Here is a 144,179-nt window from a genome sequence, read left to right on the forward strand (position 1 = left end):
CTCGGGCAGTGGTTTTGGCCTTCCATGCCCTCGGTCATCTCACAGGCCGGCACCAAAACAACGCTGTCGTGGAGCGGGTCCGGAACCCTGCCTGCCAGGGGGCTCCGACCAGCGCCACGAGCTCCGCCTGGGCCTCCCCTGCGGCGACATCCCGGCCCGGCCCTCCGGGGCCCGCGGAGAACAAAGCTGTGGCAGAAACAGGGGTGGCAGAGCGCTCACACGGCTCCTGATGATGAATTTGTAATGATCCTGACTCACCATGGACAAGCTTTGAGTTGGTGATAACAGAACATTTTTAAAAATTCCTTTTTTCCCAACCATTAAATGATTTACCACAGGTGACACTAAACAGTCCTAGCAAACCATTGAAAGTTCAAACTTTTGCACCTTGATTTTCCTGTTAATGCCGAAGCTCCCCCGCAGCTAGCTTGGAGCCACGAAAAGGCCACATCAGGCACAAAAGGACAGACATTAAGGGATGTTGTGCAAGAAAGGGTCATTGGCTTTCTTTTTCAAATGTCACTTTGAAATATCACTTTGGAAGGAGGCGTAACAAACGTGGTATCACTGGTTGCATCTGATAGGGCTGGGAGGAGTCGGGCTTTTCACTAAATTCCTATTTATAGTATCCTTTGTATTTTTGTAGTGTATGCACAGACCCGAATTAAAGGTAATAAAATTAATTGAAAAATAATGGTGGCAGAGAAACTCAATTGAAGTGGATGGATATGAGATTTAGTTTGGAAGTGGAATAGATGAAAATTATGGATTAGATATGAGGGATGACAGAAAAAGAAAACAAGGATGATCCAGGTGTTTTGGCATCAGTGTTTGAGTGGTGCCATTTACCAAGATGCGCAAAGCTGGGGGTGTGACCAGGTGTGGGAAGTTAACAGTAGTTTTAACTTGGGATATGTTATGTTGGAGATACCTATGAGATGGCCACATGAAGCTACCAAACAGGCAATAAGATATACGAATCTGAACACAGATTCACCGGACTATAGATGATGTATAAATTTCCTATTGTTGTTGTGACAAACTTGGTGGCTTGAAACAACACAATTGTTTATCTTATGGTTGTGGGACTTAGGAGTCTGAAATGGTTTCACAGGGCTAAAATCAAGGTAGCAGTGTAGGCATCACATACACAAAAATTGTAACTATGTGTGGTGATGGAGATGAACTAGACTTATTGTGGTGATCATTTAGCAATATACAGGGTGGGGCAAAAGTAGGTTTATAGTTGTATGTGTGGGAAATAATACAATAAACAATAAATAATGAAGTCAGGAATAAACTGTTTCATGTACTCACAACTGTTTGTAAACCTACTTTTGTCCCATCCTGTATACATATATTGAGTCATTACGTTGCACACCAGAAATAGATGTAATGTATGCCAAATATATCTCTTTTTTTCTTATTCTTTACCTTTTTTTTTTTTTTTAAGAAAAAAGGAGTCAGTAGGTCTGCCTTTCTAGGCTGCAGGGGGAGAATCTGTTTCCTTATCTTTTGCAGTTTTTAGAGGCTGCCCACATTCCTTGGCTTGTAGCCCCTCTGACCTGCTTCCCTTGCCACATCTCTGACACCCCTGCTTCCCTTGTTCACACACAAAAAAGACCCTTATGATTACAATGGGTCCACTCAGGTAGTTCAGAATAATCTTCCCTCAAAATCCTAATTTAATCACATTGCAAAGTCTCTTCTGCTACGTAAGGAAACATATTCACAGGTTCTGAGGATTAGGACATAGACATCTTTGGGGAGGTGGTATTTTGCCTACCACGAGTGGTATTAAAAGTTCCCAGGAGATGTTCAAGAGGGGAATATAATTTTTTAAAATGTTTTATTGATTTTAGAGAGAGGAAGAGTGAGGGAGGGAGAGAAACATGGATCTGCTGTCTCCTGCATGCCCCCTACCAGGGTGGAGCCTGAAACCCGGGCATGTGACCTGACCAGAAATGGATCTGGTGACCTCTCTGTTCATGGGACAGTGCTCAATCAACTGAGTCACAACAGCCAGGGCTGGGCACATTACTTTTAAAGTTACATGCCATACCAGCAAAAACCCAGAACAGAATGTCACTTTTTTTCTCTTGAACTTAAGAAAAATTAATTTCAAAAACAGTGTTGATGTTCAGTTTTTTTAAAATCTGGATATTCATTAAATGAATGTTTAGTTTATAAAAATTTTAATTGTACATTTAAGCATGTTTTTGTACATATTATAAGTACAATATGTTTTTTAAACATTGTTTCAGATTATAACTAGGAACATAAATACTTTTGATAATAGGTAATACAACCCTGGCCAGGTGGCTCAGTGTGTGGGAGCGTCATCCATATACCAAAAGGTTGCAGGTTCAATTCCCGTCAGGGTTTCCAGTTCCATCCTCAGTAGGGGCTTGCAGAGAAGGCAACAATGAATGTTTCTCGTTCACAGCAATGTTTCTCTCTCTCCCCCTTCCTCTCTCTCTAAAAAACAATGAAAACTTCCCTGACCAATTTTCCCAGTGGTTAGAGTGTCTGCCGGTGAACCAAAGGGTCAAAAGTTCAATCCTGGCCCCCCATCAGGGTGGGTGCGGGAGGCAGTTGGTGGACCTCTCTCTCTCTCTCTCTCTCTCTCTCTCTCGCTCGCTCTCTCTCTCTCTCTCCTTCCTTTCTACTCTCTCTAAAGATCAATGAGGAAAATATTCTCCAGTGAGGATAAATAAATAGATAGATAGACAGATAGATACTCATAACAAGAAGAGAAGCCTTTTTTGAAATTTGTATTTCAGGACCATTAATCACTGTTCATATCCACAATTACTAATCAGTTTATCACATCAGCCAATCAGCTTTTTAGAGCACCTGTGGTGGTGAGCTGTCCCTGTGCTAGCTTTCCCAATTATAGAACAAAAGTACAAATAAATGCAATGGCTGTGTAAAGTATTGCCCTTTATGGGGATTTTTAAATGTATTTTATGGGCTATGCAAGTATTATATTTTAAACCGGTAAATACTTGTATTACTTATCTACCGGCTAAGGAAATGAAGTAAGCCAGAGTGTCCAGTCACCCCTGACTAATAGGAGTTCAGAAAGTTTAATTGGCCCAGCAATTCCAGCAGAACAGGAAAAGTGTTAAAAACGAGTTTGCCTTTAACTTTGGCTCTATTATAAAACGTTGGATCAACTAAATTATGTTCTAAAATAACTGCTCATTAAAGAGTTACGTGGGGAGGAAAGAACAAAGTGGGGCAGGGGGGAGGAGTTATGTAGGAAGTATGCTCTTTCGGACTTGAAAGGACCAGGCTGAGATCCACAGCATTCAGTACCAGCAATAAGCCTTTGGGAAAGTTCATGCTTCCTCACACAGGCCAGGAGCCAGCCCAGGTCCTGGTCCAGGACTCCTGGAGCTGATGAATAGTCAGTCAGTATTCGGCGTGCAGCTAACAGTGAAGATGGGGTCCCACATGCCATTCCTTTGGAGTGCTGAAGTGGGCTTCTTGATACCTCTGTGAATGCTTAAGACACATCCAAAGATACATAATTAATGTCTGTAAGTCCAAAGCATGAACGAAAGGCCTCCACCTCTCTCTTCTCATGTCTTTCATTCCCCTCCTCTGGAAGGAATCTAATTCAACCTTTCAAATCACTTCTGTTGTTCTTCCCTACCCTGCTTCCTGTCCCTAAATGTGGCCAGTCCCTTACGATTACACCTCTGCCTCTGGTCCTCTACATACACTATCGTTTGGAATGTCTTTCACTCTCAAGTCTTCCATTTTGACTTCTGTGTAGATACTTCCTTGGTTGCATACTCATTCTAGTTCTGGGTCCATCATTTCAATTGCCTTTTAGACATTTCCTCACCTTATACTCAATATATAAAATTTAGTTTGGTGTTTTTCCTCTTGACTTCCCCATTTCTCTTAATGGTATCCCTTGCCGCTTTCATTCAGACTCAAATCATGGAGTCATATTGTAATATTCTCCTCTCTCTCTCTCTCTCTCTCTCTCTCTCTCTTCTCTCTCTCTCTCGGTCTCTCTCTAACTTTTAACATTCAATCTCTCAAATTCTTCAAAATGTGTTTTGTGGGAGTGTTTTTGGCATCTACTCTTCCCTCCCATTTCTAACATCACCACCTTAGTTCATTCAGATCTTCATCTTCTTATTTTCTTAATCCTGAGATGTCTATATTTTCGCGATTTTACATACCTAAACTCAAGATTTACTTTTAATCATTGTACACATTTAATGTAGAGTTTTTTTATTGTAATTAAGCAAATATGGTATCTCAGACCTAGATTACTGTACTTCTCCTTGCTCTTCCAGCCTGCATTCCCTGCTTTTCTAATCTGTCCTGCACACTACTGCCTGATTAATCTATTTAAAAGCCTGCTTTCACTAAGTCATTGCTTTGCTTAAGAAAAACTTCGTGTCTCCCTATTCCCTGCTGGGTAAAGTATGCCTAGGGGGTCAACTTTGGCATTGAAAGTCTCCAACAATCATGCCCTGACCTCTTCCTGGCCTTACCAACATTACTCCCCTCCCCAGGTCCTTCTGCCCTGAACAGATCGCTGTCCTCCTCTGTTGATGTCATTCCCCACAATTAGAAGGCGATTCCTCCAGCTGCTTACACCCTAGTCAGACTTCAAGTCCTATGTCTGTTGTGAAGTTAGCTCTGTTAGGTATACTTGTCTCCCTGATATATCCTTATCCTTGAATCATGACTTATTTAAGAAATACAGTCTCATAAGCATTGAGTCAAATGAGGAGATCACAACTCTTATCAAAGAGTCATTTCCATCCCCATTCTTTTCCCTCTGGCTAGTCCAGTTCACTTGCATTCAACTTCCCCCATCTCCCCTCCTCTAGCACTGAAGCAAATGATCTTAGTAGTACAACAAGGTTGCTTATCTTTATAGTGAATCAAGTGTAAGAGAGCGTGGTGAGTTGAGGAACAAAGAGAAATTTAGTGGTGTTATAAGATAGATGTGTGGAGGCAGAAAGCAACTGGACATGCAGCTAAGATGCAGGGTAAGGCCAGGTCAGTGAGGGCCCTGAGTGATGTCATGCTAAGGAGGTCAGACTTTCTCCTCACTAGAATTGGGAGATTTTTTTAAATCATGAGAGTGACATGATCAAATTTGCTTCATTAGAATTGTGGGAGATGAGCTGGGAAGAGGAGGAAGGACTAGAAGAAGCGAGGCCAGTTAGGAACAATATTTCAGGACCTGAATTAAGGTGATGGGCATGGAAATGAAGAGTGAGTGAGTGAGTGAGTGGACAGAATCAAAAAATGAGAAAGTGGAGAAAGAATGGACAGAACTTGATGGCAAAGGGATGGTGATGGAAGAGGATGACCGATGTTTCTACTTCAAAACACTGGGTGACTGGCAATGCTCTCATCTGAAAGAAAGGAGAAGCAGGTGCGGATGGGCTAGAGGAGCCGAGAAGACAGCTCTGATGAGGACAAGTTGAATCTGCAACGCCTAACGGGCATTTTCATAAGACTGAGGACCTGGAGAAAGATATGTGATCAGGCATAACTCGTCCCCCAAACTTTATATCTATTTAGAAGTCCATTGTTACTTCTAGCCCAAGGCACCCAACTGCATTTCTTGTCCAACCTGTCTCACCAGCTTTCCTAAGGCCCCTGACTCCCAGTCTGTTACACATTTACTCTTGGCCAGTTCAGAGCTCTTTTTATAATACTTTACACAAAGCAGTTATCTCAGTCTCAGACGGTTAGACTCTCAGACATGATTAAATTTACTTTTACAGGCTGGAGAGTTCTGCGGAAACCCGGGGACGTCAGTTTATTGTGCTTTGTGTGTACCACTCGCTGGTGCTTTCCTGGCATGCGCCCTCTTTGCCAGCTCACTTTTTCCAACTGTCCCCTCTTTCCTACGCTCCAGCTTCCCTTCTCTTAACCCCTTCTTCACACTTCTGGTCACTGTCTCATTCTTCAAACTTCCTTTTTCCTGGATTTCCACGACACCTCCTGATTTTCCATCTACCTCAAATCTCTCTGTACTTCCTCAAACATCTCCTTAAAAATTAATGTTTCCTAGGATTCCCTAGGTAGCCTTTCTTTCCTCTCATTTTAGTAAACATCTAGTGTGACCCCGCCCACTTGCATGGCTTAACACAACCATTGAAATTTGTTTCTAAATCTGAATCTCTAGCCCAGTCTTCTTCGTCCAAATGCAAACATCCAGCTCCTTTGCGGGCAGCGTCGTGTGGATGTGTTCCCCAGGCACTCCAATCAGCTCGCTAAAATGAAGGTTTTTTTCTTCTCTAAAAACTTGGGCTTTCTCCATTCTAAGTCTCAGTGAATGGCATTATCATCCACCTCTAACCTGGGAGGAATCCTTCACCTCTCCACCTTTACCTCCCAAATCAGTCTGCCATGAAATCCTATCAACTTTAGATTTTAAATGAGCCCTTTCCTAGAAGAGAACACGGTGTGATTGAAGAGAACAAGAAGGGGGCGAGAAGAACATGAAAAGGGGAGGACTAGCCTGACAGGAGGAACGTTTTGCTGCGGAATATTGAAAAACATCAAGGGGGAGGGCACCTCGGAGCAGAGCTTACGGGCGACACACAGTATTTCAGAGCTGATGTGGTCATAGAACCACCAAATGTCAGCAGGTGGGTGAAATGGTCACGTCAAGGCACGTTTTTAAAAAGTCAGCCACTTGAAAAATGGAAGTCAGAGCAACTATTACCCCTGTAACTAGAAACAACCATTTCTTAGGTTTTATTGAAGACATGAGGAAAAAACTAAGAAGTTCAAACTAGAAGTTCAGAAAATCTGACCTTGAATTGAAATGTAAGTGCAAATGCTACTAAAAAGTAAAAATAAATTCTCATTGAAGGAGGCAAATTGAAATTAGGCTTAACAGTATAGCCAGAAGTAGACTATATTGAAAATAATTGCAAGAATGATATTTGAAAAGTGCTTATAAGCCATTCCTTAACTATAAGTCATCTTTAAATTGAATATATATATATATATATATATTTTAACCACCAAATTGAAATGTGATGATGATTTCCTAAAACATCTGAATTTCCACATTTCAACAAAAATTTAGGTTCAATAAATGACATTATAATATATAGCACGCTATCTGACATACTGATAAGCACGGTAATTTCCATTTTATTTGGACATTTGGATACCATATAACGCAGAGCAAGTGCACCCCGCTCCCTAACGTGGTTAGTTAGGAGCTGAACAGCGGGGAGAAAAAGCACAAACCAGGCAGCTCCGCGTACCATGCTTCAAAAGCAAAGGAGCAAATAAAAAGAGTTGCAGCAAACTTTCGCTTTTGGAAATAAACGACACTTATGAAGCAGACGGCTCCAAGAGTAAGAGCAGATCCACTTCCTTGGACGCCAGCATGAGGACCGTAAAAGAGAGTTCGTTTTCAGCTTTCAGCTTAGAAATGCTGGGAGACCGTGCGTTTCGGCACAGCAACCCAGAAACAAATAGGAGCCGTAACAGGACCAGCACGAGTTAGCAGTGATGATGGGTGTGATCGGTTTAGAAGCAAAGCGTTCCCCTTCTCCCTGGCAATGCCCCACTTTGTTTCCCACGGCAGTTTCCAGGGTAAAGCTCTCCCGAGCTGCAGAGTTACTCACGTGAGGTCCTGGAAAGCACAGCTCCTGGTAAGAACACACACGGATTTCCATCCCGCAGCACAAGCTCTGTTGGAGTCGAGGAGCAGGGCAGCTGATTGTTCTGTTGGTTTAGCTGCAACTGAGCAGTCATTAATAAGCCTCCGATTCCCCGACTAACTCCTGAGCCCCGCCTCTCTGAAAAGGAAGGAAAAATGTGTGGCTCTGAATTCTTCCTGTCTTCCTGGACAGTAGCTTGCAAGGAGGAGGACATTGAGTGTCTGAGTGGTACTTCCCTGTTTTTGATATTTCTACCTGATGGTTTTATTTTCCACTAGAAAAATTAGTTTCTTCTGAGTTTCATGAAGACAGAAACAAAAATCTGCATGCAAAGTCTCAATAGTCTTTTCACGTTGTTTTCACATATGACCCATTCAAAATATTTATTAATATACCATCTTGGGCCGAAAAGTAAAATAAAGACATGAAACTAGGGATTCAAATTTCCTTAACAGTCACAGACCTCGACATATTGAAAACCCTTAGTTTCATGAGATTGAAGAAAAAAAAATAATATTGCTGCATTTTTATCTAAGCGGCATTAAAAGAAAACTGTTTTGACATTTAATAAAGGATGCACCTTGCACTTTGGTGCTCAGGGACCTCCCATGACCAGACTGGTGGCAAGGGGTACAGGCGAATGATCTGCTATTTCTATATGTTTGTTCGAACACATCACCAGCTTAGCCTTATATGCCCTGCAACTTTACATTCTACCTAAGGAAAGCTAAAATAAAAAAGTCAGCCCAGCCGGCGTGGCTCAGTAGTTGAGCGTAGACCGATGAGCCAGGAGATCATGGTTCGATTTCCGGTCAGGGCACATGCCTGGGGTTGCAGGCTCGATCCCCAGTGTGGGTGTGCAGGCGGCAGCTGATTAATGATTCTCTCTCATCATTGATGTTTCTATCTCTCTCCCTCTACCTTCCTCTCGGAAATCAATAAAAATTATATATTTTTTAAAGTAATCAATTTTTAAGAAGAGAACACTTTATACTGCTGTTTTCAAGAACTGATGAATGGGGCTTCTGGTCAGAATGGCAGAGTAGATAAACACTGGACTCACCTCCTCTCACCGCATCAAAAGTGCAACTAAACTACAGAACAACCATCATGGAGAACTGCCTAAAGTCCAGCTAAACTAAGAAGTCCTATAACTAAGGATGTACAGCAGAAGCCACGTCAAGACTGGTGAGAGGGGTGGAGACACAACCGGCTGGTCCCACACCTACCTGGGGCAGTTAAAAATTGGGAAGGCTATCTCAGTGGCATGGAGGTTCCTCCATGAGGAGCAAGGGGGCCCAGCCCCATACTGGATCCCCAGCCAAGGGTTCCAGTACCTGGAAGAGAAGTCCCCTAACTTCTGGCTGTTAAAACCAGGGGGGTTGGTGGCTGAGGGAGAAGGAGAGCTGCTGGAGTTCCAGAGGTTCCTCTTAAAGGGCTGGCACATGGACTTACTGATGGATTCATTTGCTCTGAGCTTCAGTGCTGGGGTAGCAGCTCAAAGGGTGCCAGGGACATACGGAAGGAACTGAATTGCCTGGCTTCAGGGCAAGGGCTGGAGGGGCAGCTTTTTCCCAGATGAAAGTGCTAACAGAGTCCACTATTCCTTTGCTAAGCCCTCCAGCTGCATGCACAGGCCAGAGCCATACATGAGTCTCTACTTTTAAATACATACATATATATATATATATATATATATATATATATATATATATAGTTGATTTTTTACAGAGAGGAAGAGAGAGGGATAGAGAGTTGGAAACATCGATGATAGAGAGACATCGATCAGCTGCCTCTTGCACAACCCCTACTGGGGATGTGCCCGCAACCAAGGTACATGCCCTTGACCGGAATCGAACCTGGGTCCCTTCAGTCTGCAGGCCGACGCTCTATCTACTGAGCCAAACCAGTTTCAGCCATGAGTCTCTATTAACCTGGCCAACATTGTTTGATTCTCCTTGGTGATTCCCTGAGACTCTGCTCCACCCAACTTTTGGACCCACCCAAGCCACTTCCCATTGCCTTTCTATACTAATGGCCTGTCTTGGCTCATGCTGTGGACTTTCCTAAAATCTCTCAAGGTTCACAAATTCCAAGCAAGCAGAATCTGGCCTCAGCATGCCCCATATCTTATGCTAAGCAGCCCCAAGCCTGGCACTAGTGGCAGCTGGCCTCAGTTTGCAGCTTAGCCTCTCCCAGGCACCTCCAAGCCCAGCATAAGTGGCAACCATCTGCAGATGACTTCGTAGCTCATACCAGCTGGCCCAGCGCAAGGCACAAGCAACAGCTGACCTTGGCCTGCATCTCCCACGAAGCCCCAGAACCAATACATTCAGACCACACTAGAGCACCATTCAAGCACCTCCACAAACGATGTTCTCTCTCATCACTGGGGTTTCTGTCTCTCTCCCTCTCCCTGCCTTTCGGTGAAATAAATAAAAACAGATAAAAAAAAAAAAAAAAAAAAAGAACCTACAGAATTCAGCCCTGGCCAATGTGGCTCAGTTGGTTGGATGTCATCCTGTGTACCGAAAGGCCTCCAGTTTGATTCCTAGTGAGGGGTCTGTAGGAGGCAGCCGATAGATGTTTTGCTCTGACATCCATCTCTCTCTCTCTCCCTTTCCCTTCCTCTCTTTCTGAAAATCAATGAAAAATCTTAAAAGAAACAAACAAACAAAAAAATAACTTACAGAATTCAGATATATGGTCTTTACTATTTTACTATTCTACTATTATGATGCTCTTTACTGGTCTTTTTCCCTTGATTCTTTGCTTTTCCATATAAATTTTAGAATCAACTTACCAAGTTCTATGAGAAACTTCAATTTGAATTTTTATTGCTTTAATTTTTACATTTTCTCTGTCCCTATAGACTGAAAGTTCCTGATGACAGGAGATCATGTCTATTGTGTTCTTTTTAAAAAATATTTTTAAATTGATTTTTTTTAGAGAGAAGAAGAGAAATGGATAGAGAGATAGAAACATTGATAAGAGAGAAACATCAATCAGTTGCCTCCTGCATGCCCCCTACTGTGGATCAAGCCCGAAACCCGGGCATGTGCCCTGACTGGGAATCGAACCCTGACCTCTTTGTTCATGATCTGACCCTTTGTTCACAAGCCACACCGGCTGGGCATGTCTGTTTCGTTCCTGGAGTATGGTGAGTGCTCAACAAATATTTGCAGAATGGTTGGATGAATGAACAGATGAATAGCATATGACTCAACATAAAATGTTTTGTAGGCATTAAAATTTTTATTTTCAAAGTATAGTTAATTATGGGAAAATGTTCACAAGATATTAAGTGAAAAAAGTAGGCTTCAAAATTTAAAATGACTCTACTATTGCAAGCTGTATATATATATATGCAAAATTTAAAATGACTCTACTATTGCAAGCTGTATATATATATATATATATATATATATATATATATATACCTACGGGACACTAAGAAAGAAATAAAAAAAATAATAGTAGTTGTCTGGGTAGTAAAATTGCAGATTGTTATTTTCTCATTTATGCTTTTCTAAATTTTCTACAATTTGCATATAGCTTTATAATAAAATAACAGACATTGTTAAAAATAATAAAAGAAAATATCACAATATTTAGAGTTTGGAAGGGCAGTGCTGTATAATTCCATTAGGTTGAGACACTAACTTCCAGTTAAGGTTGGAGTTCTGTCAATATACAAAAGGAAATTTTAAAGTTCAATTTTACTTAAGAATAACACACATACAAAAAAAAGGGCACAATTCATCGGACGATGAATGAATTATTACAAGGCAAACACCCTGTGTAACCATTGCCCAGATCAGAAAAATGGACTGTTACCAGCACCCCAGAAGCCAGCTCCGGGCCTCTGGCTACTTCCTCCCTCCTGCAAGGAAGCACTCCCTGGGTCCTGCCCGAGGCCCAGGCTCAGGCCACCAGGCAAGCCCGGGAAGCCACTGGGGAAGCAAGCAAGACACCTCTAGGGGAGGGGGAGAACCTACTGTCACCCCAACTACCTCCCAAACTGGAGCACCTGCCAGTGCCAACGTGTGATACCAAGATTTCCCAAAGGAGGAATGCAACCACACATAAAATAAAACTCAGAAACACCTCCTGACTCACCTTCCCTTCCCTTCCCTCACTGTGACCCCAGAGAAGGGACAAGGTCAAATCCCACCACAGCAAGGAGATGAGGCAAGAAAAATTCTTGCAAAGAGAGAGTAGATCCACTTCCCGTGGAGGGGGCGTGGGAGGAAGATGGGCGTGGCACGGGGGAGATGAGAACGGGAGCAGGTGAGCATGACGTACTTCGCCCTCCCAGGCTGAAATCTGGAGCGTAGTTGTGGGGTGCTGATGGGTTAAAAGGGGATTTTACCTCCTTCGCCACTTGTGACTCCTGTCTTAGTCTTTGTTTGGGCTGTGTAACAAACTACGACCCCTCACAGTGGTTTGTAAACAACAGAAATTTATTACTCACAGTTCTGGAGACGGAAAGTCCGAGGTCAGGGTGCAGTTCTGCTGAGAGCCCTCTTGCGAGTTGCAGACTGTGACATCTTGACTTCTTGTCGCCTCGTGTGCTGGAGCAGAGGGAAAGCCGATGCTGGCCTCTCTTATAGGAGCACCAATCCCATCCCAAGAGGGCTGCCCTCTCCCGACCTCATCTACTCCTAATTACCTCCGCAAGGCCCCACCTCCTAATACCCTCACATTGGAGGGGGGCAGAAAGGGTTAGGGAATTAACATATGAATTTGGGTCAGAAGACACAAACATAAATTCAGAACAACACCTCACAGGATGGGCCCCCTTCACCCCTGCCCTATCAACATGGGGTGGCTGCAGTAATGAAATGAATGCTTATGACATGGTTAGGCAGACAGAGGAGGCTTGAGTTAAATTTCCTCACTTTGAGTAGCAAGGGGCTAGAGATCCCTGTGGGAGGGGGGATTGTGGAAACCTGAGACGTCCCTCAAATATAGAGACGCGTGTAAAAATATCTTGCAATGAATAATCCATAGTTTCAGTTCCCAATATGAGGTGCCACGGGTAGTGGCAGACTTGCTCTCTGCAGGTCTTCCTTCTCCAGTGCTTCCATTTCTTTCCGTTTTCTATCAGATGAGGATGAAAGCTGCAGACACGGTGATTTCTTTTTAATATATTTTTATTGATTTCAGAGAGGAAGGGAGAGGGAGAGAGATAGAAACATCAATGATGAGAGAGAATCATTGATTGGCTGCCTCCTGCATGCCCCGCACGGGGGATCAAGCCTACAACCCAGGCATGTGTCATGACCGGGAATCGAACTGTGATCTTCTGGTTCATAGGTCAATGCTCAACCACTGAGCCAAGCTGGCCAGGCGAGGGTGATTTCTTATCAAATCCCCCACAGTGGCTCAGCAGAAGGACTCACCCCAGCTTCCCTGAGACAGAGAACTTCCCAAGGAAACGCCCTCGTGTCTCCTCCCCCGAGTGGACCATTTCCTGCACACGGGCTCACTCTTCTCCGCGCAGACAGAGAAAGGAGCAAGGCTGTGAAGTCAGCCAGAGCTGGGTTTGAATTCAGGCTCTGCCACTGACAGCTGCTTGGTCTTGGACACGCTACTTAAATTTTGTAAGGTTGATGATCCTTTTATAGAGATAGTATTGAGAGGGCCGTAACCAGGGTGGAGACGCCTATGGAAAATGTACCCCCAGCACCCGACACTCAGTGAGTTCCCTTCTCCCCCAGCCCAGACTGACGCAGGCTCCCGGGGGTGATGCGGGCAATGGGGGAGACAGTGTATCTCAGTCTGATGACTGGCCTATCTGCTTGTAATGTTACGTCACTTACATTTTTCCTGAAATCAACATTAATTCTTTTTTTTTAAAAATATATTTTATTGATTTTTTACAGAGAGGAAGGGAGAGGGATAGAGAGCTAGAAATATCGATGAGAGAGAATCATCGACCAGCTGCCTCCTGCACACCCCCTACCAGGGATGTGCCCACAGCCAATGTACATGCCCTTGACCGGAATCGAACCTGGGACCTTTCAGTCCACAGACCGACGCTCTATCCATTGAGCCAAACCGGTTTCAGCTAATTCTTTTTTTTAACTTAGCCTTGTCCTAACCAATAATGTTTGTGAAATCACAGGTTTAATTTTCTAATTATATATTTTCCCAATGCACACTAAATGCATTTAGTCGGTCACTTAAGAGATATTTAGAGTGACTTTTTTGCTCCCAATAGTAGTTATAGATATTTTTTAATTTTATTTGAGAGAGACAGACAGAGAGAACATCAATTTGTTGTTCCACTTACCGTATTTTTCCGTGTATAAGACGCTATTTTTTCTAAAATCGTTAGACTGAAAATCGAGGGGCGTCCTATACACAGAAATCAGCCGAGGAGGGAAGGTGGTGGGTGCATAGCTGCCCATACCTTGTCAAACAGGCTTCCTCCAATCACGAGCCTTATTGTTACTGACTCAGCTGATGCTGTAATTGGAGGTGGAGGTAGAGAGTGCGCAGTTGCAACAGGGACCGGAGCATTCTGAGCCCATAAAGATGTCAAAAAATAAGAAGATAAATACTGGTAAGCGATTGTCTTACTCTACAAAATTGAAACTGAATGTAATCAGCTATGCAAAAGAGCATGGAAACAGAGCTGCAGAGAGACAATTTGGACCTCCTCCCACTGAGTGTATGATCAGACAGTGGAGAAAACAGGAAGAACAGCCCTGGCTGGTTTGGCTCAGTGGATAGAGCGTCAGCCTATGGATTGAAGGGTCCTGAGTTCCATCTGGTCAAGGGCACATTATCTGGGTTTCGGTCTCGATCCCCAGTAGGGGGTGTGCAGGAGGCAGCCGATCAATGATTCTCTCTCATCATTGATGTTTCTATCTCTCTCTCCCTCTCCCTTCCTCTCTAAAATAAAAAAATATTATTTTAAAAACAGGAAGAACAGCTCCTTAAGATGCAAAAAAAAAAAAAAAAAAAAAAAGAAGGCCTTAAGAGGAAAACCAGCAAAATGTTTAAAATATTGATTTCTTAATTTGGGGTTGGAAAAGTGGGGGGTATCTTATACACAGAAAAATACGGTACTTATGCATTCATTGGTTGATTCTTGTATGTGCCCTAGCCAGGGATCAAAACTGCAACCTTTGTACATTGGGACGATGCTCTAATCAACTGAGCCAACGGGCAAGGGCCTAATGTACATAATAATGAATACATTCAGGTAGGCATTCCTTCAGCACATAGTAGAGTGCCTTTTTATGTTAGCATGACCTGGCACGGTTCTAGGCTCTTGAGCACCCATGCTGAGGCAGCTGACCCCAGACCCCACTCATTCCTAGGACTGAGAAGATCCATAACCTGCCACACTGGTTAGGAAGCTTTGTTACATGTTCATCAAGGAGCCCAGACAGGGTGCACTCAACCCCAGGCCTTGGGGTGAGGCTTTCTTCAGCTCTTCATTTGCCTGCGTGCAATGGGAGGAAGGTTGGAAGGGGAGGGGAGTGGCTTTAAGGCCTGAGCATCTTGTGCTTGCTTTCTGTCTAATTTGTCCTTAGAGGCGACTGAAAGAAAAAGTGACTCAAGCCTGCTCTCAGGGTGCGTGTGTGTGTGTGTGTGTGTGTGTGTGTGTGTGTGTGTGTGTTCTCCCCCTTCACTTCCTCTTTCCAGGCTGCTCTATAAGTAAGTTGTCTCAGGCCCCACTGCACCTGGGCAGGCCAACCACACTCATCCTCTTTCTTTTTCTCATAACATCGCTTTGGGCTCCGGAGGCCAAGATGGCAAGATTCAGATTTGGGCATAGTTTCGATGCCACCTTGAGGCTAAGCCAAGAGCTCCAACCCAATTTTACCCGATGTTTTCATGCTTTGCACCAGGGGACACCACCTGCTGCTTCAATTAATACAAGGGCTCCCACCCTCAGGGTGAACCCCCAAGGCTCCTCCTTCACTGGGACTTGGCTTTGTCAATGATCTCCTCTGTCTTTGGCCTTCCCAGTCTCTTCCTTTCCGTAAGGGCCTTCCTCCCTGGGTACCGACATGTTCCTCCGTGGCACACATAGACATGGCAAGCCACACCAGACCTCTCCACTGTATATTCTCTCCACGTCCATGCCATCTCTTCCTTTCGTTCCATAGCTCTGGGAGAATGGGTTACGCTTAGGGTCTTCAGCCACTCATTCCTTCGTTTGTCCAGTCTGCCTTCCAGCCCCACCATCCTCCTGGAACTGCTGTCCTCAAAGTCAGTAGGGACCCTCCCATGAACTTCATACACCTCCACAACCTACGGTTCAGGCACCCGCCCTTGGCTCCTGCACCCGATGGTCTTGTGTGGCTCCTTTCAGTGCCTTTCCTGCCTCACCTTCTCCTCCCCCAGAGTGAGGGCACCCAGAGGGCTGCTTTCTGGCCTCTTCTCTCCCTGCATCTGTCCTGTCTCGGGGCAACCCCTCTGTGCCACCCTCTGCCCTTCCACACAGGGCACCGTCAGCCTTTGCAAGAGGGCAAGGCTGCGTAGCTTGATTCCCTCTCATTTCCTTTCGGAGCCTAAAACTAAAAATAGAAACGTCGAAAGCCTTATGACAAGGCTTCCCTCTGGGAAGGTCAGTGGGAACAACTGGGGTTTCAGAAAGGAAGCGTGATCCCCGGGGAGTCAGGCGGTTCAGAAGAACAAGGAGATTCATACAGTGAGACGCAGGCCAGCGGCCTTGCTTTCTACTGGCAGGAAGCAGACGAGTCAGCTGTCAGGGCCACGTGCAGACAGGGACCTGGGTTCAGAGAGATGTCACTCAAACAAAGCTTAGCATCCCGGACTTTCAGACAAGCAGGAGACTTGGGGGTCAGGTGAGAGTGAAGTAAAATCACTTACCCAGAGGACTCAATTTCTTTTCTAATTTGAAAAATAAACAAAGGAGAAGAAGGGCTCTTGAAGCACAGCGACCTGTTGGAGTGACCGGATGCTCCCCAGATAATGTTGAGGGGAGATAAAAGCCCCGGAAATGCTCCAGGGCAGAGCGGGAGGGCCCTCCGGATGGTCCTTCTCGTGGGGCAATAACAAAACCTGTTGTAAGCACCAGTGGGTTCTGACTGCAGCTGGCAGGAAGCTCTCCCTGACTCCGAAAACAGGGGCGCTAGGAAAGAGTGAGGGGTGCAGCTGGACTGTGGAGCCCCCGTGACTCGGGCGGACCTGGCAGCGGGCGGGGAGGGGGCAGCGGGCGGAGAGGGGGCAGCAGGTGGGCCACCGCCCGGTTGTCCATCACCGCCGCTGCTCTCAGAGGCGGAGTGGGTGCGTCCGCACCCCGCAGAGCTAGGCAGGAACCCCAGGTTCTGCCTCATTACCAACGGATATTGGTTAACAAGTTGCAGAACCCTAACATGCGGGTCTGGGCCGTGTGTGCACGTGTGTGTGTTCCATGGGGAATATGTGTACGAGTCTATACAGTAACATGAAGCATGCGCACGGAGGGAGGCGGCGAGGACCGGATGGCGGGGTGGGGTGAGCACGGAGGTCAGGACCAGAGAGCCAGAGGGGGAATGAGGCCCGAAGAGACCTCCGAGGGCCGAGCCAGCAGAGCCGAAATGTGCAGCATCTGCACGGGCTGTTCTGCATTTTCCAAGAGGTGGTGTCCCAGCGGAGGAGGTGCCGGGCAAGTGGAAGACCAAGAGGCCCGGGGAGGCCCGACGCTGACCGGGAGGGCCCAGCTGTGGGCGCCCGGGGCCAGCAGCAGACCCCGAGGCGAGGCGCGTGGAGAAGACCTGGCACCGCCTCGGTTGCCTTCTCTCTCTGCTGTTAGAGAGCAGGACAATGTAAACCTCCCCCCTCCAGGTTTTCTTTTCTTTTTCTTATGGAATACAGTGGAAGAATCGAGGAGAAGACAAGCCAGCTTTTAGTTTTTGGGCATCGTGCCCTTTGGCATGGGAATGTGAACCTCACAGATGCGGCGGAGGGATCCTCTCTGTCTCCGCCGGAGGGCTGCCTTCCAGCCTGGAGCATGGACCCCTCTGAGAGCCACGGTATCTAGGTCCTGATGTAGGAAGGCAGGCTGCGACGGGGACTCCATTTAACACTGAATTCCCTCTCTCTTGCCCAGGAAGGGTGGGGTGTTGGCAGGCTGGCTGTGAACTGAGGCCTAAACAAACAGGGGATCCAAAGAAGCCTTCTGGCTGCACTTATGTAATTAAGAGCACCTGCCCAAGCATTGGCCCAGTTTTTCTTGTTTATGACTTCAATCTCGCGGGCTGTCATTTCACTAATATCTTTTTTGAATTGTACACCCGTTTGACCTTTTAACCACCATGGCTCATGAATCATTACTGTAATTTTCCCCTTATATGACTTGATGTACAGATGGGTGTTGCCATACTTACTCAAACAGTACCTCTCTATTCACCTGCAAAATTAGGACAATACACAACACCCATGTCCAAGATTCTCAGAGGATTGAGATAATACATGTAAGTCACCCAGCACAGTAATTGGCAATATACACAGTAAATGGTTTTCCCCTTCCTTTCTAAATTCTCATAAAGCATCCGTTTAAAACTCCGTTTAGAATTTTCAAAGTGTTGCCAACAGGACCCACTGTTAGAATTTCTGGAAACTACTTTTGGTCCACTAATGAAAATTGTGGCATTTCCCTTCTTCTTATTAACCAAGATGCTGGAAAACCTGTAGGAATTAAAGTATGGTTCAATTCCCTGCCAGGACACATGTCTGGGTTGCGGTCTCAATCCCCAGTAGGAGGCGTGCAGGAGGCAGCCGATCAATGATTCTCTCTCATCACTGATGTTTCTCTCTCTCTCTCCCTCTCCCTTCCTCTCTGAAAGCAATAAAAAAAAATATTTTTTTTAAAAAAGGACTGTGTTGAAGGAGAACTTGAGGGACAGAGAAGTAATGAGGAAAGATAAATGGTTTTGCTAATCCTATATAATAAAAGGCTAATATGCAAATTGACCAAACGATGGAATGACCAGTTGCTATGACACACACTGACCACCAGGGGGAAGGTGCTCAATGCAGGAGCTTCCCCCTGTGGGAGTGGACTGACAGGGGGAGTGCTGCTCAGCCAGAAACCGGGCTCATGGCTGGCGAGCGCAGCAGTGGTGGCAGGAGCCTCTCCTGCCTCCATGGCAGCGCTAAGGATGTCCGACTGCCAGCTTAGGCCCACTCCCTGCAGGAAGCAGACCTAAGCTATCAGTTGGACATCCCCTAAGGGCTCCCAGACTGTGAGAGGGCACAGGCCGGGCTGAGGGATCTCCCCAACTCAGTGCATAAATTTTGTGCACCGGGCTTCTAGTACATGCATAACAGGTTGATACCCAAGTGCAATAAAATGCAATGTTTGGGGTGCTATCGTAATTCTTTCCCTCCCAATATTACTATTTTGTGTCATAATTTTTTTTGAATCATATACGAGTGTTTATTCCAATACTGGCAGCAGTATGAGAGAGCAGTTGGTCATCCACAAAATTCTGCTCTTCAGCCCCCCATAAGCCAGCTGCTTATATAAGGTAGGACACGGATTACATGGGAAGTAGGAATTACAAGCATGGTGAAGTAGGAGCCTGGGATGGGACTCCATTGTTTGGGCAACAAAGTTGTTAATCTTTCCATGATGATAGACAGTTCTTTTTTGTTTTTAATAAATTTTTATTGAATTCAGAGAGGAAGGGAGAGGTAGAGAGAGAGAGAAACATTAATGATGAGAGAGAATCATTGATTGACTGCCTCCTGCACGCCCCCTACTGGGGATGGAGCCCGCAACCCAGGCATGTGCCCTTGACTGGAATCGAACCCGGGACCTTTCAGTCTGCAGTCTGACGTTCTAGCCACTGAGCCAAACCAGCTAAGTCTTGATAGGCAGTTCTTAATTTCTAGGTCCAAAGTTGACTCCCACATCCCAGGTTGACTCCCAGGTCCTGGGGGCATACAACTCCCATCCAGGTCAGAATGTCCTTTCTTTAACCAACACAAGGCAATCATGGTTAACAGAGCATGATTAATATTTCCCATAACCATAGCGATTCCCCAGTATTCTATTTTTGCCCCTAACATTTCCCCACTGCTATTCTATCATCTCATAGCTATGAGATTCGTTTTAGATGAAAAGTCTCATCCTGCTGGACGGTATCTGCTTCTGCCTTGAAAGCAGTTCCCAGGGATGGAGTACACCAAATGCAGGATCTTGGATATGTTCTCTATCAACTGAGACTTGTCAGAAAGATTAAAACGGCACATTCCTTTAAATCCCTCACAACCATGGTTATGCTGCAACAGCAAATGATCTATTGCTGCCCAGTTTTCTAGAACTGCCTCCCTAACCTTGCTCAGCTCTTGATTTATCCCATTTGTAGCCCTGGAGATGGCATCGGGGCTTCTACCGTGTTAGAAGCCAGCCGGGTCACTCCTACATTAAGGGAGCCTACCATTACAAGCAGAACAAAAATGGTCAGAGCAATCTAGTCAGCAGGCTCCACAGGTGGAGATCCTCATTGCAGTCCTTGAGAAACTCTCTTTTGGTTCAGACCCTGTGATGTTTCTGAGGCATAAAAACAGTCAGTCATCCTGAGGAACAGGGCCCCCCGGTGCTGTTAGCAGGGATAGTTACTCCACATATCAGAAACCAACCAACCAGCAGCGTAGTATGCCCATTACCATAAGGGAAGGTGAAATGATCAGAACAATTCGTATTGTACCTATTAGATACTGAGAGACAATAACCAGAACACTCAGTAACAGTCAGTGCGTCATAATTCTTGACTGGTGCCTCTTCCAGTGAGTTCACTCTGTCTTACATTGATCTTACTTTTTACATTCCTGACTCCTTCACTGGAGTAAGCTCCTTAAGGGATGTTTAGGGAACATTAGCTAAATGAATGAATACATTAAACACTGGGTGAAATGGGTAAACCAATCCTAACAACAACAAAAAATCAGACTTCTTGCTCATTGTATGTGTGACTTTAAAAAACCACCTAACTTTGTGAGCTTCTATTTTGCAATTTCAGGCATCTGTGTACTCTGGAGCAGTGGTCACCAATCGGTGGTCCGCGGACCACGGGTGGTCTGTGAGGTCCGAAAGGTTGGCGACCGCTGCTCTGGGGTGTAATGTTTAGATAGCCCTGACACCTCCTGCAGTAAAGATTATGTAAAATATTATCTTTACTACATAAACCATTGTGGGCATATTTGTTTTCTGGGTGTGAGTCAGAATAGTAACTTGATAGTCAATTTGCCTCGTCTTCTAAAATCCACATGTATAGTTAATTTTTTTTTAAAATTCACACCTGCAGTTAATTTTTTCCTATAAACCACACATTCAGTTAATTTTTTTCCCAGATGAAAGCTCTAGGTTAGGAAGAAGGATCATTACACCTAGCAAGTTATGTGACCTTGAACAATCCACTTCCACAACCTGGTTTTCTATTTCCTCATTTAAAAATGAGGGTGATTTCACTACCTGTGAGGAGCAAAGAGTTTGGACCATACATCTAGCACCCCAACTTTCAAGGCTGTCATGTGAAGGACAGGCCCCAAACCACCCAGTTCTGACCTAGGGGGAATAATGTTTCTTCAATAAATGGTACTGGATTGGTCTACAGCAATGACCTTTTTTTAGATTTGACACCAAAAGCACCAAAAGCGTAACAAAAGCAAAAATAAACAAGTGGGACTACATCAAGCCAAAAAGCTTCTGCACAGGAAAGGAAACCACCAACAAAATGGAAAGGCAGCCGACGGAAAAGGAGGAAATATTTGTAAACCAGACATCTGGTGAGGAGTTAACACCCAAAATATACAAGGAAGTACAATGCAGTACAAAAAACCACAAATAACCCAATTTTAAAAACGGGCCAAGTAGGGGGGTGAGGGAGGTAGAAGACAGTCAAGGGGATAAATGGTGATGGTAGGAGACTTGACTTGGGGTGGTGAACACACAATACAATATACAGATGATGTATTATATAATTGTACCCCTGAAGCCTACATAATTTTATTAACCAGTGTCACCCCAATAAATTCAATAATAAATAAATAAATACATATATTTTTAATGAGCAAAGAACCTGAATAGACATTTGTCCAAAGAAGACACACAGATGGCCAACAAGTACATGAAGATATGTTCAACATCACTAATCATCAGGGAAATGCAAATCAAACCCACAATGAGATAAAAGAGAAAAAAACAAATGCTGGTGAGGATGTGGAGAAAAGGGAACTGCTATTTGTGACATCATGAATATACTATTCAGCCTTAAAAGAGAAAAAAATTCTGCTATTTGTGACATCATGAATGAGCCTGGAGGGTATTATGCTAAGTAAAATAAGCCAGACAGAAAAAGGCAAACACTGAATGTGATAATTATGTAGAATTTAAAACAAAAAAGGTCAAACTCATAGAAACAGAGTAGTACAAACTTTCAGTGGTAAAATGAATAAGGTCTGAGAATCTAATGGTGACTACATTGAAAACACTATCTATCTATATATATATATATATATATATATATATATATATATATAAGGCTAATATGCAAAGTGTCCCCTCAGGAATTCAATTGCTCGCTATGACGTGCACTGACCACCAGGGTGCGGTGCGGAATGAAGGAAGGCCCCGATTGGCCATGATCACCAGCCAGGCCTAGGGACCTTACCCGTGCATGAATTTCATGCACCAGGCCTCTAGTATTATATAATTGAAACTTGTTAAAAGAGTAGAACTTAAGTGGTCTCACACACAAAAAAGAGGTAACTATATGAGGTGATGAATGTGTTAACTCAGTGGTCGGCAAACTCATTAGTCAACAGAGCCAAATATCAACAGGACAACGATTGAAATTTCTTTTGAGAGCCAAATTTTTTAAACTTAAACTTCTTCTAACGCCACTTCTTCAAAATAGACTCGCCCAGGCCATGATATTTTGTGGAAGAGCCACACTCAAGGGGCCAAAGAGCCGCATGTGGCTCGCGAGCCGCGGTTTGCCGACCACTGCGTTAACTCACTCAATGGCAGAAATCTTATTACAATTTATATATATATATATCAAATCATCCCAATGTACACTTTAAATATTGTACAATTTTATTTATCAATTATATCTCAATAAATCTAAAAAAGAAAAGAACAAGGCCTGGCATTCAGCAGGCACTAGGTTCCATCCAGGGATGAAGTAACGAGGGCTTGGGCTAACTGGAAAAAAGAGATCAGATGCAAGAAATATTATGAAGAAGGGTCTTCAGAACTTGGAGAGAAACCAAGGCATGGCTAAAGTATAAATAACAGCAATGTCAAAGGCAGACAAGGAGAGAATGCCAGAGATGTAATGAAACACACATGGCCATCGCCAGGTCAGAAGCATAAGCAATGGAGTGCCTGTCCCGGGAGAGGGCAGTCACGTCCCTGTGGGCAGCAAAGTCACCCACGGGCCTAAAGCATGGCACACGTTCTCAAGGCTGAAGCGGGGACACACTTCCCACTCAGGAGTTGGTAGAAGACCAGGCAGACCAGGCTCCTGGAGCCAAGAGTTCCCGTAGGACGGTCCTGAGAAAGGAGGTTAGGATGGTCCCATCTGCTGACCAGAAGGCCCTGGCCACCGGGAGAGGTGGGCAGGTGGCCGCCCTTCAGTTCTTCAGGCCAGAACTAAAGCTCTGGCTATTGTGTATTTAGAACAACCAACCAAAACCCACAGGCTTACCAATAAATTTCTTTCTGATACAAGCTACCTTCTTTTGAGAAGCATTTCTGGAAAAAAACAAAAAGCATCCCAAGATGATGGCTTTAAGACCATTTAAAAAGAGAACCCGTTTCCTCTCCCTGCAAGCAGCTTGAGGTGAGCTCTGAAAATGGTTCGCTAGATCCAGAAAACCTCACAAAGTCATGCAAATTGTTTTTTTAAAAATATATATATATTTAATTGATTTTTACAGAGGGGAAGGGAGAGGGATAGAGAGCTCGAAACATCAATGAGAGAGAAGCATCGATCAGCTGCCTCCTGCAGGAACCCCACTGGGGATCGAGCCCACAACCCAGGCATACGCCCTCAGCTGGAATTGAACCTGGGACCCTTCAGTCCGCAGGCCAACACTCTACCAAACCGGTTAGGGCCATGCAAACGCTTCGTGTTCACTTTAAGAACACCAGGGAAACTGCCCAGGCCATCACGGGTATGCGTGTCCGAAAAGCCTCAGGTATCTAAGGATATCGTTTTATAGACAATGTGTGCCGTTCCATTGTTACAGTGTGGAGCTGATAGGTGTGCCCAGGCCAAACAGTGGGCTGGACACAGGGTCAGTGACATTGTGAGTGCTGCCCATGCTTAAAAATTGCAGGAAGTAGTGCTGAACTTAAGCGTTTATTTTTCTTTTCCTTTTTTTTTTTTAACTTAAGGGTTTAGCTGCCGATTCTCTGGCCATTGAGCACATCCAGGGGAGCAAAGCTCCCAAGATGTGGCGAAGAACTTACCGAGCTCGTGGGTGCACTAACCCATGCACAAGCTCTCCCGCCATACTGAGAGGACCCTTACTGAAAAGGAGCAGGTTGTTCCTAAACCAGAAGAGGAGGTTACACCGAAGGAAAAAGATATCCCAGAAGAAACAAAAAACTTATGGCATAAAATAATTACTAATAAAAGTTAAAAAAAAAAAAAAAGGAATACAATGATTGTGAGCTGAGATCGGTTTCATCCACATACACAGTGCCAGGTCAAACACATACCTACGCATTCAACAAGCATTTGGTGAATGGGCGAAGAATGAATGAATGAATGAATGAATGAAATACCTGAGGATGCCTGCCTTGATTCCCTTAGAGGTCTGGTGCAGGGTGACCAGGGTGTGGGCTGGGGGCCAGATGAGCCATCCAGAAAGAGGTCTGTCTTATGGTCAGGTTTTTAAATTCGTTGCAAAAAAGCAGAAGCAGACATCTGCCTTTTGTGGGTCAGCGTTGGCTCCGCCTCGGAGGTCTGTGGGCACGAGATAGCGTGACCTTTATTTCCCCTGTATCTGATCAAAGAGGCTTTCTGATTGCTGTTCAAAGGACACAGAGACCATAAACGAAGCCGGCGTCCGGCCTCGGCAGGGAGAGGTTTCGGGTTGGATCCTTTTCTCCAGTGTTAGCAGCGCCTGTGATGGGGGAGGCTCCATTACATCTTTGCCAAATGACGTTTGAAGCCCCTCGTGTCGTGTCGGGGAGCCCCAGGCAGAGCCCTTGAAGAACAGACAGGAAGGCCAGGGAGCGCTCTGCTGCCTCCTTCCTCCCCCACACTGTCCGCTTTGGGAAGTTCCGGGATCACAGGCCCAGCTGGCTGCTCTTTTGTGCATGAACCCTTTCTGGAGCAGAGGGAGGCAGAGGCTATTCTGGGAGAGTCCCCGGCCTGGTGGAGGCCGATGGGCCTGGGTTTGGAGTCTGACACTGCTTGTCTCCCAGCTGGGTCACGGTAGGGGCGGTGGAGGGGGCGGGGGGAGTTATAGACAGTCCCAGTGTCTTGCCAAGTCAATCTTACTCTGAAAATGTCAGCCCTCAGTGCTGTGGCAATAGCACCTAGGAGAGGCCAAAGGACTGGGGAGAGGGGGTGCGGGAGGGGAGACAAGGCGGGGGGGGGGGGGGGGGGGGCGGCCTGGCTGTGGGGCCCAGGCCAGCACTACCCAGCAGAGGGCGTGTTGCAGGCAGGAGCCTTGACTTGGGGGCCCACAGATAGAACTGAGAGTGTCTGTAAATGTAAAAAGGAAAAAAATTACACCCTGATTTTTACTAACCTCTAACTACCATTTAGATATTCCTTCCATTAAGAAGGTAGGCCACGAACCATCCTGTATTACAGAACCTGTCACTTTGTCACAACTAGAGTCACAGGTACTTTTCTATTATGTTACAGTTGTTGCAGAGGTCTTGAAATTTCACTTACATTCATCCCTTTTTCAAAATCACAGTCGTGATGTGCCTGGGTTCCAGGCTCATTCCCCAGTAGGGGGCGTGCAGGAGGCCGCCGATCATTGATTCTCTCTCATCATTAATGTTTCTATCTTTCCCTCTCCCTTGCCCTCTGAAATAAAAAAAAATTTTAAAAAATCACAGCCGTTATTAGGCCTACTGCTAGATCTTGGCATTTAATGCATTGATAAAGTAGCATTTCTTTCCCATATCATAAACGTGTTTATATTCCGATAACTGTCTTTCCACATGACTGGTCCCCTCTAACGCCTGTGTGCTTGTTTTATGCATTAGAAGCATCATTCTGAGACGCGTCCACTGTCCGTCGCCTCACCGTCCTGCCCGAGGAGTGAGCTGATGGCCCACAGAAAGGCTAAGAACACAGAGCCCCAGCCAGCCAAGGGCAGGTGCTGAAAACACTCCATTTGTGGCGTTCCATTTCAACCTCCTTTTCAGAGGACACAACGCCCTTTGTTGCTGTGTGCTGCCCTGGGCCAACTTAGAACAGGATGGAGCCCGGGAGAAGGATGGGAGGAGGGCCCTGGAGACCTAGAGGATTGGAAGGCCAGGGCTGCCACCCCCCACCCCCGTCTCCACCACACGGTACACCCCAGCTCAGCACACAGATCTCAGCACACACGTCAGAGCTGAACCGGCAGCGGCCTGGAGACACCTGTTCCTTCCTTAGGTGTCTCTCACTCCGAGTCAGCTGGCTCCTTCCTGTCTGTCCCTCACACCCAACACCTGCCGGGAGCTGCCCCGCCTATTGACCAACTCCCCCAGGAAGGTCTGCTGCTGTTTGATCACTGAGTGTCTGAGCCAAAGCTCCGTTCTAAACAGCCACTTGAACTTGGCGGTTTCCCTGTTTCATTAAGAAGACTGGCCATGTGTCAAGGACATGTTGACTCTGGAGCCACCCCATTTCTCTAAGTCGGTCCCGGGGGTGGGCAGGGTGTGGGCAGGAGTGAAGAGGAAGGGCTGTGGGCCAGAGGGGAGAGGCGGTGCTGGCAGCTGTCTGCCCTGGGGCCTCCCTGGATGGCCCCCCTCTGGGGACTGCCAGGCTGTGGGCCTAGGGCTCCGTCACCGTGTCTGCTGCACCAGGAAGACTCCCCTAGCGCCCCGCTGCTGTGTGGATCAGGAGACGTGGGCCGTGTGGGGAGATCACTGCCCCGTGGCAGAGCCTCCAGGTCCTGCGGAGGTTGGCACAGGGCCAGAGGAGGAAAGAGTGGGGTTGGCAGGGTGTGTGGCAGGAGTGAATGAGGGCTCCATTCTTCGAGGGAACCCAGTGCTGTAAAACAAAACAACGCCCAGCCCGGCTGGCGTGGCTCAGCGGTTGAGTGTCGAACTGTTAGTGTGAGCCAGATCATGGTCCAATTCCCGGTCAGGGCACATGCCCGGGTTGCAGACTCGGTCCCGTGTGGGGATACAGAGGCAGTGGATCAATGATTCTCTCTCATCGTTGATGTTTCTCTCTCTCTCTCCCTCTCCCCTCCTCTCTAAAATCAATAAAAATATGTATATTTCAAAAAGCCCAGAACAAACAAAACAGTCCTGTTCCCGTCCCCTTCACCTCCCCCCCCCCCCCCATTTACTTGCTGAAGTGCAAGTAGGTGCATTGCTGGTTGGGGGAGGGGGAAGGTAGAAAAGGTCCCCTTGCATGAGCCACTCATGGAAAGAACATGGTACCAGCTACTAGGAATCTGGGTCCCAGCCCTGGTTTTGCCTCTAGCCCCTGGTTGACCTTGGGTAAATGCCCTTGTCCTAGTGTGCCTCAGTTTCCCCACTGGAAAGTGAACCAACCACTGAAGATCAGTGGGTGGGGGATGAAGGAGGAGGCATAGGAAGCTTGAACAAGGAGGCAGGTAGGTGAGGGTTTGGGAGCTGGGCTCAGTCAGGGAGGACTGGGAGCAGTGAGGTCTGAGCACGCCTCACCAGGGACCAGGGACAGACAGGACTCCGTCTCAAGGTGCCCGTGTCCCACTAATGGAGGTCCTAACCACAGTCCTGCTCCCAGTCCTCCCCCCACTCCTGGGCATGGCAGCCAGAGAAAAGCAGCGTCTGGTGCTGGCAGTTCTCCTGCAGCAGAGGAATGAATTGCTAGCTGCAGTCCTACCCAACTAGTCAGAGTCCTGTGTTTAAATGAAAGAGAAGAGGGAGGTAAAGCTTGTTTTTTGGTAGCTTCCATTCATTCATTCATTCATTCATTCATGGCTGTCTTTTACAAGTGCTGGTAAGGATGTGGAGAAAAGGGAACCCTCATGCACTGCTGGTGGGAATGCAGACTGGTGCAGCCACTTTGGAGAACAGTATGGCGTTTCCTCAAAAAATTAAGAATGGAACTGCCATTTGATCCAATGATCCCACTTTTAGGAATATGTCCTAAGAAACCTGAAACACCAATCAGAAAGAATATATGCACCCCTATGTTCATAGCGGCACAATTTACAATAGCTAAGATCTGGAAACAGCCCAAGTGCCCATCAGTAGATGAGTGGATAAAGAAACGGTGGTACATTTACACAATGGAATACTAGCAGCTATAAAAAAGAAGGATCTCTTACTCTTTGACACAGCATGGAGGGACCTGGAGAGTATTATGCTAAGCAAAATAAGTCAGAGAAAGACAAGTACCACATAATCTCATTCATATGTGGAATCTAATGAACAAAATAAACTGATGAACAAAATACATCCAGAGACATAGAAGCACGGAACAGACTGTCAAATCTCAGAGGGAGGGCGAGGTGGGGGGGTAGGGTGAGGGTGGGGAGAGATTAACCAAAGAATTTACATGCATATATGCATAACCCGGGGACACAGACAGGTAAAGGCCTGGTGGCAGGGGAAAGTGTGTGTGTGGGGTGTTAATGGGGAAAAAAAAAGGGACATCTGTAATCCTTTCAACAATAAAGATACATTTTTTAAAAACCAACTGATAGTCAGTGATGGAGAAAATACATAATCTGAGGTAGTAGCATTGCTATGTAGAAAGCACGGTATTAGAGATGGGAGTGAGGGCTTCCTGGGAGGAGAGAACTTGGAGCATGAAGCACCAAGGAGTGTGTGCAGGGGAATCATAGTTTCCATTTGTAGGGTGTAAAGTGCAAACTTGAGAAATAACAAATAAGTCTTGAAATGCAGGGAAGTCCAAGAGGATCCTGGGGACCATGCTAAGGACCCTGGACTCTATCGAGGTGCTGGGGAGGTACGAGGGGCTCCAGCAAAGCAATGACATGTCAAGATTTGCCATATGGAGGGGTTCAAAGGGAAAAATAATTGGATCATCAAGGATTCTCACAAACCAGACGGAGCAATCTAAATGGTCAATAGTAGAGAAACGTTTACGTGAATTTTGATAACCCACACAATGGATTATTATCCTGTTATTAAAAATCACTTTTGCAAAGACTATTTGCCCCCTTTTTATCTATCCAGCAAGACCTCAATTTTCTATTAAAAACTATCAGAAGAAGCAATAAGTGCCCAGCTGGCATGGCTCAGTAGTTGAGTGTCAACCTATGAACCAGGAGGTCATGGTTCGATTTCTGATCAGAGCACATGCCCAGGTTTCGGGTTTGATCCCCAGTGTGGGGTGTGCAGGAGGCTGTCGATCAATGATTCTCTCTCATCATTGATGTTTCTATCTCTCTCCCCCGCTCCCTTCCTCTCTGAAATCAATAAAAAATATTTAAAAAAAGAAAAAGCAGTAAGTATGATTCAATAGATTAGTAATTAAGAGAGAAAGGAAGAGAGCCTAAACCAGGGTAATGAGGGGGAGGGGGGGGGAAGAAGGCAGAGAGAAGGGGCAGAGCAGAGAAAGTAGGAGGTAAAATTGTGACGTGGTGACTAACGGGAGGCAGGGTGAGGAAGTGGAGGGCACTGGGAGACTTGTTTGACTTGGTCAGTTTGAGTGGTTTTGCTGATGATGGAGCCATTGACCAAACCTGAGAATACCAGAGGCTGAGACACCTTGGGAGGAGTTCAAGTGCAGGTGTGGGCGGACTGAGGTCTGAGGTGCCTGAGAGGCTCGGGTCATTATAGAGCAGCAGCTAAGACCAGATCATTGGAGGAGTTGCCTTGGGATAAAACAAACAAACCAAAAGTCGATTGAACCCTGGCTGGGCAGCTCAGTTGGTTAGATGGTCATCCCATATGCTAAGATTGTGGGTTTGATTCCCAGTCAGGGCACATATAAGAATCAACCAATGAATGTATGTTTCTCCTTCTCTCTCTCTCAAATCAATAAATTAAAAAAAATTTTTTTAAACAAAAAAAAAGTTGGTTGAGAACTCCAGTATTTAGGGAAAGATCGTCTTAGCTGACATGATGAATGTTTCTGACACCCAGTGGCCCAGGCTTGTCTCTGGAGCTCCAGACCTAATCATGCAATTATTGCCGATCAGACATCTGCCCTGCGTGTGCACCGCCAGGTGTCTGAAGGCCTGGTCCTCATCTTTCACACACTCCCCTCTCCCATCCTCACTTTTGTCCAAATCTGCTCCTCCTGCAAGACTCATTCCTCGGCTGATTATTCCCACCAGCCACCTAACCATTCCCGCCGGGGAGTCATTCTCCATTCCCTCACTCAAGAAACATTTCTTTGCCCTAACTGGTTTGGCTCAGTGGATAGAACATCAGCCCGAGGACTGAAGGATCTCGGGTTCAATTCCGGTCAAGGGCACATACCTCAGTTGTAGACTAGATCCCCCACCCTGGTTGGGGCGCGTGCGGGAGGCAACCCAATTGATGTGTCTCTCTCACATGGATGTTCCTCTTCCTGTCTCTTCCTCTCCCTTCCACTCTCTCTAAAAATCAATGGAAAAAATATCCTCAGGTGAGAAATAGCAACAAAAACAACAGAAACATTTCTTGAACCCCTGCCAAGTGTCAGGCTCTGTGCTAAAGGTAAAGACATGCGTCAGGGCTGGTCAAGACACCACAGGCTAGTGGAAAACCCATGAGAACAAGTGCTGATAACACACTGGGGAAGGGAAATGGCTTAGCCCAGTTGTTACTGGAGGAGGGGTGGAGTGTCTGACGTGGCTTACAGAGATCAGAATGATTTCCTGCAAGAGGTGGCACCTGAGTTGAATCATGAGCGAAGAGAGAGGAGGGGAGGAAGAGGCCTTCCAGGCAGAGGTGTCTGCGTGAGAAAATAAAGAGCACAGTGTGTCTGGGAACTGTAAGCAGGTGATGCTGCTGGAGGGTAAAACACAAGTCCTTGAGCCAAGGTTGAGGCAGGTGCCACAATCAGGAGCAGACTACGGAGGCTTTTGTTGGAGAGGGGACATGCTAGGAAGACTGCATTTTGTTCTGTAGGCAATGGAAAGCCATTTCAAAGTTTGGGACTATGGGTGGGATGGGTAGTGAAGGGAGCCAGTGAGATTTGCATTGTGAATGACTCACTTTGGAGGCCGTGGAGAGGTTTGAATATGAGGATGGAGTGGGGGTGAGGCAAAGCTGGAAGCATGACCTTGAAAAGGCAGATGATGGAACCTGAACTAGGGCTGTGGAGAAATGGGAGACAAAGGGACAACTGAGTAGACGTAGAGGAGGCATTAGATGGATGAATTGAGGATGACTTCCCTATTCCTGGCTGGGTAGTTTGAGGGCATAGTGGGGCCAGCAATGGAAATAGAGAATACAGAAGAAGTAGCAAGTTTGGGAGGAATTTGATGAGTTCATATTTGGAGATATTGAGCCTGAGTGCCTGTAGAATGTTCAGGAGGGGAAATTCAGGAGGAAACTTTCAGCAGGAAGCTGGAAACACCGGGCAGCAGCTCTGGGAAGTTGGGACTGCTGATATGCATCTGTGAGTCATGAGAACTGATCCTCCCTTGGAGAGGATGCTGTCACTCCAGCGAGAGGGTGCAGAATGGAAAAACGGGAGGCTGAGGAACCAGTCCCAGAGAGCCCTGATATTAAAGGGGCAAGTCAAACAAAGAAAAAGTCAAGGCAGGTGAGAGAAACAACTCCGGGAGAAGCAAGGAGATGGAGTGAGAAGAGCAACCAGGAAACCCAGAGGCACACAGCTTTCAGAAATGAAGAAAAATGAGCAGTGTCATATACCACAGAGAAGTCCAGCAAGACAAAGGCTGGAACATGTCATTCAACTTGACATTTAGGAAGCCACTGGTAAACGTGTGGCTGGTAGGGCAGGTCTTGGCAGATACAGTAGCTCCAGTCTCACTGCACCTGTGTGTATGAGGAAGAGGCTTGAGGGTCAAGCTCAGATGCAAGAATCGGTCTTGATCAATATTGAGGGAACTTCATTTTAAAGCTAAATGAAGTTGCATTTTATTTATTTTTAAACATTTTATTGGTTTTTAGAGAGAGGGAGCTGGAGGGAGAGAAACACAGATCAGTTGCCTCCCATATGCACCGGGGATCGAACCCACAACCTGGGTATGTGCCTTGACTGGGAATTGAATCATGCATGGAACGATGCTCAACCAACTGAGCCACACCAACCAGAGCAGGCGGTTGCATTTTAGAACAGGAATGAAAGAAAGAGAGAGCAGGGAGGGAGGGAGGAGGGAGGGAGGAAGGGAGGGAGGGAGGGAGGGAGGGAGGGAGAGAGGGAGGGAGGGAGGGAGGGAGGGAGGAGAAAACAGTTTAAACATTCAAAAACCACTTAAACTGTTAGAAGTCCCACTCAGTAAGGAATAAATACAACATTGCGCAGGGAGGAATGAGTCTCTGAGCTGTAGTGATCCTGTACTGTTCTGAGAAACAGGCTTCCGTATGTACACTTTCTGCAAGTAAAAACATTCAAGCACATTTTGGACGTTTATAATCCCCATCAATCCACCTGTACATCAAAGGCTTCTATTTGAAACTTGGTTTTGTACAACAGTGCCCCCTGGTGTGGATGGCATGTGCAAATACTTACCGGTTAGCAGCATGAAGGCAATTTTCTAGAAAAAGTATTGCTGCTCTCACTCTAACTTAAAAAACAAGTTTAAAACATATTTTCGGATGAGGGATGTGTTTGATTTAGGAAGTTTGCTTAGGTTTTGTGCGATGCAACGTTGGGGATATCGATGTACCTGGTATGGCTCACTTAAGATGACAAAGATTCATATTTTGCATAGCTGTAGTTCTTTCAAATGGGTCATGGAGTGTAAGTATAGAGCACAATGCACTTCTCAAACTGAACCACTTGTATAATGAAGCATATAGGTCAACAGGAAATGACTGACAGCTGAGATGCCCCCTTGTCCCTCTGCTCCTTTCAGTTACTCTAGTTCCTGCCAGGGGTAATCACTACCATGCCATCACATAACATAGGCCCATTTTACTTGTTTTTGAACTTCCTGTAATTGGAATAATCAGCATGGAATAATCTTTTGTGTCTTATTCAATATATTTGTTGAGATTTGCCCATGTTGCTTTGGGGAGTTTAGTTCCTTCTCTTTGCTGTATAAAACACCACTGTAAAATGTAACTGTAATTTATCAACTTAATAGTTGATAAAACTTTGGGTTGGTTCCAGTTGGGGCTGTATCGTGTGCTATGACCCTTCTCGTACATGCCTTTAGGTGCATACATTTCTGTTGGGTATGTACCTAGGAATTACTGGGTTACAGGGATGCTTAACTTTAGTAGATAATGTCTAGCACGTTTCTAAGTTGGTGGCTCCAAATTATATTCCCATCAAGGGTCTGAGAACTCCAGTTGCTTCATATCCTCACCAACACATGGTATTATTAATCATTTTTTTAAATTTTATTTTTTATTGATTTCAGAGAGGAAGGGAGGAGAGAACATCAACGATGAGAGAGAATCATTGATTGGCTGTCTCCTGCACACCCCCCACTGGGGATCGAGCCCATAACCCCGGCATACTGAGCCACGCCCAATGGGCCTTTTTTTTTAAGAAACTTTATTTTTCGACAATCTTATTTCCATTCTGTTTAAGAGTCTGTGGAAGAACAGCTTAGGACCACTCAGTGGTTGTTCCCACCCATGCAGTGGCCTGAGCAGTGGGGGCTGCAGCCCAGTCTTCAGTGGCGGCTGAGCACTCCAGGCTTCAGCAGGAAACTGGACAGGCACAGCGGGCACCTGCGCCTCCAGGCCAGCCTGCGACCTCAGCTGAGCAGTAGTGAGCTCGGGAGCAGTCCATTCAGCCTGAGATGCCTCCTTGGTCACGGCCTTTTCAGCAGCGGCCTGCTCTCCCTGTCAAAGCAGACATCAGGCATGACCTCCCATGGCTGCTCAGGGGAGATGGTGCCACATGTGCACAGAACTTCCTGGGTCACCTCAGACCCCTGGGTGAGCCCCCTTGTTGCTGCAAGGGATGGCGATGTCCACAGAGTGCAGAGGAGAGTCTGTGATGCACAGAGCAGGGGTAGGCAGGTTGACACAAGACGCCTCTGTGAGGCTGGTGGGCAGCCTGGGAGCAGTAACCACCAGGAGTCTCGCCTCCTGGAGGGCTGCCTGGATCTGGTTGATGAAGGTCTGGGAGTGAAGTGTCCAGCAATAGCAGTGGCCCCAGTAAACTTCAGCACAGCTCGCTGGACGATACGGCTTTGGCATCAGCTGGGTTTTCAGTGGCAACAATGGCAGAAGCTGCCAGCAGAAGCTCCTCCCAGATTCTCTTCTTCCTTTTGTAGACGGACTGTTCTATTTGGAAGTCAAGGTTTGGTGCCACGTAAGTGGGTTCCTGCTGCAAGGAATTTGAGGACATCCTCATCCTTCATTTGCAGGACATCGGGGCTCCAGACATTGTGGAAGTTTCCCTTTAAGTTATGTGGGCATCGAGAACAAGGCTGTCTGGGTCCCACTCAGGGTAGCACGGAAAGGTGTTAATCTTTTTAATTATGACATTCTGGTGGGTATATGCCATGTTTTTTGTTTTTTTAAAAAACAGCTTTAAGAGGTAATTCATACACCATACAACTCACCCACTATATTCAAAGCCAGTATATTCAAAGCTTTCAGTAAGCTCACAGAATTGTGCTGCTATCACCACCATTTCAGAATGTTATCATTATCCTCCAAAGAAAACCCCCCACTCCTGAGCTGTCACCCCAACCCTCCTACCCCTCAGCTCCAGTCAACCACTAATTTACTTTGTGTTTATGGATTTGCTTTTGACATTTTACATAAATAGAAGCATACAGTATGTGCCCTTTTCCCTGGTTTCTTTCACTTTCCATGTTTTTTTCAAGATTCATTACATTTGATTCAACAAAGGAACCATCATGAATCAAACTGTACATCTGAAACACAGGTTGCAGGTTTGTTCCCATTTACTCATCCCCCTGTCAAAAACAACAGTGCTAATTGCTTCCTTATCTGATGGTACGTTTCCTAGTTAACTTTCAGTTATTTTCAAAAGTATATTAGGAAGCTGTGCTACAACAATTTGCGAGAACACATGCCTTTAGGTGTGTTACACAAAGCTAAGGTTTATCTTTGGCTGAAGAATGAGCTGAAAATCAGCTTCACATGCCCAGCTCAAATCGGGACCCAGGTAACAGAGACTTGGCCGACAGCAGATGCCCTCTCACTGCAACAAGACTTGATGGAGATGTCTTGCACCCATGATCCGGGGAACTGGGGTCTATGATATCTAAATCCAGCCTAGCACCAGGAATGCTCAGGGCCTACTCAAGACGGCAAATAATCCTCTCCACTAATAATTACAGGGTAAAACAAGATGGTTGTTAGAGTACTAAATTTGACAGTAAAATAGTAGTCAAGTTTTCAGACTAATTTAAACTGGCCAATCAAAATAAGCAAATACTCTAGAAAAATCAATTGTACTGGACAAAAAAGCTGTTCCTAAAGTGTTAACTAAAATTTTTATTGGTAGTTCATCTCATGGTAAAATTGCGTAACATATAATGAACCTAAAGCAGTCACATTTTAGTGCAAAAAAGTAAAATTTAAAAGCTATCAAGACTACAGCATAAAATTTCCAAAAGCCTCCCAATATTTAAACCAAAAAAGGGGGGATAGAAGAATATCATGTAAGGAAAAATAGCCTGTAAATAAATTACAGCTAGAAAATTTTTACTTTAGAAAATTAACTTTCATTTGTAATGCTAACAGCAAGACACCCAGGTAAAACATACATGGTGTCAAAACAAGCCAAAGGAAAATCGTTTGGGCAAAAAAATGAAAAAGGATCGCAAGTCAAATTTATGGAAAATATTCCTTTATTAACTTTTGGTCAAGAATATGTTTGTATATTTTAGGAAACAACTCCGAGACCATGTGGATTCCTGCAACAGAGAGGAATTGACAGGAGTGCTCCAGCCATGAAGTCAGAAGAGAAACAGTCCAGAGATGGAAGACGCTGACCATGCCTTGCCATACTAACAGTCAGCAGATGTGCGTCACTGCAGTTTGCCCAGGACCAAACCAGAGAGGGTTGGACCTGCATTACCACCATTTGCCCACCATCCAGAACTGAAATATCATTGCTGTTATGTACACATAAACAACTGTTGGACATAGAAATCGGGACTCAAAAGAACAGTTGCCCCAGAAAGAAACTCACTATAGACTGATTCATTTGCCTCTCAGCATAACCATTATTGCTTGTCTCATTTTCAATTCCTGTAAGTGTATTCCTAGTATCACATGAGCTCATTCATCTAGAGGAAAAGATGAACAACATAGACTGAAGAACAAGAACAGCATTGATCAGATTGTCAGACCTCAGAGGGAAGGTAGGGGAGGGTGGGGACAAGGGAGATATATCAACCAAAGGACTTGTGTGCTTGCATATGAGCCTAACCAGTGATCACGGACAACGGGGGATGGGGGCATGCATGTGGGGGGGTTTGGGGTGGGAATGGGGGATGGGGTTGATGACAAATATGTGATACCTTAATCAATAAAGTAACTAAAAAAAAAAGAATGAGCTGAAGATAACGCAATGAGTCCCTTTAACATTTTTCAGGTCAAAATGATTTTGGTCATGCTTTATGGTAAGAAATTCTGGAGAGTTGAGTTCATTTGTTGGAATAGATTCAAATGATTTGCTGAGATAGGACAATTCTGGCTTTTTCTAAGGTAATCCTATAGCAGACCTGTATGTAGGTCACTGTTTCACTCAGTTGAAGATGATAGACACAGAGATGTGAAGGACCATGTGTAGAAAGAAGAAGAGATTGGAGTTATGTGTCTACAAGCTAATGATCATCCATGAGAGACATGGGACAGATCCTGAGCCTCCAGGGAAAACCAACCCCTTGGTTTTGCACTTAGTTTGTGGGGAACAGAAATGAACTTTGAACTCATTGTGGTTAATTATACTTTTACTAGAGGCCCAGCGCACCAAATCATGTGGGTAGGGTCCCTAGGCCTAGCCTGCGATCCGGGCCATCTTCTGCCCATTTGCCAGTCCCCAGGCCCAACACCGCCTCCACTGCCAGGCCAGGTAGGTCACAGGCATGCCCCGTAGCTTCTGTCAGTGCCACAAGCCCCAATAGCAGCGGCTAAGGTGGTGCCCGCGTGAGCAGCCACAAGTGGGCAGCGCGTTCCATCAGTGACCGGCCCAGTGCACGCGGATGGAGGTGAAGTCGCCGACGCCCACTTTCCCACCGGCCTGAGCCCCCAAGCAGCCAGGGATGAGCTGGGGATCCAAACGGCCTGACAGCCAGCTTGGTCCTCCCACCACCTACCTCAGTTCCCCTGCTCACCATCATTGATCCATCGGAGCCTGCGGGCTAGGGGGAGGGACCAAGAGGTCAGCCATTCAGCCCGCTTGGCAGTCCCCAGTCCTGCCCCACCGCCACCCACCTGCTTCCCTGTGGTTCCCCATTTGCCTGCTGGCGGGGGAGGTGGAGGAGGGGAGGGACCAAAAGGTGGTCAATGCACCTCATGGCAATTGGCCGAGCAGTCGTTCCAGTCATTCCGCTTATGGTTCCTGGCCTTTTATTATATAGGATTGGGCAGCATCGTCTATAAAGCTCATTAGTCTGAAGTACAAGAGATCTGAAACACTTGGTAGTGAGCTGACCACAAATATTTACAAGAATTTTATTCTCCGGTGCAATCAGATTTTGTGAGCTATTAAGAAATAATGGGGGAGAGAAACCAAGATGGCGGCATAGGTAAGCACCTAAACTGCTGCCTTGCACAACAATTTCAAAAAACTACAACTAAAAGACAGATCGGACATCATCCAGAACCACAGGAAAGCTGGCTGAGTGGAAATTCTACAACTAGAAGGAAAGAGAAAAGCTCACGGAGAATCAGAGGAGCTGCAAAGGGCTGAGGTACGGAGACACGTGTGCAGAGAGGAAGGGCGGCTGAGTGCCTGGCTGGCTTTCTCTGGCGGTAGGGGGAAGGAAGCCCCCAACTGCACTGAACCCCAGTTCCGACTGCACTGAACCCCAGTTCCGGGTGAAACCCCATGGACCCAGGCTCATTTGGGGGGAGTCTGGACTATCAGGTAAAGAGAAAGGCACAAGGAGACTCGGAGACTCAGGGGAGCTGAGGCAGGCAGGGGTCTGGAGGTGTGCGTGCGCGCACACAAGTGCGCGCAGAGAAGAGTGCGGAGGTTGCCGCTGGCTCTCCCTAGCGGGAGTCGGAAGCTCCTGACTGCACTGAACCCCAGTTCCGTGTGAGCCCCTGGGGACCCACGCTCTTACGGGGGGAATCTGGACTGTCAGGCGGAAACTCAGGGGAGTTGCGGAAGGCAGAGGTCTGGAGGCGCGTGTGCAAGGGCAGGGCTGACGGGAAGCCAAGACTGTCTGCTCAGCCCTGAGACTCCGCCCCATCAAAGCTGAGCACAGAGGCTTTTGCAATTTTGCAAGTCTGGTCCTATAAGGCTGTCTCCAGCACAGAAGGTCTCCCGGCGTAGACACAGCTGATACAGCCAATTGGCCTGGAGGTCAATTCCTTCCAGTGATACCAACAACAATCAAGACTTATCTACAATAAGGCTGTACACACAGTCAACAAAATGGTTCACCAAGATTGTCCACCTCAGGTAACTGGGGAGGCCGTCCCACTGGGCCATATAGGAAACGTAGCATACAAAGCTACCCTATCAACTCAGGGAAGCAGCGAAAATGCAGAGACAAAGAAGCAGATCACAAATGAAAGAAATGGAGGAAAACGACTGGATATAGAATTCAAAACCACAGTTATAAGGTTTTTCAAGAATTTCCTAGAAAAGGCTGATAAATTTAGCGAGACCCTCGAGGATATGAAAAAGGACCAACTAGAAATTAAACATACACTGACTGAAATAAAAAATATTATACAGACACCCAACAGCAGACTAGAGGAACACAAGAATCAAGTCAAAGATGTGAAATACAAAGAAGCAAAAAACACTCAACCGGAAAAGCAAAAAGAAAAAAGAATCCAAAAAGTTGAAGATAGTGTAAGAAGCCTCTGGGACAACTCCAAGCGTACCAACATCCGAATTATGGGGGTGCCAGAAGAAGAGAGAGAGCAAGATACTGAAAACCAATTTGAAGAAATAATGACTGAAAACTTCCCCCACCTGGTGAAAGAAATAGACTTACAAGTCCAGGAAGTGCACAGAACCCCAAACAAGAGGAATCCAAAGAGGACCACACCAAGACACATCATAATTAAAATGCCAAGGGCAAAAGACAAAGAGAGAATATTAAAAGCAGCAAGAGAAAAACAGTTAGTTACCTACAAGGGAGCACCCATAGGACTGTCAGCTGATTTCTCAACAGAAACTATGCAGGCCAGATAGGAGTAGCAAGAAATATTCAAAGTGATGAATAGCAAGAACCTACCACCAAGATTACTCTACCCAGCAAAGTTATCATTCAGAATTGAAGGTCAGATAAAGAGCTTCACAGATAAGAAAAATCTAAAGGAGTTCATCACTGCCAAACCAATATTATATGAAATGCTGAAAGGTATTCTTTAAGAAGAGGAAGAAGAAAAAAGTAAAGATAAAAATTATGAACAACAAATACATATCTATCAACAAGTGAACCTAAAAATCAAGTGAATTAAAAATCTGAGGAACAGAATAAACTGGTGAATATAATAGAATCAGGGGCATAGAAAGGGAGTGGACTGATAATTCTCAGGAGGAAAGGGTTATGGGGAGTGCAGGAAGAGACTTGACAAAAATCGTACACCTATGGATGAGGACAGTGGGGGGGAGGTAAGGGCAGAGGGTGGGGTGGGAACAGGGTGAAGGGGAGCTATGGGGGGAAAAAGGAGAAACAATTGTAATAATCTGAACAATAAAGATTTATTAAATTAAAAAAAAAGAAATAATTGTAGCCAGTGATGTTTAATTGGCACATTTGGTATGTTTAAGGTTTAGTACAATCAAACCATAGTAAGATGGAAAACTTATAAAATGGACAAATAAATTGGCAAAGCTAAGTACTAAGAGCTCACCTTTCACATCTTATTTAAGGACCTCTGAGAGTCTAGTGCCTTTCCAGAACAGCTCCTTTCCAGGTAAGTGACTTGGGACCCAGGGCTGCATCACCACAGCAAGGAAAGGATGTGGCTTTTCCATGTTCCCACATGGCCTGTGCTTCCACGCCTGTTGTCAGAGCCAGCTGCATGGGCTCCCAGCCTTACTATGGGTAGGGCTGTGGTCGGCAAACTGCAGCTCGCGAGCCACATGAGGCTCTTTGGCCCCTTGAGTGTGGCTCTTCCACAAAATACCACAGCCTGGGCAAGTCTATTTTGAAGAAGTGGCGTTAGAAGAAGTTCAAGTTTAAAAAAATTTGGCTCTCAAAAGAAATTTCAATTGTTGTATTGTTGATATTGGGCTCTGTTGACTAATGAGTTTGCCAACCACTGGGGTAGGGGATGTAGCAGCATGCATGGGTATTTAACTGAGCAGTAAATACCATTGCCATAAGACAGCACAAGTTTTGGGTTTCTTAAGACATTCAAGGTCCAATGCAAACACTCCTTCAAATATGCTGGAAAAATGAGGGAAACAGTCAGGCCTTGGTCACTTTTCTGAATGCTTCTGTCAACTGAGTACTGGGACCAGTCAGAGGGCATTCCCTTCTCTTGCGCCAAAGAATGACTGTTTCCTGAAAGACAAAATAATGTTGGAATCTATTATTTGGCCTCAATTTTTCTTGTATTTTGCTTCTACTTTCCTTCTTAAGTAACACAGCATATACTGTATATAAGTAGGTTGCTTTTATTTTCTTCCTTTTTTAGTCAAAGGGAAGGAATCACACAAACATGTATGGAAAATGACAAGCAGCAGTTTCTCTTTCCATTATTATGCTGACAGTAAGTTGGATGTAAGCTGTCACTAATATAATGAAATATCCCCAATTGTCTATTGTAATCTTATTTCCTGCATCTTATAGTTAACATATATAGAAAGAAATCGTTACCTACTTATACTTCTCTACTGTTCAATAAGCTTATGCCACAAATGTGGCTAACTTGGCTATCTTTTTGGCCTTTTTATATAATCACCAGAGTCCCAGTGCACGAATTCATGCACACGTGGGATCCAGCCAGCTCACCTCGATGGGGACCTATGGGGCTAGGCCGGCTGGGAGGAGGGGCCATGGCAGTTGGCCAGCTGGCCCTGCCCCCTGGTTGAACTCCCAGTCAAGGGGACAATTTGCACATTAGCCTTTTATTATATAGGATGTACCACACGTTAAAATACTAGTTGCTTTGTGTTTCAAAGATGTTTACACAAATGCAGAAACAAAATTGGAATTAGTCTAAAAATTAAATCTAGCTGCTAGTAGCTCAACAGCTCTATCTTCTTGCTGGAATCCCCAACCCCCTCCCTCAAGCACACACAATCCCCACCCTTCCCACACAGTAACATAACACAACAAAATATGTTAAGTGTACATCATACATTTATTACCAACAACCCTCTCAACTCCAAAATTGGGCACAGGGATTAAAAATAAAAATTCATTGCACTACTTAGTAAAGCATTACTAGTAACTTTCATAAAAAATGTACAAATTTTGTTAAAAATTTATCAAGCCTTCAAATGATTTGGTTACAGATATTTATAATACATACATTTAAAACTATGTTAACTGATACAATGGAATATGATTTGAGGAAATGACTCAGCAAATGATTCCAAAAACACCCCTGTAAGCTTTCATAATCTGAAACAAACAGTAAAATGAGGTAACCCAATGTACAACAGGGGGAAAATAGGTTCCTAATGAAGGCCTAAAGACATATATGAAAAATATTCGCACAAGTGAATTATAGATCTCATTCAAAATATTTAAGAGGCCCAAATTTAAGAATCTTTAACAAATCACATTTGAGAGAGTGTATAAAATCTAAATATGCTTCCACATTTTTAAAATTTTGCTTAAAAAAGAAAAAGAAAAACCAGGACAGAAAATCCTAATGAGATCTCAATACCTGGAGGCCTTGACTTATTTTTTGTTTTGTTCTGTTTTGGGGGGTAAGATGGGGGAGGCTGGCGGAAAAAAAGAAAAAAAAATCAAAGATGATAATTCATGTCAAAGACAAAAAAACCCAAAACAAAACCCCAAAGCAGAGTTAAGATGGTAAAGCCAATATTGTCTTAGGAGGAAAGAGGAAGAAGGCAACAAACCAACATTTGCCTGCTATCTGGTGCATCACCCAAGGTGACAACAGCTGGAACAAATCAACTGCTCTTTCTCTTTTGCTAGCCATAAAGCTGCTCATTTTGGCTAGTCTGAGCTGGTTCAGAGCACATGCATGTATACTCCTAATATGTACTAACCACTTAATAAGCAAGTCTGCACACATCTCTAAGAGGCCCATGCAAAGAAAAGACATTCCCAAAGAGAGATCAGTCACAAGAGCCAACAATTCAGAATTTTATCAATAGACCCTGCTGCCTCCTAAATTGCCAACTGCCTCTCTAAAACTTACTGGAAAAGGGATATTATGACAAGAATTCATCGTCAGAGGGAAGAAAGAGCTACTTTTCCTAGTCATTAGTACAATGTGCCTTGTTAATTAGGTATCTATATAAATTAGAAAAAGTGCTTTACTTGCATGCTTCAATAAAATGAATACTGAGTGTAGTAGTGTTACGTTAGATCTGTACAGATAAAAAATTTTTTGCAGCTATATAAAAGAGTCTATGTATAAGATGGGCTTTTGCCATTTTAAACATGATTTTTTTAATTAAAAAAAATAAAGATTAAACTCTACGTGATTTGTAATGTAGCTGATTATTATGCCAATAATTTTGGTCTTTAACAAACTTTTTATTCATCAGGAATAGGTGTGGGATATCCTAATGATTTAAAAGTAACATGTGCATGTTATCACTGTTTAGATGTATTTATGATGCACTGACAAATTTAAGGGCAAACAAAGTATGCAAAATTCTATTTGTATGACTAGAGGCAACAGTGTTTGGAAAAGGGCAAAATTGTGCTTCTGTGTAAATTGACTTTACTGAACTCTAAGCTGTGATGAGCTTATAGAGATTTCAAGGGAAGGCAAGTAGCATGGCAGTAAAAGTAGTTAACACTGTCTGAGTAGAAGACCAACACAGAGCCAACTGAAAGCTGAGTGAGGCTGGCAGCAAATCATCACAATCCTGACTGGAACTACACAGCTTGTGCTACCGCAAAAGCAATGACATCAACCGCAGGGAAGAGGCAGGCAATGTTGAGCACACAAAGAATGAGAGAGGAATCTAAACACTGCTGGAAAACTGAATTTAAACAATCTGCATTATGCTCAATAAATCTATTAAAAAAAACCACACAGCTATTATGGAAATATTTCAGATCAACTAAATGAAGGTCAATTCCTGTTTTACAGCATTATTTTTTATACAAAAATCATATCTTCATTATACTGCAAGTATTTTGGACACCTGTTATATTTTTCTCATTCAAAAAAAAAAAAAAAAAAAGCAATAAAACATCAAAGCACATCAGGTCTAAGGAACTAGAGCTGTCACAGCACTTGATCCATCCTGGAATCGAGGGTTTTGATGAGAAGCACATTTACTGAGAGAAGAACTAGACAACTTTCAGAATTGGAGCTTGGCAGGTGAATTAACTCAAACAGAAATACAGTTTTCTTAAAACAACTTAGTTGCCCATGGGAGCTTGAACAAAGAACATATACCAGAAATCAAGCTGAGTTAGCTAACAGATTTTGTTCTGTTGGAAGTCAAGGAAGTGAGACTTCATGGGACCAGTGGTATTCTTAGAAATATATTACTCAAATATCTTCAGAATAGACTACAATCTAAACATTAAAAAAAAAAATCACAAGTACTTCCTTAAGAAGCTTACTGGAAATGTAAAGGAAAAAACAAGTATCAACATTCAAATCATTGATTGAAATGCTAATATTGCTAACTGATGATGTATGATATTGCACCTTCTTTTTGGAAACAGCAAATTGGAGATTTAAAAAGTTTTCAGAACAGAATAAAAAAATCAGGTTCATGGAGTGAGATCTGTTACACTTTTTTTTCTTAAGTGACCCACTTGGACCACCAATGAAGAAAAGGTGACAGCTGCCTGAAGCAAAGGAAGGCGGCTTTTCTCATTCCATTCATCGGGAGGGAAGGGGATGGAGTATTCAATGCTTGTAATTGATGCACCCTTAGCAATCAGTGTGCAACTGCAAACACAAGGGGGAAAAAAACCAGTGTACAGTACTAGTGCTGTTTAAATAACACACCAGATTATACATTGCAGCATAATTAAAACTACACACACATTCTTGGTACATGCTGGTATATAGATCTCATACACACATTAGCTACCATGCCTGCACACAAGTAGTTAACACACTCTCTCTCACACACAGAGATACATTTATCACCAACAGTCATACGTTGCATTCATTTCCACTCACAGTTTCTGAAGGCTCTATATAAGGTAGATTGCTATATCATCTGGAGCTACCACTTTTTATAAAAGCACATGCTAAAAGATCACGTCCACTGTAATCTTGCAGCAACACTCGGAATGATCACACAAAAACCAGGGAATGTTAGTGCACACACAAAATTAAGCTAAAGAAAAAGTCTTTGGAGTTCCAATCACACGGTTAGTATAACAATCCCATAATTATGAAGACTAATTGTAAGCTTTTATAGTTGATTAAGTCACACAGTGCAAAGAAAGGTCCATTGACCCTTTTGGTAAAGGGAGGGCTGGAAGCCACACAGATTAAGTTCAATGGATAGTCCGTATATACATGTGATGAGGAACACCCAAACTAAATTTGTGCTCTTAGGTTGGTCATTCTGAATCCCGATGCACTTCTGAAGCATCAGCTCGACAAATTGGGCAAGTACGATTTGCCTAAAACACAAAAGAGAAAACTTGTCTGAATTGTGACTTACACAATGAAACATATTAAAAGCAATGGAACTCTTTTTACTTCCCATATAGTTTCTACATTCTTTGTTCTTTGAAGAGGGTACAAAGCAATCATTTAATATGTCTTTTAAAAAATACCCCATTAAATCTAAAAAAACGAATAACCTATGATTGATTTTTTTGGTTTTATTTTTGATTAATTTTTTTAAAGGGTCTACCTTCACCATATAGACAACATTATCCATCACCAGTTCAGACAAATTTAATTAACTGGCTTAAAAAACTCCATCTCAACAAATGACACCACCATTTGCTGAGTTGCTAAAGCCATCAACATAGGCATCACCTGCTCTCTTTCTATAATCCATTATTCATCAAATACTCTCATTTCTTTATTATAATAGCTTTCAAATCAGTCCTTTTCTTTTCATTTAATTGCCACTATTTGTGCTATGTATGGCTCAGAACATCCTTATTCCATCTTCCTGCCTTTCAGAAATTATTCCTTGTAGTTCATTCTCTAAACAATGGCCAGTGATCTTTCTAACATACAATCTCACTCATATCTCTTCCACATCACTTTCAAGATATCAAGCCCAAACTCCCTCCACTTCACAGTGACTTCACAATAAGCTGGTCACTGGTTACATTTCTGAACATCTGTCTCTTCTCTTGCCACTAGCATACACTAGTTATCAGCCACATGGAACCTGTGGTTTTCTGATTATTCTCTCTTCTCACATGTCAGGATTGAGCGTATTTAATACTTTATTTTTCTAAAAAGTTCAGACTCTTCACCTTCAGGATTCAGTTTGGGCTAAACTGGGTACCCTTAATCTGTGCTCGTCTGTCTTCCTCACCAAACTGGGAAGTTATCTAACCCAATATTATTATCTCCTAATGAGAATATTCTAAAAAATTCCCACACAACATAAAGTTAACTAATTTGTGTCCTTTGGACTTAAAAAAATTTTTTAGTATCTACAAAAGAAAAAAGGGTAAGAATTAAAAGCACTAGAGGTTTGTTCCCATGTAAATCTCTGACAAAGGAGCTCCAGTGAGGTCCCCTTCTAAACACAGGAAACTGGCCTAATGAACCCAGGCCTTACCCCTACATACCATGAGAAAGTTAGGACATCCTTATATAATAAAACCCTAATATGCAAATTGACCAAATGGCGGAATGACCGGTTACTACGATGCGCACTGACCACCAGAGGCAGATGCTCAACGCAGGAGCGCCACTCAGCCAGAAGGCTGGTGAGTGCAGCGGCGTTGGCTGGAGCCTCTCCCGCGACTGCAGGTGGGTGGTAAGGAGTGAGGGGTCCGGACTGTGAGAGCCCCAGACTGCAAGGGGGGATTGGGCCTAGGTCGGCAGGCAGACATCCCCTAAGGGGTCCTGCACTGCAAGAGGGCGCAGTCCGGGCTGAGGGACACCCCCCCCTCCCAGTGCACGAATGTCATGTACTGAGCCTCTAGTACTCATTATGAAAGACATAACCACTTTTCAGGTTTTACAAAATCACTCCCATGATGATGATTATAGTTCATTTTTGCTGGCCTTTTCTCTTTATTTTTAGAAATCATATTGAAAGCTGTGTTTGAAATATATTACTCAAATATCTTACCTCCTTACCCACCCTCCACCAATGATGGACTTACTCTTCATGAAACCATGCTCAATAAAAAGAAAATTCAATGTTATTCTCTTCTCAGATGCCATCACTTTACCTTAAGCCATTTGTCGACACACTTGGCATGGAACTCGTGGTTACAGGGTAAAACTCTAAGTAGCTGCCTTGACTCAAAATCACACATGCACACTACACACCTAAAAAAGGGAAAAAGGTAATTTAACCATAAAACCAAGTGGTTTTCTGTTTTGTTATGATTACTGAAGCCCCCCCAAAAACCACTTACCATCTTCCTTATCAAAATGTCATTTAAATTTTAAGACACACACACAAAATCATGATATTAGCACATGTAGTAAAAGTGCTTTTCTTTACTGAGAGATCATCAGGAAAATCTCTGGTTTAACGTCCAAGCTAGTTTTTTTTGTTTTTTTTTGTTTTTAAATTTTTATTGATTTCAGAAAGGGAGAGAGGGAGAGAGAGATAGAAACATCAATGATGACAGAGCATCATTGATTAGCTGCCTCCTGCACGCCCCACACTGGGGAACGAGCCCACAACCTGGGCATGTGCCCTTGACCAGAATCGAACCGGGACCCTCCAGTATACAGTCCAATCCTCTATCCATTGAGTCAAACCGGCTAGGACCCAAGCTAGTCTTAACACACTGCAGACCAGTAGTTTCATTGCTAGATTTACCCAGTGGCCAGATAAGTTTCTATTGAACGAGTACAAAAAATATTTTACATAAATGTTAATGGCACGCTTTAAAATTAAATACCCATTGCATGTTGAAGTTATTTATTACATGTTCTTATAAGCTAATATCTTTTTCAAGTATTCTCGTGATTGGCCACAAGCCTTAGAACAGAAAACATGACAATTCTTGTGATCCATCTGCAATGTGTTAATACTAAAAAAGTACTATGATAGTCAACAAAGGGGTGCTAGAACTGGATAGTCTTATGCAAAAAAAAAAAAAAAAGTTGGACTACTACCTCATACAATACACAAAAATTAACTCAAAAATGGAGCAAAGGCCTAAACGTAAAAGCCAAAAATTGTAAAATCTTAGAAGAAAGCACAGGAGTCAATCTTCATGACTTCCAAGTAGGCAATGGTTTGAGATACTGAAAACACAAGAAACAAAAATAGATAGGTAAATGGCACAGAGGTGTAGATGGTGGTGACCTGCCTCCCATGATGAAGTCAGACAATAACTGCATGTTAACAGATGACCTTCTTCCTCTCCTGTTCCTCCTATCTCCCCTCCCTGATAACTCAGCCAACACGCCATCACCACCACCTCTCAGCCAGTTTCAATGTGCTCTCAATTTTCCCAATTCTGGTAAGTTAAACTACACTGTACATATATTATTTCTACTTTATATAAACTGTGTATTTATCATATCATTCTTGCTTTTACTGTATGTTAATGTTACTTTATGTTTTATGTTTTTTGGTATAATTTGATAGGTTATTTTTTGGAGCTATGAATGCTCAAAAATTTTTCCATATAAATTAATGGTAACTGCTTCTTCACTTCATGTCATTTTGGTTTATGAAATGCTCTACTTTTGGAGCAAGGGAAATCTGTACATAAATGTTCACAGCAGTATCCTATCAAATAAAAAAGTAATATGCAAATTAACCATCACTCCGCTATGCCCACAAGCCACGCACACAAGCCAATCAGGAGCGAGTATGCAAATTAACCTGGCCAAGATGGCTGCGGCCACGGAGAGAGCAGAAGGGAGGCTTGGGTTTCCCTGGTGATGGAGGAAGCCAAGCTTTCCGCACACCCAGGCCTCCACTTAAGGCTACAAAGTTTCAATTGTAGAAGATAAATAAATCCCAGATATCAGGGCCTCTGCTTGGGTCACCAGGGAGCGTGGTTGGCCTGCAAACCACCACAGGCCCCTCGCCCAGGCCGTCCCACGCCCCAAGGGAACCCCCACTCTGATCCGGAACACCCTTCAGGACAAACCAGCTGGCCCCCACCCATGCACCAGGCCTCTATCCTATCTAATAAGAGAGTAATATGCAGATTGACCATCACTCCAACACACAAGATGGCTGCCCCCATGTGGTCAAAGATCCTGCCCCCATGTGGACACAAGATGGCCGCCACAAGATGGCCAGCAGGGGAGGGCAGTTGGGAGGGACCAGGCCTGCAGGGGAGGGCAGTTAGGGGTGACCAGGCCAGCAGAGAAGGGAAGTTGGGGGCAAACAGGCTGGCAGGAGAGCAGTTAGACATCAATCTGGCTGGCAGGGGAGTGGTTAGGGGGTGATCAGGCTGGCAGGCAGAAGCAGTTAGGGGCAATCAAGAAGGCAGGTAGGCTAGCAGTTGGGAGCCAGTAGTCCCAGATTGGAGAGGGTGCAGGCTGGGCTGAGGGACACCCCCCCCCACCCCCGTGAATGAATTTTGTGCACCGGGCCTCTAGTTATTAATATTAGACAAAATGTGGAAACAACCCAAATGTTCATCAATTGAGGAAAGGACAAACAATATCTAGTGTATCCATACAATCAAATATTACTTGGTCATAAACAGGAATGAAATACTGATATAAGTTATGACATGATGAACCCTGAACACAAGCTAAGTGAAAGAAGCCAGATTAAAAAGACCATATATTATATGAGCCCATTTATGTGAAATGTCCAGAATAGGCACCTCTATAGAGCTTAAAAAAAAAAAAAAAAAGTTTGTGCCAGGGTGAAGAGGATTGGAAAGATAAGGGGAATGGCTGCTAATGGGTAACGAGTTTCTTTTTGAGGTGATGAAAATGGTATAAGTTTGCTTATGAAGATGGTTGCAAAAGGCTGAATATACTAAGAATCACTATAAATGTGAATTATATCTCAGTAGAATTTCTATAAAGAAGATACTATAATAAGGAGAATCTTTAAGTAAAAACTTCGAACTTTACATGTATGAGACTTTAATCATATATAAAATATTGCAGTTTGAATCAGAGACCATAAAATTTTTGGGCAACCTAAAATTCCAGAACAGCACTGTCCAATAAAATTTTCTCAAGTGACAGAAATGTTCTAAATCTTTCAATACAGCATCACTAGCTAGTGTTACTAAGAAATTTAACTTTCAATTTTATTTAATTTAAGCAGCCCCATGTGACTAGCTGCTACCTAACTAGATAACATAGGCCAAGATTATGAAATATAGGTTACTTTATCAAGTTATCTATGGCTCTCAGGCTTTTATTTCATAAAGGTAGAAAAGAAAATTTAACAGAGTGATGTCAGAAAAATGTACTTACAAAGTCTGTTCTGACTGGTGGTTGTTAGGATTGAACCGATAAGAAGGAAGTTGTTCAATATCTGCTTTAGTCAGTCCTCGTGGCTTAGCTTCTCCTAGTCGCTCTGCCAGGTTTAAAAGGGCCTGTTGATGGAAAAGGAAATATATTTTAACTTGCTTTAAATTTTTCTATTGCAGTAATTTTTTAAAAAACTACTTTTATTGTGGAAAAATTTAAATACATACTAAAGAAGAGGTACAGTATAATGAAATTCCATATTCCCATTACTCAGGCTCAACAATCCATGGCTAATTTTATTTCACCTATTACTGTCTACTTCTAAATACCAGATACTTTTCAAACAAAACTAAAACATGGTTATTTCATTAACAGTTTTGTATGTATCTTTAAAACAGTCTGTCAACTTCAGCACTTTTGACATTTTGGGCTGGATAAACTTTTATTGTGGGGGCTGTTCAGTGCACTGTAGGATGTTTAGCAGCATCTCTGCTAAATGCCAGTAACACCCGCCCACCCAGTTGTAACAATAAAAAATGTCTCCATATGTTGCTAAATATCCTCTTGGGGATAAAACTATCCCCAAGTTGAACACCACCACCCTAAAAAAGGAAAGATTTTTAAAAAGGGAATAAATCACATCATCATCATCATCACCACACCTTATAATTCTTTGTCAAATGTCTGTTTCAATTACTTTCAAAACACTTTTAAAAATAGTTTATTCAAATCATAATCCAAATAAATCCATCTATTCCCATTGCTTGATATTGTCTCAAGTATCTTTTTAAAATTTTGTATTTATTGAAGAAAACAGGTCAATGGCCTGTAGAAATTCTCAGTCTGAATTTTGTTGACTGAACCACCCCACCCTGACTTGAGTTTTCTTGTCCCCTGTATTTCCTATAAATTGGTGGATTTGAGTATTTCAATCATAGTTCACCACACCTAATTGTTATGTTAGCAGCCACTGATGGAACATTGCCTAGGTCCATTTATTCATTAAAGATGGCAAAATAGTAGTATTTTAATTCTATCATTCTTTCTTCATTTATTAGATGAAATACTTCTATACTGAACAACTGCCCCATACCAAATTGCATTCAGTTAGTATAAATCATATATAAAGTGCAGGATGAATAAGACCACTGAGTGTGTTTTTTTAAGTACCACTATGAATTCATGAATTTTAGCATAACTGATGTTTCAATGTATTGCAGCGATTATGCTTACTGGTTTTATACAAGTACCTCCTTTCTCCCAGTTTCAATGGCTCTAATTATTCATTTGCTTTATTCTAAAATCAGGCAGCCCTTTGTGTGCTGCTTTCCCCCTTTAAAGGCTGCCACAGGGTTAACAGAATGGGTAACAAAGAAATGATGACAGATGAGATGAACAAATAATTTCTCAAAAAAAAATCTCAATAACTAATGCTGTGATGGCTGTTTTAATATAATGACACCACGACACTGATTTTGGTTCAGATTCATTTGGAGAATTGGGTCACCTAAAATTGCTTCCCCTTTGTGAACATGAATGCCCCTAAGTCCTTCTAAATGCTAGACTAGCAAGTTGTTAAAATGGTGCTGATTACAATTTGCATATAAAATTTATGATATAGCTTATCTATATTTATTATACCTCTCCTGTATAATAGGACACTTAGGTCAACTAACACAAATATGACAATTATATTCAATAAAATATGTTCATTAAGCCCTTATTGAAAGGAGAATATAATGATAACCAAGCCCTCAACAAATTTATATGATCCAGCAGGCAAGATAACTGAAGGCACGACATGATTATTACATATGGTTTTATAAGAACAAAAAGGAGGGAGAGGGACATTTAGATCTGATAATGGACTAGAAATGTCTTTCATAGAAGTAGTTTCAAAATGTAGAGGAAGGGGGGAAAATAATTGGGCAGAAGGATCAAGGGGAGTAAAAGCACATAGGCAAGATGTATAGGGTAGACTAAAAAATGATGAGTACTCTGGACTAGGGAGTGTTGTAGGTGTGCACACTATTGAGATAAAACCAGAAAAGCAAGCAAGATTTTCTTGATTGAATTAAAGTGTGACTTTGCAGAAGATCAAACATATTCAATCCAAAATACAGTCCAGAAAGGATTCCAATGCTAAATACAAAATATTTTCCCTACACTGGGATAGTATCACTGTTTTTCCATTGGTATATGTATATAATTTGTTTAACGAAAAGCTGTCCTTTCAGTAGCATGAAAGAAGACTCAATTTCAGTACCTAAAAGAATACCTAAAAAGAGAACCAACTCCTTTCCTTACCGCTCTGTACAAAACTAACATAAAGAGTGTTCTAGAAACAAAATCAGGAAATTATTACAGCCCCTTTCTTAAGAATCTGGGAATGAAAGCCAAAGGACACTACAATGTGATTATATATGTAGAAAGTGGTATAATGGCATTCTGAAAACTACAGAAGAATATAGCATTTGGCCTGATCTCTTCCACATGCATTTAAAAAATAAAACAAAGATGCTTTAAGATTGTTTGTGTGTGAGATCTCTCCTCCCTCTCCCCAGGTTCAGTTCACCTAAAAAAAAAAAAAAAAAAGTGTTCCAGCACAGATGTCCCAATTAACGATGGTTTGGCTTACGATTTTTCCACTTCACAATGGTGCAAAAGCGACATGCATTCATTAGAAACCAGGTAGGCTAAGCTATGATGTTCAGTAGGTTAAATGCATTTCAATTTATGATATTTTCAACTTACAATGGATTTATCAGGACGTAACCCCATCATAAGCCAAGGAGCATCTGTATTCATACTGTATAAATAGAAACTAAGTGAGGCTGGGGTGAGAAAGATAGCTGGCAGTATCAAAACCAAGTCATACATACAGTCACTCACATTCAACATACCCAAATCCGAATTTGCCTTTCAACCCCTGAACTGCACCTCCTATTCCTAACTTCAAATACTATATCATCAACATCATCTAAATTAGATTATGTCCTCTACTTGACCTACTGTCATCTTCTGCCTTCTTTGTGAGTTACTACAGTTTTTGTAGAGCATCTTCTTTTGCAACCCTCCCACTCACACTCCTAACTCTACTCCTGTTGGTTCAAATGTTAAAAAAGTCTCTGAAGATGTACTCTTTTCTATTTGCAGTTCCTATAGTTCGGAACTTGCATGGTTTTATAATTTATTGCCTGACCTATTAAATAGGTTTCCCCACCACCAACTTCTTAACCTCTTCCATCTATTCCTTCATGCTACTAGCAGAGTTTTGACTTATAAAAGTATAGATCCATTAGCACCAAAAAATGTAGCAGCTCCTTCATCCCATAATATTCAAAATTCTGTCCATTCTCTAGCAGGACACTCAAGGACAACCAGTTAAGCTTTCCAATCAAATCTCACGTTAGCCACAGACTATATGCAATTCCTCAAGAATATCCAGCACTTTCCTGCTTCAACCTTATACACGAAAAAGTTTTCCCATCCTTCAAGAATCAACTCAAACACTTCTGGCTTCCACAAAATCTTTGAGAACATCAATTTATAATTCACTGTTTTCTCATTTACATTCTCTCATACGAGTTGTATGTAACTCTAAGAGAGTACCAAAAGTCTGTCTCTTTATCAGAGCTGTGTGGTACATGACAAAATATCCTTAAGGATGCTGAACACTTTTTTCAAACATATTTATATCTTGAAATGTACAAAGGATTCACTTAATAATGTTTAATTAGATGAATGAGTTGAGTATTACGGTACTTTTTATGCACACAATATTCCCCAACTTAATTCAAGTTCACCTACTCACCTCGTAATTTTCTACTTCTCCATCTTCCACATCCAATTCAAAGCTGAAAGTTGGGCCTACTGCAGGTGGCACTGGAAGCATTGATCTGCAGTGAAAATAACCAACACTAGCATTGATACATTACTTCCATGAACAGGAAAAACAAAACCAGTGCTATAGGGACAAATGGCTGGGGTTAATCAGTGGCAACCCTTTAAAAAAAACTGCCTTCACTAACAATAAACAAAAACTGACACTTAAAAAATATCATTCACAATAGCATAAAATCACATAAAATATTTGGAATGAATTCAACAAAACATATGCAAGACCTACACAATAAAAACTGCAAAAATACTGTAAGGATAAACTTAAAAAGAATAGAGAGATATACTGTGTCAGTTAACTGACTAGACGAGTCAATATTAAGATGTCAATTTTCTCCCCAACTGATCTATAGATTTCATGCAATACCTACCAAAATCCTCAGCAAGCCTTTTTTCAAGTAGAAACTAATTTGATTTAAAAATTTATATGGCTCACACAAAAGACTTTAAATCATTTTAGAACTAAGTTGGGAGACTTATCCTATCTGATTTAAGACTTGCAATAGAGCTACAATGATCAAAATAGTATAAAATAGGCACATGACCTTAAAGACAACATTTCCTAGCTTTCCTAATTATAGACATAAGACTACATTCTGGCCCATGGGATTTGGCAGGAGTAATACATGGATCTTCTAGGAAGTATTCCTGAGAGGAGACAGGTAGGCAGAGATCCACTTTCATTTTTACTGGCTGGAATGCTGAATTAATAGCTAGAACCTGAGGAGCCATTTTAGAGGAAGCCATAGGATGGCAGAACCATTCCTCAGAGTTATGGGGCTAAACAAATCATACCTGGCCCTAACCAGTTTGGCTCAGTGGATAGAGCGTCGGCCTGCGGACTCAAGGGTCCCAGGTTCGATTCTGGTCAAGGGCATGTACCTTGGTTGCGGGCACATCCCCAGTAGGGGGTGCGCAGGTGGCAGCTGATTGATGTTTCTCATCGATGTTTCTAACTCTCTCTCCCTCTCCCTTCCTCTCTGTAAAAAATCAATAAAATATATTAGGGGGAAAAAATCATATCTGAATTGCCTACTTCTGGACTTCATTACATGAGAGAGAACTAAAGATATATTTAACCCATGAGTGCTTCTGCTACAAATGTAATTCTAACCGAGTATTTATTTTCCTTTCTTTTTTTTTTTAAAGTAAAAAACATGGAATTGTTGATCCATTCACTTACGCATTTATTGGTTGCTTCTTTTACATGCCCTAATCGGGGATCTAACCTGCAACCTTGGGGTACTGGGATGATGCTCTAACCAGCCAGGACCTCTAACAGAGTATTTATAAGGAATAGACATAACTTCTCTTTCTCTCTTCCACTGAGAGAAACAGCAGCTTCAAAAGCTGGATAATCAAAGAAGATGGCAAGTGATGCCAATTGTGAAAGTAGCAAAAATTTTAACTTTCCTACCTTTAGATTTGGTAAACCTATTTTATGGCTCAAAATTTCTTCTTCCCCCACTTCTCTTTTGTCATTGACTCTTCTCTTTCACCCTTAAATAGCCCCATACCCAACCACTAACATTAAATACAAATATTTAACACTCTAAATTATACATCACAAAGAAGATCCTCATAAAAGAAAGAGAATCTCAAGAAGCCAAATTTAGAACTCATCAAAATAAGAAAAAACTTACAACACATATGGTAGTAAGCTGGGATGATAAGGGGGAGGTGGTATTGGCTGCTGGGATCGGTATCTACTTCGTCCTGTGAGCCTCCGGGGCATAAATGGAGGATAAGGCTGTAGGAGAAAAAATGTTTGACAATTTAAGATCTTGAATGACAATTTAAGATCATTCTACCTTTTATTTAATGTCAAAGTCTCTTAAAAAAAAACAACAACAACAACCTATAAAGTTCTTTACTATTCAAGTGGTATTTAATATTTCTTAAATGTTCACATAGATGCAATGACTAGTTTAAAACATGTATATTTCTAAATACACTTTCCCAACACCAATGATTTCAACAATACATTCAAAATTCTAAATATGTAGTTACATTGAAACAACTCAAAACAAGTTATCAAAGCAAATAATAACACTTAATGAAAACTTACGACTCCAAAGGACACCTCTTGATGCAAAGGATCATGTGTTAAGAACTGCAAAGGAGCTGATGGAGGTAATGTTGGGGGATGGGCTGAGGAAGGGTAAGTAAAACCTCCTACTGGAAGATGTTCTCCTAAGAGTTCCACTTCATTTTCTATCCTTTGCAGAGGCTGAGGGGGAAAAAAAAAACCAAACACTAATGTACTTCCAGTGTTTAGATACTGTGGTATAATAATAAAAATCACACACACACACAATATTTTTAAAGTCATACATTTCTTGATATGCACATGAACCTAAATTCATACATGTGACATACAGACATAGTAAAATCTTCCTGCCTTTAATGGAATTTCAATAAGTTTTTGAAATACGTCATTAAGCATTTCTATTTAATTGACTAGACATATCAATTAAAAGATACATTTATTTTACTATTTCAATCTTCTCTTAAGAGAAGGCAAAAAGTCATGTAGTAAGCCAATTGCATGGCTAAAATTACAACACATAGGATACAATGACCTACTACTCACAGGATTTTCAGACACTTAACCCTTAACATGAAATTGAACACGGTGTATATCTATTTATAAATCAAAACCAGAGCTAAATGACATAAGATACAGTAGGCATTATGCTGCAGTAGAAAGCTTATGGGCTTTGGCATTAGATTCTTGGCATTGTCACTAATCAATGTGACTTGTACACTGAGTGGCCAGATTATTATGATCTCTGAATGCATAATAATCTGGCCACTCAGTGTGTGTGCGTGCGTGTATACACACACACACACACACACACACACACACACACACACACACATATATACATAAGAGGCCCGATGCATGAATTCGTACATGGGTGGGGTCTGGCCAGGGGAAGGGGACATGGGCAGTTGGCTGGCCTGCCTGCTGGTCGAAGGGACAATTTGCATATTAGCCTTTTATTATATAGGATATACACTGAGTGGCCAGATTATTATGCGTTCAGATATCATAATAGTCTGGTCACTCAGTGTATAAATTACTTAATCGGAACTTCAATATTGTCACCTATAGAACTGACACATCCGTAGCCTATTTCAAAAGTGTGTTGTAAACACTGAGACAATGTACAAGTAACACATAGAACACATAGTATATGTAAAGCAATAGCATGTTGGATTAAAAAAAAGAGCTGAGATATAATTCACATACTAAAAATTTACCATAAGTAAGGGGGAGTACAAGTCATTTTTGTATATTCACCACAAACTAATTCCAGAACATTCCTCCCCCTTCCCCCCCACCAAAAAACCCCCCAAAACAACCCATGCCCATTAGTAGTCAGGTCTACTACCCATTTCTCTTCAATCCTCCCCAAGGTTCTGGACAACCATTAATCTTCCTTCATTTCTATAGGTCTTCCTATTCTGGACATTTCATATATACAGAATCACGTAATATTGTGGCCCTGGTATCTGGCTTCTTTCATTTAGCATAATGTTTTCAAGGTTTATCCATCTTATAGTTTGTGTATCATACCGCACTCCTTTTTTTTGGTTGAATTAATCCACTGTATAGATATACCATATTTGCTTATTCATTATCACTTGATAGACATTTGCACTGTTTCTATTTGTTGGCCATTAGGAATAATACTGCAGTTCCTTTCACAAGGCTAAAATCTTCCACTCTAATCAGTTCCATATGTTCTCTTTCCTCTATTTTCTTAATGCATGATGATTCAGATGTTCAACTTGGCCTGTCCAAAACACAAGTGGGCCTTCTTCCTGTGCCCTTCCTTCCACTTATACAGTACTTACCTCCTTCAGACCCTAAAATAACATGCCTCTCAGCTATATTCCAGTCCCAGGGTATAATTGTGTTAACAGACTATCTCATCCACCTTTTTGTGAGAACACAATAGAGAAACAAGCTTCCAATAAAACCAATTGAGGCTCAGAGGGTTACTTTACTTGCATAAGTAAATATTATCCTAACAAGTATAAACCACTTTATAATATTTTCACTTTCCATTTTAGAAATACATAAAAGAAAAAAAACCAAGAAAACTGACTTTTACTTCATGCAAGATTATAGATTGGAAGGAACAAATTTAAATCAGACAAGTGACATAAAATACCTAGAAAAATTTAAGAAACCAAGGTAATTCTCGGTTCATTTATCTATATGAATTTGTATATCTTTGAAGTCCTTAATTCATTTAAGAACCAGAAGAATGGTAAGGGGGAGAGATCAACCAAAGGACTTGCATGTATGCATATAAGCATAACCAATGGATACAGACATCGGGGGGGGGGGGGGGGGTGAGGGCATGAATGGGGGCGGGGGGCAGGAGGGGCTTAAGGACACATATGTAATACCTTAATCAATAAAGAAAAGAAAAAAAGAACCAGAAGAATGCCCAAGTTATAATTTTTAAATGGTTACAATTTACATCTACTAAATTAATCTACCTTTTAGGTCTAAACATTCTGTGAATATTAAAGACATAAAAGTAGAAATACCTACCGATCGTGACTGCTGTGTTTGGAAAGGGACAAACTGGCCTGGTGGTGGCAAATGAGGATGATGATGAGGAGAAAGGTGAGGAGGATGTAAAAGAAATGGATCACTAGAAATAAGGGGTGGGAATGCAGCATATGGTACTGGTAAGTGCTGAACTGAACAGGCTTGCAGCATCTGTAAAAGAAATTGTTATTTTTTTGTTGAAGGTATCAAAATACATAATTAAAAAAACACACAACTCTATACAGTGAGATAGAAAGGTTATTGCCATGTCGCCCAAAATGTTTTAATAACCTATATTAACAATGAAATAATAGTGTATGTTTATCTCTATTAGTAAAATACTGGTAACTGGTAATTATTATGTATTTTATACAGTTCTTACAAATCAGTCAAAACACCGAACTTTTACTTTAGTCTTATTAACAAGTATGAAATGGGAGAAGAGCAGAAGTATCTCTCTCTTCTTTAAGATGCAGCAGATACTGCTTTCCAAGAAGCTCTCTTTGGAAATTTTTCATTTCTGAGATTTTTTTTATTTACAGGAGCCCAATTCACAACTAAGTGATTTAAGGTCTCTCAATATTTTAAGTCTGCTGACTTAGCACACTGGTTCCATGGTTGAGAAACAAGCTTGGGTAAATTAATGTTAAAGTGGTTTGGTATTTGTATATAGGTGTTCCTTTTAATCTCACATTCAAACAAAGGTTTAGGGTTATATTAATAGATTTAGTGAAGTACTTTACTTTGAAAACATAATTGACCCTATGGGTCATTTAAATCCCTTGGATTTCAGCAATCTCATTTGTAAAATAAGGAGGCTGGACTGGGGGTGGGGGTGGGGATGGGGGTTGGTAGATTAAAAGATAAAGTTTAAGTTTAAGAGGCATAAAGAAGTGGGTGGAAATCTCTGTTCTCTCATACTAACTGTCTCTATTAAGCAAGTCATTTTCATTTAATCATCTAGAAAATAGGGGATACTGAATCAAAAGATGGCAGCAAAGTTAAACAACTAAACTGCCGCCTCGCACAACAATTTCAAAAATACAGCTAAAAGACAAAACGTCTACCACCCAGAACCACGGGAAAGCTGGCTGAGTGGAAGATTTACAATTAAGAAGAGAAAGGAGCACAAATGCTGAAAAGCTGAGGTACGGAGGTGCGCGAATCGGGCTGGTGGTGGGCAACTGGGCGCGCGGCTTTTCTTCAACCCGAAGGGAGACAAGCTCCTGATCACTCTGAAATCCAGTTTCTGGGGACACACGGGGGACCCAGACGCCTACAGGGAGAAGCTGGACTCTCGGCCATCGGGTCGGAAAGTGAGAGTGACTTTTTTGCAGAGGTGCACCCAGCAATCATTGTTTCCTGCGCTGGAGTGCGGGACACGGGGACTTGGAAACGCGGAAAGGCAGAGACGGCTGATGGCAGCCATCGCCAGTTTGCAATGCCCTAGCCTAGTGACGCCCTGAGACCCCGCCCCCCACATTCTACAAACCCGCCCAGGCTCCACACAGCGGCTTTTGCATATAAATGGCTTGTTAGCTTAACCAAATTAACTGCAGCTCCAGTCAGACTGCTCCAAAACTGCCCAAGCAAAGAGGAGAAAACTGTAGTTCTTGCTGTAGCTCCTGCTGAGGGGCCTCAGACAGTAGCTGACCCGCACCCCATTGTAGATCCAGACACTAGTGTATCTAGTGGTCGGTGTGAGACGACACCAGATTTCAACCACTCTCATAAGGGACACATTCAAGAGGCAGACTCAAGTGAGTACCAAAGCCCTACTGGAACAAGTCCTGCCCCATAAACGTGTCTCCAGCATAGCAATTCTTCCGTTATAGACACAGCGGGTCCTCACAGCCAATTGGCCTGGAGGTCAATTCCTCCCAGTGACACCAACAACAATCAAGACTTAACTACAACAAGGCTGTACACACAGTCCACAAAGGGGTACACCAAGAGTGTCCACCTCAGGTAACTGGGAGGCTGACCCGTTGAACCAATAGGACACCTAGTACACAAAGCTACCCAACCAACTCAGGGAAGCAGTAAAAATGAGGAGTTAAGGAAACAGATCCCAAACAAAAGAAATGGAGGAGAACAAACGAATGGACATAGAGTTCAAAACCACGGTTATAAGGTTTTTCAAGAATTTCATGGAAAAGGCCGATAAATTTAATAAGACCCTCAAGGATATGAAAAAGGACCAACTAGAAATTAAACATACACTGACTGAAATAAAAAATATTATACAGAGACCCAACAGCAGACTACAGGAACGCAAGAATCAACTCAAAGATTTGGAATACAAAGAGGCAAAGGACACTTCTCCAGAGAAGAAGAGAAGAGAATTCAGAAAGTTGAAGAAAGTGTAAGAAGCCTCTGGGACAACTTTAAGCGTACCAACATCAGAATTATAGGGGTGCCAGAAGAAGAGAGAGAGCAAGACGCTGAAAACCTATTTGAAGAAATAATGAACGAAAACTTCCCCCACCTGATGAAAGAAATAGACTTACAAGTCCAGGAAGCACACAGAACCCCAAACAAGAGGAATCCAAAGAGGACCACACCAAGACACATCATAATTAAAATGCCAAGGGCAAAAGACAAAGAGAGAATCTTACAAGCAGCAAGAGAAAAACAGTTAATTACCTACAAGGGAGCACCCATATGATTGTCAGCTGATTTTTCAACAGAAACTATGCAGGCCAGACGGGAGTGGCAAGAAATATTCAAAGTGATGAATAGCAAGAACCTACAAGCAAGACCAGTCTACCCAGCAAAGTTATCATTCAGAATTGAAGGTCAGATAAAGAGCTTCACAGATAAGAAAAATCTAAAGGAGTTCATCACTGCCAAACCAGTATTATATGAAATGCTGAAAGGTATTCTTTAAAAAGAGGAAAAAGAAGAAAAAAGTAAAGATAAAAATTATGAACAACAAATACATATCTATCAACAAGTGAATCTAAAAGTCAAATGAATTAAAAATCTGAGGAACAGAATAAACTGGTGAACATAATAGAATGGGAGTGGATTGATAATTCTCAGGGGGAAAGGGGTGTCTGTGTGGGGGGTACGGGAAGAGACTGGACAAAAATCATACACCTATGGATAAGGACAGCGGGGGGGAGGTAAGGGCAGAGGGGGCGTGGGAACCGGGTGGTGGGAGATATGGCGGGGGGAGGGAGAAAGGAGAAACAATTGTAATAATCTGAACAATAAAGATTTAAAATTAAAAAAACAACAACAAAAAAAACCCCCAAAAAATAGAAAATAGGGGATACCATTTTTATCACAGGCTTCTTATAGTGAGGAATAAAAAGACCAACCATTCAAAGTACCTGTCAAAACCCAGTAAGTGCTGAGACTATTACTGCTGATCACTAACTAGACTTTATTACTAACTAGTCTGATATCCTATGTTAATCCAAGGCCAACCTATATTAAGATTTAATTATAAACTGTGCTGATATATGAAGGAACATGCTTTGACCTTCGGGATATCCAAATATGTATAATTTAATTAATGTAAAAACATACCAAATTTTAAAGCTAACTTATTAAACTGTTACTATAACAAAGCTATTAAGATAGCTAATGCTTTTCTAGTTGGGCGTGAAAAGCTACAGAAGGAAGTCTCTTAGATTTTGTTTTCTTATATTACACACTTAGCCATTCTAAAGAGGGAGTGCACAGACTTACTGGAGGAGGCACACTACAGACAGGGAGGTGCTGTCCACTGAAAACCACAGAGCATCCTGGGACCTGTTGTGTACTGCATGCAGGGATGTGCTGGCCTGTGCAGAGCGGAATCCCATGTGGTGCCACTGTTGTTACTGTATAAGAAACAGGGACGGTGCCCTGATGGAGCTATTAGGAAAAACAGCAAAATGTTAGAATTTTAACTGTTTGAATAAAACATCAACTATTAAAAATCAAAACCTGGTCATTGATTGATTCTCCTCAGGGGCACAGATTTTCATAATGTACTTCTCCAACAGTTTCAACTAAACTATTATTTGTCACTGGATAGAAAAGCTGTTTCAAAAGCAGTTTATGATGCCCATAGAACTGGGACTAAACTCTTCTCCCAAAAAGCTATCATGAAAAGTCCAGGAAAAAAAATGAAATGCTATATTAACTCTTCTAGACTAAATACTTTTCTAAAGAGAAAATTTGGGGAAATGACTGCTTCCATCTTCTAATACCTGGCCACATCCAACAGGAAAAAATTTTTTGTTTAATTGCAACTAGTGAAACAATGAAGAATAGTATTTTTAAAAAGTTAAATAATTTCCTTCTCTTTTGGTCAGTCTTATTCTCATACTACCTGCCTTATGACAATGTTAATAATATATACTCTGCATCTTTCTCCATAAGCATACAAACATATACAAGCATGATTACCCACAAACTGTTGTCATGTTGGTTCTTTTAATAGAAATGAGGTATTACCCTGCAACTTATTTTTCAATTAATATTCTAAATATCTCTTCAGAGTTAAATGCAATCACTCTTTTTGATACTAGCCAGATATTTCAAGTAAACTCACTTAACACAATCCTATCATTCCTATACTGATGGTCATTCTACTTTTCACTCTTTTGTCAATACCAATATAATCCTACCCTATATAATAAAAGCGTAGTATGCAAATTGTCCCCTCGACCAGAGTTCTTCTGGGAGTTCAACCTGGGGGCGGGCCTCCCGGGGGAAGGGAGGCAGGCCCCAGCCAGCGGTGGTGGCAGGCAGCCGGGAGGGAGTACCTGGCCGGCAGCCGGCAGCTGCTAGGGACCCTACCAGTGCACGACTGGGCCTCTAGTTGTAAAAAATGTCATTGAATACGGTATATATATCCTTACATATTATTAGCTCTTATTTGTTTCAGAGGTATTACTGGGTAAAAGGATAACGTATTGCCCTGGGTGGTAGGCATACAATGCAGTGCGCAGGTGATGTTTTATTGAGTTGTACATGTGAAACCTGTATGATTTTGCGAATCAATGTCACCTCAATAAATTCAATAAAAAATAAAATTTAATTTAAAAAAATGAAATAAGTACCTATTGCTTGTCATGTGTAAAAAAAAAAAATCCCCACCAGTCTATGTTTTATCTTTTGCTAAATGCTTTAATGAAAACAAGGGAACTTATATGCATACCAGAGGCCCAATGCACGAAATTCATGCAAGGGGCTCGGCCCTGGCAGCCGAGGCTTTGTCCGGAAGGTCACCGGGCTGTCTGGTCTAATTAGCATATTACACTTTTATTATTATAGATATGGACACAGACAATAGAGTGGTGAAGGCCTGGTGCAGGGTGTCAATGGGAAACAAACAGGGACATCTATAATACTTTCAACAATAAAGAAAAAAATGTTCCAATTTAAAAAAAAAAAATTTTTTTTTCTATCACTATCTTCTATTTAATCTGAATGCAGTTTAAGTGTAGTTTTTGTAGTTTCCTACAAAAAGTAAGTTTATAGTTGTAAGCGAAAGTTTATTCTTTTATTATTTATTAATTATTGTAATATTTTCTAATAGAGGTCTGGTGCACGAATTCATGCACCAGTGGGGTCCCTTGGCCTGGCCTGTGGGTGGGATCGGGTCAAAACAGGCTTTCTGACATCCCCCGAGGGGTCCCGGATTGTGAGAGGGTGCAGGCCAGGCTGAGGGACCCCACTGGTGCACGATCAGGGCCAGGGAGAGAAGCAGGAGGTTGGCCAGCTGGGGTTGGGGGGGCCAAAGACCATGGGAGGGCTCCACGGTATATCCAGCCTGTCTCACTCAGTCCCAATCAGCTGGACCCTAGCAGCAAGCTAACCTACTGGTTGAAGCATCTGCCCCCTGATGGTCAGTGCACGTAATAACAACTAATTGACCGGTCAACTGTTTGCCCCCTGGTCATCAGTACACGTCATAGCCAGCCTTAGCATATCATTAGCATATTATGCTTTGATTGGTTGAATGGATGACTGGACACTTAGCATATTAGGCTTTTATTATATAGGATGATGGCTACATTTTATATTTTTTGCATTTATTAACAAAATATTTTTTTGTTATATTGGAATTAATCACCTTGAAAGACTTCCTAATGTTGAACTTATCCTGCATTTCCAGAATAAACACTAACATTAATTCTTTCAATAATTCTAATAGATTCTTTTGGATCACTAGCTACAATTTATTATTTAAAACATCTGCATCTGTATTCAAAAGGGAAACTAGTTGATAATTTTGTTGTATTGTCTACGAGGTTTCATTACTAAGGTTATGCAAGCTTCATTAAATATACTTGGAAGCCTTCTTTTACTATGATCTGGAATATTTTAAATTGGAACGTAATAAATTATTGGCTGGCTCTTTAGAAATTAGACAATTCAGATGTAATTTCTAAAGACAGGTGTTTTATTATTTCTTTAACTAGAGGCCTGGTGCATGAATTCATGCACTAGTGGGGTCCCTCAGCCTTGCCTGCACCCGCTCGCAATCCGGGGCTCCTCGGGAGATGTCGGAGGCTTGGTGCATGGATTCAGCCTGATCCTGCAGGCCCCGATACCCTTCCCCCGTGAGATTCATCAGTCTTTTTTCTTTTCTTTTCTTCTTTTTATTCTTTTTTAGATTCATCAGTCTTTTCCATGTTTCCATACCTATGCGTTGAGTGTCAGCCCCCTGATGGTCAGTGCGCATCATAGCTACCAGTCAAACAGTCAGACACTTAGCATATTAGCCTTTTATACATATAGATTCCTGCCACAGCTATTGGTTTGTTTAGATTTTTGACATCTTAGGTTGTTCTAATATTTACATATATAATTATTTCACTTCTCAATATATACACCCAACACATAATTTGTCTTAAATGAGATCTCATCTTTTCTGAAATGTGGTCTTTTCCTTTTCTTTGATTTCATCCTTAACCACCTTCTCATTCCCTTCACTTTAGTACATACAACCTAAGTCCAGTATATACTTCTTCATATTTTTCTTTGTGTTCATATATAGTCCAACATATCTATATTTAATTGTCATGCTTTACAACATGGGACATAACACTGCCTCAGTTTTGCTTCTCTTGCTCAATTTCTTGCAGATATTGCTCACATTCCTGGCAGAATTCTGATTAATTTCTTGTAATATTATATTCCATTGTATGAAGAAATTATTTATTGTACTTTTCTACTAATGATAAGCAATCACTGTTTATTCCTGCTTTTCATTTCTATGAATTTGCCTATTCCAGACATCTATACTAATAAAAGGGTAATATGCTAATTAGACCAGGAGACCTTCTGGACAGCCTTCTGGACAAAGCCATGGTGGTGGAGCCAAGGCAGAGGCAGTTAGGGGCGATCAAGCCAGGAGAGGAGGATCAGTTGGGGGCGAGCAGGCCGGCAGGGAGGGTGGTTAGGGGTGATTAGACCGGAAGGGAGGAGCAGTTGGGGCGATAGGCCGGCAGGCAGGTGAGCGCTTAGGAGCCAGCGGTCACGGATTGCGAGAGAGATGTCCGACTGCTGGTTTAGGCTTGATCCCACAGGGGTCCCCAGGGGTCCCAGATTGGAGAGGGTGTAGGCCGGGAAGAGGGAACTTCCCCCCCCACCCGTGCACAATTTCATGCACTGAGCTACTAATCTATACTAATAAAAGGGTAATATGCTAATTAGACTGGGAGAGCTTCCGGGAGACCTTCCCGAACATCCGTCCGGACAAAGCCATCATGGCAGGGCCAAGGCAGAGGCGGTTTAGGGGTGATCAGGCCAGGAGGGGAGGGCAGTTGGAGGTGATCAGACCGGCGTGGGGGGGAGGGGCAATTGAGAGAGAGCAGGCTGGCGAGAGGGAGCAGTTGGGAGTGAACAGGCCAGCAGTGGGGGGCAGTTGGGGGCAATCAGGCCAGTAGGAGGGGGCAGTTGGGGGTGATCAGGCCAGCAGGTAGAGTGGTTAGAGGCGATCAGACAGGCAGGCAGGTGAGCGATTAAGATTCAGCGGTCCCGGATTGCAAGAGAGATGTCCGACTGCCTGTGGGATCGGGCCTAAACCGGCAGTCAGACATCCCCCAAGGGGTCCTAGATTAGAAGGTGCAGGCTGGGCTGAGGGGCCCCCTCTCCCTCAGCAACCCCCCCCCCCCCCCCCGCATGAATTTCGTGCCACTGGTTTCATATAAATGGACATGGACTCTACAATCTGTGGCCTTCCATGATTGGCTTCTTTTACTTAGAATGTTTTCAACATTAACCTATGGTATAGCATGAATTAGTACTTTATTTTTTTAATAATACTCATTGTATGGATACAACATATTTTATCTACTCATCAGTTGATCAATGTAAGTTCCTACTTTCTGTACATTTAGTCTGTATTTAGGCACCATATCAAAAAGTGAGAAAGATACAATTATTTCTTTCAATTTTTTATATCCATTAATTACTACATTATCTTACTGCATTTGGTAGAACTTTTACTATAGCATTAAATAAAAATGGACAGAGTAAAGTATCTCTGTAGTTGTCGATTTGTCTCTCACCAATTAGGATACTTGCTGTTAAGTTTTACTTAAGTAATTTCCTTATTTTATTTTATTCTAGTTTTTATTAAATTTTTGTTGTTGTTTTAATCCTCACCTGAGGATATTTTTTTCCACTGATTTTTAGAGAGTGGAGGTAGGGAGACGAGAGAGAGAGAGAGAGAGAGAGAGAGAGAGAGAGAGAGGGCCGAGGATTGAGCCTGCAACTGAGGAACAAGGTAAGAGGTACATGCCCTTGACCAGAATCGAACCTGTGACCCTTCAGTCAATGAGCCGACTATCAGTTTTTATTACTATTTAACTGACTTTTCAACATCTTTTGATATAATCATGTATGGTTTTCCTTCTCTTCTTTGTTGATGTAATGTACTTTCATATTAAATGATCCTCTCTTACTTGGGAATAAATCTTATTTGGTCATAGGTTATTATTCTTTTTATTTTTTTTATTTTTTAATATATTTTATTGATTTTTTTTTTACAGAGAGGAAGAGAGAGGGATAGAGAGTTAGAAACATCGATGATAGAGGAACATCGATAAGCTGCCTCTTGCACAACCCCTACTGGGGATGTGCCCGCAACCAAGGTACATGCCCTTGACCGGAATCGAACCCGGGACCTTTCAGTCCGCAGGCCGACGCTCTATCCACTGAGCCAAACCGGTTTCGGCGGTTATTATTCTTTTGATACATTGGTAGACTGTGTTTTCTAAATGTCTGTTGAGAAAGTCCTATGTATTTGAGGGTTCTTTCTATTTTTTGAGGGGATTCCCACTTTTACTTGCTTTTAGTATTAGAATTATGCTGGCTTCATAAAATCATTACAAATATTACCTTAAAAAGAAAAAAGCCTGGAATCATTTAAATATTATTAAAATAAGTATTTCTTGAAGGTTAGAGAAAACAGCTGTGAAGCCATCTGGTCACTGTGCCTTTTTAATGGTAATCTCTAATTAGCCTTCACACTACTGTGGTAATTCCAATTTTCCTATTATTCTTGAGTCAATTTTTGAACTTCCTTTAAGTTGTTTTTTGTCTCTCCTCCCACCACCCACCCCAGGTTATATATAAAATTTCATTATCAGTTAGTAATGAATATACTTGAGCACTTATACTTGAATACAATATACTTCTACTAGTTGAAGTGCTCAAAATGGATTAACTCTTAATTCCCCCAACATCCCTTATGAAATAGGTGCTATTTTCATTTTACAACTGGACAAAATTCTTTGAATGTTTCCCATGTGTGGATATATGTCTTTTAATTATGCCATTCTTCTTTGTATTTGTCCTTTGTTTCTTAACCAAGCTCACAATTTTATCAATTTTTCAAAGCATTTTGATCCTAATTTTTTAAAAAGTACAACTTTCTTCCAAGGGAAGCTGTGTAGAATTTACATTTCAATCCTTATAAAAAAATTGAGGCCCAGTGCACGGATTCGGGAACTGGTGGGGTCCCTTGGTGTAGCCTGCAGGGATCGGACCATGGCAGGAGGCAGGTAGGCTCACCAGCCATGAGCCCTGCATCTGGTGCCCATTGGTACACTGAGCAGGGCTCCCGCTGTGGGAGCACACTGACCACCAGGGGGCAGCTCCTGCATTGAGCGTCTGCCCCCTGGTGGTCAGTGTGCATCATAGCTACTGGTCGACCTGTCGAATGGTCGCTTTGGCTTTTATATATATAGATTAGAGGCCCGATGCACAAAGTTCATGCAAGAGTAGGCCTTCCTTTCCCGGCTGCCGGCACTGGCTTCCCTCCGACACCCAGGACCTGGGCTTCCTTCTGGCCACCGGCAGGCACCCAGGACCTGGGCTTCCCTCCCGCCACCGGCAGATGCCCGGGACCCGGGCTTCCCTTGCAGCCCCAGCTTCATCCGGAAGGTTGTCTGGAAGGACGTCCAATCTAATTAGCATTTTATACTTTTATTATTATGGATAATGAACTTGTCTAAGATTGCTTCTTATTAGGTAAAACTGTTTCCTTTTAGATAAAACTAAAAGAAATTTACAATAAAATACAAATAACCTCAATAAACTGCCACCAACTTTTAGCATCTGTATTTCTTGGACATTCTGTCATTACTAGTAGCCGTGTGTATGAATCTGTGCACCAGTAGGTCGCTGCTGCCTATAGCTCTACATCTGCTGCCCCGCCCTCCTGTAGCTCCCCCTTTCCCCTCCCCCCTCATAGCTTGCTGTCCTGCCCCTTCCTGTAGCTTTCCCGCTTGTAGTTTGCTGCCCCACCCTCCTGCAGATCCATGATCCGGTCGTTATGTGGTCGGTCGTTACGCCTCAGGGCCTAACAGTTAGTTAGCATATTCCTCTCTTATTATATAGGATACCTGATCATGTATGTCAACCATTACTGCATTCTGCTGGGGTGGATGAGCAGCAGGGTGTAACAGACGGGGGGATACATTCGGAGGGTGGAAGGCTCGAGGTTCCTCTATTGCTTGCTGCTGTGCATAAGGGAGATGGTGATAATTTTCATCCTGACTAATGGAATTATGTCGAGACAGTCGATCCCTTCTTCCTCTCTGGCGTCTGACAGGAGGACTGTTAACAGCAAATATAAAAAAGGTCATTATAATGTTTAATTATGTGATATATCAGGATTCTGTATTGCCTCTTTTTAAAATCCATCAGTAATTTATGCTAAGGTAAGCTTGAGTATTAAATAATTGCTATAGTTCCCCATCACCTATAAAAACTTACAATGTAAATAAAATATGTTTTTAAATTAAAATATAGTTAATATACAATGTTATCTTATTTCAGGTGCACAAGTTATTCAACATTTAAACACTTAAAGAAATTATTACTGTAAGTTTATAGTAACCATTGGACAACGTTACAAAGCTATCACAATACTCTTGACTATATTCCCTGTTGCCATACATTACATTTCCATGATCTGATTTTAAAACTGGAAATTTGTATTTCTTATTCTCCTTTACCTTTTTTGCCCTCTATTTACTCCCCCTCTGGCAACCATCAGCTTATTACATATACATTACAATGTATATATTTTAAAAATAATGAAAATAAAACTGGTATTCAACTCTGAAAGTATAAATCAATAGCTAACTACTGTCACTTTTTTAATTGCATGAAATTGCTTGTTTATAAACAAAAATTACCAAGTATCAGCAATTTCATATTGTTTTAACCTATTATTTTTCTCCCTTTATTTTCTAAGCATTATAGAACAAAATTTAATCTGCACATACCTTTGTCAGTATTCATTTCACATATGCCTAATGGGAACTTTTACCTAACTTTTGTCTAAAATATACAGAAAGATGTATTTCCTATATGCCCAAAATGACAATTTTTAAAATAAGTAGAAAATTCATGAAATAACTAAAGAACATTTGTTGACAACTACAAATATAACATAATTGAATAAATGCTGAGAATGGAAATGACTGAGAGATAGTGTCAGTATAAATATTCCATTAATACACAGGATTTTCAGTTAGAATCTGATTATTGAAGTAAATCACTTTTACTCTCCATGCACTAGTCATTTACATAGTTTAACACAGATTTAACAAGTATTTTGACTAGACTTTAATTTTCTATTTTCCTATAATTCCACAATTTATCTCAACTGCTTTTTACAATGGCTCAGTACCAATGCAATTTGAAAAAGCAGCAGGTCTCATTATAATGTACTCAATAGTATTGGTAACAGAGGCTCAACAACCCCCTCATAGACATAGCTGCACAGCCACCTCAGCAATCTTTATTGATGGCACGTCACCTTTCTCTCAATTGTTCCACTTTGCACCTCTAAATTTGTTTTCTCTCACTCCCAACTGCTCAATCTTAGAGAAAACAAGGAACACTCCTTTGTAGCATTAACTCCTCAACAGTGCTCTTGATACCATCCCCCAGGTCAGTGGTCAGCAAACTCATTAGTCAACAGAGCCCAATATCAACAGTACAACGATTGAAATTTCTTTTGAGAGCCAAATTTTTTAAACTTAAACTTCTTCTAACGCCACTTCTTCAAAATAGACTCGCCCAGGCCGTGGTATTTTGTGGAAGAGCCACACTCAAGGGGCCAAAGAGCCGCATGTGGCTCTCGAGCCGCAGTTTGCCAACCACAGCCCCAGGTTATTGCTACATGAAATGCTTCTTCCATTTTTATTACTAGCATATCTCTTTTTTTTGCATTTTTCCTTGAAAACCTATATATTGTACTTCATTGAATTTAAGATGCCATCCACCTTAAACTCATTTTTAAAATGTTGTTTCTGAGATAATTTTAATATAGTTTTTGCAAAACCCTCAACCAGCATTCCTTCATGCTAATACCTTCCATTAGCTTAGAAAAATTATCAAAAGAAATAAACCTCATTATCACACCATCAATTAATGAACAAGATGTATTGAGATTTTATCAGTTTTTCCACCAATGGCCCCTGATCACTGTTTTGAAATCCAATGCAGGATCTTATTTTTGCATATAGTTGTCATGTTTCCCAACTTAATTTCTCTAATCTGTTACATTTTCTCAGTCTTTATCTTTCATGACCTTGAAACCTCTGAAGACATAGACATTTCCTCTTTAGAATGTCCCTCAACTTGGGTTTGTCTGATGTTTTCTCATGATCTGCTTGAGGTTATGCATTACTGGACAGGATCCAGAGGTGACATGCTCTTTCAATATATCACAGTAAGGAGCACAGTACATCAGTATGTATCATTGGTATATATTTATATATCACTGGCCTCTTGGCTAACTTGGTGTCTGCTCCAACACCCTCTACAAAAGCATTCTTCCTTCATAATTACTAATCTGCTTCTACTGAAAGTTTGTCAATAATTTTAGCATGCATGAATGAATGGTCAACAATCATTATGATATTCTAATAGTGATTTTCTAGTCCCCTTATTTCTTATACATGTATTAACTGGAATTCTTTAAGGAAGAGCTGTCACATATTTCCCATATATTTGTTTACTGTTATTTATAATCATGGGCTCATGGATATTTTATTATTTTGGTTATAATATACACTACTGTTTTATTTTGTTGTTCAAATTTTTTCAACTTTACCCAATGGGAGCACTTTCAAGTTCAGTTCCTGCGCCCTTTCACTATGTCCTTACCCTTTTGAGCACTTCCTTAATATCTGACACCACAATATGCTGCGGTTTATCTCATATTTTCCCTACACCGGTTCTAGAATTAACCAGGTCTCCAAAGAGCCTTGGAATCTTTAATTGTAGAGTGGCTGATACTTTGAAACCAGGTGTGCTCACTGCTACATGGGAATCATGCCACTGTTTCTAGTCTCTAAGAGAACATAAGAAATTTTATCTGTGCATACTAACTCATGTATTTGCACATAACTTATCTTTATATCTGTACGAGTATTTTATTTTATTTACTTTCTAGAGGCCCAGTGCACAAATTCATGCATGGGTGGGATTCGGCTGGGGGGAGGGGCCGTGGGCAGTTGGCGGGCTGGCCCCACCCCCTGGTTGAACTCCCAGTCCAGGGGACAATTTGCATATTAGCCTTTTATTATATAGGATTTGAAGAACTAATTGGCTTTAATTAAGTAATTCATGAATACAGCAGCAAGTATCCCATATAGCAACTAGATGGGTGCTACCTACAAAAGTATTTTAAAGGACTGTTTTATGTATCACAAAAAAAGATGAAAAACATTTTCAATTAAATTATGAGATAGCATCATTTTAAAGTCTTTATTTGATGTTAAGATGTGAAAGCTTTATATTCTATATATTCTTGAATATTCTATATGCTCATATCACTGATCTCCTGATAAAAATCTCAACCTGCCCATACACTTTAAGAGCCCCCTTTTAGATTGTTTTATTCTGTTATCACTTGCTCTTACTCTCACTTCCCTACTCTAAAATAATTTGTATAACTCTCAAACCAAACACAAATTAAGATGCAAGTCCTCATTCTGACATGTTATGTCCCTTTATGATTTTAGTTCCTATCTTTTCTGTATTGCCTCTCATTAAATCTCCGTGTGTCTTTGTGATAGAACATTTAGAAAGAACTATGAGAAAAATTTAGAAATGAGAAGATGGACAAGTATTTCTTTCAGTTGACTTTACACTGGTGATAGAACTTACTTCGTCATTTTGTTTTAGGTTTATCACTTGTAAATAGTGCAAAGCTGTTCCCTCCTGCCTTCTATTGGACTGAGTTTTCTATGTATGCTGTTTATCTGTTTCATTGTGTGGAAGTTATACATTTTAGTCCTATTCTTCTAATAATTTATCTTTTATGTTTTTCAATACTCACCCAAGTATATGCTTATTGATTTTAGACAGAGGGAGGAAGGAGAAAGGAGGGGAAGGGGGTAGGGAGTAGGGGGTAGAGAAAGGGAGAGGGAGAGGGAGAGATTAGTAGTTGCCTCTGATACACATCCGGACTTGGGGAATCAAACCCGAAACCCAGGTATGTGGCTCTGACTAGGAATCGAACCTGACACCCTTTGGTGCATGGCACAACACTCCAACCAACGGAGCCACACCAGCTAGGGCTATATAAAAACCTTTATTCCCCCAGTTTCCATTTTGCCCTTTTACACTACATTCTGGGAAGATTCCTCCACTTGATATTCCAGAAATGAAGATACTTTTTCTGCCCATTATTGAGTTTTTAATTTTATCAATAAGAATTTTAGCTGATTTTTATAAAATCAATCTGCTTTTGCATCTCTTTCATATTCCACTTATTCGAAGTCTATTTTGTTTGTTCTGTTTCTTCAAGTTCTTGGTTTTATTGAGTTTAGTGCTCTTTTTCTTCATTGGGTTTTCCTCAAATGTTTAGCAATTTCCTTTCTATGTGCTCATCTTTGTAGCTGAAGTTATGCTAGACTACTGTTGAATATTGCATCAGTTTGCACAGCCTGCTTCTATAAGAAAATCTTGTAGCTAAGATTATAGCTAGCCTATAATGAAGTATTAAAGGGAGAATGGACTAAGGAGAGTAACACATTGCGCCAGGTAGAATATAGGCTTAGTGGGTAGCTGGTTTTCTAGATATGTGCTCCCCCTATCCCTCCTTTGTATTACCATGAATGTAGAGCATGATACTTTTCTTCAATTTGAGAACCCATAGCTCACTTCTACTACCATGTGGAAACAGACACTTCTAACATGCCCTTTCTAGTCCAGAGCATTTCCTATGACCTAGCAATTGCACTCCTAGGCTTTTTTTTTTTTTTGAAGAGATACAAACATTCTATCCACAAAGTCTTCCTAACTAAAGATTTAACAATATTTCTTAGGTTATCAACAAATGGAACATGCAAACAGTTGTCCCACCCTAAAGATGCACTATTTCACTGGAAGAAGAAACGTATGACCTTAGACAACAACCAAAGAGGAAGAAGCTCAGGAATAAATGTATGCCCCTAGAAAGGAAAGGCAAAGGCCAAGTCCCATGAAAGCGGACAGAGGACTGAGAGTTAAACTAAACGTCAATCACTCTTCATACAGAGTCTCCACACTTTTATAAAAATGCTAATTACACTCCCAATTGCCTTGGAAGAAACAGAAGAAATAGCATTAGAGTGGAGAAAAGGTACCTCATTTCTAGGATTCTCCTTAACCCTCTTCTTATTGTGAAAGATAAAATGCATTTTTCCATATTCAGGATTATAGGCTGGCCTGAAAAAAGTCTTCAACCATAAGGTAATTGAATTAATATACAATGGTATGAGTTGATTTTAGATAAATCACTTTAGCCTCTTTCAATTTCTTTTTCTGTTGACCACAAGCTAAATGAATTCTCACAATCTAATGTAGAAGTCTAAACTTATATCATTTTTCATGTTTGAGTGTACAAGTACATACGTGTTGATGTGTTTATAAAATGTGTACAGAAAACCACACAAATCTACCAATGGAAGAAAATTTAAGAAATAAATTGTAATCAACTAACCTTCTTCTGTTGCGTGCAGGTGTGTTGCATCGTTCCCCTGAGAAGTGATGTTGACTTGGTCGAACTGAAGGGGGCTGCCTATTTGATGTCATCTCCCATGGTCGCATTGGTGGTGAGGGAGCTGGTGATGCTGATGTATAATCAAAGACTGAATGAGAGAGGCGCTGTCTCTTGGGACTTGGGCTATCTTCACTCTGCCAATGCAACAAAAATCAATCATCCGAATAAGACCTTTTAAGGATTTTAAATGACTGTGTATGCATAGATATTTAAATATATTTACCCTAACATGTAAAGGAGGGAAAAAATACACTATTAACCCAAATTAAATACCTTTAAAGAAAAAGATTCTGGGGGACAGAGGAGAAGAGAGATAAACAGTAAGTAATATCAAATGAAAAGTAAACTCTGTTTCTTAAAACTAATAATAAATTTCATCAAATAACAACATACAAGGTACACAATAGGGTAATAAGCAATTGTATGGTATTTAACCATCTCTTTAAAATCCCCATTCAACTGAGAAATTCCATTATGCTCTCCCATCAGTTAACAGTTGCTCTTTTAGGAATCAATTCTTAGCTGAGAGATCAATTTAGGAGGGGGTATAATTTAAGTAAGCCCTTGACTTTATTCTAAACCATACTCCTCAGCATCCTTATTTCTGTATTTAAGGCCATTACATTTATTTTCTTTAATAAAAGTTACCTGGATAAAATAAGGCTTATATGAAACAGATAAAAAGAAATAGTCAACAGAACTAAATTGGCGATTTTCAACCAGTGTGCTGCAATAATTTTTTAAAACATGCATTACCTGAATATTTAGTCGGGGCACTGACCTTTTTTTCCTTTAGATTGTCAAATTTAAAAAATGACAACAGCCAATACAACAATAGCTGTCCAGTGCAAATAAATCAAAATTATACCTTTTTTTTAATTAGATCAGCAAAATATGTATTTTTTGGTGTGCCACAGAATTTCAGTAAGTAGATTCTGTGTGTCATGAGATGAAAAACGATGAAAAATCGCTGAGCTAGATGATCACTTCTTAACTAGAATGTTACAGCATTTTTGGAAAGACATGGAGTTTCAGGTAGATCATGGGAATGGATGATTCAAAACTTACATATGTTATATGCTGGCACATAGTTTCAAGAATCATAGCACTGCTTACTAGCTATAAAATTGGTATGAATCACTTCATTGAATTAACTCTCCCCACACAACTCAATTTCCCAATTGAGCCTCACCACAACTGTCAAAATTACAAATGAATTCAGAGTTCGATTAAGGCTGTGTTCCTAAAAGAACCTCTCCTAACTTGATCTACTCCTGGCAAGTTCTAATTATTTGGGTAATACAGCACTTTTGATTGTAAAATAATTAGTACCTGCTGCTAGCAAAAAAATCAGTTAAGTTTATGGTCCTACTTACTACAACCTTAGATTTTAAGAGATAACAAAACAGAACTGACTAAACTAATAGAAAAGAAGCAAACTGGTAAGTGGTTATTTCTGATCATTCCAAATTATTTTAAGAGGTATTTCCAAAAACCACATAATTTTCCTTCTATATTTAAGAATATCATTTCAAATTTGTCATTGTAACTAAAACAAAACAGTTTTCAAAACCATATACTCTTTATAACTTTTTGCCACACTAACCTTTTCTCCCTAGATTTAATGGTGCTATTACAAGTATATTTGTTTTTAGCCCTTGATTTTAGTAAGAACATCAGTTATGTTCTGATAATCTTAAAAATTAAAAATAACCATTGGAATTTAGATATTTTGATTTTAAAAAAATGTCAGAATGAGCAACAATTTTTTTCTTTTTTAAGAATGAGCAACACTTTACCAAAAAATCCTCAGTTTCCAACAAAGGAAAGAGGGAGTAATCTACAAAGAAACAAGAATTAGATTAGCATTAGACTTCCCACAGAAAACAAAAGCTAAAAATGCTCTGAGGGAAAATAAGATAGAGTTTTATACTCCAATAAAACTATTAATCTAGTGTGAAGGCAAAAACAATCACCTTGCCAGATTCAAAGTTGCTTCTCACGCCATGGCCTACGTGGCTCAATTGGTTCTAGTGTCATCCCCAGGGCTCAGGTTCAATTCCTAGTTAGGATACATACCCAGGTTGTGGATTCATTCCCTGATTGGGGTGCCTATGAAAGGCAAGCAATCAATGTTTCTCTCCCTCTCCCCCTTCCTCTCTCTTTAGAATCAATGAAGAAGTTATCCTCGAGTGAGGATTTAAAAAAGAAAGTTGTTGGAGGGACCTGGAGAGTATTATGCTAAGCGAAATAAGCCAGTCAGAGAAAGACAAGTATCATAAGATCTCACTCATATGTAGTATCTAACGAACAAAATAAACTGATGAACAAAATAGATCTAGAGTCAGAAGCATGAATCAGACTGTGAAATCTCAAGAAGGAAGGCAGGGGAGGATGGGTGGGTGGGAAGAGATCAACCAAAGAACTTGCACGCATATATGCATAACCCAGTGGTCAGCAAACTGCGGCTCGAGAGCCACATGTGGCTCTTTGGCCCCTTGAGTGTGGTTCTTCCACAAAATACTACATGCGGGCGCGCACGTACAGTGCGATTGAAACTTTGTGGCCCATGCGCAGAAGTCGGTTTTCGGCCTGGGCAAGTCTATTTTGAGGAAGTGGCGTTAGAACACTCAAGGGGCCAAAGAGCCGCCGTTTGCCGACCACTGGCATAGCTCATGGACACAGACAATAAGGTGGTGAAGGCCTTGGGGGCGGGGGGAGGGTTGGAAGGGGTCAACAGGGGAAAAGGAGGACATCTGTAATACTTTCAACAATAAAGATTTAATTAAAAGAAAAACAAGTTGCTTCTCACATATCTGTTCAGAGAAATTTACTTGATTGATTTTATGTGTGTGAGCAAGCTCCTCTCTTTCACATGAGGAAATATATACAAACTAGAGGCCCCGTGCACGAAATTTGTGTAGGGGGGGGAGAGGGGAGGGGCAGTCCCTCAGCCCGGCCTTCACCCTCTCACAATCCGGGACCCCTTGGGGGATATCCAACTGCTGGTTTAGGTCCAACCCTCTCACAATCCGGGACTGCTGGCTCCTAACTGCTCAACTGCCTGCCTGATGCCTCTAACTGCTTGCCTGCCTGCCTGGTCGCCCCTAACTGCCTCTGCCTCGGCCCCTGCACCTGGGACCCAGGCTTCCCTCCTCTGGCCAGCCGCAGGCAACTGGGACTCGGGCTTCCCTCTCTCTGGCCAGCCACAGGCACCTGGGACCTGGGCTTCCCTCCCTCTGGCCGGCCACAGGCACCCGGATGGCTTTGCCCGGGCAGGCACCTGGGAACCTGGGCGGCTTTACCTGGGCCCCACCTTTGTCAGGAAGGACATCCGGATTACGTCCAGTCTACCTGGTCTAATTAGCATATTACCCTTTTATTAGTATAGATAAAGGATCCAATAAACAGTAGAAGTGAAAAGAAATTACAGGATGATGGCAGGTCCAAAGAGTAATAATTCCAAATTACAACAAGAAGTCTGAGATAAATACCCTAAATAATGTGGATATCAAAAAGAGTAAGAACTTTGAAGTTCTTAATAAAATGTAAGCACATGGATCTCTTGCCAAAAGAAACATAAAAGGCAATCCAAGTGTCTAGGAAAAACAAATCCATACCATTCTGTCACCTAAAGCATTCTTTGAGTTGAATGGTTTGAAAACTGCATCTCCTCCTCCATGTGCCAAACATGCTACTTGGTTCTGCAACAACTATATACTGTTGATTCTAGTGGCCCTGTGCACGAATCCGTGTGCGAGTAGCTCACTGCCGCTTGCCTCAGCTGGCCACTCCACCCACCACCGCTCATAGCTCTCTGTGGCATGTAGCTTGCTGCCCCGCCTTCCTGTAGCACTCCGCTCACTGCCCCGCCCTCCTGCTGTTCGGTTGTTAAGTGACAGCGTCCTGACCAATTTGCATATTACCCTATTGTAAGTATAAATTCCTAATACTATAAAGGATGTCTAATGGTTTTCAATTATTATAATTAACTGAGGACAAGGCATGAAATATCACTATTATAGTTATAAAATAAACAGCCCTAGTCAGCTAGCTGAGTTGGTTAGAATGTTGTCCCGTTACACCAAGGTTGTGGGTTCAATGCCCGGTTAGGGCACATACAAGAATCAACCAATGAATGCATAAATAAGTGAAACAACAAATCGATGTCTCTCTCTCTCTCTCTCTCTCTCTCTCTCTCTCTCAAAATCAATCAATATATAAATTAAAAGAGAATAGCAATATTGTAAACTTTGATATGATATAAAAACTTTTGTTGTGACAAAATCGTGGACTAAATGTGAAAATCCCAATATAAATATCTAGAAATAATGGTTTAAACACAACAAAAAATACTTTTTAAATGCACTGAACTCAGAAAAAGAGGAAATTACTAAGGACCAGAAAGAAAGAGTATAACTGACAACCAGGTTTGTTTTTTGATGCTCCCAGGGAGGACAGAAGACAAGGTCTTATCACTGAGACCCCTGCACAGCCAAACTTTCCAATACTTGCAACAAAAGACTAGAAAAAGTCAGCTCACTGGTATAGAGAGTCAATAACGACAGAGATGTCTACTCAGTTTGGATTGGTAATTGGAAGAAGTATTACTCCTGTAAGAATTCAAACCACAGGTTAGCTCGTCACACCAAGTTTGGGGTTCAAATTTTTCACTGCCCATTGTTATCTATGAACCTCTAAACTTAGAAATTAATATAAAACTGGTCCAGAACTAGGCTACCAAAAGGATTCTTGACAGAAGTAAAAGCAAAGCAGAATCTAAAGGGATACTCCCACTTACCTAAGCCAGCAATTTTCAACTAGTGTGGCACTAGAATTTTTAGACGGTGCAATACCTGACCTCTTTTCCTTTAGATCGTCAAATTAAAAAATGACAACAGCCAGATGTGAGGACAAGCTGGCTGTGACATGTCACCCACTGATCACCAGGGTTGATTCAGCTGATTTGACTGGTTACACGGGTTTCCCCCTACTCCTTCACCGATCCATGTGTGTCCCTCCCAAAGCTGCATGTTCCTCTGAAGAGGACGACCTTCCCCCCAGAGGAGAGGACTGGTCTTCGATCAAGGGTATACGAGTAGCTCCCCTGCTAGAACTTCCCCCAAAAAAGACAACAACCAACACAATAGCTATCTGGTGTGAATGAATAAAAATTATATCTATTTTCTGTCATATTGGCAAATACATATATATATATATTTTGTGCCACAGAATTTTAATTACTAGTTTATGTGTGCCATGAGATGAAAAAAGCTGAAAATTGCTGACCTAAGCCAGTGGTTCTTAAACTTTTATGGGTCAAAAAAATGCCAGACTGTTGGACCCACTCCCCAATCTGATTCAGAAAATTTGAATTGGGGCCCAATAATTTGCATTTCTAACATGATCCCAGGTAATATTTGCTACTGATGGTCTATACTGGTAGAGTACTACAGCGACATTACAGTAGAGAATTCAGGTGCAGGTTTAGGGATCAAGAGAGGGAAGAGAGAGATGAAGGAAGAACGTGAGGAAGGACAGAAAAAAACTAGCTAGCTAGTTTTTATACTTAGTATTTAGCACCTGATAAAATGAGTATAGGATTATACCTCTTCTTTTTAAAATATATTTTTATTGACTTCAGAGAGGAAGGGAGAGGGAGAGAGAAATAGAAATACGGATGATGAGAGAGAACTATTGATTGGCTGCCTCCTGCACACCCCATATTGGGTATCGAGCCCGCAATCAGGGCATGTGCCCTTGACTGGAATCGAACTCAGGATCCTTCAGTCCACAGGCCAACGCTCTATCCACTGAGCCAAACCGGCTAGGGCTATACCTCTATTAATACCAAATCATCGTTAAAAGTGAAAACAGCCTTGGCCTATATTGCTAAATGGTTAGAGCACCGACCCAAGCACCAGAGGGTCGTAAGTTCAATTCCCAGTCAAGGGCACATACCTGGGTTGCAGGTTCAATCCCTGGCCCCAGTTGAGTGCACAGAGGCAACCAATCAATATCTCTCTCACACACTGATGTGTCTCTCTCTGTCTCTGTCTCTCTCACTCTACTCCTCCCTTCCCCCTTCCATTCTTTCTTAAAAAAATAAAATAAAATAAAAATAAATCAATGGAAAAAATATCCTTGGATTAACAACAAAAAAAATGAAAACAACTCTGGAGACAGAATGCATTCCATGATTCCAAAAGTTAATCAGAGATTATTAAACGCTAAATGCTATGAAAAAAAACCCCAACACATTTAAAATACACACACCCACACACACACATACATATACACTTATATATGTAGCTGACCCTTGAACTCAGGGGATAGGGGCGCTGACCCACTGCGTATAACTTCAAGCCCGCCACATACATAGATTCCCAGCTATGGATGAAAAAGCAGTTGACCCTTGAACAACACAGGTTTAAAACTGTGTGGGTACACTTACACCAGACTTTTTTAGAACAAATACCTCTACTGCTTTTGATATATGATTGGAAGTCCACAGATGCAAAGAGCTGACTGTGTGCACTGATCTATCCCATTTTATACGGAGATGTTACCACCTATGGCTTTTGGTATGTGCAGCGATTTTAGAACCAATTCCTTGGAGACACTGAGGGACAACTTAACCTTTTGCACTCGGATGTCGAGATTAAAAATTACTCTTTGAATGTATCAATAATTTGAAATATAAAAAAATCCAAATAAATAAGTGTGTATGAAAAGAAACCAGTTTTTTATTCTACTGTCGCACTTTGTAAAATCTGGGGTATTTAAAAAATTAAATCCCGAGTAGAATAAAGGAATCGAGAAAAAAGCGAGTGCAAAGGGTTAAGTTTTTGAGGAGTCAAAATTTACAGGAGAATTTTTGACTGTGTTGGAGTTGGTACCCCTAACCCACATGTTGTTCAAGGTTCAACTATATGTAGTTCCACTGAAGCACTATTGTTTTATACACCATGAATCTGTAACTATAATTTTAAGCTGTGAACATAGACCAATAAAATAAAAAATAAAGCACAAGCATAAACCAATGAAAACAGAAACAATATTAAGAACAACCTGAAATCAAGAGATTCCTCTGAGATAACAATGTGGAATTGTTCTGCTGACAGCTAAAACTCACAGACTAGAAATATAAATTTAGGTTTTTATTATATAGATAGATGGTAGGTTAATGAAGCTGCAGGCATGAACAAAGTCGCCCAAAACAGTTTATATAGTGAAACAGAGGCCCATACTAAACCTTGAAAAACTCCAAGTAATTAGTTGGTGAGAGGAGCATGCAATATGGTGGTGGAAGCCAGTTGAATAGGAGTTACAAAAATTCAACTGAGGTGTCATGTAAAATCAGGGCTAAAAAATATCCACTGTATTTAACAACAGTTAAAATTTCACCAATGTGAAGCTCTCGCTATATATAAAAGCCCAGCAATTGGAATGGTGGAACAATCGGAACGACCAGTGTCTGTGACGTGCACTGCCGCAGCCAACCAGCGTGATCCGGGCCCTGATAAGCCTGGCTGGCCTGGCCCCCAATAGGCCCTCAACACCCCGATCGGGGGCAGGGCCAACTGCCCACCCCCCACCTTCCTGGCCTGATGGGCCCCCCCATCAGGGCAGGCCAGCCAAACCCCACCCGTGCATGAATTCATGCACCGGGCCTCTAGTTTCTTTGATAATCTTCCTTATGAATTTAAGGATAACTCTGTAAAGTTCTAAAATCAAAAATTAATATTTTTGCTGGATTTTTAAAGTCAACTAGAGGCCCGGTGGTGTCCCTCAGCCCAGCCTGCACCCTCTCCAATCTGGGACCCCTCGGGGGATGTCTGACTGCCGGTTTAGGCCCATCCCTCTCACAATCCAGGATTGCTGGCTCCTAACCACTCACCTGCCTGCCTGCCTGACTGCCCCTAATCACTCTGCCTGCCAGCCTGATCACCCCCTAACCGCTCCCCTGCTGGCCTGATTGACGCCTAACTGCTCCCCTGCTGGCCAGATCACCCCTAACTGCTTTCCCCTGTGGGGTTGAGGGGACTGGGGAACTCCAGCTGGATGAGGCGGGGCTGAGGGGACTGGGGGACGGAGGCTGGATGAGGGGACTGGGTGCCGCCATCTTGTAAAGGGTGTGATGGTCAATTAGCATATTCCCTCTTTATTAGATAGGATAATTTATTTCTTCATATGTATAAATTGTCAAAATTTCAATCACCTAGTTAACTTTAGTAACTTTACAAAAAAGTAATTACATAGCTGTCATTAAAATACACACACATCTCTGAAATTAAGGACTGTGCCAAACATAAAATTTCCACAATGTACCTGATTATTTCATGAAAGCATACTATCTTCAATCACAATTGTTAAACTGGATGGTAATATAGAAACTGTTAATTTGTAAAACTGTAAGGGATTGATAACAAAGAAATGAAATTTTGGGGGGTGATGAAACTATTCTACATCTTGATTGTGGGGGTTCTACAATCCATAAGCATCCTACATAATAAAAGGGTAATACGTAAATTACCATCACTCCACTACGCCCACGATTGGGCCAGCAGGAGGCGCAGGGGGCGGGACTCGGGGTGGCTGATTGGGCCGGCGGCGCGAGCTCAGCATCTGCGCCATGGCTGTGCTGCGGCACAGAAGGGGCCTCTGGGGCAGCGAGCCCACGTCCTGCTGCGGACCATCAAAAGCAGGGAGCGAAAGCGGGGGAGCTGGCTGTCTGTCCGCTCCGGCACCAGGCCTTTCGAAAGCCTCCGCCACGCTGGAGGCTTTCGAAAGGCCTGGTGCACCAGCGGACAGCCAGCCAGCTCCCCCGCGATCGAAAGCGGGGAGCTGTATGTCCGCTCCAGCACCAGCGGACCCCTGCCATCAAAAGCGGGGAGCAGGCTGCAAGCAGTGTCCGCGGAGCGTGCTAGGCTTTGCAGGGCAGTGGATATGGCCTGGATGGCAGGTTAGGCCTAGGGGACCCTACACGTGCATGATTTAATCATGCACTGGGCCTCTAGTGCATATATATAAAAGCCCAGCGACCGAACAGCAGAACGACCAGGATGACCAGTGCACTATAATGTGCACTGACCACCAGGGGGCAGACACTCAATGCAGGAGCTGCCCCCTGGTGGTCAGTGCACTCTCACAGTGGGAGTGCTGCTCAGCTGAGTGGGATGAGCAGTGTACCCACAGCAGGCCGATCCCCCAGGCCATGCCCCCAACCAGTGCACAAATCCATGCACTGGGCCTCTAGTTTGTTATAATTCACAGACCTCTGCACTAAAAGGGTAAGTTTTACTGTATATCAATTATACATCAATTTAAAAGTATTTTTCTAATTATGAGACACTTCGATTTTAATTTTAAATACAGCTTATTTTTTTATAGAGAAGGAAATGCACCACTTTTGTAAGAAAACCCTGAGCAATAAATACAAAGTTATCCCTTTTACAGAAAAATTAACATACCAACTAAATGTACATCAGGAAACATACAAGCATATTCATGGCAGCATTACTTGTAATAATAGTAAAAAACTGGAAACTATCCAAATATTCATCAAAAAGAGAGGGGATAAACTATAGTATAGTCGTATAATAAATGGAATACTAAAAGAAGGAAACTAATTCATCAACACAGCCACATGCATCAATATAGGTGAATCTCAAAATGACAAAAATATACAACGTATGATACCATTTATATTAAATTTGGAAACTAAATAGTATATAGTATTGAGGGATACTGTATGTGGTAAGGCCATATAGAAAAGCAAAGGGATACTTAACACAAAATTCAGCAGAGGTTTGCCCAAGGGACAGATATGGGACAGCAGATGGATATAACATGCAAGATCACATGGAGACTTCAAAAATATTGGTAACAGTTGAGATCTAAGCTGGATGGTGTTGTGTATTTTTTTTTAAATTATACATGTGTTTACCATATACTTTATAGCTTGTATATATAAAATATTTCATAATTTTAAAAATTAGAAAAGCATGCAAAATTAGAAAGGTATTTACTAGAAGTAATACAATATAAAGCAAGCAAGTAAAAAAGCTAATAAGGACAGTGACAAAACTGATAAAACTGTGAAGATGAATGACAAAAAGAGATCAAAAACAAGATGAGCTTTTTGTTCAAAAACTGGGGTTGGAAACCTAGATCCAGGAGAATATCAACAATTTCCTTCTCCTCTGTTACCATTTCAATTATTAACCACATACCCAAACCCATGCTTGGAATGGGAAAAATCAGTAATTTCTTTTTCCCCAGAGAAGGCTGCAGGGAAAATGATGTCCTAGAAAAGATACTAGTTTCAGCTAAGATAAGGAAGTAGAGGTGCTTTAAGAAAAAAAAAAAAAGAGGTAGGTGAACCTGTTTAAAACAAAGTATTCCAAAGAGAAGGAAAGGTAGAAAGAGTTGGGAGGGAAGGAACTTGGGGGAAAAGCCAAGAATAAGAAAACATGAATACATTAAACTTTCTGAGGACAGGACATAGCTGAGTAGGGTCTCTTTTTTACGTGACAACCAAGTTTTATAAGGATGAGCAGAATAATCAGAACTAAAAAACCACACCTAATTTTGGTATAAATTAGTTGAAGGTATCTGACAGTATCTCTAAGGAGATGTGAGAAGGATATACTCCTTTGCTTCATGAAGGACAGTGAGAGGGCAATAAATGGGCAAAGAAAATCTCCGAGACAGTCTCCTTTGGGACAAAGTCACTGAGTGCCTTGTTCTCAAATAAGAGAAAAATAAGATGTAAGTTAAATTAGGACTAAAAATAACAATATCTTTCACCTTTTTTGCAACACCCAAATTGAATCAGCTCTAAGTCCTGTTTTATTTTCAAAACATGGGTGTAAATCTATTGCAGTTGGCATTTCTCTGAGTTTAAATTAAAGTTAATGTTGAGTTAAAGCCTGAAGATGACTCAAAATATAAAGAACATAGAAAACATCACATAACTTTTTTTTGGTGGCAGAAGTGAAGGTATAAGTCACTTATCCCTTATTGGTCTACTACTAAATATCAAGATATTACAGGCTAATGACACATCAAAAATGGCATTCAATATGCCATTCAATTCAATACAGAAAACTGTATCTCTTAACATGTACTGCATTGTGTTTAAAGAAATACTTATTGATATCTAACGGGCAGTAAATGGGCAAATATAGTAGCTAAGAAACAGAAAAAGTTGGATTTGAGTCTCTGCTCTGCCTATAACTAGCTATGTAATTGGGCATCTTGGTGTGCTTTTCCAAGCCTATGTTTTCATCTAGAAAAACCATCCATGATTAGTTTATTATGAGGGTTAAAAACAAAATGAGGTAATACATGCAAAGCAAAGAACCTGGCACAAATTCCAACAAGGAATATCAGATTAAAGAATACTGAAGCACCTACACTAGTGGTCGGCAAACTCATTAGTCAACAGAGCCAAATAGCAACAGTACAACAATTGAAATTTCTTTTGAGAGCCAAAATTTTTAAACTTAAACTTCTTCTAATGCCACTTCTTCAAAACAGACTCGCCCAGGCCGTGGTATTTTGTGGAAGAGCCACACTCAAGGGGCCAAAGAGCCGCATGTGGCTCGCGAGCCGCAGTTTGCCGACCACGGACCTACACAGCTAGCCTCAGAAATTCAACATCTTAAATTTAATGTGTCACACATTCCTCTTTCAAAACTAGTCCCAAGCTGCAACCTGTCACTTCCACACAAAAAGAAAATGAGCTGGCTCTATGTAAAACTTCTAGCCTTATTAGCAACTCTCACTACCTCAGTAGGTTTATATGCACATGTACAAATATGTAACATGGGCAAAACCTTAGCAACCAAGATTCTGTAACTGAGTTTCCTTTGTGGTACCTATGGATTAATGGATTAAAAGTTTAGTAGTTAATGAGCATATATATATACTAGAGGCCCGTTGCACGAAGATTCGTGCAATAGACCTTCCTTCACCTGGCTGCCGGCACCAGTTTTCCTCCTGCACCGGGGACCCAGGCCTTGGCTCTGGCCACCGCCTTCTGCCTTCTTTCAGGGTTGGGGCTTGGACCCCGGCGCCGCCATCCATGATGGGGGCAGCGCCGCCGCCCGGGTCCCTCAGTAATGGGGGGGCAGGGCAGCGCGTGGGGGCCGCCATCTTTGCTGGGTTAATTTGCATAGCGCCCTGATTGGCTGTGGGTGTAGCGAAGGTACGGTCAATTAGCATATTACTCTTTTATTAGGTAGGATGAGCATATATTAGTGATCTTATTAATAACATAATGATTTCAATCCATTCACATCTCATTTTCACTTAATATGTAACAAAATTTTAAATCACATTTTACCCACAGGTATCAAAACTCACTGATGGCAACTAACAATGTTTTCTCTCTGAAATATGCATTACTATATAACTCTGAGCACTAAGCAAATTAGTGACAGCTTTAAAAAAATATTATATGCTTCCATTTTCCCTTGCCTACACAATTTCACATATTCTGTCATATTTTCTACTAGCCTACAGAATTTGGCCTATTAGGACAAGTGATTAAGACCAAAAGGTAAAAAAATAAGAATATAAATGGTCAAATAATAAACAGCAGCTCAAGAGAAGACATTCTTCAGAAAAGCAGGCTGATAATTTTATATTAAAGAAGTCCTCTAAGAAGAATACTTATTCCCACATAGAACAGAAATAAGAAGAGGGAAGACACTAAGAATTTTATTTCAAGCCTTCCTAGAAACAACCTAGAATGTTATCTGTGATTTTCAGCCCTATGTAGGGAAAGGGTAAATATATAAGAACCTGGAAGAAAGCTTTGAAGTGAGCATCCTCTTGAACGGTAGTGTTCTGATCACTTGGGAGGAGAGGGAACAGGCTCTGAAGTCTCACCCTTTCACAAATCACCTTGTTAGGATGGCCAGGTAGAGGTGCTGAATTGGCCCCGGGAGATATCTGGGAAAAAGAGGGAGAAGAAAAGGATAGTTCATGGCTAGCTGCACCAATGTGGAGAATCATGCCAATGAAGGACAGTCTGGATTTTCTAGGTATCTGATTTAGCAGAGACTGGAAAAAATTAAAAATTAACCTTAAACATCAAAGCAAATGCTAAGGTCAGCAAAGGTTGCCGCTGGCAATAGATTTCTCTTACAAAAACTTTTAAGGCAAAACAGCACTGCTCAAGAACACAGACTCCTTCCTATTTTTCCCATATGATTTCTATTGATATCTTTTCTGTTGGTATTAATTCTGAAATCCTAAAGGATACAGACAAGACTTTATGCTAAGAAAAACTGAGGTAAAAAATTACATATCTTATGTACTGAAAGATACGTGTCCACCTGAACTAAGATCAATATATTTTCTCATTTTATTTTTTAAACTTCCGAATGACTGTGCAAAAGAAGACAAATAATTACACATTTGTGGCAAAACTTCTATAGAGATCATAAGCATAAAAAACAAGATCATGGTAATCTCACCTCTATTCAACACAAACCTAGTAACTTTCCTAAGGAATAAAAGGCCAGATCATAAGCCCCAAAGTAAATGACTCCATGTTTTAAATTCATGACTGGATTTCAGGTTATTCCTCTCAAACTCATATGTAAATATACTTAATCTGTAGTATTATAAATCATGAACATCATGAGTATCACCTGTTCCACTGTGCTGTGGAGTGAACTTCCTCCCCGCTTAGGGGTGAGGGTTTGTGGACCTGACTGACCCTACACTGAAGACCATGTGTTTTTATTTTTTTTTATTTAAAAAAATTTTTAAAAAATATATTTTATTGATTTTTTACAGAGAGGAAGGGAGAGGGATAGAGAGTTAGAAACATCAATGAAAGAGAAACATCGATCAGCTGCCTCCTGCACACTCCCCACTGGGCATGTGCCTGCAACCAAGGTACATGCCCTTGACCGGAATCGAACCTGGGACCCTTGAGTCTGCAGATGGATGCTCTATCCACTGAGCCAAACTGATCAGGGCAGACCATGTGTTTTTAGAGCTTCTTCACTGCCTCATTCATAAGTATCTATTCTGTGTCAGGCAATAAACCAAAAAGAGGCATGGTTTACCTCAAGAAGTGTATGCTATGAAAATAAAGCAAATCACTGTACAATATAAAGAGAATCAACTTTCTCTGATAATGGTAGGTACCAGGTGCTATGAAAGGACAACTAGCAATCGACAGTCAGGAAACTACAAAATGTTCAGTATGGCTGGTCAGTAAGGAAGTAGCTATAGAGCAAGGCAGAAACAGATCATGAAGTGGCTTGCTAGCTATTAATAATCCTGCTATAATCAACTTACTTGGTTCTTTTATAAATTTTTGTTTCTGGTTTGCTATCAGCCTGGTAAATAGATAACCATGCTTGTTGATTAAGAGTAAAATTACTTCCAAAGATCTTTGTAGGAGAAAAAGCAAAACACTTGCAGGCAGTAACTTTAGAATTCATTAGTATTGCTACACAAAATGTTTTAAACATAAATTTAAAGCTTATCTCTGCACTACAAACCTGAATGTGCTAATATCCTTTACCACTATGATGAAGTACGAATTGCTGAATCAAGAAACAGTTACTGGCTGCCTCCTGTAAGCAGAGTTATGTTAGGAAGAAAGATAAAAAATGAATCCCATCCTCAAAAAGCTTATTCTAGTTAAAAAAAAGGATGCAAGTAGCCAACTACAGGATAATGTTTTAAATGCCATAATACAGGAAAAAATTAGAACACAAGTAGGACCTTGGTTTATTTGAGGATAAGAATAAGAATTAATTTCATAGGAGAAAATGTATTTCGAATTCCCGACTCCTCAATCTAAGGCATTCTTTTTACCACTTCAGCAATTCTCTTCTCAAAAACAGTCAGTTCCTTTATGTCAGTTTCATATTCTTTTGGCAATCTTCTTAAGCTTATAATCTACAAAGTAAGTACCTTTGAAGAGTTACTTTAATAAGGACATCTGCCTTCAACTATCATACCTAAAGTATGAATAGCACTCTTACAAACTGCTCCTACAAGTAGCTGGCTGCGAAAACAGAATCAGAGAATCAGGTTTCCTTTCCTTAATTCTTGTTCCTTTGAAAACTGAAACTGGCAAACCCTGGCCACTAGGGCCACAGTTAATAATTTTGAAGCATAGTCCTCTCCTACCAACAATATCTTTTGTTCAGAAGCTCTATCTACACTAATAAAAGAGAAATATGCAAATTGACCGTCATTTCGCAATGCCCACCAGACAATCAGGAGTATGCAAATTAACCCAACAAAGATGGCGGTGGCCCCGCCCCCCAGCCGCTCTGGGCCTCTGGGCAGCACGCATGCAGGCGTGGAGTGGCCAGGTGGGGTGGGACGCCTGTTATGAGGGGGTGGGCGGGGGGCGGAGGGAGCTACAGGAACGGTGCTCCAGATGGAGTGAAGACTGAAGGCTCTGGCCGGAGCGAAGGCCTTGGTCCCAGGTGCTGGAGGAAAACTGGTGCTGGCAGCCAGGGAAAGAAAGGCCTATTGCGCAAATCTTCGTGCAACTGGCCTCTAGTCTATATATATAAAAGCCTAAGCGACCAGCTGACTGGTAGCTATGACATGCACTGACCACCAGGGGGCAGACGCTCAACGCAGGAGCAGAAGCCACAGGCATCGAAACATGGAACAGACTGATGAATCTCAGAGGGAAGGCAGGAGGGGGGAGAGCGGGAAGAGATTAACCAAAGATCTTATATGGATACTAAAGGCCCAGTGCACAGATTTGTGCACCAGTGGGGTCCCTTGGCCTGGCCTGTGGGGATCGGTCCAAAACTGGCTCTCCGACATCCCCCGAGTGGTCCCAGATTGGGAGAGGGCGCAGGCCAGACCAAGGGACCCCACTGGTGCACATATCCGTGCACTGGGCCTCTAGTTTGTCTATAAAAAAGGAGGACAAACAATACAATGGAGAAAAACTATATTCAATTCCTATAGTTAATACAGATCTGGGACAAAAATTATAGATGGGTTTGAAAAAAAACAAAACAGATGCTCCCACTGGATAAGATAAAATCAGGCACAATTGTGTGTGTTGGGGAGCAGTTAGAATTCTAAGATGGCCTCCAAGATTCCCACCTCTGGTGCACATAGTATGATCCCTCCCTCCCTGGTGTATGGTTAGGACTGTAAATACAGTAAATTTTATTCCCATGAGTAGGTTAAATCACATGACCTAAATTATACAAACTCCTTCACAGAGATGAAGGGATTTTCAGATATAATTAAAATTCCAAGTCGGCTGGTTTCATTTAATAAATCACAAAGGGTAGATTATCCTGGGTAGGCCTGACTTAATCAAAGAAAGCCCTCAAAAGAGGAACAGAACTCTTCCTGAAGAGATTCTGCTGTCAAACCCATAGAAATAAGCTGCTATGTTGTGAGAACGCACATTACGAGGGCCATGAGGAAGAGACCTGATAGGTCAGGAGCTGAGAGGGGTCACCAGGCAGCTAGAAAGAAAAATCACAAGAACCATGTTATGCCAACAACTGGTAAGCATGGAAAAGGACATCAAGTCTCTGATGAAATCACAGCTCCCCTCAGATAAGACCTTAAACAGAGAGCCCCACAGCTAACCCATACTAAGACTCCTGATCCAGGGAAACTGTAAAATAACTGTAAAATAACAGATTTGTGTTTTAAGCTACTAAATGTGTGGTAATTTATTATACAATAGGAAACTAACACTATCTATCTATATCTATATAAATTGTTGTACCACACTCAAAGCAAGTTATTTCTCTGAAATTTTAACTATATTAATTTGATTATGAAAGATATAAATTAAGACATCTTAAAGCAATAAGCAGTTTTAAAAATCTTAATCTTGTAATAACTAACTTCAAATGAACTGGACTCTGATCTTTTACACACTGCAAGTCAGGATTAGTTGATTTGCTTAAAGCCACACATAAATACTAAGAGCTAAAATTTAAATGCAAGCCTATCCCCTCTAAGGTTCATACTGAGCCCACAAAACCACCCTGTAGTTTAAGAATTTTAAAAGTAGCACTCTTCTTTATAATGTAGTTGGATTAGTAACTAACAATTATTCCCCAAGGCCTGTTAAAGCTATATTGTTTTGGTTTTTTGGGGATTAATACTCACCCAAGGATACTTTTCCCATTGATTTTTTAGAGAGAGTAGAAGGGAAAGGAAGAGAGAGAGAGAGAGAGAGAGAGAGAGAGAGAGAGAGAGAGACAACTATGTGAGAGAGACATCCATTGGTTGCCTCCTGCACATGCCCCACCTAGGCTGGGATTGAGCTTGCAACTGAGGTTCGTGCCCTTGACTGAAATGGAACCCAGGACCCTTCAGTAGTCAGCAGACTGATGTTCTATCTACTGAGCCAAACCAGCCAGTGCTATAATTAAGTGTTTTTAAATATATTTGTTTCTTTCTACATTGTTTCTGACATAAATTTTCCATTACTGCTCTAATTCTCCCTCAGTAAAAATTATTGAGGTTATACTATATCTGAAAATTGATACAATTCTATTTTTCTCTAACATGCAAGTGTTGAACATTACAAAGACATGAAAACTTCAACCTTCTCCAGAATGCAACTTATATTTAAAAATTCATGCCAAGAGAACAACATCCCTGAGATGGGATTAAACCTGCAACTCACACACTTCTCATATTTAATGTTTGTTTAAATACAAGAGGTTCGGTGCATGAAATTTGTGCACAGGTAGGGTCCCTAGGCCTGGCCAGTAATCAGAGCCTATTGGGGCCTTCCAGCTACCAGCTAGGGCCTCCCTTTGCTCCGCGCCACCCCCTGGTGGTCAGTGCACATCACAGTGAGAAACTGAACTCCCGGTTGAACTCCCGAGGGGACAATTTGCATATTAGGCTTTTATATATAGATAGATAATTATATGACTAATCCACCCAGCATAACTGAGAAAAGCAATGCTTCACAAAACAAAGTTATTTAAAATAATTTAACCTTTTGAGCACCAACACATTACTATTTTAAGACATCTTTTGTTTATCTTTTGTTTAATGTGGCCTTTCCCTGTCTTGGTAACCATAATATAATCAAGAATTTAACCTTTGTCTTGGAGGGTGTAATAATTATCATCAGTTATTGTGCTAAAAATAACTTAGAAGTTAGGTCCAGATATTGTGCCAGAACTTGCTTCCTCCAAAATAGCTTGTGAATACAGCTGCTTCTTCATTCATTTACATTTTTCTCATAAAGGTGAGACACAGGATGTGCAGGTGTATTAAGTAATGTGCTTTCTACACAATAAATTGCTCAAAGCCCTAACAGCCTTCTCCAAAATAGCCACATTAAATCTCTAGAGGAAAAAAAATTGTTCACTGTTGCTATAATACCAACTAGTCAGCAGCACTCAAATCATAGCCTAATAGAAGAAGGGAAAAACAAAACAAAAGATGAAGTCTTTTTTAGTGTTGACTCCAAGTCCCTTACTTACTCTGTAAGGTCCAGGTGTGGGGATCTAAAAATGTAGAGGTCAAATTCAAATTATCCAAATAGTCTCACTGTTTCCAGGGTGGCAAATGTTAATCACATGGAAAGTTATCAGGTAGATTTTGTTAATAATTCAAAAGTCTGAATCAGTAATTTTCCTCTGATAAATTCTCAGGTTATACTCCAAAACATAGGAAAAACCATACGTAAAACATGTTCATCACAGCACATTAGTATCAACAATTTAAAAGGGAACTAGAAGTAACCTAAATGTTTAACATATAAGTTATTTGCTAAATAAGAGTATGGTATGCGTGCTTTGTGGATTATTACGCAGTCATTAAATCATTTAAGGACTGGTACTACCTACAGAGTGGGTGGTGGGAGGGATCATTGCTGTCCAGCACTGGGGCAATCCTTTTTAAAAACAAACTACTACTCTCATTCTTGAGATAAGGGTCTATGTCTTTCTGGAAGTAGAGCAGAGCCAGGATTGGTGAAAGTAGCAGGAAGGCTCCACTCTACCCTTTCTCCCACTCCACAGTCCCATAAATTAATAAGGAGGGGGGAAGGCAGGCACATTACATGTATTGAGAAGGTGGACATAAAGATTAGGAAAAAATAAGAGTTACACATTCTTTTAATAAATTGTTTCTCTCCTTCCCTCCCACAAATCCAGATTTGCCTGTACAAAGATTATTCTCCCCTCAAGGAAATGTGTCTAAAATAATTTTACTTGGGTTGGTAACCTCTTAGTAGACTGCTATCTCTTAAAGATTTAGCTCTAAGAATTACATGGATTTGGAAAAAGTCCAGACCATAACTAGTCCAAATCAATACAAAAATTGTGTGTGTATTTGAAAAGATGAAGTGTGACTAAGCTCTTTATGATTATTAAATAAAAATATTAATTCAAATATTTATTGCATATCTACCATGTGTTAGATGCTGTGAATACAATTGGAAAAAAGAAACAGTCCTTGCCCTCAAAGAAATTCAGTCTAGTGAAGCAATTCAACAGAAATTATAAGTGAAGATAATAGGGCCCCCTAACAAAAGGGGTTAGAGGAAAGTATTCAAATCGAGGGAGAAAGTAAAGTGTTTAAATCCTTAAAAAAAGGAGCATGAAAAGATATCTATCTCTGTGTGTGTGTGTGTGTGTGTGTGTGTGTGTGTGTGTGTGTGTGTGTGACTGTGTACATGGCCCCTCTTCATCTATTTGCTCAAATTTCTCACTAATTTATTGTATGTTTGCTTTATCTCCTCCAGATAGACAATATCACATATAGGAACTTAACATTTGCTGAATGAACTAGACCTATTGGGTTCAAATGTGTACTTACAATCTGTACACTCTTAAATAAAGCAAGCCATGAATTATCCGAAGTAGCACAGAAGTGAAAATGAACAGAGGCAATAGGAAAACAACCAGAAAATCAGTAAGTAGACCCAGACACTACAGAACAATCACAGGACTAATCAAGAACTATCTTTCCAGCAAAATGAATTACATAATGCTGGTGGCCTAAACAAAACTGGGGCAGCACAAACAGAGAGGAATATATAGAATAGACTGGAAATAGAAGACAAAGATAATCTTGATCAATAATCTTTGCATGCTGATCAATCATTTTGGAGATTTTTACCTAAGGATTTTTTAGCCATGCTTCCCACCCATGGCCTTGGAAAAAAGTTAAAAGTGAGCACAAATAAAATGTTACTAAAAGTCTGACCCCGAGCTGTTGGCAGAGAGACAATAGAACTACACTCTACATTATGATGCTATCACTTAGTTATATCTAACATGCTCTGTCCACCCTTCATCAAAACTCAGGCTACTCTAGTCAATTTCCAATTTTTATTCAGATTAACACTTGCCAACTTAATTTAGTTTTAAAAACAAATGGGTAAATTTCAACAAATACAGAATCACAAACTACTTTCTAGAATCACAAAAGATATCAAAGGTAGATACACCACAAAAATCATTTAAAATAAACTCATATTTTACAGATGAAGACCTAAGGCCCACATGGCTAGTCTGTTGGCAAAACTGATTCAACTACAGATTCTAAAAGCCACAAATTCTCTTAGAAATAGGCATTACAGAAAATGATAAAAATCAACTTAATTAAAGCCCTACAATAAATAGATTGAAGGTTTAATAGGTTTTCAAAAAATGAAAGATATTATGCTAGTGAGTTTATTAAGCCAGCAAAAACTGGAGAAAGGGGAAAATACAGTTATTAATTTCATCTTTTAATTGCAAGTACGTCCCAGCTTCACTGCCAACGTTCTCCAAAACAGGAATCATTTTACCTTGATTCCAACTGTCCCTAGATCCTTATTGTTTTCACAAAAACTGTGTGAATGGATTAAAAAAAAAATTAAGCCTAGTTACCAGGGCTGCTTGCTATTTAAAGGGATTTTGTGATAAATGTGTTCACCATACTGCAATCAAGGCCAAATAGACTCTAAAAGACATATACTTAAATTTTCCTACATTAAGTGCGCGTCCTTAAGAAAAAAATGCCATTCATATGATTTTAGCAATAGTTACATGTTAAGTATTCATGTTTCTATTTATGATGGAAGAATTAACATATCTAACTTCTACTGAGTAACGGTATACATCATTTCTGCAGCACAAAGAAAAAGCGAGGTCCCTTTCAAGTCTTACACACGAAAATGTAAACTTTATTTTTTAGCCCTCAATAATCTGAAAAACTCTCGGTTCAAAACCAACCTCTCTCATTCTTCAGCCCTGAAAGGAAGAACTTTCATCCCCTGAGAACAAAACACAGCCTGTCCAGAAACCCGCTGTGGCAGAAGGACGCGAGAAAGGTCCCTTCCGACTGGTTCCACGTTCTCCTGGGTGACATCATTTCACCTGCGCCTTGGCAAACAGGGAGGTAGCCAGAGAGCGAGGCCATCTGCCAGGGGCAGCTGGCTGGGGCTCCTGCTGGCTGGGCCCACTCCTCGCCACCGCCTGGGAAACAAAGCACGCTGGCCGGCCGCACCCCTGCGAACACCGGACAACCACACCTCCGCCGGCCGCAGCCCGAAGCCTCCCAACGGCCTGAGGGCCGTCCCGCCCTCGCGCGGGAACCAACGGCCGCCTCTCCCAGTACCTGCGAGGGAAGGCTCCGCCCTGCGGGGTTGCTCCCGCGGCCCCCAGTGGGCCCGCCGCCTCCTATTGTGACCTCTCGCCCAGCCAGTGGCCAGCTCGCCAGCTCCCTTGTCCGCGGGCCTCCTCACCCCCGGAACCCGGGCTCCGACCAAGGCGCTGTCACGGCGCTTCCTTCCTCTCGGTACCATTACACGGATGGGGCGTGCCAGGAAACGACAGCTGCACGCCCGGAGCTGACAGTCAGCTAACGCCTCGGGGGCTCCATGCTCTCCACCCCCGCGCCCTAACCGTCCGGCTGCTGCCCCGCCCGCTGCACCCCACCGCAGGGCTCGAGGACCAGCTCCCCGAGCGCCGGCGCACTACTCTCCGCTGCGCGCGCAGGCGACGCCCCTCGCACTAGGCCGTGTGACGCCCAGCCCACGGACCTCCCACTTCTGGGTTCTCACTCACCCCTGTCCCGCCCCCTCTTGGGAACAAACCTAGCGGGCCAGGGAGCTCGCACGACCGACCAACAGACGCTCCGCCTCTTTCCCCCACAGCTCAGCACGAGCCCCCTTTGTTTCCACCCCGAGGGGGAGGGGGCGGGGCTGCGGGCGACTCAGACTAGTTCCGGCAACAGACCGCGCACCACGCCCCTGCGCAACCGCGCTCCTGCGCAGCCCCGCCCCCGCCCACCTCCCTCGCTTCTCAAGCTTCTCAATTCGTACACTCCCTAAATAGTTGCTGTTGGTCCCTGCCTCCCACCTCCAAAACTCAGTAGTCAAACAGTGACTGACCTCACTCAAATTCACAATACATATTCATGTGGCCTGAGGAATTTTTATTGATGTAGAAGCAAGTGTCTCACAAAGGAGCAAGCATTTTCGAACCCCACTTACCTGACTGTAAGGCTTAATTAAAAAGTGACAGTTATTCAGACCTTGCTGAGAATGGGAAATTAGAGGTAAGAAGGCTGAAGCCGGCTTGGTGACCTGATCATGTTCAAGATCTAATAAAAAGCACAATAAATACAAGGAAAAGATAGTTAAGTGGTATCGGAGAAAAGTATGGCAGACAAGGAACCATTATGGAAGAAGTGGGTTTTAAGCAGATAGGAATTAGATGATGTCTTCAAGGATAGTGATCATATTTTACAGTGGTCTAATGGGGGGGAGGAGGGAACAAAACAAACAAAAAACGGGTTCTCAGTTTTTTTGGCATTATTTAAACAAGTCTCCTTCCCAGTTTAGGTCTCAGGCTGCTTCTGGTAGAAGATTAGGGAATCAGACTAAAATGATGTTCCAGGACCCTCTGAACCTCTATGTATGAATATGGTAATTATTTGTATGTATCTGTCTCCCATATCAGGCTCAGCACTGGGACTCTGTTTTGACTCTGTAACCACCCCAAGGTCCAAACCTACAGCCTGAAACACAACAGCAGGTGCTTAGCAACTGCTGACTCAAAACTCCAGCAATAATATCAAAGGTTTTTACAATTCTTGGACAAAGAAAAGCCATAATGAGACAAGGGCCCCTATGAACACAACCCCTCCCCCAGCCCCAACCTCCATTATATAACCCAGTTACATAGTTGATTCTACCTCTCTGCCAATCTAACAAAGGAGCCAATTTGGAGATGATTACACCCAATTTTTTACATTTTTATTTTCCATTTCACGGTAAAGAGTCATAAATCCCAGCCACACTTTTACACTCAATGCAATCCATTTCTAACATCTGAATTCCTCACAACTCCTCTGCTGCTATGGATTGACCTGGCATTACAGAACTTCCACCAGAATCTCAGCTACACAAGCTTCCTTACACAATACCATCCTGAAACAGTTTTTCCTGTATACTGGGATATGGGCTGTGTGTTGAGAAGGAAAAAGGGGGGAAAATACTGGGAAAGGGGAGGGAAATTACCATTTGAGAGTTGTCCAATCATAAGAGTCAGATTCCTCAAGTACTGAATCTCTGCAGCAAAAATCTACTACAGTCCTCCAGGGTTCCTAACAGTTGAGTTTATCTTTGTGAAGCAAATTCCTTGAGAACCCTTCTCAAATGGTTAAGATCTTAGCTATCTGTGCTCTTAAGGCTTAACCCAAGAAGTCTGCCTAGTTGTAAACGATGCTCCCTTCCCTAAAGGTTGGATAGTTTGAAATTTGTACTGCAATTTCTTCTCTAATTGATTTTCTTAACCAAAAAATCTGGTGCCCTGCTAATAAATACCCAAAGATAAGTTTAAGGTGGGCCAATTATACCAGAGCATTTGTTCAACTCCAGTTCACCTATAATTTTATTTGTGCCTGATAAAAAAAATGGGAAGTCTTGTTAGAGGTGACTAATATTTTCTGCAGTGATGGAAATGTTTGACATCTGCACTATCCAAAAAGTGGCCACAGCTACATATGGCTAGTGAGCACTTAAAAGGGGGCTAGTGCAACTAATGAAATGGCCAGATCAGTTTAAATAGTCACATGTAGCTAGAAGACAGCACAGCACTTGTAAGAATAGTTGCTTGTGAGAAGAACTTCTTAAGAATTTTGACTCCAAGACTGACCTTTAAAATTGGTTTTCACAACAGATGTGAAAACTGTGAATGACTACTAAAAACTTCTCCCTGAGGTACCTAAGTCATTTATGTCCCCTCACGTCTAAAATAAAAATACAGGTATCCCCCATATTTCAAAAGCCTGCTTTGTACCACTTCACTTTTAGGGAAGAACTACATTAGTGCCTGTTTTTGCTAGCTAACAGGAATCTGAAGAGGATTTAGCAAAAATAGGGGATCAGCATTTGTTTTGCTGTGCAGAAACAGTTTACCACCAAGCTCCTTCATGGGCAGCTACACTCAGCAAGCTGCCATTGCTCTGAACTGTATCTGAGTATCTGTGCTTTATCTTGATTTATTTTGCACATTTGTTAGCAAGATGTGCACTTTATGCCATTTCAGCTTATGAATGGTTTCATAGGAATGCTCTATTTTAAGATAATGGAGGAAACCTGCATACTAAAACAATGTTTACCAAATAGGAAAATACTGAAGTTCTTTTAAATATATCTGGTTACTGGGGTTGTCAACTCTGGTGTCCTACCACTCTAATACATGTCGATAACACCTGATATTTTGATTGGGCTGCACTGGATCTAGAGATGATATAAGGATTGTTGATATCTTTACAATATTGAATCTTCTATCTATGAGCAAGATGCATCCTTATATTGTCTGAGTCACTAATTTTTTTCCTTAATGCTTCACAATTTTTTGTAGAGGTCTTGCACATTTTTGTTCTTAGCTTTATTCTAGGTTTTATATATAACTAGAGGCCCAGTGCACGAAATTTGTGCAGGGGAGGGGGGCAGGTCCCTCAGCCCGGCCTGCACCCTCTTGCAATTTGGGACCCCTTGGGGTATGTCCAACTGCCGGTTTAGGGATTGGGCCTAAACCGGCAGTCAGACACCCCTCTTGCAATCCGGGACCGCTGGCTCCTAACCTCTTGCCTGCCTGCCTGTCTGACCGCCCCTAACCACTCTGCCTGCCTGCCTGATTGCCCCTAACCACTCACCTGTCTGCCTGATCGCCCCTAACTGCTCGCCTGCCTGCCTGATCACCCCTAACGACCTCTGCCTCGGCCCCCACCACAGCAGCTTCATCAAGAAGGACGTCTGGAAAGTCATTCGGCTGTCCGGTCTAATTAGCATATTACACTTTTATTATTATAGATTATTAATTCTAATAGTTTATCTGTATTCTTTTGAATTTTCTATACATACAATCTTGTTGGCAGAAAATAATGACTGTTCAATATCTTTCCTCCCAACACATTTCCTTTTTTTCTTTTTGGTCTTGATTTACTGCACTGGCTAGGATCTCTGGTACAGTGCTAAACAGATACAGTGAGAGCAGGCATTTCTAATTTCAAAACAGGAAAACTTTCAACATTCCACATTTAAGTATTTTTACAGTAGGTTTTTTGTAACCTCTTTAGCAAATGAAGGGAGTTCTCTTTTATTTCTATTTTGTTTAAAGTTTATCATATATGGATGTTTAATTTTATCAATTTTTTTGTATCTATGAGCTAATTATATGATTTTTCTGTTAATGTGTGAATTACAATGATTGGTTTTTGGGCATTAAACTAACTTTACATTTCTAATTTTTTAAAAAAAATGTTGCCTGGCCAGTGTGGCTCAATGGTTGAGTGTCAACCAATGAACCAGGAAGTCATGGGTTCAATTCCAGGTCAGGACACAGGCCTGGGTTTCGGGCTCTACCCTCTGGGTATTGTAGGAGGCAGCCAATCAATCATTCTTTCTCATCATTGATGTTTGTCCCTCTCTCTCCTTTCCTCTCTGATATCAAAACATGTCTTATATATTGTTGGATTTGGTTTGCCAATATTTTGTTCAGGATTTTTATATCTGTGTCCTTGAATGAGATGAGCTGTTATTTTATATTTTTGTAATGTCAAAAGATAAAGATAAAGAAGTTTTGTTACAAAGGTTATGCTAGCCTCAGAAAATGAAATCAGGGAGTGTTCTCTCTTTCTACTCCCTGTAAGAGTTTCTGTAAGATTGTTGTTATGCTTTCTTTAAATGTTTGGTAGAATTTTCTGGTTAGTCAACTGAACTTGGAATTAAATTTCTTGAATAGTTATGGATTTTCTGTCTTTTCCTCATTCTGAAACTCACAATCTGCTTCTAGAAAACTATCTCACAATCTTGTCAATTTGAAGGGTACTACTGCTGGAAATGTTTTCAAATACACTTTATAAGCAATACTTACACACAAATTTTACCTAAGTAATAGTCTGCCAAACAGTAAATATAAAATTTGATTTTGTGCTCAATTTTTTTCATTTCTAGATATCAAAGAATCCTATATAATCCTATATAATAAAAGGCTAATATGCAAATTGTCCCCTTGACTGGGAGTTCAGCCAGTGGGCGGGGCCAGCCAACCACCTGCAGCCCCTCCCCCCGGCCAGCCCCGCCCTTGATCACCCCCACCTCCCCACCCCTATCAGCCACATCCCACCCGTGCACTTCGTGTACCAGGCCTCTAGTATCTAAATAATAGTTATTTGAAGCAGCAGTTGCCAACCGGTGGTCTGCGAGGTCCAAAAGATTGGCGACCGCTGATTTGAAGGACCTTTATACAAAAGAAATGATCAGAGGCTATAGGTTTCTTATCCTAATCTACACACTTGTATCACAACACCTGACAGTATTTTTTAAATGTCTATTTCCCCCTCTTAAACTCTAATAAGCTCCTCTGGGGCAGGTCCCATTTTTCCTTTGTATATTACTGACATCCATATTGGGAGAATGTTGGCTGATAGAAGAAACAAACAAAGGAAGGAGGGGCATCTCCTAGTTTAACATGTTGAAAGGCATGATTGAAAACCTGAAGATAAAAGAAGCACTTGTCCAGATGCTGAAGAAACATGCACATGAAGGAAAAAGATCAGGAAAAGAAAAGCTACACACTTTTGGGCCCTGCCCTGCCAAAGAAAGTGCTGGGTAGAGAATGGCCTTCCTGCTAGAAGTCTGCGACCTCTATGATAAGGAGGCAGTTTCCCACTGTTAATACTATCAGAAAAGGGGTTGTGCTACCATCACATCCACTGCCAAGTCTCCTGACTGCAACCTCATTCCAATCTCAACCACCACTGCTGAGTTAGTAGCCTCTACTCTGTTCTAAATTAACATTAATCCTCCTAACTTTGCAAATATACATTTACTTGACTCTTTTGCCCATTAGACAGTAAATTCCTTGAAGCTATAGACTAAGCCTCACTGACTCTGGCAAGGGGTCTAGCACATGGCAAGAGCTCAATAGTTTCATTAAAGATATGTAAATACTTTGCCACAGTGATATTTCTAATGTTTTTATCAATAGGTAAATTCCCAAGGAGAAATGGGGGACAGAAACAGAGTGGGTAGTAAAAGAGAGGAACAAGAACACAAAAAATTTCAAAATTTCCTGAAGCAAGCTCTGCTCATCCACCTTCCCTAAACGTTCCCCTACTTCTACCAAAACCAGTTAAAAGAATGTAATAAGATTAATCTTCTCAGAGGAAAGGTGTATTGGTTTAGCACTATTCAGGCTATGCTGAATCTACAAGTATGACCAAATTTGATTCTAATGTGAAACAAGCAGCATAAACACTTTCACCCCTGTTATCCTTACAGAATGAAAAGGTTAATTATCAGCAGCTGCCAGTTATAGTTGTAAAAGTGCACCCAAACTCACTGAAAATCTTCCATAGTATAGCTATATAGGCTTTGGGATAAGAGAGTGTCAGCCCACAGTGCAGGTGAGAGATGCCAGGCACTGCACCATGGCAGAGGGGATGATGGAGGAAGAACTCTTAAGACAGTGAAGGTGGGAAGAAGCTAAAGCAGACACAGGGTGAAAAGTCATCATCCAGGAAGTAGTTCAAGAGGGATGAGTGAATAAACCAGATGCCCAGGATAAACCTACTTAGAAAGAAAAAAATAAGAGACTTACACCACACCAGAAATGGAGTGGCTAGGGTACAAATAAAACATACACTATACATCATATATGTTCCATGTCTGAGCACGGTAAATGGGAAAGAGCTGACTCTGAGGCATGAACCTCCTTAACATGTACCTTTGAAGCAGAGATCTCAAAGTCCTCTTGCTCACTCTGTTCTGGTGAACAAGGCACATTGTAAGAGAAATTCTAGTTGCTATGACTCTCACTCTAAATTGCTCCATAAGCTTAATCTGAGTGTGAATAACACTCTGCTAGTATAGTTTTACAAAATCCATTATCATAAAGGAAAATATGATCTGAAAAGCCAGTGAACATGGGCTGTACTTATATAATACAAGGGCTTCAAGAAAATAATTAATGGTATAAGCCCTGATTAAGAAACAGAGAAGCACAACTAGCTTCTTCACTTTGGGCAAGAACAATGAAAAATCATCGCTGAAAGGGACATGGTAATGAGAGAAAATTTAAAATGCTTGAGATGTAAGAAACATGAGAATGTTCTCTAAGTGGATCAGACCACGTGATTATCTTGTAACCTCCCCCACGTTTGATGAGAAATGGACCTCCTCTAGAGAATCCTGGTAGATCTCATTAGTCACTAGAGAAATGCAAATTAAAACCACAATGAGATGGCACTTCACACTCACTATAATGGCTATAATTTAAAAGACAATCAAAAAGTGTTGGCACATTTTCTGGAATGCAAAATGGTGCAGGTACATTGGAAAGTAAACAAATATCCATTAACTAGTGAATAAATAAACAAAATGTGTTAGGTCCCTACAGTGAAATATTATTCACCCATAAAAAGGAATGGAGTACTGATTTATGCTACAACACAAATGGGCCCTGAAATCATCATGCTAAGTGAGAGAAGCCAGACATAAATGGCCACATATTGTGTGATTCCATTTATATGAAACTAGAGGCCCGGTGCATGACATTCATGCACTGGGAGGGAGGGAGAGGTCCCTCAGCCCGGCCTGCGCCCTTTCGCAGTATGGAGCCCTCGGGGGATGTCCGACTGCCAGCTTAGGCCCGCAGTCGGACATCCTTAGTGCTGCCATGAGGTGGGAGAGGCTCCCGCCACTGCCGCTGTACTCATCAGCTGTCAGCCAGCTTCTGGCAGAACAGCACTCCCCCTGTCGAGCGTCTGCCCCCTAGTGGTCAGTGCATGTCATAGTGACCGGTTGTTCCGGCAGTCAATTTGCATATTACCTTTTTATTATATAGAATGTGCAGAATAGGCAAATCTATAGTGACAGAAAGATCAGTGATTGTCAGGAGCTGGGGAGTGACTGCTAATTAGTATCAATGTGTTGTTTTTTTCAACTTCCAGTATCATTTATTTTTCCTAGAATCCAGATACAAATAACTGTAGCAAGACAATGCTCAATACTATTTAAGCCTCACTTTAGGTTTTTTAAACTACGTCAGTGCTTGTAAACAAAAATTTGACATACCAACAAATTTACTCAATATTGATGTAACTACAATATTTTATATGTAGCACATAGACTTTAATATAACAGAATTTGGCTTAACAGAAACTAGCTTACACACAAAGTTACTCATTGCTTATCTGTCCTAATCTATTTAGGGTTATACCGACAAACCCCCTTCCACTGTTTTTAATATGTAAACAGATGATTCCTCCCCTTAAAATGAAAAAGAAACAGAAGATCCCATTCAGAAAAAAAAAAATTAATAGAATTATCCAATTCTAAAGTATCAGCAAATATAACACCAGAAATAGATTATGGGCAACTCTTAGGTCTTTTACCTAAGTAGTATAATAGAAAGTTACAGTGTTGATCAAAGCAGGTTTCTCATTAAACTTTGTTTTAATGGGTCTCAAAATTCTGTAACAGATTTTTGGTCAAGTTGTTTCCATTAAAAAGTACTGATTTTAAAAACTAATAACTTTAAAACACACACACACACACACACACACACACACAAATGGTCCACAAAACATTCTCCTTTCCTTGTGAAGGTATTTCGATGTATTGTAATCATTAACCAGTCTTTTACTATTAAACTTAAATGGTCATTTGAGACCAGCACTATAGGCTACAAGCCAATGTACATCAGCAGAGAAACTTAAGTTGGAAAACAGGCCAAGCCATAAAATTAGGGGACTTGCCATCACTTCCAAGGCTGCACAAGAAAGACCCAAAAAATGAACTGGCCGTTTTTCTCCCTGCCTGACTCCTGGTTCCACCCCCAATCACACATGGATTAGTTAAAATTGAGTCAACTTTTAAGAAAAATCACTTTTTATTCCCAAATCTGAGAAATGAGCCATGCCTGAAAGTTAAGTGAGGACAATAAGCAAAGCATCAATATGTGTTTTGACAATGTGTTCAGAATAGCTAAGGAATTATTTTACCTGACTTGTATCGGGATAGAAGATCTGGTCTAACCCCAGCACTGTTGGGTGACTCCTGAACATGTCATTTCTCCCACAGAGTTGGATTAGCTGTGCTCTATAAACCCTTTAATTCTGAGAGGGAGGGAACATGAGGAAGAAGGGAGAAGGGAGGGGATAGGGGGACAGAGGGAGATAAGAGGAGAAAGAGAGAGAAAACGCACACTTCCAAGACATATATATCAGGCAGGTTCTTATCTGTTTTTACAAATCGAATACCCATTTGTTATACAAAGAAATGTCAGAAGCTGTTTTAAACATGCTATCTACCACTCTACTCCCCAGAATGATGCCTGATGATCCTATTCAAAGCAATTGACCATCCAACTCCTGGTAGTCTTTTTTTAAAAAAATATATTTTTATTAACTTCAGAGAGGAAGGGAGAGAGATAAAAACATCAATGATGAGAGAGAATCATTGATCGGCTGCCTCCTGCACGTCCCCTACTGGGGATTGAACTGCAACCCAGGCATGTGCCCTTGACCAGAATCGAACCCAAGACATTTGAGTCGGCAGGCCGACACTCTATCCACTGAGCCAAATCAGATAGGGCAACTCCTAGTTATCTTCATCCCACTTATTCTGCTCTACATTTTCTTTAATCCACTGTGTTCATTGTTACATACTATATAATTTATCTATTACATTTGTTTTGTTGCCTACCTCCCCCAGTTAAGACTGTACACTCATGAAAAAAAACAGGAATGTTTGTTTAGTATCATGATGCATTACCTAAGTGCCAATTAATACATATTATTTACTGACTGAATCAGTTGAAAAAATTATAAATATAGTCACGAGATCCTAATCCATTTCCCAAGTATACACACGGTAGGCAAGAAAGAAAGGAGAGCATCTCTGAAAGTTCTTTGATCTACTAATTGACAAAATCCCTTAAACTTCTCTTCCCCTTCCCCATGTATTTCAGGAAAAATCCCATCTTTTAAAAGCACAAAATCAGCCTGGCTGGTATAGCTCAATGCTTGAACATTGGCCCATTAACCAAGAGGCCACTGGTTCGATTCCAGGTCAGGGCACATGCCCAGATTGTGGGCCCGATCCCCAGTGGGTGGCATCATGGAGGCATCAATCTCAGCGATGATTCCATCTCTCCATCTTTCTCCCTTCCTCTCTCTCTAAAAGAGCAATAAAAATATATTTAAAAGCATAAAATCAGTCATACAAAGATTCAGAAATTAGGAGGGAAATCTTTTTAAAGTAGTAAGTATCTGGCAGAGGTGAACAGAAACCTCATCTCCAGACTAAATCAGGAGACAGAATTTGGCTTTCCCACTGTAAATCAACAAATGGATAGAGGCATATTATACTTAGTAAGGGAAAGAGAATTTAACCCCAAAATATTGTGATATTACTGACCTAAAGTGATTTTGCCTTTTCCCTCTATCATCATTTTTATTTTCAAATGCTTATTTCTAAAATCTGTGGTATACAGAAATTTATGGAGCCAACTATACAGTCTAGAAGGTTCTTTCAGTGGCTTGCTTGTAAAAGAAGTTAAAAGTTAAACCCATGCCTCTGGATTACTGTAATAATAAAAGAGATTCTGGAATGTTAAAAACATACCACTCTCTTTGTAAACAGAATGAAATGTCTGAGCAAAGCTCACAAAGATAGAGAGATCAACACAGAACAAAGAAAGCTATTTGGAAAATCCCGGTGATCAACCAACTTCGTGTTTGAGCTCCAACAGGATGAGGGAGGAGGATCTTGATTAAAACAGCAGAGAAAAAGATCACCTGGATTGGTATGCCTGGAGAAGCTACAGAGAGTGATACATTCCTGCATACAGAACACAGGAAATGGGAGGGAAGCCATTAGAAACTGATGATGGAAAAGACTGAGATTAGGCCCATCAAACATCAGCAGCCAGATGTTCCAAACACAAAGCCCACATTAATATCTACTGCAAGAGTTAGGCCATCAAGGGTGCTGATGAGTATTGAAAAGCCCCCAAAAGATTAAGTTTCTTAGAGATAAAAAGAACAGAAGCAAAATACCAAAATGAAACAAAACCACCAGGTATTTTTGTTTGTTTTTCCATTCTCAATCTCAACATTTAAGTCGAGCTTTGGAAACAAGAGCCCTCCCCCCCCCCCCCCAAAAAAAAAAACACCAACAACAACCCACAAACAAACAAAGTCAGTATGAGAAGAAATTATAATCTAACACAATCAACTACAAAAATGAACCTAATTGGAATGTCTAAGATATTTCAAATTGGAAACAGACACAAATTGCGGAGAAAGTTATCAGCTTTGGAGCACTTGTTCATGTATTAAGATAATCCATTCAGGCTGTGCAAGAAAAAAGGAAGCATGGTGACAGGGAGAGAGACAGGTGTAAGGATATGGAGGACTTGCCAAGAGTCCAGCTGACAGTTTTATCCTCAAGTTTTCTGGAGCAGTTTAATAATTGGACACACAAACCAGCAAGGCCCTCTGCATTTCAAACTCCCTTGGCCTATGTCCAGCGTTAATCAAGTGGATCCAGCATATAAGGGCAGCATGTATTTTCACCATGGTAAATACCAACATGGACCTCACCTTGTCACTGTCATCATGACAAATGTGGTCGTGATGGATGGACTGGCACTGAAAAGAAGCACCAACACTACCTACAAGAGAAAGGGAGGAAAAGTTAAGATGGATAATTTCTAACATTTAAACTGCTTTCCCAAGTAAAAGTGCTTTTAAATCCATTATCCCATCTAATCCTCAACAACACTCGGGATAAGGATTATTAGTGTAGTTTAACTCAGCAAAACAAAACTCAGAGAGGCTGATTGCACAAAGTAACAGTCAGTGAAGTGGCAGGTCTAAGACTAAAACCCTGTTATTCAAACTCCTAATTCAACACTTTCTACTATACGGAGTGGTTAGCTTTCAAAGTAAATACACCTAAGGCAAATGTCTTTTTAGGAAAAAAAGTATACTCCTTTTCACACTATACATACTTAGAAAAAGAAAAAAAATGACCCTACAAATTCTCAGCATATCAATAATACAATACACAATCATATGATTTTAAATAGATTTTACTACTTTAAAAGTATATATTATTTATATGTCCAACCATTTGTTCACTTGAAGAACTATATCTTAATAATAACTCCTCTATGATAACAGTGACATTTCTAACCAACAGGAAAACAAATGATTTTTCAAGAAATGATTGGAACTGATTAGTCATTTGAAAAAAGTTTTGGCTCCTACCTCATACCATACAGAAAAATGGTAGGTCAAAGATCTACTGTCTTACTGACAAGTTATAGTTTCTATCTTGTGCCCTTCTGAATAAAGTGGTGCCAAGTGAGACTTATGGTGTTACCAGTCTGAATGTGTAAATATTTAGATGAACCTTAGGACACCCTACTGCCATGCCTATGGACAGTACAGTGACAAATACCATATTTTGTAAAATTTATTATGCCATCAATTCAGATGTCCAATTATTAAATATGCCATTGAGAATGAATGCTGCCAACTAAACTTTGACACATTTCTTAGTACTAAAAATGTTTATTTCATACTTATTGAAATTACTCTTTTAGACTTGTTTAAAGGTTGATTTCTATCATGTATTATTCATGCATTCATAAAAAGAAAATGAGAAAATAATTAAATTGACAATAGCAGAAAAAATGAGAAAATTATTTTTTAAACTTCAAAGGATAAAAACTCCTTACTATATAGGCTTACCAGTTAATTTATTTAAATGTACAGATACTATAATCCCAGTGACAGTGACTGTTCCTAATCTAACCAGTATAAGGTGTTGTCTCCCAACTCACTTTGCATGACATTGATTATAAAATATAAAAAGGACTAAAATAAGAAAACAAATTAATCTCAAACACAGGAATAAGAATACTATATAAAATTGTAGCATAAGTATATATATGGAGCAAAAATAGCAGCATATGTAATAAAGTGTCACCATAATCCTATCTAATAAAGCAGGAATATGTAAATTGACCATCATGCCATAACACGCTGGCTGCGCCTACAGCGGAGGCAGGGATTTTGTAACACAAGATGGCTGTGCCCACAGCAGAGACGAGGATCCTGTAACACAAAATGGCTTCGCCCATAGTGGAGGCCGAATTCCCATAATGAGCCTTAACGAGCCATCAGCAGGGATCTGAGGCTGCATGGCACTGGGCGGGGGCAGGGGACTTGAGATTGCGCCCCCCACTTGGTGGGACTTGACAGGGGACCTCAGGCCGCCCCCGTCCCAGTGCCAGGCTGGGGGACCTCAGGCCACGCTCCCTGCCATGTGGGGCTTGATGGGGACCTCAAAGCGCGCCCCCTGCCCTGGCGACCTCAGGCCACATACCCTGCCCTGGCGCCGGGGGACCTGAGGCTGCGCCCCCCGCCTGGCGGGGCTTGACGGGGGACCTCAGGCCATTCCCCCAGGCCTGAACCAGGGGACCTGAAGGTGCATGCCCGACCGCAGCGCCGGGCCAGGCGACCTGAGGCCGCACCCCCCACCCGGCAGGGCTTGACAGGGATGGGGCCAGCTGGGTCTGGATCTAGCCCATTGAGAGTGGGGCTGGCTGGGTCTGAGTCTCGAGAAATTTTGAGGCGCATGTGGGTGGGCAGGGACTTGACTCTGGTTCCTGTAGCACACCCCAGATTCTGACAGGAGGAAGATTTTCATATACATTTTATTAATTTTCTTTCATCTCTGACACTTCTATTATAGAAAAAGGGCATATAGCAATATTAAAATATTTCCTCTAATTAATTCCCTTTATTTATTTTTTAAATAATATATTTTATTGCTTTTTTACAGAGAAGAAGGGAGAGGGATAGAAAGTTAGAAACATCGATGAAAGAGAAACATCGATGAGCTGCCTCCTGCACACCCCCACTGGGGATGTGCGCGCAACCAACGTACATGCCCTTGACCGGAATCGAACTTGGGACCCTTCAGTCCGCAGGCCGATGCTCTATCCACTGAGCCAAACGGGTTAGGGCGAATTCATTACCTTTTAATGTGGATGATTTTTGTGCACCGGGTCACTAGTCTACTCATATTTACCTAAGAAAAGCCTGATTCCTTAACCTCAATAAAAAAAAATTTATCAACAAAGTACTAGGGAAAAAAAAACACAGAATTTTTAAAAGTTTGGTCACATCAAAAGATGCTGAAAAAAACATTTAACGTTTATTATCAATTTTTATTTTTCAGAAATAACCTTATTAATAAGCATTGCCACTGGATAACAATTGTGGGAAGGATGGGGTGGGGAGGAGGTACAGTTGCCAAAAACGTACAATATGGATAAGAATAATAAAAACCAGAGTTCCCTCTAGTACTGGAATCAGTTAACATCATATAACATATTCCAAAACATGATTTAGAAAAAAGGATATGTAATAATGTCCTCAAATATTGAAATCTTTTGGGGTACCAGAAGGACAAATCAAATCACAGAATAAACTATTATGTCAAAAATATGGTAGATGTGTTTCAAGGAGTTAGTAAAAATTATACTTTCATTCAGTCTCCTATTAATCTAGTATTATGTATGTAATACTGAAGTTATACTGGTAAAAAGAATTGATGATTGTAAGTATGCATTAGATACCTACCAAGAGGTACCAAAACAGACATTATTTTATTCTTACACAAAATCCTTGCATTTAACATAGTATGTTATGTGTGTTTCTATTGGACACAGTTTAAGAAAGATGAAATAGTGTTGGAAACAGTTTACATAATACCACTTAATGACTGTGGGGAAGAACATTACTTGGGACCATCGCCAAAAACTTAAGACTCCATGAAAGCTATAAAAATGATAATTATATTATTTAGCAATTTAGAAACTTCTGAGACTATTATAAATAAATGAAAAGACATCCACATTAAAAAAAAAAAAGCAACAATAAAAGATCCTAGACACTGACCTTACACCTTTCACAAGAATTAATTCAAAATAGATCATAGACCTGTGGCCCAGTGATTGTCAACCTATGAACCAGGAGGTCACAGTTTGATTCCCAGTCAGAGCACATATCCAGTTGCTGGCTGATTCCCCAGTAGGGGGCATGCAGGGGGCAGTCAATCAATGATTCTCTCTCATCATTGATGTTTCTCTCTCTCTTGCTCCCTCTCCCTTCTTCTCTCTGAAATCAATAAAAATCTATTGATCATAGGCCTAAATGTAAAACACAAAACTGCAAAACTTTTGGAAGATACCACAGAAGAAATCTAAATTACCTCAGTCCTGACAGTGAGTTTTTACATATATATATCTTTTTTATTGATTCCAGAGAGGAAGGGAAATAGAGAGATAGAAACATCAATGATGATGTTTCCTGGAAGCTCCCCACTGGGGGGGATCGAGCCTGAAATCCAGGCATATGTCCTTAGCCGGAATCGAACCTGAGACCCTTTAGTCCTCAGGCCAATGCTTTATCCACTGAGCCAAACCAGTAAAGGTGACAATGAGTTTTCAGATGCAACATAAAAAGCATAATCCAGCCCTAACTGGTTTAGCTCAGTGGATAGAGCGTCGGCCTGCAGACTGAAGGGTCCCACGTTCGATTCTGGTCAAGGGCATGTACCTTGGTTGCATGGGGAGTGTGCAGGAGGCAGCTGATCAATGTTTCTCTCTATCCCTCTTCCTTCTTCTCTGTAAAAAATCAATAAAATATATATTTTTAAAAAGCATAATCTGTAAAAGAAAAAAAATGATAAAAATGGACTCCATTAAAATTTAAAACTTCTGCTCTGTGAAAGACACTGTTAAGAAAACGAGAAGACAAAGCCACAGACCAACTGAAAATATTTGCAAAATGCGTATCTGATAAAGGAAGGACTGGTATCTGAAAGTATTCAAAAAACTCTTAATACTCAATAGTAAACCCTGGCCAGTGTGGCTCAGTTGGTTGGAGCATCATCCCATACACCAAGGGGTAGTAGTTCAATTCCTGGTCAGGGCATATGCCTGGGTTGCAGGTTTGAGCCACATCAATGTTTCTCTCAGTCGGTCAGTCTCTCTCTTTCTCTCAATTCCTGGTCAGGGCACATGCCTGGGTTGCAGGTTTGATCTACATCAATGTTTCAATCTCTCTCTCTCTCTTTTTCTCAGTCTCTCTCTCAAATCAGTAAGAAAATTATAAAAACATTTTTTTTAAAAAGCCTCAACAGTAAGAAAAAATTCAACCCAATGTAAAAATGAGCAAGGTCTCTCTTTGACCTTTTGCCCTGAATATCAGAACTCATTCCTTTGCCACTAAGGGAAGGGCCCTTTGCTGGAAAACATGCAGCATAAGCATCCTAGAAGTGAATGAATGCACACAAACACCTGCCTCTCTCTCCAGCAGTCCCGGCCCCATAAGACAAAGGGTATAGACAGAGAGCTCAAACTGGACTTCTGAAGAATGAAATACAGATTTTAAGGTAGCTTTGGATAAGCTAATCAGAGAATGAAGTACCCAGCCACAAAAGAAGAAACCTTCTATACTAGAACAAAGGGGTCAATTTTTGAAACTTGAAAGAATCTAGTAGAGGGCAGCCAAACATATTACATTAAATGACAGTGTTTACAGGTGTTGTATTGACAGTGACTGTGGCTTTGTCACTAATAAAAAAGTATATATTTTCATATAATACTAGAGGCCCGGGGCATGAAAATTCATGCACTGGAGGGGGGTGTCCCTCAGCCTGGCCTGGCCCTCTCACATTCCGGAAGCCCTCAGGGGTGGGAGGTGATCAGGGGAAGGTGATGCCCCATCACACCTCTGCTGCTGCCACTGCTGGCAGCGCAAGCCTCAGCCGGCCCTGGTTACCTGAGCCTCGGGTGGCTGGGCAGCCACCATCCAAGGCTTGCCTGCGCCTCGGGCCGGCCCTGGGGGGCTGAGGGGATTGGGTGACTCTAGAGGCAGGCAAGCAGAGTGGCCGGGACCGCCATCTTGTGGCTGTGAGCGCCACCATCTTTCAGTCAACTAGCATATTCCCTCCTTAATTGGCTGTGGGTGCCGCCATCTTTGAGGGTGGGACAATTAGCATATTCCCTCTTTATTAGATAGGACAGTTGCTGTAGACATAATGAAATATCATTTACACTTATCACTACTATGAATTTACAACAACTATTGGACCCACGGCTAAAATGTTTTATTTAATGCATTAATAAAGATCCAAATATCTTTTATCACAAATTAGTTTTTAATAGTTTGATAACTACATTCCAGTATAATTGGTTTCCTTTGTAATCTCGTGTATTTTATTTTATGCAATTAAAAGTGTTCTCCTTCAAAGGGGTCTATAAACTTCAACTGTGTACTAAAGGAGTCCCCAATATACATTAAAAAATGGTTACACTTGAGGAAGCAGAAGATGCTGGGACCAAAGAAACAAACTAGATCAGAAGTACTATAAGGAAAAAAAGAGAGAATATCCTGGGAAGAGTCAGAAAAATGTGTGGAATTGAGGGAAGAGAATAGAAGTGAGGACTAAAGTCAGGGTATAGAGCCCAAAGTTTAAAACTAGGGAATATAAAGAGGTCACGATTGAAACAGCAACTGCAAAGACTATCAGTGAGTGATTCTGGTCCAGAGGGGCAAAGTAGTGATGTAAAGCAGAGACACTATTTGTCATGTTCCCAGAGACAATTACTCTGCAAAATCCAATAGTCAATCCTGAATTTGAGATAAGGAAATGGTCTGGAAACAATTTTTTCTTTGTATTAAAATAAAAATGAAATCTAAAAACTGACTGTTTATTAAGTGTAAGTATACATCAAATTAGACTAAGCTCTTGTGATTGAGTCTGGCTAGAAATGTTGACTCCAGAGTCTCATCACTGTGACTAAACAGCATGATTTAGGCCCTCTTCCTCCATACTGAGATAGCTCTCTGCACAACACATCACATCACACAATGCTTTGCTTCTTCTAGACCAAGAGCTGCTTCAGAGCAGAAGCTACAACTTACATGGTGAATTCTTTTTACTTAAATACATGGAAAAGGGTGATTCTTCATTGCGATACTGAAGCCTACATAAGCTCAACAGTTCTGGTTGGCAGTGCTGACAGGAACCCTTAAACTCATCAAGTCTATCTCCACCTGTTTACAATGAGCATACAACTGAGGTCCACTAAGAGAAAGTGACTTTCCCTGGGACATACAGAAAGTTAATGGCAGAGCATAGGCAGAATAGGTCTGTAGGTCAAAGTCAGTGATCTATGACCCCCAAATGATCTCCCTGCCAACTACTAGATTTGTGTTCATTGTAATAAATCATATCAAAGTATTATGCAAATGCAAATGCAAATTGAAATGATCAATTTGCAAATACAACAAAACCTTTTTAAGCAGACTTCTCAGAAGAATTGTATATTCTAGTTGATTGAGTTTTCTGGTCTTCAAAAGTTAGTTTTAATAACTGAACCTCACAATTATCAGGTAAAAGAACGAGAGAGAGGGAAAAAAAGCAAAATGAATTCTATTCCTGTCCCTAGACATACGCAGAGAGCCATTTTCTTTTTTGATACATCTTTGCTATTAAGTAGCCATAGTATAGTACAAAAATGCACAGCCCCTACCACTGACTGACTAGCTGTGTGGCATTGTTCAAACCAATCTCTCTGGAACTCAGTTTCCGCATCTTTAAAATGAAAGACAAAATAATGTAAGATCACTTCCAGCTCTGAACTCAGAGCATCTAGAACACTACGCATGTTTTCTTATAATTTGCAATGTTCTCTAGAAAGTGCCCCTACATCCTCGCTTCCCCTCAAAAAAGTTCTGAGTATAAGATTATCTCAGATTGAAAAAGACCTGAACGATAAACCAGTTATATAACATCCACTGGTGCCTGGATCTTTTCTGTTACTGATGAATAATGGCTTTTTGGTGTCTGGATTTGCCATAGTTTAAAACAGGCGTCCTCAAACTACGGCCCGCGGGCCACATGCGGGTGTTTTTGCCGTTTTGTTTTTTTACTTCAAAATAAGATATGTGCAGTGTGCATAGGAATTTGTTCCTAGTTTTTTTAAAACTATAGTCCGGCCCTCCAACGGTTTGAGGGACAGTGAACTGGCCCCCTGTTTAAAAAGTTTGAGGACCCATGGTTTAAAACATGTAGGGGCCCTACAATTGGGTGGAAGCAGTGGAGTTTACTAAACTAGATGGAAGAAGCTTTCTAGACCCTTACAAAGAGTTCCAATTTAATGTTTTATTTACCATTAGAGGCCCGGTGCATGAATTTGTGCACAGGTGGGGTCCCTCTGGGTGGCCTGCAGGGATCGGGCTGAAACCTGCAGTCCAACGCCGCCTGCAGCTCCTACCTGCCGCTCCCGTTCATCCCACCCCCACTGTGCCTGCCGCGGACTCACGCCCAATCGGTCCAGAATGGGAGAGGCTTGCGCTGCCACAGCAGTGCTCGCCAGCATGAGCCCTGCGTCTGTTGCTCTCCCAAGGGGAGTGGCCTGTGGGATCAGGCTGAAACCGGCTCTCTGACATCCCCGAGGGGTCCCAGATTGCGAGAGGGTGCAGGCCAGGCTGAGGGACCCTAATGGTGCACAATCTGGCTGGGGAAGGACCACAGGAGGGCTCCAGGGCGTGTCCGGCCCATCTCCCTCAGTCCCAATCGGCCAGACCCCAGCAGCAAGCTAACCTACCTGTCAGGGCATCTGCCCCCTGGTGGTCAGTGCATGTCATAGTGAGCAGTTGAGCAGCCTTAGCATATCATTAGCATATTACACTTTGATTGGTTGTTCAGTTGTTCTGCTGTTCAGTATTTGCAGATTACCCTTTTATTATATAGGATGGTTTTGCTGTTCAAAGTAATTTTGGAAGCTCACTGACTTAAAGGCTGATCTAGGTTTTTCTCTACCCCAAAAAGATAGTATGAAAATTAATATTAGTTCTTTTCACAAGAACCATACTACTGAATCTTCTCATGTATTTATATGCTATATACACTGTTATGAGGTTGTCCTTTTAGTATTTGTTTATTGTGGTAAAATATACAGCACATAAAATTTACCATTTTATCCATTTTTAAATGTATAATTCAGTGACATTAATTATATTCACAACTAGAGGCCCAATGCACAAAGATTCGTGCAAGAATGGGCCTTCCTTCCCCTGGCTGCCGGCACCACCTTCGCTCTGGCCAGAGCCGCCTTTTCGCTCCGGTTCGGAGCTGCCTTTCCGCTTTCCCACACTGCCCAGATGCCCGGAGCAGCTGGGGCAGTGCGGAACACCTGCATATGCAAATTAACCCAACATCTTTGTTGGGTTAATTTGCATACTCACTCCTAATTGGCTGTTGGGCGTCACGAAGGTACGGTCAATTTGCATCTTACTCTTTTATTAGTGTAGATGTTGTGCAACCATCACTACTATCTATTTTCTAAAACTTTATCATTACCCCAAACAGAAACCCTATAACTATTAAGCAATAATTCCCCATTTTCGTTCCTTTATTAAAAAAAAAAATCTTTATTGTTGAAAGTATTACATATGCTCCCCTTTTCTCTCCATTGGCCTCTTCTAGCCTGCTCCACTCCCTCTCCAGGCCTTCACCACCCTATAATTTGTGTCCCTGGGTTAAGCATATATGCATGCAAGTTCTTTGGTTGATCTCTTCCCACCCACCCAGCCTCCCCTGCCTTCCCTCTGCAATCAGATCCATTCCTTTATTTTTAATTACAGTCTCAAAGAACTTAATAACTTTCAAACTATGACATGCTGCCACCAGGTGGCAAGACAGTGTCATGGCTGTCCAAAATTGGGAATTGTTTTTTAAAATAATCCAAGGTAGGTATGGAGGGAATTGTTTAAAAAATAATCCAAGGTAGGCCCGGCAGGTATGGCTCAGTGGTTGGGCATCAACCCAGGAACCAGGAGATCGCAGTTCGATTCCCAGTTAGGGCACATGCCCAGGTTGCGGGCTCAATCCCTAGTAGGGGGTGTGAGGAGGCAGTCGATCAATGATGTTTCTCTCTCACCGATATTTCTCTCTATCCTTCTCCCTTCCTCTCACTGTCTAAAATCAACTTTTAAAAATCCAAGGTAGGTATGGTGAAAATGTAGAAGAAATAAAACTGTCATAATCTGGTAATTGTTGAACCTGGGTGATGGGCACATAGGAGTTCATTATTCTAGTTTCTCTACATCTGTATATGTTTTGAACTTTTCCAGAACAAGTATTAAAATTGTGCCTACAATGTTATAAACACTGTGTATAGATTTCATATTTTTAAATCCCAGAAAACATTTGACACATCAGTACTGCACAAATACTGATATTATTTTAATATTTAAATACTGATATTATTTTAATATTTAAAAATAAGGTATTTTTAAAATGTGAGAAAATACTTTATGTATAATAAAAGTATCAATTATACATTAATTTTAAATCCTACTAGATAGCAGATTTCCAAGATTACATATTTATAGTAGTTAACAAAAACTTTGTGTTGTATCCAACTAAACCTCATTAATTACAAATGTGAAAAATCAAATTTGTCAGTATTCAATCCTCATATGTATGCAGAAATAAATTCACAGAGTAACTGCAATGCAGTATTGTAGTTTACCTCAATTAAGCTTTTGTTTCTGCAGGCAGTGTGGTTCAGTGGTTGAGCATCATCCCATGCAACAAGTCACTGGTTCGAATCCAGCGTCAGGACACATGCCTGGGTTGCGGGCTTGATTCCCAGTAGGGTGTGTGCAGGAGGCAGCCAATGAATGATTCTCTCTTATCATGGATGTTTCTATCTCTCCCTCTCCCTCTTCCCTTCTCTCTGAAATCAATAAAAATATATTTTATAAAATAAAGAAAAATAAAGATTTTGTTTCTTTAATAATAAGTACAACTATACAAAGGACTCAACTCTCAACTATCTCCAATACAAGGAAGCTAAGGAGCAAATAAGTCAGTTTACAACTGCACTTGTTTTCCTTAATCTTTATTTTCTTTCATAAATTGCCATTTGACCAGATCACAGAAAACTTAGGACACTAATTTTTAATTTTTCTAGCATCAGTAGGAATAGAAGCTCCACCTGGATGACATTTCTCCCTCTCCCTCTCCTTTTTCCTCCCCTCTCTCTCTCTTTCTTAAAAGAAAGGACCAAGAAACAAAGTCTGGAGGTGCTCTATACAAGTGGTGATGGGCTACTAAAGAGGGGTGGGGTAGAGAGGAGACACAATAATAGCAGTATTTTGAGTGAACTCCAGCTCTTAATTCTAACACTTTGAACCAAAGTGAGACAGCCACCCCTTTTCATTATGGCTGCAAAAGAATGGAAACCTCACTCAATTTATCAGTTACTACAGGGCAAGCTGAGCAAGAGGCTTTTAAGCTGATTCAAGAGGCCACTCATGGTCTGTTGGGAGCCCCCATCCCAAGCACAGAATGGATGCTGAAGATGGTCCACAGTTGCAGGTGGTTCTTAGGTCTTGGGCTTCTCTTGATTCTAAAGGATAAACTTGTCAGTTAAACACAGTTGGCCAATGTGGACCTGCCAATGAATCATTCCCAGGTCTCTTTTGGCTTTATTCATTATCCTAAATTTCTACAGGATCATTTACATTCTTATTTTCTCTGAAGGCATCTCTTATCCCCCTGATAACATAAGGTCTATAACTGGAGGCACTGAAATGCTTCCTCTCTCACAGCATAGCCCAGCATATATCTTAACCCTTGTGTGCAGGTGGAGGCTGCCATTTTGAAAAGAAAAAAAAAGTGGGGTCCTCTTTGCAGAGGTCAATGCTTAAACCAACGACAAAATTTTCAGCCTATGCAAAACCACAAACGAAATAAAAAGCAGTGGGTTTGGTCTTGCTAGTGGGCCGGACTGCTGCTGGATAAAATTTTCTTGATAAGAGCTAATCTAACAAAAAATTTTTATCCTATCTAATAATAGACAAATATGCAAATTGACCGTACCTCCAACACACCCACAAGCCACGCCCACAACCACGCCCACCATCCAATCAGAGCGAGTATGCAAATTAACCCAAACCAAGATGGCTACAGCCACAGAGAGCAAGGTTTCCTAGGTAACAGAGGAAGCCAAGCTTTCTGCCGGCCGTTGCAGGCCAAAGCCTCCACTCAAGCTACAAAGTTTCAATTATAGAAAGTAAACAAATTCAAACAAATGGCGGCAGAATGGAGCTTGAGAGAGCAGGCCAGGGTTGCCGCCAGCAACAGGGGAAGCAAAGCTTTCCGCACAACCTGGCCGGGCCCAGGTCTCCACTTAAAGCTACAAAGTTTCAATTATAGACAGGCCCCTTGCTCAGGCCGCCCCACGCCCCAAGGGAACCCCACCCTGATCAGGGACACCCTTCAGGGCAAACCAGCTGGCCCCCACCCCTGTACCAGGCCTCTATCCCATCTAATAAAAGAGTACTATGCAGATTGATCATCACTGCAACACCCAATATAGCTGCCCCCATGTGGTCAAAGATCCTGCCCCCATGTGGACACAAGATGGCCACCACAAGATGGCCAGCAGGAGAGGGCAGTTGGGAGGCACCCGACCTACAAGGGAGGGCAGTTGAGAAGGACCAGGCCTGCAAGGGAGGGCAGTTGGAGGTGATCAACCCTGCAGGAGAGGGCAGTTAGGGGTAACCAGGCCGGCAGAGGAGGGAAGTTGGGGGCAAACAGGCTGGCATCAGAACGGTTAGGGGGTGATCAGGCTGGCAGGCAGAAGCGGTTAGGGGCAATCAGGAAGGCAGGAAGGCAAGCAGTTGGGAGCCAGCAGTCCTGGATTGTGAGAGGGATGTCCGACTGCCCGTTTAGGCCCGATCCCTGGGATCGGGCCTAAACGGGCAGTCGGACAAAACGGGCAGTCGGACATCCCTTGAGGGGTCCCAGATTGGAGAGGGTATAGGCTGGGCTGAGGGACAACCCCCCTCCGTGCACGAATTTCGTGCACCGGGCCTCTAGTTTTAACCATATTTACTGATATTATTCCAAAATATGCATTCGTCTGCTGTATAACTAATCTAAAAATTTTCATGACAGATAATCATCATTAACGTTAATTATCAAACTCTAATGCTTGCTGCTGAATGCCAGGTTCTTGGTTTTTCTCATCAATGATCTAGGCTCTGACTGTGCCAGTGAAATTGCCTCCCCGCTTGGGCTGAGGGTTTCTCTTAGCTTCTTCCTGTAATTCAGATTTTAGCCTACTGGACTCACTGAGTATAATGAATGCCCACTGCTTCTCTGTTCCTGGCTACCTCAAATGCCCTAGAATTGCTATATCCTACATTGCATCAGGTCTTTAGACCAACACACTGGGTTGTGTTGACCACTGTACTGACCTATTTAATGGTGGATGTGCTTTAGAATAATCTATAATAAAAGGGTAATATGTTAATTAGATCGGACGTCCTTCAGGACGAAGCAGGGGCTGGAGCAAAGCCTGGATTCTGGGTGCCTGCCAGCGGCCGGAGGGAAGCCGCGTGGGTCCCGGGTGCCTGCTGGCGGTCGGAGGGAAGCAGCCTGGGTCCAGGGTGCCTGCCGGCAGCCGGAGGAAGAAAGACTGGGTCCCAGGTGCCTGCCAGTGGCCCGAGGAAAGCCTGGGTCCTGGGTGCCAGAGGGAAGCTGGTGCCGGCATACGGGGGAAGGAAGGCCTACTCTTGCACAAATTTTCGTGCATCAGGCCTCTAGTAAGATATAAGAATTTTAGTGAAAGTTCAACCTCTATATTTTTTTAGATAAGTAAAGCACAGATTAAATGACCTGTCCAAGATCACAGGGTTATTTAGTGGCAGAAAAGATACTAATAGCCAGAACTGCTAGTTTCTAGTCCAAATGCTTTTTGTACTACTTACATTAACACTCACATCCTGAAAGATTATCATACAACTAGGGGCCCAGTGCACGAATTCGTGCACCTTGAAAGAAACTGTGGGCCATAAGGCTGCGGTGGGCACAGGGGCAGACCTTGGCCCATCCTCCGCGCTCCTGCCCGGCCCCTCCAAGCGCAGCCCCCAGTCGCCTGTCTGCCAGCAGCCCTGCTCCCACCGCTGCTGCTCCTATGCGCTGATGGCACGGAGCGACTGGAGCTGGCATCAGCAGTGGGTGTGAGTGGGGCTAGCGCCTTCAGCAGGTGCGAGTTGCGGCTGCTGCCCTGATCACCCCTCAGGAGCAGGGAGAGGTGAAAAAACCCTCAGGGGCGATTGGGGCCAGCAGCCGCTGCTCGCACCTGCTGACGGCGCCAAGCAATCAGGACCGGCGCCAGGCACCAGCAGCTCTAGCACTGGCTGCACGTGCGAACGGCATTGGCCCTGGCAGTGGGTGCAAGTGGGGCTGTTGCTGGCAGCGGTTGCGAGAGGCAGCTGCTGGGCCCGATCGCTCCTCAAGAACAGGGGGATGTGGAGAAGCCCTGAGGGGCAATCGGGGCCAGCAGCTGCCGCTCACACCCATTGACGGTGCCGTGTAATCGAGATTGGCACCAGGCACCGGCAGTGGGTGCAAGCGGGGCCGGTGCCAGCAGCAGGTGCGAGTGCCCGGCGGGACCACAGCACGTGGGAGCAAAGAATTTTCAGTAATTACCAGAGGCTCGCCCCAATGACAGTAACTAGTGGCCCGCCTTGGTCTGGCGCCCCAGCTCACCTGTTCCACCATCCCGCCACAGCCGATGCCCACCATGTTCCGCGCTCTGCCACCTGCTACTGACACCCACCATGTTCCACATGCGCCCCCTGGTGGTCAGCGCACATCATAGTGACCGGTTGTTCGGTTGTTCTGCTGTTCGGTCTACTTGCATATTAGGGTTTTATATATATAGACTAGAAGTCCAGTGCATGAAATTGGTGCATGGGGGGGGGGGGGTCCCTCAGCCCGGCCTGCACCCTCTCCAATCTGGAACCACTCAGGAATGTCTGACCAGCAGTCAGACATCTCACAATCCAGGAATGCTGGCTCCTAACCGCTCGCCTGCCTGCCTGCCTGCCTGATTGCCCCTAACCGCTTCTGCCTGCCAGCCTGATCGCCCCCTAACCTCTCCCCTACCGGCCTGATTGATGCCTAACTGCTCCCCTGCAGGCCTGATTGCCTCCAAATGCCCTCCCCTGCCGGCCTGATCACCCCCAACTGCCCTCCCCTGCCAGCCTGTTTGCCCCCAACTGCCCTCCCCTGCCGGCCTGGTTGCCCCCAACTGCCCCCAACTGCCCTCCCCTGCCAGCCTGATCTCGCCCACAACTGCCCTCCCCTGCTGGCCATCTTGTGATGACATGAGGGCATCGCATGAGGGCGCGAGGACCATGTAGGCTTTTATTAGCACAGATAAGAGACAAGCTGATAAAAGATGAATCGTAATGTAAATATCTGTGTTTTCTGATGGTCTTAGGCTCTACAGCAGCAGTTCTCTAGCAGAGAATCGCTAGCAGGGTAGCCTAAGACCATTGGAAAACACAGATATTTACATTACTATTCATAACAGTAGAAAAATTACAGTTATGAAGTAGCAACGAAAATAATTTTATGATTGGGGGTCACCACAACATGAGGAACTGTATTAAAGAGTCGCGGCATTAGAAAGGTTGAGAACCACTGCCATACACCAAAAGGTTTCAGGTCCCATTCCTGGTCAGGGCATATACCCAGGTTGTGGGTTCAGTCCCAGTTGGGACACGTACGAGAAGCAACCAATCGATGTTTCTCTTTCACATCGATGTTTCTCTCTTTCCTTTTCCCTTCCTCTCTCTAAAATCAATAAACGTATTCTTGTGTTGAGGATTTAAAAAAAAAGAAAAAAGATAAGAAAGCAAGATTGTGTTCCATGGCCACAGACTAAAAAGATAGGGGGAAGGGTAGAGAAAAGATGGGGAAGTCCGTAAAATCAAGAGCCTTCCAGCATCCATGAACTAGCAAAAACGGTCCCTGAAATTACTTTTTTTAAAAAATATATTTTATTGATTTTTTTACAGAGAGGAAGGGAGAGGGATAGAGAGTTAGAAACATCGATCATCTGCCTCCTGCACACCCCCTACTGGGGATGTGCCGGCAACCAAGGTACATGCCCTTGACCAGAATCAAACCTGGGACCCTGCAGTCCGCAGGCCGATGCTCTATCCACTGAGCCAAACCAGTCAGGGCATGAAATTACTTTATCTAGTTTAGTACTACCATCTCTTAGGGTTAAATTTATTAACCTGTGTTAAGTTATTGAATCTTTTTACTTGTCCAAAAGAAAACCTCTCTGTCAAACATCAGTGATGGGGAATTGCCCTCATTTTGGTACTTTGAGTATTTAGTATTTTGAGGATAAATCCGTTGTCATAGCTTTATAAGCTTTGATCACAGTTTTATAAGCTTTGATAACAGAGCTTTTTTTAGTGTTTTCAAAAAAAATACATACTGGATGCATGAGAGAAAGAGGAGAGAGAGAGAGAGTGTGTGCGTTGTGTGTGTGTGTGTGTGGTGTATGAACACATACTCCATCATATACAGACCACATAAAACATTAACTAAAAATACTGTGTATTGCTTACACAGAAATCCTCCTTCCCTTCTATCACCACTAAATACTGTTAACTTTAGAAGTTTGTGAATTTTGGAAATTTTTACTTTCAGATTCATCTTCTACTACCATGTGCAATGCTAAGAATGAATTTTAACAGTTTTCCAAAAAGAAAAATGGAGAAAGGAATATTTAGTCAGAAAATCTGTGAACACAAGATTCTCCATAGTGATTGGCATATCAGCACAAATGCTCTGCTTTACACCTGTGTATTTTTAGGCTATTGATATCCAACACTTTAGGGTAAAATTTTGAACTTAACGCAAATTTTTTTAAAAGCCATTTCTTCTTCTTTTTTTTTTTAGATATTAAAAGGCAGAGTATTAAATCCATTCTGAAAACTATACTCAGGGCCAAAATCAGTGCTTCCAATCAGAGACCACAAATACAATTTAAAATAATATTTTTCTTGTGGTTTCTTAAAATCATGATCAACTGACTACAAGATGTTACTGAAGATTAAAAACAGTAATGACCAATAAATATACTGGAATTCCAATTCTCCCATTTATAGGCACAGCATAATTGTTTGAAATAAACACACAGTTAATTATCCACACACCTTCTTCACAACTCCATGTCTAGCAAACAACTTGTTTTCAATTTGCAAAACTGATGGTTTACTTCCCTAGAGTAAGTGACCATAAGAAGGAAGAAACTAATCTAATCCAAATTTAGCAATTAAACAAGAAATTCAGAGGCCAGTATAAAAAGAACTTTTATCTAGATAAATTGGTTTAGTAAAGCTATTATATACACATACATATTGGAATAAATGGAGTGACAATAGAGTATGTGTGTGTGCAAGTGTCTGCGGCACACCACCTCAGAACTGGGTTGAGCCAGAGCAGGCGTCCTCAAACTACGGCCCGCGGGCCACATGCGGGTGTTTTTGCTGTTTTGTTTTTTTACTTCAAAATAAGATATGTGCAGTGTGCATAGGAATTTGTTCATAGTTTTTTTAAACTATAGTCCGGCCCTCCAACGGTCTGAGAGACAGTGAACTGGCCCCCTGTTTAAAAAGTTTGAGGACCCCTGATCCAGAGAGTAAAGTACCAGTAAATCAAAACACAGTGGTAGGAAACAGGCTTTTCCTAGGCCCAGGACACTTATTGGGCTTAATCTGTTGCATGAGTCCATATAAAGAAGCAAAGAGCGACCTATAGATGGTAATCAGCAATGAGAAAGTTTCTGAGCCCAAACCTTTATTCATGTCTAACTCTACCCAGAAAGGAGACAGTTGGGGGGAAAGGAGAGAATACAAACAAGTAGTCTGGATACTAGAAACATTTACTGCTGAGAGGAAGAGATTTTCCATCAAGCTCACCCCCTGCCATCACTTAGATCTGGGGTAGGGAATGTCTGGCCCATGGGCCACATAAGGCCCACAAAATAATTTGGTCTGGCCCTGCCAAGGATTAGGGGTAAGTTAAATGTTTGACCAAATATAGCAGGCTAATTTTTAAGTTGATAATTTTGTATGGCCTGAGAATGATGTTATAAATATCCCACTGGCCTTTGGCAGAAAAAAGGTTCCCCAACCCTGACTTAGATGAAATTGTCAGATGAGCTACCTGCTTGTGCTCCAATTCCATTCCATGCGTATGTACTGAGCAGCTACTAAGTGCCAAGCACTATAGAAGCGCCAGGTAAATCATGATGATGAACACAGGAAACACATTATTGCCTAATGCTGCTTACAGTCTAGTATAGAAGACAATTTAAAAGAAAGGGAGGGCAGGACAGGAAGACCCCAGTCCCTTTCATTTCCTCTGTTCTTACCAATGCCAATCTCTTTGTCAGAAGGAGGTACGCTGGATAACATCAAAATTAGATAACATCAAAGTTATATTAGGCAAGACGGCCAAATAAGAGAGAGGTCTTGGTGTGTCCTGTAAATAATGTTCAGTTTTGAAGAATATGATGATTAAAAAATACCTTACTGAATGGAGCCAGGAACAAGTAAACCTAGGCTTGAACATAAGCTGTCAAAGATCTTCCCAGTTTCGGGCAAAAGGAAGAATATCAGAATAGAAAGGGATAAAAAAAAGAAAAGAAGAAAGATCAAAAGAGAATGAGCTTCTGGGAACTCACCCAAGACAAAGTGAAAAATTATTTGCAGCCTCTTCTGACTGCACTTTCTTTGTGATCAGTTACAACCAAGACCAAATTTTTCTGGCAAAGAATAGACTCATCTGTCTTTCTAGACCTAGAGGGACAAGTGTCTGGGCCACATATGTAAATCCATGAATGAGTAATTGTGAACTGTGGTAAGTGCTACAAAGGAAAAAAACAGGGTGCAATGAGAAAGCAGAGAGGTCGAACTTCTTTTAGATAGGGTAGCCTCAGAGAAAAGTTGAGAGCTAATGGATGAGAAGGAGCTGAGCACTCAAAGGGCAGTGAGTAGCCTATGCAGTGAAAACAGCTTATGGGAGGGAAAGGAAAAACTAGGTAAGTTCAAGTGCAACAGGAAGCCAATGAATGGTTTTAAGCAGCCATGCAACCCATTCTTTTAAAAGCTCTCACTGCTGTGCAGAGAAAACTGGAGGGAAGCCAGAGAAGTGTGGGGACCAGTTGAAAGGACAGAGTAGTAGTTTAGGAGGATAGATGAGATGGCTCCAATGGAATAAAATGGAATGGAAGAATACAAGATACAGTTTGGAGCTGAGTTGAAAAGGACTTGGTGAAGGATGTGGGGGAGAAGGGTATGGGAGAAAAACACAGGTGCCAAAAAAATGACTCTCAGAAACTAGATTAAGCAACAGGATGTCATTATCTGCTGGGAAAAATTAGGGAGAGAGAGTGAACGGGACACAGTTATCCCCAGTTTTGGCTGGATAAACATTTTCATTTTTGACATGTAAATATGAGCTCCCTGTAAAATATGAAATTGGGAATTCTCAGCATATAAATGTATTTAAAAATCCTTGGGAACAAATGATATCAAGAAAGAGACAAGCCCTGAGCAACTCAAACCTGTAGTGATTTGGGGTATGGGGCTAATAAACAAAAAATACACACAAAAGTGAGAGGAAAACCAGGATTATGAGATTATAAAAGTCAAGAGATAGGGATTCAAGAAAGAGAATTCTGGTAAGACATAGCAGTGAGATATGGTCTGAATATCCCTTGTTTAGGTAATTCACTGTCATTGATGATCTTGGCAAGAGCAGTCTCAGGAAGTCGAAAGGTTCAAGTTGATGAGGACTGATGGGGGGCTGACTGTACACCAAGAAGCCTGTTTCTGTCTTGGCTTCTGACCTGTTTCTTCTCACCTCATCTCTTCCACTACCAGAACAATTTCGTAAACCACTTTTCTTATTTCAATCCTTATCCTCCTACAGCCACAGTGATCCTGCTGTGGGAATGGTTATCATCACTCCTCTACTCAGTGATCTCATCTCAAAAGTAGAGAAGAAAGTGTTTCTAACGGCCTAGAAGTTCACCATCCTACTTCCTGCCACTATACTCTCTCTAGCTACTCCATATCCCCTCCGGGTCCCTGAATACAGTAAGCACACTTCTGCCCAGGCTTCTGCACTTGCATAATCCTTCAGGTCTCAGCTCAATCACCACCACAGCAAAGAGGTCTTCTTTGACCAATGGTTTTATTTATTTTAAATACATTTTTATTGATTTCAGAGAGGAAGGGAGAGGGAGAGACAGAAACATCAACGATGAGAGATCGGCTACCTCCTGCACACCCCCTACTGGGGATCGGGCCGCAACCCAGGCATGTGCCCTTGAACGAAATCGAACCCAGGACCCTTCAGTCCTCAGGCTGACGCTCAATCCACTGAGCCAAACCAGCTAGGGCTGACTAATGGTTTTAAATAGAACTGACTCCTTTCATTCTTTGCTTATCTTTCCTTACCCTACTCTATTTATCTTAGCATTTATCATCCTTATGTCATATTATATATTTATTAATTATTGGCTATCTCACATCACCAGAATGTAAGCTTCATAAGAACAGAGGTTTTATCTGTTTTGTTACTACTGTATACCCAGTAAGCCTGTTACACAGTAGACACTCATATTTATTTGTGGCATGTAAGTCATTAAAAAGGCCACTTCACATTATAAATTATTAAGCTGATACTTTCAGTTTGGATACAAGTCTTCTGTTTTTTAGATAGTGAAAGTCTGATCCCCCATAGTTATACAAAAAAAGCCCAGTTTCTGGGCCCATGAAATTGGAATACTAGCCCCTAGGCCTTGGAAAACTCACAATAATATCATCTTATGAGTCATCCCCTATAGACTCCTCAAGGAGTATTTCTGCTCACTGTTCAATATAAACTGTTTAACTTTTGGGTAAAGCAAAGTACACTGAACAAAATTATTATAATAACTCAGAGAAGGAGTCGTGGAGGGAACAGTGATATATGTGAAGATTTGTACCTATTATATTTGAACAAAGACAAGTAGGTAAATTGTTCTAGAATTAAGTGCTTCTCCCAAGTGATGGAACCATGCTCTTCAGTCTGACCATCTGGTTTTCCTATTCATCTCTCTGATCACCAAGAAACAGACTACATCGTTTTTTCCCTGTAGACTCCCTACCTCAGGCTAGTCTCCCTGGAAGGGTAACTGACAGAAAATACTACCTTGAAACTCCTGATGAGTTAAAAGCAAACCAAGCCCTGGATTATGTCAATAAAATGCAAACCTTAATCAGACCTTTGAAATGTTTGAGTCAGGTTTATCAGTCATATAGATCATCTATTCTTGTACTCCTGTAATAGTGAAATGCTCAGTCTCGCTTTTTCAAGCCTGTTTTTCCCCCCTGGCCTTCAGGCTAATAATAGCTTCTGCTTTAGATATACTAATATTAGAGGAATTCTGCTTGGGCTAGAGTTTTTACAAAAACAGCTCCACCCTTTTTCCCTACCCTTGACATAAAAGAAGCCTGAATTCTGAACTTTCTTAAGCTGGATACGAGGAACTACTAGGGCTCCTATCTTCTGGGTTGGTGCCTTCTCAATCATACCCTGATGTTTTGAGTTTTGGCCTTTCAAAGCCTCAGGCACATAGACTTTGGACCAGTAATACTCCTATACAGAATCTGTAATACATGTCCTGGAAAGCGCAATGCTCACCCAATGAATTGATTTACATTTATTATACTAGTATAACTAAAAACGGAAGACAACAGCAAAACAATTAGAAATACAAATAAATCTACATAACTCTTTTTTTTTAAATATATTTTTTATTGATTTTTTACAGAGAGGAAGGGAGAGGGATAGAGAGCCAGAAACATCAATGAGAGAGAAACATCGATCAGCTGCCTCCTGCACACCTCCTACTGGGGATGTGCCCGCAACCAAGGTACATGCCCTTGACCGGAATCGAACCTGGGACCTTTCAGTCCCGAGGCCGACGCTCTATCCACTGAGCCAAACCGGCCAGGGCAATCTACATAACTCTTATAAATCTGGCTACATAACTGCATGACATTAAAAAAAAATCATCCTCAAAATAAAATATGTAATCTATGAAAATAACATAAGTAGCCCTGACCAGTGTGGCTCAATGCTTGTAGTGTTGGCCTGAGGACCTCAGGGTCTTGGGTTCGATTCCTGGTCAAGGGCACGTACCTGGGTTGCAGGTTTGATCCCTGTTTCCACTGTTGGGGCATGTGTGAGAGGCAACTGATCGCTGTGGGTCTCACACATCAATGTTTCTCTCTCTCTCCCTCCCTACCTCCCTCCTTCCCTGCCTCCCTTCCACTTTCTCTGAGAATCAATGGAAAAAATATCCTTGAGTAAGGATTAAAAACAACAAAAAATTAATAATAACATAAGTAAATAAAACTCCAGATTATATTTACAAAGAAAAAAGTAAAGAAAATGAATAAATATAGATGTACTCAAATGTATGTCTACAACTTATGAGGACACAAAAGATACTACTTAGTTCTGCTTCTAACAATTAGAGAAACTTTAAGTCTTTTTAAAATCTACATGGACGAATCTATACTAATAAAAGGGTAATATGCTAATTAGACCGGGAGACCTTCCAGACATCCTTCCGGACAAAGCCATGGTGGCAGGGCCAAGGCAGAGGCAGTTAGGGGCGATCAGGCAGCAGGCAGAGTGGTTAGGGGCGATCAGGCAGGCAGGCAGGTGAGCAGTTAGGAGCCAGCAGTCCTGGATTGCAAGAGGGATGTCTGACTGCCCATTTAGGCCCGATCCCACAGGGGTCCCAGATTGGAGAGGGTGTAGGCTGGGCTGAGGGACACCCCCCCCGCCGTGCACAAATTTCGTGCACCAGGCCACTAGTAATACATGAAAAGATGCTCAATATCATTAGCCTTTAGGGAAATGCAAATCAAAACTACAATGAACTATTAATGCACCCCAAGTAGAATGGCTATAATAAAAAAGATAGGTAACAACAAGTATTAATGAGAATGTGAAGAAATTAGGAGTGTCTTATATTGCTGGTGGAAATGGAAAATAAAATAATACAACCACCTTGGAAAAGTTTGGCAATTCCTCAATAATGTCACGTGTGCGCGCGCGCGCATGCGCGCGCGCATGCGCATGCGCGCGCATCTAAGAGAAATGTAAACATAAGTCCATGCAAAATCGAATACACAAATGTTCATATTATTATTCATAATAGTCCAATAGTGGGTGCATCCATTAATTGATGGATGGATAAATAAAATATGGTATATCCATACAATGAATATTATTTGACCATAAAAATGAATGAAATACTAATATGTGTTTTAACATAGATGAACCTGGAAACATTATGCTAAGTAAAAGAAGCCAGTCATAAAAGACTGTATATTATATGATTCTACTTATATAAACAGTCCAGAATAGGTAAAGCTGTAATAACAGAAATTAAATTATTGTTGCCTAGAGTTGAGATGGGAGAAAATGAGTGACTTCCAATGGGTACAGGGTTTCTTTTCGGGTGATGAAAAGATTCTGAAATTAGACAGTTGTGATGGTTGCACAACTGAATATACCAAAATACTAAAAGTCATTGAACTGCACACTTTATACGAGTGAATTGTATGAAATGTGCGTTATATCTCAATAAAGTTGTTAAATTTTTAAAAAGAATGGGGTAGGGATCACAATGAGAGGCTTCTGAGGCACTTGTAGTATGTTTCTTAATTGAACTGTTGATTACATTATATGTTTACATTGTGATGATTCTCTGAGCTGCAAACTTATAAGATGTGCATGATTCTATATGTATATCATATCTCAAATAAAGGTTTTTAAAAAGAATAACTCTGTAAATACTGACTTGGAAAGCGATCCAAGATATAAAGTGGAAAAATGCAAGTTTGAAAACAATATATAATATAGTATGAGCCTACTTTTTATAAATTTATACACATACCAACCTGTTCTCACTGATCTCTTAAGAATTCAAATAAAGGGACTTTTATTTTCTGTAATGTTTGAATTTTTTGCAATGTATATTTTTGTAATGACTATATAAAAATTTTTAAATTTAAGGCATACAGAAAGAATTTAATAAAGATGAGAAAAGAAATTCCTGAATCAGTATACAAAAAATAGAGAAATAATAAATTCAAGAATAAGAGACAATCTTTTTTTTAAATTATAGTAACAACAAAAAAATTCTTCTAACCATCATTTGATTGCTTACTATGTAGTATCCACATACATCAGCTTATTTCATTTGATCTATTTTACAGATGAATTGGCAGAAACAGAATTTAATTTAATAAAATTAAAACAAAATATACAGCCCTGGCCACAGCATGGCTCAGTTGGTCGAGTGTCTGTCCTGTGCACCATTCAATTCCAGATCAGGGAACACGCCCAGGTTGCGGTTCAAATCCCTGGTCAGGGTGCGTGCGGGAGGCAGCAGATCGATGTTTCTGTTTCTGTTTCTCTCTCTCTCTCTCTCTGTCTCTCTCTTCTCTCTCTCTCTCTCTGGTCAGGGTGCATGCGGGAGGCAGCAGATGGATGTTTCTGTTTCTGTTTCTCTCTCTCTCTCTGTCTCTCTTTCTCCCTTCTTCTCTAAAAAGACATTTTTTAAAAATACAGATGATTAAGATTATAAAGTTATATTTATAGATAGAATTTTAAAAAGTAAAATAATACAATGAACTCATACATTTTTTTAAAGTTGGAAAAGGATTAATTTTCTAAAAAAAAAAAAGAAAATCCAATTTACCAAAATTGTCTACTCCCTCCACCCCCTGACCAAAAAAAAAAAAAAAAAGAAAACTGAATGGAATAAACTAAAAAACAAAATAATAATGGTTACTGTCCCTCCTCCCAAAAAGATTATTTTTCCATGATACCAAGATCCTGTTATCAAGGATGGCAAAATAAAGTAAAATTATAGGTCTTCTCTTTTGTGAATATATAATAAAGCCCTAAATACTAACAAGTCAATCCAGCTATGAGGTTTCTTCCAGAAATTTAGGGATAATTCCATACTGAAAATTAATTAATATAATTCAGCACATAAATAGGTCAAAACAAATAATCTCTAAAGGTAACTGTTTAAAGGCATTTGACAAACTTATACTTTCTAAGGAAATGCTTAATAAATAAAAATACTTCTTTAACTTGTTTCCAGACCCACAGTCAACCCCACAACAAATAGTGAAGTGTACCTGAGGCAGCCTCCTTAGACTAAAGTTGAGTACATGACATTTTTTCTGAATGTTATTTTCTAGCCAATGAAATTAAAAAAAAAAAAAAAACACAGAGAAAAATACTAAAAAGGAGTCTAAATTAGCAAAATTTGTCAATAATAAAGTTGTCCAATTGGAATACCCACAAAAAAACTACGAAAAATTATTAAAATTACAAAGCTCAGGAAATAAGCAGGTGTGTAAATAAATATATAAAAATCAACAGTTTTTCCTAACATGGGCAAAATTCAAAAAGTATAACAAAAAATGAATCCCATTGTCAAAAGCAAGAAGAATGTAAAATACTATTGAACTGACAAATGTGAATTAAATCACAAAACTTCACTAAGGCAAATACTATGGTACATAAAAAGAGTTAAGTAGAAAAGAAATCAGGTTGATACATGAAAAGACTCAGTGAGAAGAGATCAACTTAATAAATCTAATGCATTTCCAATCACTGTATCAATGGGATTTTTTTGTAATCCTGACAAAAACTTTTTAAATATTTTAGAAGAGAAAAAAGTAGTATGTAATGAGAGCCAAGTCTTTTTCAAAATAAGCATTTATCTGTATAAAACTACAATAAGTAAAACATGTAATGTTGGTGCCAAAACACAGACAGATCAATAGAACAGAAGAGGGTATAGAAACAGATCTAAGTACTAATGGGAATTTAGTGTATGATTTAAAATGTCATGTTAAATATATTAAGGAATTGGTTAAATTGTGGTAAGTCCATATCAAATAAAATGGAATACCACACAGCTAGTATTAAGAATGAGGCAGGCCCAGCCGGCATGGCTCAGTGTGATTGGTCGGGGGCCCTGCCATCGCTCCACGATTGCCCCACAGAGGGAGGGAAGCTCAGGCCACCCGCTGCGCAGCGATTGATTGCTGAGCACTGGCCGGGTGGGCGGGGCCTCCTTCTGCTGGGTGATCTATCTCCCCAAAGAGGTAGGCCCAGGCCTGCCAAGCAATTGTACCCCACACCTGTCGCCCGCAGAGGAAGGCGACCAGTGGCAGGGGGGAGGGGGCACAGTGTGCACAGATGGCAAGCAGTGGCAGTGGCGGGGCAGAGCCAGCTGCCGGCAGCCAGGGGAAGGAAATCCCCTATAGGGCCTGATCACTGGCCAGGCCTAGGGACCCTACCCAAGGGGTCCTGAATTTCAAGAGGGCGCAGGTGGGGCTAAGGGGAACACCCCCCCCCCCGCCCCTGTGCATGAATTTTGTGCACCAGGCCTCTAGTTAGAATATAATATGAAGGGAGGTTATTTATGAAAGAAATAATTACAAATTTGAGAAGTGAGGTCTACAAGATAACTGCAGAGGATGGAAGAGAAACTAGGAATAGCAACAGCAGAACAACTATCACTGTGGCCCCCCAAAATGACAGGAGACAGAGATTACCAGAACCTAGGTAATAGAATCGCAGGCTCCCGAGGGGAGGGGTGATAAATATTCTGGCCTTATTCTCCTCCTTCCCTTCAATCTCCTCTTAATGCTGAACACAAGAAGTCAGAGGACCTGGGAGCACTTTCCCTGGAGCAGAAAGCCAGGTAGAAAGGGGTGGAAGATACATCTGGAGAAGTACATGAAAGATAACTGGCACAGATTTTATACTTTTTAATAAATTTAATTACATAAATACAAGTACAATCTCTGCATTAAAAATTAAAACTTTACATAGAAAACTAAAATCTCACCCTCTATAATCCTGGTTCTTTTTCCAGAAGTAATAATTTTTATTATCATTTTGGTGGGGTTTAGCGTTTATTTTCTTCTAGAAAGAGACACATACTCACCAAGATAAAACACATAGAATTGTTTTACCAATATGAAGTATTATTTGCTTAACAGGAACAGCATTAATTACTCTATTACTTTCTGCAAACGTTCTTTCACCATTTGCAGCTGTTATAATGCTTAAGAAGCCAAGACGGATGGTTTGATTCTCCTCAGGATTATTTTATACTGTATCCCAGTGGCTCTCAAAATATGCCCCTTCTCCCCTCCCCCGCCCCCCCAGTGCATTAGCATCACCTAGGAATTGGTTTAAAATACAAAATATCAGGCCCCACCCCAGTGAAGTGAAACAAAAGCTCAGAAAGTGAGGCCCTGTAATCTTCCTTTTAACCAGCCCTGAAACCTATTATGTGTGCTACTACTCCACCAACACCAGTGCAGTGCCCTTACTAGAAATCTGCATTTTAACAAGATTCCCAGGTGATGCATATGTAAATTAAAGTGTGAGCAGCAATGGTCAACCTCAGAGCCATAAACTGTAACCCCAATCCATATTACCAACACCCATCCACACACAGTATCTATGAGTGGTTTCTGGGGCTGGGAAGAGAGGAGGCCAGCAGAAAGACCAGTGGTTTTTAATCTCTTTGAATTTGAATCTATCACTCCTTTGGGAAACATCAGCACTTCATGCCCTCATTGGGCAGAGCATGTAGTGTCATCTTTTGTGCCTGACAGATAACACATAACTACCATTAAACCACCCTGGAAATTTACTGCTCTTAGATGTCAATATTATATCATAAGTTCTCATTTTTCTTTTAAAGTAAGTAAATTTCAATTTTAACCCCAGGTATAATAAAATTACATACAACTAGCTAACTTTTGTTTGTATCGCTAATATTGTAGTGAGGACCCATCATTTTATTTATTTATTTTAATTTATTGGGGTGACACTATCCTATCTAATAAAAGAGTAATATGCAAATTGACCATCACTTCAACATACAAGATGGCTGCCCTCATGTGGACACAAGATGGCCACCACATGATGACCAGCAGGGGAGGGCAGTTGGGAGGGACCAGGCCTGCAAGGGAGGGCAGTTGGGGGTGATCAAGCCTGCAGGGGAGGGCAGTTAGGGGTGACCAGGCCAGCAGAGGAGGGAAGTTGGGGGCGACCGGGCCTGCAGGGAAGGGCAGTTGCGGGGAACCCAGGCCTGCAGAGGAGAGCAGTTAGGGGGGACCAGGCCTGCAGGGGAGGGCAGTTAGGGTTGACCAGGCCTGCAGGGAAGGGCAGTTAGGGGTGACCAGGCCTGCAGGGGAAGGCAGTTAGGGGCAAACAGGCTAGCAGGAGAGCAGTTAGGCATCAATCAGGCTGGCAGGGGAGTGATTAGGGGGTGATCAGGCTGGCAGGCAGAAGAGGTTAGGGGCAATCAGGAAGGCAGGCAGGCGAGCAGTTGGGAGCCAGCAATCCTGGATTGTGAGAGGGATGTCCAACTGCCCGTTTAGGCCTGATCCTGGTGGGACATCCCTCAAGGGGTCCCAGATTGGAGAGGGTGCAGGGTGGGCTGAGGTACACCCCACCCCCGTGCACGAATTTCATGCACCGGGCCTCTAGTATATAATAAAAGCCTAATATGCAAATTGTCCCCTCAGCAGTTGTCCAACTGCTCGTATGACGTGCACTGACCACCAGGGGGCAGCATGGAACATGGCAGGCGTCGGTGACGTAGCTCTGGCGTTGCTGGCCCCGATGGGCTCCAACGAGAGCAAGACTGTGGCAGGATGGTAGAGCATATGAGGGGGCGGCACCAGGCCACAGCAGGGTGGCCAGGCAGGGCTGCAGGCCGTGAGCTGAGGCTGTGAGGCTGGGGGCGCAAGCTGGGGCCTGATCCCTGCAGGCCACCCCAAGGGGCCCCACCCATGCACAAATTTGTGCACCAGGCCTCTAGTTGGTTAATAAAACCATATAGGTTTCAAGTACACAACTCCATAACACATCATCTTCACATTGCATCATGCACTCACCACCAAAGTCAAGTCTCTTTCCACCCCTATTTACCCCCCCTTTGCCCTCTTCCACCTCCCCCCCGCCCCTTTCCCTCAGGCAATCACCATCATTTTAAAACAAACTGCGGGATATACCTTTTGTTCAAGAATACCTTTACCAACACCTACAAGTGTATCTACCCTCCACTTCCATGCTGTAGCCTCAGCCTCCACACAGCTTGTAGGGATGGAAAAATGCCATCAGAATTCCACCTTTAACTTCCTGTTCCTTCCCTCAAAGGCTCAAAAATTTTCTTTCAAAACCAGCAACCTAAGGCGCCTGCCTCTGCCTCACCCTTTTGCTCTTCTCTTATTTTCCTCCACAAAGTCTCAGGTCTGTCCTGAGTCAACTGCAAACATGTTGACTTTCTCAGGAAATCTGCCATGGGAACAGCATACACATTTGTGCCTGAGAACCATACAGTATCACTGCTCAATCCAGCCTGACTTAGCCTCATACAACGATCTGCTTTTTAAGGCACTTCAGTTTCACTTCTAGTTGCTACCAGGTTTACACCCTGCCCCAAAGCAACACAGCCCCCCTCTCTCTGAGCTTTCCTGACCCAGGAAGTAGGATGGTCTAGTCTAAGGGTCCCATACCCAATTTGACTTGCCTCTCCTTTCCTAAAACAATGTTGGAATCAAAGTCCCTTTTCAATTTGGTAACTTTTCTTCCATAGAAACAAAGAGTACTTTAATCAAGCCTTAAATTTGGGCCCTGGGTTTTTAATAACATAGCATCAGGAAAAATAATATAACTATTCCAGCAAACAATTTTATTTTGAAAGGAAACAAAAGATTTTGGTAAGGTAAAACTCATTTGATTTCTATCCTTACTTCATAGAATTGTTTATATTAAAAGCACTTGTCAATTGAGACAGTTCACTTTTTTAAAAGATTTTGTTCTACCAAAAAGTTAGACTCAGCCCTGACCGGTTTGGCTCAGTGGATAGAGTGTCGGCCTGCAGACTGAAGGGTCCCAGGTTCGATTCCGGTCAGGGGCATGTACCTTGGTTGCGGGCACATCCCCAGTAGGGGGTGTGCAGGAGGCAGCTGATCGATGTTTCTAACTCTCTACCCTCTCCCTTCCTCTCTGTAAAAAAATCAATAAAATATATTTTAAAAAAGTTAGACTCAGCCCTGGCCAGTGTGGCTCAGTTGGTTGGAGCGTCATCTCCAGGTTGCAAGTTCGGGTTTCATCAGGCTGCATATGAAAGACAACTGATATCTCACATTGATGTATCTCTTTCTCTCTCCCAGTACCTTCCTCTCTCTATAAAGTCAATTTTTTAAAATGTTAAAAAAAAAAAGTTAGACTCACAATTATGTACAATATTATCTATACCTTCTAGAATCAAATTCTGACTTTAGCTTGGATTTCAACATAGAAATTTACTTCATGAGTTGCACACAAATTAATTTTAATAAGGCAAATCTTTTGATTTGTTGCCTTTATTGGTGTTTTGGGTTAATTTTTGTAAACACACAATGGTAGCATTTATATAAAGTTAAAGCTAAAAAATATCATGCAATAGTAATAATTTGTTTTCAACAATATATGCACACACACTTTTTAACAGAAACATTAAATCATTAGATCACAAAAGATTATGATTCATATTCTTGATATAAAGGAAAAACAGTTAACAATAATGTCTCCCATTAGAGCCCCAAAATATAACTCTAGATATGTTCCAAGGCTAAGGTTCCTAAACAAACTCAAAACAAATACATGGGCCAAAATTCCTCAATTATCTAAATTAACCAGTTTTTATCCCACCTGAATAAAAAGACTATATCCTTCCTATGAATTAATTCCATATTGCTTAGTAATTTGAAAAAAACAGAGCATTCGTTGTTCCTTTCTAGGTATCCATAAGCAAAATAGGAGAAAAAGATTGAATTGGCAGACGTGACTCAAAGACAGGCTATGTTCCAAAAGTCTATAAATACTGTTTTGACCTTAGCATCCCATTTTGCCATAGAACATTTTCTAAATGGATGGCCCACCAATGCCTATGAAGCCCATAATATAGATGAAATAATATTAGAAACACCATTTATAATTGCTTATGAGAAAATACACTCAATCTCATGATTCCAACTTTAGGCTATTTAAAGATAGAGGATTCCGATCAATTTTGAAGTAGTTCATTTGGGAATACTATACTGTATTATTTCCTCAAATGATTCACTGTTTCAGACAGCATCAACCCAACTCCATGTTCTCCAACTGAAGCCTGAAATGTTCATATTCTATGCTACGAATACATTTATGCTTTAGCTTGTGACAAATCAGTTTAGTGTGGAAATTAAGGCCAAAAAGAAGTCTAACATCAACTCGTATGCTGATTTTGGAGGGGTGGGGAAGTACCCATATCCACAAAAAGGTGGGATTCAGAAGTTCCTCTAGGTAGGGTCAAATTTTTTCTTGAAAAGTTCTATCTCTGTGTAAGTACTCAAACAAGCACTCAGTTAAGTTCAGAATCATAGTACATAGGAGATTTTCTAAGAAGGAATTTAAATATGCCTGATCTGAAGTAAACAATACAGGTACTTGCCGAAACCAGTTTGGCTCATTGGATAGAGCGTCGGTCTGCGGACTGAAAGGTCCCAGGTTCAATTCCGGTCAAGGACATGTACATTGGTTGCGGGCACATCCCCAGTAGGGGGTGTGCAAGAGGCAGCTGGTCGATGTTTCTAGCTCTCTATCCCTCTCCCTTCCTTTCTGTAAAAAAATCAATAAAATATATTAAAAAAAAAAACAGGTACTCCTACTCCCTTTGTGAAAAAGTAATGAATGACTTTTTAAAAATCAATTAAGTAATCCTAATAAAATAATTCAGAACTTAAAAAAAGGAAAATAAATATCAGAAATAAATATCAGGAAGAGCAAAGGTACACTCAAGACAGAAATCCTCTTCAGTGGCTAAAACAGTGATCACTATTTTCAATCTTTTGTTACCAAAATTAACGGCTAATTTTGCTTGGACTATCTAAAGTGAGATGTAGTAAAGCATGATAGTTAAAAATACACATTCTGGAACAAGACGGCTTGGGTTCATGCCGAAACCGGTTTGGCTCAGTGGATAGAGCGTCGGCCTTCGGACTCAAGGGTCCCAGGTTCGATTCCGGTCAAGGGCATGTACCTTGGTTGCGGGCACATCCCCAATAGGGGGTGTGCAGGAGGCAGCTGATCGATGTTTCTCTCTCATCGATGTTTCTCTCTATCCCTCTCTCTTCCTCTCTGTAAAAGATCAATAAGATATATTTAAAAAAAAAAAAAGACGGCTTGGGTTCATATCCCAGATAACACTCTTAACTGCATCATCTCTAGCAAGTTATTTAACCTCTCTGTGCTCCAGTTTCTTCATCTGCACAATAAGGATAATGAAGGCATCAAAGAGTATTGTGGTGAAAATTAAATGAATTAATCCAGATAAAGCACCTAGAACAGAACATTGTATACAGTAAGCACAGAATAAATGACCACTATTACAGGCAGTCCTCAGGTTACCTCAGACTCGACGTACATTGTTTCGTGGTTACGTCGCCATCTCCCATTTATTTATTAAAAATAAAAAAAAGTTCCGTCATTTCGACGTATGTACATATGTGCTTTATGTTTTGCACCTTCCAGAGGCAATCGGTCGATGTTTCTCTATCACAATGATGTTTCTGTTTCTCTGTTTCTTTCTTTCTTTTTCTCTCTAAAAATCAATAAAGACTTATCCTTGGGTGAGGAGGAGGATGATAATAATAATAATAATAATAATAATAATAGCCCTGGCCAGGTATCTCAGTTTGGAGCATCATCCTCATATGCCAAGGTTTCGGGTTCAATCCCATCAGGGCACATACAAGAATCAACATGAATGCATAAATAAGTGGAACAACAAACTAATGTTTTTCTCTCTCTCTTCCCTCTCCTCCCTTCCTCCCCCTCTCTAAAAAATAAGGTCTGAGAAATACTTAGAAGACAGCCACATAATTTTTGAGCTGATTAGATCTGTGCTTTAGCGATGTTAATTATCAAAGTTAAATCATATCACTACCATTAATGCAATTGTGACATTCTCTGTCCTCCAATGAAGGGTTAACAGACCCCAAAATGCATTTGCTCTGCTAACACACTGTCAGAATCTCTCACTGAACTGTTGCATATGTAAATCATACCTGAAATCCTCACTGTGCATGGTACATAGTAGGCACTCAATGTTTTATCATTTAGTGGCCACCAGAGAGCAGTGAAGTAAAAAGAGTCAGAGGTTAATCCCCAAAGGAAATATATATTATAGATGAAGCAAATGAAGTAGCCAAATAACAGTTTATTATTAAGCTAAAATATAAGTCTCTATTGATCAATATACTTGCCTAAAACAGTGAGGGTGGGGATCAACTTTACTTTTTATTTAAAGTAGGTAAAAATGAATCCTTGTGTATTTTTTTCATATAACAATTTATTCATGATAGGTCAACTTGCTCTAATAAATGAAAAATAATAAAAACTGGCCAGGTCAATTTCTAAAGCTGATTCTTGTATATTTTTAAACCTCATAAAATTTAGCTGTCAAATCGGTAGTCTTTTCAAAGGATTACTTGGGCGATGTCTTTATAATGGACTATCCAGGAGTATCATTGTTAAGATAAATTTAAGGTATATTTTCTCAAGATATCTGAACTCCCATGTTCATAACAGGATTATTCATAATAACTAAGACAGGTAAACACCTAAGTATCTGACAGATTAATGAATAAAGATGTGGTACATACATACAATGAAATATTATTCAGCCAGGAGAAATAAGAAAATCTTGCCATTTGCAACAACATGGATGAAATTGGAGGACATAATGCTAAGGAAAATAGAAAGACAAATACTGTATGACCCTACTTAAATGTGGAATCTGAAAAAATATATATTTTTTTAATTTAAAAAGTAAAACTCATAGAAACAGTAGAATGGTGGTTACCAGGGGCTGGAGAATGGGGGAAATGAGGACATGTTGATCAAAGGGCACAAACCTTCAGTTATAAGATGAATAAGTTCTGGGGATCTAATGTACAGCACGGTAACTGCAGTTAATACTGTCTAGTATACTTGAAATTTGCTATAAGAGAATAGATCTTAAGCATTCTAACAAAAAAAAGAAAAAGGTAACTATGTGAGATGATGGATGTATTAACATCATTTCACAATGTGTATATACACTGAGTGGCCAGATTATTATGATCTCTGAACTCATAATAACCTGGCCACTCAGTACATATATATATATATATATATATATATATATATATATATATATATATATATAATTAGAGGCCCGGTGCATGAATTCGTGCATGGGTGGGGTAAGGCCAGCCTGGCCAGGGGGAGGGGACATGAGTGGTTGGCTGGCCTGCCTGCTGGTCGAACTCCTGGTAGAGGGGACAATTTGCATATTAGCCTTTTATTATATAGGATCTACACTGAGTGGCCAGATTATTATGTGTTCAGAGATCATAATAATCTGGCTACTCAGTGTGTGTGTGTGTGTGTGTGTGTAATCACTTTAAATATATACAGTTTTACTTGTCAATAAAAAGAGTAGATTTCCTCAAAATCATGCTACATGTTAAAAATAAAGTTCCAACTCCTGACCTGATTCCAACAAGTAATTAGAAGAAAGGCCAACTCACAGTAGCTGTAGGTTTCCATGGAGTACACATTCTCTACCTGGCTGCTTCACTCACCACAGATGTCAGAGCTAATTACAACAAAAAGGACCCCTTTCCCTTCACCTTGAGTAAGGGGTACTAGAGTCCAATATCCTAACTGCAGTCAATTATTTGGTGCGTTTCTTTAAAAAAAAAAAAAAAAAAGTTTGAGACACTAGTAAGAGTAATATAGTAATAGTCAATTTTAACACAGTAAGAAAAAATAATGTTCTCTTAAAGAATACCAACAGAACTTAGAAGCACATCATGACATAGGATGATTGATATAGGAGTTTACATCCCCAGATTGATTTTTTGCTGGTGGTAGTAGAGGGAAATCAGCTTCCTAAATATGTCAGTTAGTGCTTATTTTTAGAAACTTAAAACACACAAACACACAGATTAGTAAGAGCACCCTTGAATAATAAGCAAGTTATTTATGTGGTTTTCTTGAGCAATCAATCATTCTGGTAACAGAATCATAAAGCAAAGTAGATTGGGACTTCTACACACCTTCTTCTAATGTACTTTTAAAGTAACTGTATAATTTAGACTAAAAAAGAAAAGAAAAAAATAAGTTCCAGCTGTCTTGTGCTTTTTTAAATTTGCAAGTATTAGACTTTAAAAACCTGAAATGTATTCACTTAGACACGTTCCCATCAGCATTACCAACAACACTCCATTATCCATTTTGGTACTGCCTCCAGATGATTTTTAATCCCCGCCTGACTTCTCCCTACCAACAAGTACTTGGATACCATCTTTACCCTGCCTGCCCCCATTACTTGGTTGTGCTTAGGGAATTATAATTACAATGATCTTGCCTTTAGAACATCCTCAGAGCACAAAGCCTCTTTGTATGATTGGGGGTGAGGGGGGCGCCTTCCAGGCTCCACAGCAAAGGGTGGGTGGTGGCAACACAGGCAGCAATGAAGGAAGGGGAGCTGGAACCACTATGGTGGCCCTTGGGTCTGACTCAATATTGTTTGAGGGGTTTTATTTGTTGGGTGTCCAGCCAAGAGATTCTGTAAAGCTTCTGTACCCCGCCCATGGGGGAAACAGGGGATGGGGCCTGTCCTGACAGATGGGTAGATCACCACCAAGACCAGAAGGCCAAGGAGCAGAAGGAAGCATTTAAAAAGGGAGAAGCCCGGCTGGTGTGGCTCAGTGATTGAGTGTCAACCCATGAACCAGGAGATGGTAGTTGGATTCCGGTCAGGGCACATGCCTGGGTTGTGGGCTCAATCCCCAGGAGAGGGCATGCAGGAGGCAGCTGATTGATGATTCTCTCCCTCTCCCTTCCTCTCTGTGAAATCAGTAAAAACATATTTTTTTAAAAGGGAGAAAAGGCACAGCTCTATACTGTTCTGAGGAACTCAGGTAGTGAAGTCTCTGAGTCTCTGACAATGAAGGCCATCACTCCAGTGAATCAGTAGTTAGTATTGGTAGTACTGCTATACAGTAGGTGCTCAAATATGGATTAAGGTGACAACAAAAATCTACATAGGAAGACAAAGTTATAAAAATACTTTTTTGTTAATTATGACAGTCCCAACTTTTATTTGCAAAAGTGATTATGAAATGAGTATTTGTTTTACTTAGCCTATCCTACTACTTCCAGTCTAGTTTTCAAAACTGCTCACTTTCTAGCTTTTGATAAAACCAGTTTCGACTGAAGACCAGTGAGCACCATCTGCAGACAGTGAAATCAAAAGTGCTGAAGCAGAACTGATACAGACAGGCAACTTTCAACTCAAGGAACATCCCTAAAGCACTACAAAACATCTTCTGCTTAATTACTTGCTACTCTCTCTTCCATGTATATATATCTTCCTCTTACCACTTCTTCCCTCTTTTTATTTTCTTTCAAGGTCAAATGATTATATATATCAAAACTCACAATCTCTCCCTTATTCCCCCCCAACCCCCCATTTTCCCCCACAAAAGCAGATGAAGCTTTCCATATAATGAATGGAGGGAATATGAGAAACCCTAGTATAATCCCATCATTCTCCTCCTCACCTGCCCAACATCACTCCAATTAACTATTCTAAGTAGTTGCTAGAATAGCACTAATATTCATTTAAGCAGAACAGGAAAAAAAAACAAAAAACTGAAACTGCTTTAGGTACGGCCTATAGGTGAGAACTGTTTATTCTCCTTGTGTGGGGA

At 41.6% G+C, this 144,179-nt stretch overlaps 1 protein-coding gene and 1 pseudogene across 7 annotated transcripts; both read right to left on the reverse strand.

Moving 5' to 3' along the window:
* Positions 1-33,485: 33,485 nt before the first annotated feature.
* On the reverse strand, positions 33,486-34,599 carry LOC129151633 (40S ribosomal protein SA-like; annotated as a pseudogene).
* Positions 34,600-41,393: 6,794 nt separating this feature from the next.
* On the reverse strand, positions 41,394-107,961 carry RNF38 (ring finger protein 38). Of its 7 annotated transcripts, none has more exons than XM_008141905.3 (12): positions 107,898-107,961; positions 87,597-87,746; positions 74,724-74,917; positions 69,121-69,334; positions 61,961-62,128; positions 58,262-58,432; positions 55,757-55,918; positions 55,332-55,438; positions 53,603-53,687; positions 49,792-49,913; positions 46,605-46,704; positions 41,394-44,855 (listed from the first exon to the last, which is right to left on the reverse strand). In XM_008141905.3, the coding sequence occupies exons 3-12, from the start codon at positions 74,828-74,830 to the stop codon at positions 44,793-44,795; spliced, it is 1,299 nt and encodes a 432-aa protein (XP_008140127.3). In that variant the 5' UTR covers positions 74,831-74,917; positions 87,597-87,746; positions 107,898-107,961; the 3' UTR covers positions 41,394-44,792. The 7 variants fall into 7 exon arrangements, with proteins under 7 accessions (XP_008140127.3, XP_054582811.1, XP_054582807.1 ...); XM_054726836.1 differs by lacking the exon at positions 107,898-107,961 and adding an exon at positions 96,393-96,514; XM_054726832.1 differs by lacking the exon at positions 107,898-107,961 and adding an exon at positions 96,008-96,365.
* Between the last annotated feature and the right edge of the window lie 36,218 nt (positions 107,962-144,179).

This window comes from Eptesicus fuscus, chromosome 15, assembly GCF_027574615.1.
Source record: "Eptesicus fuscus isolate TK198812 chromosome 15, DD_ASM_mEF_20220401, whole genome shotgun sequence".
NCBI lineage: Eukaryota > Metazoa > Chordata > Mammalia > Chiroptera > Vespertilionidae > Eptesicus > Eptesicus fuscus.

Excerpts from the sequence above, each read along its gene's own strand:
- RNF38 (XM_054726832.1), bottom strand. Across the intron at positions 55,919-58,261 it reads AAACACAGCAGTCACGATCG|CCTCTGCAAAGGATAGAAAA; the intron begins GTAGGTATTTCT and ends TTTCCCCCTCAG. Across the intron at positions 53,688-55,331 it reads AGCTTACTACCATATGTGTT|ATCAATGCTTCCAGTGCCAC; the intron begins GTAAGTTTTTTC and ends TTTTCACTGCAG.